At 46.0% G+C, this 144,179-nt stretch overlaps 2 protein-coding genes and 1 long non-coding RNA gene across 6 annotated transcripts; 2 read left to right on the top strand and 1 right to left on the bottom strand.

Annotated features, from left to right (window-relative positions):
• Positions 1-72,947: 72,947 nt before the first annotated feature.
• RTF2 (replication termination factor 2) lies at positions 72,948-136,131 on the bottom strand. 4 transcript variants are annotated; one of them, XM_073580672.1, is made up of 9 exons: positions 135,942-136,131; positions 134,741-134,835; positions 133,933-134,026; positions 133,472-133,608; positions 129,206-129,284; positions 87,520-87,633; positions 86,285-86,342; positions 85,141-85,218; positions 72,948-73,884 (listed from the first exon to the last, which is right to left on the bottom strand). In XM_073580672.1, exons 1-9 carry the CDS (start codon positions 136,008-136,010, stop codon positions 73,709-73,711), a joined length of 900 nt encoding a protein of 299 aa, XP_073436773.1. In that variant the 5' UTR covers positions 136,011-136,131; the 3' UTR covers positions 72,948-73,708. The 4 variants fall into 4 exon arrangements, with proteins under 4 accessions (XP_073436773.1, XP_073436774.1, XP_073436771.1 ...); XM_073580673.1 differs by having other exon boundaries at positions 72,948-73,881; XM_073580670.1 differs by having other exon boundaries at positions 85,141-85,224; positions 135,942-136,130.
• On the top strand, positions 109,861-117,126 carry LOC141094744 (beta-1,3-galactosyl-O-glycosyl-glycoprotein beta-1,6-N-acetylglucosaminyltransferase 7-like). Its single transcript, XM_073580669.1, has 3 exons — positions 109,861-110,849; positions 111,892-111,987; positions 116,016-117,126. The coding sequence occupies exons 1-3, from the start codon at positions 109,883-109,885 to the stop codon at positions 116,234-116,236; spliced, it is 1,284 nt and encodes a 427-aa protein (XP_073436770.1). The 5' UTR covers positions 109,861-109,882; the 3' UTR covers positions 116,237-117,126.
• Positions 136,132-136,217: 86 nt separating the features above from the next.
• LOC141094746 (uncharacterized) lies at positions 136,218-143,354 on the top strand. Its single transcript, XR_012233166.1, has 2 exons — positions 136,218-136,370; positions 142,206-143,354. It is a non-coding gene; the product is annotated as an uncharacterized lncRNA (long non-coding RNA).
• Positions 143,355-144,179: the final 825 nt, after the last annotated feature.

Here is a 144,179-nt window from a genome sequence, read left to right as displayed (position 1 = left end):
AGTCCCCTGTTTTAGCGAAACATCGGCCGCCAGGAGGTGGCCCGGAGCACCTATACAATGGACTGCCGGGACTGCAGTGCACCGTTGCACAATGAGGGGACTGTTCCGCGTCCCCATGGAAAGCATATCCTCCTCCTGATGCAGCAGGGATGCCTAATGGGAGTGCTTTTCTTAAAGGAAGGGGGAGCACCCTTGTCCTCCTTTGGTTAATACTTTAATTTTTGTTTGTTTGGAGTGCATTGTTTTTGTTAAAAAAAAAGTAAACAGCTAAAAAAAAAAGTTTTGATAAAAAACGTATTGTAGTAAATATGGTAATGTGTGGAGTAAATTTGACATGTTGAAATGTTATAAAAAAAAATGTGTGTTCAACAGGTCCCGGGTGCTAGGAGTATGCCAACCATGACATATTTAAGTTGGCAGGACGACGAGACAGGAAGAGTGTAGACAGACAGTAGTCCTTGAGTCAGGCCCCAGTACCACGTATCCCCAGAACAAGATTGTCGAGGACGACAATGGACAAAGGAAGGTGGAATGTGGGGAGGTTGGGCTGATGGACAGGTCTGCCTGTGGTGAGAGGCGGAGGGACGGTGCAGTGTGGGTACGGGGGCACTGAGATGGAGAGAAAGGGGTGCTGTGTTGTAGTTTGACCATTAGAGGGCAGTGGGGAGTGTAGGAGAGTGACTGTGTAACGGCCATTGGTCAAGCTAACTGTCAGGTGATAGTGGGCGGAGCGACTGGGAGTATAAAGGCTGAGAGAAGGTTCTGGAAGGTCGAGTCAGCCAGGGGAGCTCACTAGATAGGAGGATCTGCCGTAGAGAGAAAGACGGTAAAAAGCCTTCAGAGCGAAACTGACAGTTGAGACAGTTACGGGGGTGGTCCAAAGGACAGTAGCCGCAGACGGAGACGGTCTGGGGATACCAAGTGGATGGTGTACTTTGAATGGTGAAGCGCTGTGGTGGATGTGCCTAGGGCAGCCACAGTGGGAAGAGCCACAAAGGATGCCACGACAGAGAAAATAAGAAGTGAAGGTACCCGGGTCTGTGAACAAAATGACTGTGAAATTCCTGTGATGAATTGCGGTGGTCGTCAGAGAGGCGGCCAATAAAAATGGACCTGTTGAATATAACCCCTGTCTCAGTCTCGTGTCTGTCGGCGGCAAGCAGTGGGTCACCCCCCATTCCTGTCGGATCAGCACTCTCCTCGCCTATCCTACAAGATCACATGTAATGAAATTTTAACCCCTTCTCTTCAATATCCAGATTTTGCGTTTTCGTCCCCCCCCTTCTTCCAAAACTCTTTTATGTTTCTGTACACATAGACATATGAATGAGGGACAAGTTGTACTTTTGAAGAATGCCATTCATTTTACCCCATAGTGTAATGGTAACTGGAAAAAAATTCCAGGTGCGGTGAAATTGGGGAAAAAAACCTGCATTTTGGGGGTCATTGTCTTTACGGCGTATGGTAAAAATGACCTGGAAATATGATTTTCCTCATCAGTACGATTATGGCGATACCAAACATGTCCAGTCTTTCTAGCAATTTAGTGGTGAAAAAAAATCTGAAGTTTTTTTTTTTAAAAATGGAGGGTTGTGTGGCCATTACTCAGGTCTCATAACATTTTCATTTTCTTGGTCGATGAAATTGTGTGAGGGCTTATTTTTTGCAGCCCAAGTTTTTAATGATACAATTTTGGGATACATGTCATTTTGATCACTTGTTCCAGCATTTTTTTTGTGGTTATTGCAGTGACTAAAAAAAAGTAATTTTTATGTTTTTTTGTTTACGAATCAAGTTAATAATTTTAATTTTGTTAGGTTGGACTTTCTTTTTACTTTTCACTGTATTTATTAGTCCCCTTAGGGGACTTGAACCTGCAATCATCTGATTGCTTGTACTATATACAGCAATACCATAGGATTTCTGCATATTGTAAAAATCATGGTCTCCTTTGAAGCCCAGCCACTCACAGGGCTTCAAGGGAGCTCGATAATTACAGGCACAGAGGTCTAAATAGACCTCCGGCTGTTATAGCAACCCATGAGCGACCCCTAATCACGTCTCAGGTGCCCTGAGGTGCATAGAATGATGCCCTCCAAGCTGAAACACTGTTAATGCCACATGGGGGCATTTAACAGGTTAACAATCCCACACACAGCCATTGCCTGCTGGGTATGGGGCAAGCTCACCTGTAAGCCTTCTCCATACGCCCGCTACCATCTTGCTCCATATGTAATATTTTAACTGCTACTGTTCTCCAGAATCTGACATTGCTTTTCTACTGTTTCTTGTAAAATGGCCCTCTGTTCCTTGCATATTAATCTAGTAACTTTAGCGAAGTGGGTGTGGTCTTTGAGAAGAGTTGACACCCACTTGGATAAAAGACTAGATTTCCATGAAGGGAAGAAGGGGCCATATCTCATGAATGGAGAGGGGCTTAGTGGTGACTTAGTGGAATGTGGTGTACTCGAGTTTGCTTATTGCGAGTCTGACAAGATGATAGTTGATGGTATGACAAAGACATTATCAAGAGCCAAGTTTGTGGACTTCAGAACCGCAATGGGACTCACAGGATAAGTAGTTGTTGAGTGGGAGAGTTGGAATATGTTTGGTGCAACAACTCCATTTCTGTCTATGAGTGTTCAGTTGCTGGATTTGTATGCTGTTCACAAAGTTTAAAAAAAACTCCCAGAGGCTCACACAGGGATAGCATGTGACTATTTCCTGTGTCTGTGTATGAGAGATGCAGCCTGCTGTTGATGCTACACAGATAGAGACACACAAATGGTTTATTCCTGATTTATTACGCTTATCATTTATTGTTCCAGTTTGTTCCTGAATAAAGAAGCTCTTTTGTCACACGCCTGGAGAGTATCCTGAATAATCCGCTGGTCTTCCAGAGAGTTATGACACACTCGTGACTGCACTAGATGCACAACCAGATGATGAGCTTACACTAGAGTATGTTAAAGGCAAACTTGTGGATGAATTCAAGAGAAAAACGCAGCATGTAAGCAGCAGTAATGAATCCAGAGTGGAAAAAGCTTTAAAGACACAGGATTTTCCTAAATATAAGAGCAGTCTAAGAGAGGCTCGTGAATGTTTTGTCTGTAAAAAGCCCGGCCACCTTAAAGCAGACTTCAGAATTTGGAAAGCAAGAATGAGTCAGTTTAAAAAGCCGAACAGTCATCAAAGGGTTAAAATAGCTGTAAAGAAAGATTCTGAATGTGTTGAAGCTGCATTTAATGCTAGTACATGCTCATCTGCAAAGCATATATGGTGTATAGATTCTGGTGCAAGCAGCCATATGACAAATAACAAGGATTTCTGCACTGACCTTAATGAAAGCAAGTCAGAAAAGGTCATCTTAGCTAACGGTCACTATATGACTTCAGAGGGAGTAGGAGATGGCTACCTCCACAATCCAGTTTCCTCAGCACAAAACAGAAAGATCCCAATAAAGGATGTTCCCTATGTTCCCAGCCTTGAAAGCAATCTTCTGTCAGTAAAGAAGCTCGCGCAAAAGGGTAATGTAGTTACTTTTAAAGATAACAGCTGCATCATCTCAAAGAAGGGTCACACTCTTGCAGAAGGAAAAATCCAAGATGAACTTTATCAGCTAAAAAGCAAAGAAATAGTGTACAGTGCTAGACAATATCTACATAAAAACTGTATCCATGTATGGCACGTACGTCTTGGGCATAGAGACACACAAGCAGTAAGGAAGCTAGCTCAACTTGCAAATGGTATTGAAATCAACCAGTGTAGTCAAATGATGAAGTGCACTAGCTATTCAAAGGGAAAATGTCCAGAAAATCCTTTCCTAAAATAAGCACCACTAGATCTGCACAGCCTCTGGATCTGATACATACAGATGTATGTGGTCCAATAAGTGTTAAATCTCCTAGCAAAAAAAGATATTTTCTCACATTTATTGATGACTACTCCAGATATACAGTCGCCTACCTGCTTCACAGTAAGGATGAAGTTCCACAGAAACTTGAAGAATATCTTGCTGAAGTGTTTAACAAATTTGGAAGAATGCCAAAAGCCTTGCGTGCAGATAATGGATCCGAATATACAATTGGTACGGCGCAAACCATTGTGAAAAAGGATGGAATCGTGTTTCAGACTACCATTCCATACAACCCAGAACAAAATGGCATTGCAGGGAGAGAGAACCATACTCTCTGTGAAAGTGGAAGATGAATGTTGTTTGATGTGAATCTACCTACAATGTATTGGGGAGAAGCCATCATGACAGCTTGCTATCTTCAAAATAGAGTGCCAGGTAAAGCCACAAATAAAACTCCATATGAGTTATGGAACTGCGAGAAGCCTAACCTGAAGCACCTCAGGATATTTGGAAGCAAAACGTTTATGTATGTTCCCAAAGAAAAACGTTCCAAGTGGGAATCACACACAAAGCAAGGAGTCCTGGTGAGCTATAGCAAAACTCAAAAGGGATACACAATCCTGCACTTAGAGACCAATATAGTAACAATCAGCAGAGATTTATGATGAAAACTCTGGATCTCTCTCAAATTCCATGAAGTTACACTAGTTATTCAACCTAAGAAGCAAGAATAAGAATCTCAATCGCCAAACCCAGATGCCGAAAAGGAAAACACTGAAGTGTGGATAAGCTCTGAAGCCACCAAGGAAGACACAGAAGAACCAAGTCAATCTCCAGTCAGGAGATCAGAAAGGCCAAACAATGGTATCCCAGCTAGACATCTTTCTTATATGGTCAGAATACTTCCTGAACTTCCTGAACTAGAGCCACAGTCATGGCAAGAGATGCAAAAACTGCCTGCTTACGAGAAGCAGAAGTGAATAAATGCTGGAAGGAGAAGAAGATCTGCTACCCAGCAATGAGAGTTACAGTCAAGCAGTGGTTGCGCTTCTGTACATAGCAACCACAACTCATCCGGATATCACAGCCACAGTTGGAATTTTCTGCTGATGTTTAAGCAAGCCTTGCCAAAGAGATTGGAATGCAATTAAGAGAATTCTTCAATATCTTAAAGAAACTCAAAGACTAATGCTTAAGATATCTGCATCAGGAGATCTTACTCTCAGAGTTTATGTGGATGCAGATTGGGCTGGAGATTCAAGTAATTGGAAATCAACAAATTCAATTTCTTGGTCCAGAAGAGAACAAGTGTCAGTTGCATAATCTTCTACAGAAGCAGAATATATGTCTGCTGCTTATGCAAGACAAGAAGTAATTTGGTTAAAACAACTTTTTGGAAAATTTTGACAAGCCACTAGCTCAACCAACAGTTATCTATGAGGACAATCAAGGATGCATTAAACTTGTCAGCAGTGAGAAGTGCAAGGACTAAGCACATTGATGTAAAACATCACCACTTACGTGACTTAGTGGAACGTGGTGTACTCGAGTTTGCTTATTGCGAGTCTGACAAGATGATAGTTGATGGTATGACAAAGCCATTATCAAGAGCCGTTTGTGGACTTCAGAACCGCAATGGGACTAACAGGATAAGTAGTTGTTGAGTGGGAGAGTTAGAATATGTTTGGTGAAGCAACTCCATTCCTGTCTATGAGTGTTTAGTTGCTAGATTTTTATGCTGTTCATAAAGTTAAAAAAAAATCTCCCAGAGGCTCACACAGGGAGAGCATGTGACTATTTCCTGTTTTCCTGTGTCTGTGTATGAGAGATGCAGCCTGCTGTAGATGCTACACAGATAGAGACACACAAATGATTTAGTCCTGATTTATTAAGCTTATCATATATTGTTCCTGTTTGTTCCTGAATAAAGAAGCTCTGTTGTCACACGTGCCAGATTCAGGAGAACAGTGGCTTGTACACCACATAAAAATATATATATATATATATATATATATATATATATATATATATATATATATAATATATGGCAGGTGGTCCTCTGTAAATTGGGTAGTGGGCCACGATGTCAGCCTAAAAACCTTTTAGTGCATGTCTCTGGCCCCTTTTGCGATCTGACCATGTCTTGCACATCCCTCAGCAGTGGTCATCCGCTGCTCATCATTCAGCCCGGGCAGCTCATTATCATAGGGCCCTCGGGGCGATGATGAAGCTGTTTGAATGGATTATGGCAGCTTGGCTATATATTAGATTAGCCCTAAACCAGTCCCATGCCCGAGGCCTGCAAGAACTAATTTATCTCTCAGTGGACTGATCCTTTACATTAACTAGTAGCCACATCTTCCTTCTTCGGCCTTATCATGCTTCTCTAAAGGCCCTTTTACATTTAGCGATGCACCAGCGATCCGACCAGCGATCCGACCCGGTCAGGATCGCTGGTGCATCACTAAATGATCGCTAGTGAGCTTCCACACAGGAAGATCTCACAGCGATGCAGCAGCGACGCAGCGGACGATACTCACCTTTCACACACAGCGATCCTGCGTCCTCCCGCCCACGTCCAGCGTCGCTCGTCTCACACAGCAGGAAGCCCAGCAGGAAGCGCCCGACGAGAAATGGAGCCGCCCGATCAGCGATGGACAGCGGGGGAGCCGGTCGGAGGTAAGTATCACACATAGCGATATCGCTAGCGATATTGCTATAACGTCACAAAATCAGTGACGTTTTAGCGATATTGCTAGCGATATCGCTATGTGTAAAACCTCCTTATGGCTGATTGATCTTGTTGCCCCATCACATGGATACATCATCCATATCAGAAGGACAGTCATGCGCTTTACAATCATAAGTAATATTCCTGTAATTAGAGAAGATTGCTGGATTATCAAATGTTACTTGTGTAATAAAGTGCAGGAGAGATATATGTCACCACGGAGCAGGCAGACAAACAGTAAAAGGGGAGGTTTATTTACAGGGGATAATACTGGTAAAACATACAGTATAACAGACAAAATAATGTGATGGGTTTATTTCGACAGAAGGAGAAATATACGGGGTTAAAACAGTAGAAAAAGTTATTCTCTGACGAGGCAAACTTATCAGTTCTCAGGGGTCTTGATTGGAGAGATCCTCTGGTCCAACGTTGGCACCGAGGCACCAGCGGTGCTTGATGTCCTCTGTCTCTGGGGTCCTTGAAATAGTCCAGCTGTAGTATGGGGGGTTTACGCGGGGGTCCAAGGGGTAGGAAGATGGCGCTATCCCCCTGTGCTCACGGTCCTTGCCTCTGCTATGACCGCGGTGTTCTCCCACTGGGGTCAGGGACTCTGCCTCCCACAGTCTCTCTCTGCAGGTCAGTGTCTCGTTACTGAACACCCCTTGGTCACAGGGGAGCGTCCCAGCATATGTTCCGGTCTCTCTGCTAGGGAGCGTCTTATCGGGGTATGCGGTCTGTCTGTGGGGCAGGGTCTCCTCTAGGAGAGGAGTCAACAGCCTTCATGGCGGTGCAGTGACAGGCCTCACGTACTCACTGCACACCGCCTGTGTCTGCGGTATCTCAGTTTCCAGCCGCTGCACCTGTCTGCTCTCTGCTCCTGCATCAGCGTCCTCCCAATTCTCCTCTCTGCGCTGCTCTGCTGAAAGCCCACGCAGTTCTCCGGCTCCCAGTCCTGACCTCTTCCTGATTGCAGTCCAGTCCCCTAAAGCATCCCCTGGGGAACCTAGCGCCCTGCTCGATGATTCTGGGCACGGAGCCAGGAAGGCAACTCCCCCTTGGCTCCTTCAGTGTTTCACCCCTTTACACTTGTTTTGTCCTTTCTATCAACTTCCATATTCCATAATCATTTAATGGAATCCTTCCAGTGTGTCAGTCGTTACTGCAGTTCTGAAATTCTGTTTATGAACAAGAAAGTCCTGGATGAACAGAACTAAAGTTGAATTTATTGCCAGATGCAATATCTCTGCTTGTAATTTACGAGTAGCGATATCTGCAAATATCAGCTCATATCTCAAATTTTCTTCTTCTTACCCTTTTTTAGCAGAAGTCACAAAGAATTCTTAAAAGTGTGAGAACAAAACCGAGCTGTCGTCCTTCCATCAAATCTGAGGTTACCCTTCACCCTATGATGTATCGATTCGAGGAGCTTTGAAACCAGACACCTGCAGTAGCAAGAAATAAGTATGAGGGCCATGTTATGTGATCTACCTGGAAAAAAAAGAATTATCAGAGAGTTCTGACAGCTCAAGATGAGACGAAGTCCTGAAATTTCTAACATGAAATGTACAAGAAAAAAATATCTGTATTATGTGCACGTTAATTTTTTTAAAAATATTGTTGCAGTGCAATGACTTTACCTGCAAACTGTCAGCAAGATGCTGCTGGATATGTCATATTTATTAAGTGTATTTAACACTTTCAATGCAGGATGTAACTCAGGATCAGTAAAGGATAAGTAATATAATGTATACACACAGTGACTACACCAGGAGAATAGTGAGTGCAGCTCTGAGGTAAAATTCAGGATGTAACTCCGGATGAGTACAGGATAAGTAATGTAATGTATGTACACAGTGACTCCACCAGAAGAATAGTGAGTGCAGCTCTGGGGTATAAAACAGGATGTAACTCAGGATCAGTCCAGGATCAGCATGTAATGTATGTACACGGTGACTCCACCAGCAGAATAGTGAGTGCAGCTCTGTATAATACAGGATGTAACTCAGGACCAGTACAGTATAAGTAAAGTAATGTATGTACATAGTGACTGCACCAGCAGAATAGTGAGTGCAGCTCTAGAGTATAATACAGGATGTAACTCAGGATCAGTGCAGGATAAGTAATGTATGTAGTACACAGTGACTGCACCAGCAGAACAGTGAGTGCAGCTCTGCTAAGCTGCTGCTCATTGTGGTGATTGTGGGTGCGGTCGACACTGATCCTGCTGTGTGCTCCTGAACTCCAGAGAATCAACACCTCTCCACCCAGGGACCTGCTCTCTCTCCTACCCAGAGAGGGAGTGGGTTTCCTGGGATGAGTGAAGGAGCCAAGTCCCAGGCTTCTGTTTCCCGATCCAGGCCGGCGGGGAACAGAAGAAACCAGCAACCGGCCTGCACATCAGAGGACTTGGGGGTGAGACGCTCCACCAGGAGTCGCAGCAATGTGGCTCCTACTCCCCTCAGGTCTGCAGAGAACCAGAGAAGCCGTAAGGCTTCCAACGTGGAGGAGAAGCCTGCTAGCAGCGTGCAAGATGGCGGTCCTTCCGGAGGTAAGGCCGACCTCGCTGAGGAAAGTTGGGGGCTGCAGAAACCAAAGGAGTCTGTGTCCACCTATGCCTCCCGGGTCATGAGCCACCTCCGTGAGTATGAAGAGGCGAGTAAGACCATCAGGAGGCACCAGGAGGAGCTGCGCTGCGCAAGCGCCAAAGCTGCAGGTTCCTCCAGACCCAGGAAGACCCAACTCCAGGCAGAGGTAAAGCAACTGAAGCTGGATATTAATGAGCTGGAGGTGAGGAAAGCATTCCTAAGAGAAAAAAGTGGCCCATTTAAAGAAAAACTAATAAATGAGGACAGATTCAGAGAAATGGCTGAAAACAGAGAGCAAAGGCAGATGGGGCTGAAGCCTGAGAGCCAGGTGGATGATGATGATGACGATGATGATGATGATGACCAGCAGAAAGGCCCACCTGGCAGCCTGCAAAGTCACCTGCAGGCCACGTGCAGCGAGCTCCCTGCTGGACAGGTGACATTGGCATCTGGTCGCAGTTCTGCTGGCTCTGGGGAGGACAGTGACAACAGTGGCCAGGGAGGGGCACTAATGGTGGAGATCAAGCTCCTGGAGTCCCCAGTGTGCCTTCAGAACTTCCATCTTGGTGATGATTTACCAGAGGAGGTGTGGTGCCCCCAGGGTTATGGTCGCCACACTGGCTTTGCTTTCCTCCAGGGGAGAGTAATGCCAGGCTTGGAAGCAGTGATGGGTCTCTCCAGCAGTTAACCTAATGCATGCAACACAGTTCCACTCCGGGCCAACAGGGGGAACTCTGAACCAGGATTCTGAAGAGGAGTGTCCTCTGCGGGCCAGGAGGAAGAAGGGTCAGATAGTCTGCGGAGGGTGAAGTGTGCAGACGGGAGGTGCGAAGCTGAGGTTGAGCTGCAGAAGGCGAGCTCCCTCAGCTTGAGAGCACACAGAACTGGAGCCTGGTCTCCACGGTGGTACGGATACTGACGGTCCTACCACAGATACCAGAGGAGTAGGAGGCTGTAAATGCCCTGCTCCTAGCAAAGACTTGGGACACAACAGCAATTGACTAGTGAGTCAGGACTCAGGAGAGGAGTCCCCGAGAGAGGCTACAGCTGTCTGTCATACAAGTAAAGTTCTAGGAACATCTGAAGAGAGGCATTTCAGAGTAACTAAGTACCGGAGTGCGTCACACTACAAAGCACTAGGAAGGAGACTGCACAGCCCTTCTGCTGAGAGAGAATCCTGATCTGCTTCTAGGCTAACCTGCTCCAATACCATCTGTAATCAGGACTCTGGACTGCATATACTCAGTAAAGGTACAGATTCTACAACCGCTGTGTCTTGTCTGTTCCCTACGCTTTCGGCACTGCTACATCCCCGTGCCAGCTACATCTACACTGCCCTGGGACTACAGTTCCAACTGTGGGGAGCTTTACCATCTAAGCTGCACATACCATCAGTCCCAGTGGATCTGTATGCAGCGTTGGCCTAACATAATATTTTCCAAACACCACGGGTGGCGTCACGAACTATTCTACCATTAACTACATCTCCCCATTGCTTGGGCACCCAGGGCCACGGACCGGGTCACCGCTGCTGTGACACATCCCTCTGACAGCGGCCCGGTACCGAGTACCCCACAGCCCTGGGAGGGCGACCCAGAGGCACCTGGGGACCAGAAGAAAAAGGTAAAGAAAAACAAGCCGAAGCTTCAGGAAGTGGTGAGTTACGTATATGCCCCCCTCCCTGTACCCCCAGAGTCAGCTGCAGGGTCAGCTCGCTGCATAAGCCCCGTTGCCCAGCCCAGCCCGGGTTCTGCTGTGGATCCGGTGCAAAGGCGCGGGGAGAGTACAGAGCATGGCAGTGAGGTGCAGAGCTCCGTCTCTGCTTGTAGTAGCGGGGACGTAGCAGCAGGTGCCTCAGCTGAGAGGCTGGACAGTGAGGGCGGCCCGGCAGCGGGTATATGGTTAGGCCACGAAGCTGTGGTGTGCTCCTCAGTGGGAGGGGGGAGCGGCCCAGTGTCAGGGGCAGCTCCGGTAGCCTCGGTGCCCCGAATGCTGTTGCCGCTGTACACTTAGTTGAGAAGCGGCCGCAGTGTGAGGAGGCTGTTGGGGTTGGGCATTCCGATCCTCCCAAGATCCTGTTCTGTGTTGGTGCTGCTGGTCAGCAAGATCCTGATGTAAAGGATCAGCGGTGCCTCACAGCAGCAAAAGATCAGCGGCGCCTAATGAAGCAAAGAAACTTACCAACTGATGATGCGGAGGGCACCCGTAAGTCCGGGGATGAGGTCTCCTCCAGTTCTGTGGAGGAGACTGAGCCCCTTGTGCCTGATGATGCGGAGGTCAAAATGCCACCCCCTGTTGTCACTGGTCCAGCAGGAGTGAATGTGGTTGGAGGTGTGGATGAGGAAATTTCTTTGTCTAGTGGTGTGGTTGCTGGTTTGGTGGAGAGTGAGGGTGTTATGGAGGTGGGTAATAGTGATACTGTTGGTGCTGATGTGGTCACTGGTCCGGTTGCCCCCCCAAGTAGTGGCAGTACCCGTTAGTAGTTATGCCGCTGTCACCTCTGGGGGAAATAGGGCATGTTGCAGCGGCATCTCCTGGAGGCTCTAAAGAAGGGGGAGAGATCACTAACGGTAGAGGGTCGAGAGGTTGATATATCCTTCTGGATAGAGAGGCATGGCCTCGGGGCCTTCCGAGAGCAAAATGGGGGAAATGCAGTGTGGTCCCTTCCGACAGCCGGGCCAGGTAGTGTGCGTAGGAATGTGGTCCGTCTTCGGTGGAGGGGCAGTGATGCGTGTCCTCCAAGGTCTAAGGTTGTGGAGCTCCTGCTGAAGATGGGCTTCAAGGCTATTGACATCTGCACCTTGATACAACCCTATTCCATGCCTGAGTTTGATGTTAGCTTTGTTCGGCCAGAGGGGCTTGAGCTCTTCTTGTCGAATTATGAGTTGGCAAAAAATGAGCCCAGCTGGCGAGACTTTGCCATCCAAGCGGTGTCTCGCCAAAATCAAGTCAAGAAAGTGACCGTGATGACTTGTAACGAGTCGCTTTCTTGTTATGACATCATGACGTGGCTTGGCAGATATGGAGAAATAGTGGAAATGCCAAAGAAAAACCGCAATGAGTATGGTATCTGGTCAGGGGCCTGGACGTTTATGGTAAAACTTAAGCGTTCAGGTGGTACGGTTGCCCACATTCCATCATCTGCCTTCCTGGGTAGAGATCGTATCCAGGTCTTCTACCAGGGGCAGCCGAAGCTCTGTCACAAGTGCAGCGACCCCACACACTTCAGTGCAAACTGCACTGTGTAGAATTGTGCATTGTGTGGGGATATCGGCCATCTTGCTGCATCTTGTGTGGAGATTAGGTGCCACCTGTGTGGTGACTTAGGTCACCCATTCAGCCGTTGTCCTCGCTCCTTCGCTAATGCAGTCGTGACCCCGGTGGGAGAAAGCCGTGAGGCTGATTCTGCTGGCAGGGGTGAGGGAGCTGAGGGGCCAAGGAGGAAAAGCAATAATAAAACGCCTGCCCAGCCCAGCTGAGGCGTCTAGACAAGCGCAGATAGGAGAGGGAGCTGGGCGAGCCCTGGGCTACTGCGGTGACCCCTGTCCTGGATGCCAGTCTTGCTGCTGAGGCCCCGAGGGATGATGAGTTGGATGAGGAGGTCAGGAGGATCCACAGGGAGGAAACTGCCACTGCCTCCGAATCCTCCCATTATGAAAGTATGGATGAGGATAATAGGCAGTGGCTAGAGAACAAGCGTAAGCTCGGCACCAAAAAGAAGAGAAGGGAGATAAAACATCTTCTCCCGCTCTGACCAAGGTACCTAAGGAAGGAAAAACTGACTCCCCTCTGGTTGGTCTTTCTAACCGGTTCCAAGCCCTTGAGAACTTCTCTTCCTCTGAGGAGGAAGCTGAGGGTGAGGTTCCGGCTTCGGCGGAGCTTACAGGGGGTGACGAGTCTCCTTCTTCTGGGAATGTAAGGTCCCTGGAGGGAGGGACTGGCCCAGAGTCCGGAGACGAGGACGACAAAAAGAAAAATCAAATGGGAATGGACACCTCTGTGTCATTAAAGAGGGGGAAGGATTCCTCCTCTGAGGCAGAGGATAAGGGGAGCGGGAAGAAGAAAGCCATCTAACTCAACCACCAATGATGGCGGTACCCACTCTGTTGACGCTTGCGTCCATTAATGTCGCCAGCATAAAGTCAAATACAGCCAGATTTGCGGCCTTTGATTTTCTCAGCTGTGTTGAAGCTGACATTTTCTTTTTGCAAGAGACCAGACTGCCATACATGGCAGATGTGTTCAAAGCCAAGAGGGAGTGGAGACTCGGGCCCTCCTATTGGTCTCTTGTGGCTGAGCCGTATAGCGGAGTGGCGGTCCTTTTTACCACACCGGTGGAATGCCGGAGGGTTATTGAGTTAGAAATGGGGAGGTGCCTGATCTTAGATGTCCTCATGAAGGGACAAGAGCAATGGCTTATTAACATCTATTGTCCCCAATCTAAATGGGACCGGAAGTGTCTTTTTATGAGGATCAAGCCCTACCTTTTTACAAGTCGGCAGGTTGTCTTTGGAGAGGACTTCAATACTGTCATGAGGCCCCGAGATAGAGGAGATTCCAGAGACAAGCTGACTTATGATAGCGTCGCCCTTAATTGTATAGCTAGTGAGGCTCGCCTGGTGGATGTCCACATTCGGCATACCCCAGGCCACGAGGGGTTCACCTATCATAGAGGTAAATGTAGGTCCAGAATAGATAGGTTTTATTTAAAGGAGGAAGCTGTCTCTTCAACAGTGTCTGTTGTTGAGGTGGAGTTCTCCGACCACTGTTTAATTTTGTTTTCTCTGAATGTTACAGAGACCCTCCGGATGGGAAGAGGCTTTTGGAGGCTCAATTCATCTCTCTTGGAAGAAGCGGATATAAGACAGTCCTTTGAGGATTTTCTTCAGAGCCAGGTACCCTTACTGGATCTTTGTAGTAGTAAGTCAGAGTGGTGGGAGATGTTCAAGAAAAGGGTGGCGAGATTCTTCCGCCAGCTCTCGAGCCTCAGGAGTCTGAACAGGTACCGCCTGTATCAGGGTCTGAGGAGGAGACTCGAGCATCTTGTCTCAACTGGAGGTAGCCGCGAGGAGATCTCCAGAGTGAAATCTTTGCTCATGAGGTGTCAGTACGATAGACACGCATCTTTGGTTTTTGAGAGGGATTACGGGAAGTACCACTCGCGCTACCCTTACAGAAACTGCAAGATGTCAGTGAATAGTAAAGTGGTTACAGGACTGGTCAACACTACGGGGTCCCTGAGGCGATCCAGATCAGGGATCCTGGAGGTTGTCAGATCCTTCTACTCGCACTTCTTGGGGAAGAGGGATCTTGATTGGGATAAGATGTCGGCTTTTCTGGCTGAAGCCGTTCCCGAACCAGGGGTAGACCCCTCTCTTGACGTTTTGACAGAGATGATCAGGGAAGAGGAAGTTAAGTTGGTGATTGAAGGGCTTGCCCAAAAAAAAATCGCCCGGTCCAGATGGCTTAACATCTGAGTTCTATAAGACCTTTAAGGACGCTTTGGTTCCCCTCTTGCCTGAGGTATTCAATAAGTCTTTCCTCGGGCACTCTGCCAAAGTCAATGAGGAGGTCTGCCCTGATCATCTTGTCAAAGAGTGAGGACCCATCGTGCATTGAGAATTGGCGTCCCATAGTGCTTCTCAATGCAGACAGGAAGGTTCTGGCAAAGGTGCTGTTTAATCGGCTGGTGAAATTTGCACCCCGACTCCTTTCAGAGGCCCAGCATTGCTCTGTTCCAGGTCGCAGCACATTTAGTGCTGTGCTTGGTGTCCGGGAGGCGGTGGAGCAGGGTAAGGCTGGACACTGGAAGGGGTACATGCTGTCACTGGACCAGGCAAAAGCGTTTGATCGGGATAATCATGAGTACCTCTGGTCTGTCCTTCTGAGATATGGCCTGCCGGTGGGGTTTGATGATTGGCTTAAAACCTTGTATGGTGGGACAGAGAGTTTCCCGCTTGTGAACGGTTGGATTGGCAGTTCTTTTGAGGTTGGATCTGGTGTTCGCCAGGGTTGTCCATTGAGCCAGCTGCTGAATATGTTTGCAATTGACCCACTTCTTAGGAGGGTGGACCGTTGGCCGGGATCGGGATGAACCAGGCAGCACCGGAAAGCCACTCTGAGGGTGGTGCGTATGCCAATGATGTCACTGTTTTTGTTTCCTCTCATGAGGAGGCAGGGTGGCTGATGTCAGAGGTAGATCGCTACTCGGAGGCATCCGGGTCCAAGATCAACCGGGATAAGTGTGAGAGTCTCTGACTGGGAGGAGGAGATCCTGGTTTTGATCTCCAGGACACAGGACCAAAAGTCTCTGCAAAAGTCCTTGGCATTGAATTTGGCCAGGGGGATTACCCCAAACAAAATTGGGACAGCAGGCTAGAGATTGCCACTCAGAAGGTGAACCAATGGAAGGGTTGGTCTTTGACCCTCAGGGAAAGGGTAAACCTGATCAAAACTTACCTGCTCCCTTTACTGATTTATCTGGGCAGTGTGTGCATCCTGCCGGAGTCTCTCTGGACTCAGGTCTACAGTTTGTTCTTCCAACTGTTATGGGGGAATAGACTGAACCTGGTCAAGAGGGAGGTTACTTACCTTACGAGGAGACTAGGAGGGTTGGGTATGGTCAACCCTGTGGTATTCCTTGTGGATACCTTCATTAAGATCAATATTGCAAACCTCTGGAAAGAGAGGGCTCCTCCGTGGGTATTCTCCTGTAGGGGATGGTTTCAGCCTTTCTTCCAGGAATGGGAGACAGGAGGGCAAGTGAAGGATCTTCGCACTCCGCATGGACATCTTCCGGCTTACGCTACCTTGGTTCTGAAGGTAATTCGCCGGTGGGGTCTGGGAATGTGGGAGATCAGGACTCTGCCAAGGAAACTCCTTGACAATAGGGTTCTGTTGACCCGTTTCCAAAGGCCTCTGGTGCTCAGGGATTGCCCAAGTCGGGACCTTGGGGTGGGTTTGCATCTTTTGAATTCTATCAGGATCCCCTCGAAGTTTTGGGACTTGGCTTGGCGCTGCTTCCATGGGAAACTGTGTGTGAGGGACAATCTGAAGTGTAGGAGCTCTGAGGACAGGAACTGTCCTCGGGAGCATTGTGGTTCCGTGCTGGAAAGCATGGACCATTTCCTGCTTCATTGTCCCTTTAACACAGAGGTGTACAACAGGGTGGGCGCCTCCATTGGCTGGTCTCGGCTGGCTGGTCTCTCCTATGTGGAGTGGGCCTATGGAGCATTCAGAGACCTTGGTGGCCGGGACCGCTGCACATTATTTCTAGTCAGCGCAGTGGTTAGGTATCACACGTGGAACGCACGGTGCTTAGTATCGAAGACTATGGGACTATGGGACTATGGGACACTGGAGTGTTTGGGGAAACACTGGCACTGCCTGATCTGGCCTATGGATGTTGGACATGGACTGAGGCATGAGATGCAGGACCAGCTCTCAGGTCAATAGGGGGTTGGGAATGGTGGGCTTGTGTGTGGGGTGTTTAGCTTAGTATTGTATAGTTTGTGGTTATTTTATTTAAAAATTAAAAAAAAAAAGTATGTATATAGTTTTTGTTTGCTATTCTTTATTTTATTTTGTTACTAGTTTGTTGGTGACTAGACCAGAAGGTGTAAGTACTTAGTATTAGTTATTATTCCGTATATATGTATATATATTCCTGTTTCTGTTATTATTATTGTTATGTTTTTTATTTTTATAATAAAAGATCTACAGGAAGAAACTCAGGATCAGTGCAGGATAAGTAATGTAATGTATGTACACAGTGACTCCACCAGCAGAATATTGAGTATAGCTCTGGGGTATAATACAGGATTTAACTCAGGATCAGTACAAGATATACAGTTGTTCTCAAAAGTTTACATATCCCGGCAGAATTTTTGCTTTCTTGGCCTTTTTTCAGAGAATATGAATGATACCACCAAAACCTTTTCTCCACTCATGGTTAGTGGTTGGGTGATACCATTTTTTGTCAAACTGCTGTGGTTTCTCTTTTTAAATCATAATGACAACCCAAAACATCCAAATGATCCTGATCAAAAGTTCACATACCCCATTCCTTAATACCGCTTATTGCCCCTACTAACATCAATGACAGTTTGAAGTCTTTTGTGTTTAGTTGTAGATGAGGTTCTTTATTTTCTCAGATGGTAAAGCTGCACACTCTTCTTGGCAAAAAGCCTCCAGTTCCTGAAATTCCTGGACTGTCTAGCATGAACTGCATGCTTGAGATCTCCCCAGAGTGGCTCAATGATATTGAGGTCAGGAGACTGAGATGGCCACTCCAGAACCTTCACTTTTTTCTGCTGTAGCCATAACAGGTTGACTTGGCCTTGTGTTTTGGATTGTTGTCATGTTGTAGTGTCCAAGTCTGTCCCATGGGCAGCTTCCTGGCTGATGATTGCAAATTTGCCTCCAGTATTTGCTGATAACATGCTGCATTCATCTTTCGTTCAACTTTGACCAAGTTTCCTGTGCCTTTGCAGCTCACACATCCCCAAAACATCAGCGATCCACCTCCGTGCTTTAGAGTAGGAATGGTGCTCCTTTCATCATTGGCCTTGTTGACCTCACTCCAAATGTAACATTTATGGTTGTGGCCAAAAAGTTCAATTTTGGTCTCATCACTCCAAATTACCTTGTTACAGAAGTGTTGAGGCTTGTCTCAGCTGTTTTGCGTATTGCAGGTGAGATATTTTGTGGCATTTGCACAGTAATGGTTTTCTTCTAGTGACTCGACCATGCAGCCCATTTTTCTTCAAGTGCTTCTTTATTGTTCATCTTGAAACAGCCACACTGCTAGTTTTCAGAGAGTCCTGTATTTCAGCTGATGTTATTTGTGGGTTTATCTTTTGCATCCTGAACAATTTTCCTGGCAGTTGTGGACAATATTTTTGATGGTCTACCTGACCGTGGTTTTGTTTTTTCAGAGCCCCTGATTTTCCATTTGTTAATCACAGTTTGAACGCTGCTGACTGGCATTATCAATTCCTTGAATATCTTTGCGTTCATTCAGTCACCATGACAGCACCACGAGAGAGGGGATCCGCCCTTCGGGGACAGGAAACCTACAGACATAAAAAGGGCGGCCCTCTCTCCCACCTCAGTTGGTTTCCTGTCCCTGACAGGGGATCCCTTCAGACATACCTTTGGATCACTGATGAAGGCCCAGGCCTGGCGGCCGACTCAGGCAGCGGGGGTCCCCTGCCTTGGCCTGACCAGAGCTGCGGAAGCGCCGCACGGCAGTGGAACTGTTGGTGCAGGCGGTGCCAGGTGGAAGTAGCCTCCAGGGGGAGAGTCTACTTCAGCACGCCCAAGAGCAGGCACCGGGTGAGTAGGCCCGGTTTCCTTTCCCCCCAGGGCCGGGCGCTGTCCTTTCCCGTGGCCGGGGGGCGCAGGCCTGGGTACGTCCGCACTATTGCCAGGCGTCTGCTTCCGCTTCGGAGGGCGGCCGTCGGTGTGAAGGCGCGGACTGGTGCATGGCCAGCCGCGCCGCATGACGCGCCGGTCGCGCGCTGCAGGCCGCGACCCTGACGTCAGAGGTGTGCGCCTCTTGAGGAACTGGGGGTAGCGGCGTGAGCATGCGCGGCGTCCGGGGCCGCGCGCGCCGGCCGGGGGGGGCATCTCGCCAGCCCCCGTCGGGGTGCGGCCGGGGGGAGGTGCCGGGCGCAGGGAAAGAGGTACGCGGCGGGCCTGATGGACAAGACCTGCAAGCCCCAGAGGGGGCGGTACTGTGGCTACATAAGGGCTTAGGTCACAGTGAGAGCTGCTTCTGGCCCTGTGTCATTCCATAATGGCGTCGCAGGAGCAGCCAGAGCCTCTGGAGGAGACGCAGCCTCAGTCTTCAGAGAAACCGGAGCAGCGATCTAGTAGCAGCAGCCGCTCTGAGAAACATAGGTCCACCCAGAAGGCGAGACCTGAGAAGTCCACGAGCTGTAAGGGGTTGGCGGCTCCGTTGGACCCCCCACAGAACCCGGTACTGCGCTGTTATAAGCCAGGGTAAGTGAGCTACGAGAAAGTTCACCGGGGTGATTATCTCTTCCCCTTATGTTCCCTCTCTCCCATTCTACCAGGGGAAAAAGTGATCGGGGAAAAGCAAGCACAGAGAGTGTGCCGAATGCTGAGTCCCCCTCCCGGATGGTCAGGGAAGGAAGCTCTGTAGACCCTGCATTCAACGCCTGGTCTCGGAAGAGACAGCTGACTTTACCTCCAGTATAAGGGAGATAGTCAGGCAAGAAGTCAGGGGTTCGGTTAGATCCCTTTCTCCGGCAGGGTCTAGAGAAATATCCCCCAAATCCCTGGTTCTAGTCTGCGATAGTGATTCGCAGGAGCTAAAATCGGATTTATCATCTTCCTCGACTTCTGAAGCCAGATTGGGCCAGTCCTGTTTCCCACTGGAGCAGGTTAATCATCTGGTAAAGGCGGTAAATACTACAATGGGGATTGAGGTGACCCCAACCGAGAAGTCAGTACAGGACTCTATGTTTCGGGGTTTGGACCGGAAAAATCAAAGGTCATTCCCTCTGATAAAGTCAGTGCCCTTATCACAAGGGAATGGAAAAACCCGAGAGGAAGGGTTCCCTACCTCCGGCTTTTAAAAGAAAGTATCCATTTGATTAAGCAGCTTCATACTCATGGGACAAAGCCCCAAGATTGGACGCGGCTATAGAGAAGGCATGTAAAAAGACTTCCCTACCCTTCGAGGATCTTGGTAGCCTAAGGGACCCTCTGGATAGGAAGGCTGATGCGTTCCTTAAGGGAGCTTGGGAAACAGCAGCTGGAGCCCTACGGCCAGCAATTGCGGCCACATGCACTTCCAGGTCCTTAACGGTTTGGTTGGACCAGCTGGAAGAACAGATCAGGGGTAAAGTCCCAAGGCAGGACATCCTTTCCTCCCTATCTACAGCTCAGGGGGCAGCAGCCTTCCTCTCTGACTCGTCGGTGGACTCAGTGAAGTTAGCAGCCAGATCCGCGGCCCTCTCCAATGCCGCTCGTAGGGCCTTGTGGCTCAAATGTTGGCCAGGGGATATGCAGGCCAGATCTAAATTATGTGGTATCCCATGTGAAGGGGTCTACTTGTTTGGCAAAGTTCTGGATGAGCTGTTAGAAAAGGCAGGCGACAGCAAGAAGTGCTTTCCATATTTGGAAGACCGCCTTACAGAAGAGACTCCTACAGAAGGTGGTTCTATCGTAGGAGAACATTCAGAGAAAGACCCAGATATGACACCAGAAGAAGAGGTAGGGGGTATATGTTTAATACCTCTCGAGACCGTAATAATGATCCCAAATGACTGACGGACCAGGTGGGAGGGAGGTTGTTATCCTTCTACCCAGCATGGTCGCGTATTTCAAATTGTCCTTGGATACGGATCATCATCAGAGTAGGACTGGGGTTCGAGTTCCAGCAGACTCCGTGTGAGAAGTTTATTCTAACTCCCATTCGTTCTCCGTCCACAGAACAGATGGCGTTGGAGGCGGAGATCTACGATCTTCTCCAGAAAGGTGTTTTGGTCGAAGTTCCTGAACTACAAAGAGGTAAGGGGTTTTACTCCCCCCTCTTTCTAGTCAAAAAGCCAGATGGCTCTTATCGTACCATTATTAATCTCAGAAGCCTTAATAAATTCATTAAAATCTACTCTCTCAAAATGGAGTCTGTAAAATCGGCGATTAAACTGCTATTCGGTGGATGCTTTATGGTAGTCCTAGACCTTAAAGACACCTATTATCATGTCCCGATACATGCAGATCATCAGCAATTTTTAAGGGTGGCCATCTCACTGGGTGGAAAAATAAGCCATTATCAGTATAGAGCACTTCCCTTCGGGGTGGCGGTGGCACCCCGGGTCTTCACAAAATTAATGGCGGAGGTTATGGCCCATCTGCACGAACAGGACATTCTCGTAATTCCTTATCTGGATGATCTCCTAATTGTGGGGAATTTGGAGCCTCACTGTGCCTCCCAATTAGGGAAGGTAATATCCAGCCTTCAGAATCTAGGTTGGATCATTAACTTTAAAAAGTCACGACTGCAGCCCCTGAAGGTGCAACAGTTCCTAGGCCTTACCCTAGATTCTGATATACAGGAATGTCGGTTACCAGAATCTAAGGTCTTAAACACCCAACATCAGATACATAGGGTAATAGATAATCCATCGATTTCCCTTAGAGGGGCTATGTCACTTTTGGGCTCACTTACGGCGTGCATTACAGCGGTACTCTGGGCCCAACTCCACACAAGAACCCTGCAGTGGGACATCTTACACAACACCCGTCGGTTAGAGGGTTGCCTCGAGAGTAGAGTCACCTTGTCTAACGCTACCATTCAGTCCCTACATTGGTGGTCCCTGAGTTCGAATCTGCATACAGGTGTTCCTTGGGTAAACCAGATCTCCCGAATTCTAACTACGAATGCTAGCCCCAGGGGCTGGGGGGCTCACATGGGGGATAACTGGGTCCAGGGAGTGTGGTCTCTGTCCGAACAGAGATTCTCCTCTAACCTTGAAGAACTGCTAGCAGTAGATTGGGCGGTAAATGCTTTCCTTATGTCCCTACAGGGCGAACACGTCAGACTATTCTCAGACAACCAGATCGCCAAACTTCACCTCCTATCCCTCACAGCTCTACATATAAAAGGGAAACAAAATCTAACGGCCGATTTCCTAAGCCGCAACAAGCTCAAACAAGGAGAGTGGACACTAAAAAAGGCCGTCTTCGGGCAGATCGCACACAGGTGGGGCCATCCAGAGATAGACTTGTTCGCCAGCAGAAGGAACAGTCAGCTCCCCTTATTCTGTTCTCTGGATCCCAGAGAAGACCCGTTTGCAGTAGACGCTTTCCTGATTCCGTGGAGCTTCGGCCTAGCATATGCCTTTCCCCCGCTGAATCTGATTCCAATGGTGCTAAGAAAGATCCGTGAGGACAAGGCCCACGTTATCTTAGTAGCCCCATTCTGGCACAGAAGGCCACGGTTTCCTTGGCTGAGGAAGATGTCGGTATCTCAGCCATGGATTCTCCCCGAGCTCCTGGACCTTCTATCCCAGGGTCCAGTTTATCACTCACGAGTTTCCAACTTACATCTAGCGGTATGGAGTTTGAGGGGGTGCTGCTAAAGAAGAGGGGGTTTCCCATGGTCTAATCAACACCCTCTTAAAAAGTAGGAAAGCCTCCACAACAAATATCTACGCCAGGGTTTGGAAGAGGTTTTTGGCAGTGTCGGGGGCGGAGGTCGGTCAGAAAATCCGCGTTGATCAGATACTGGAATTCCTCCAGAGGGGGTTGGAGATGGGCCTAGCCACAAATACTCTTAGAGTGCAGGTTTCGGTGCTAGATGCCTTTTACAACTGCAACTTGGCAAGCAATTACTGGGTGGCAAGATTCATTAAAGCAGCAGCAAGATCCAGACCCATTATTAAAGACAGGATGGTCCCATGGGACCTCAGCTAAGTTTTATCAGCTCTCACAGAGCCTCTCTTTGAGCCTATTGACTCCATTCCCATAAAAATCCTGTCATTCAAAACTGCCCTGTTGGTTGCCCTAACGTCAGCCAGGAGAGTTAGTGATCTGCAAGCCCTCTCTAGGATACCTCCATTCACCCAGTTCGCAGAAGTTAGGGTCACCTTAAAGCCAGACCCCTTATATCTACCCAAAGTCGCCACGAAATTCCACAGGCTTCAAGAAATAGTCCTCCCATCCTTCTACCCGAACCCCTCTAACCTGACCGAGCAGAAGCTCCATTCCCTTGACGTGAGACGGTGCCTTCATAGTTACATTTTGGCCATGGAGCCATGGAAAAGGGACAATGCGCTGTTTGTATCTTTTCAGGGAGCTAGGAAAGGACTTAGAGTGTCCAAGAACACCCTAGCTAGGTGGATTAGGGAGGCTATCTCTTTTGCTTATACAGCAGGTGGGCTGGAGATTCCGGAAGGCATATGGGCGCACTCTACTCGGGCCATGGCAACATCCTGGGCAGAGAGATCGGAAGTATCCATCGAGGACATATGTAAGGCAGCTACGTGGTCCTCTCCATCCACGTTTTTTAACCACTATAGATTAGATGTAGGTGAGTCCGCTGACCTCACATTCAGGAGAAAGGTGCTTGAGGCAGCTATCCCTCCCTAGAGCTCTCCTCATCTCTGTAATTCTCTCGTGGTGCTGTCATGGCGACTGAATAAATGCTCAGCTACTTACAGGTAGCGGTGTTTTTCAGGAGCCCATGACAGCACCTTCACATTCCCTCCCTCTGCTTTCACGTCTTGGATCAGCACCTTTACTTCTGGTTAAAAATTTGGCACGGGAATAAAGTATACTTAGTCTGACTGTGCATATATGAATTGCTACTAACCAGGGAGGTCCTCTCATGCTCTGTAATCCAACTGAGGCGGGAGAGAGGGCCGCCCTTTTTATGTCTGTAGGTTTCCTGTCCCCAAAGGGCGGATCCCCTCTCTCGTGGTGCTGTCATGGGCTCCTGAAAAACACCACTACCGGTAAGTAGCTGAGCATATCTCTTTCCTGTTTTATACAGTTGACCTACCTTTTCCCATATATCCGTTGACACTTCTTTTGCTTTCCCCGTGACTCACAATCCAGAAATGTCAGTGGCTGGATGAAAGATGCAAGAGTCTGTCTGGATCCCAGAAACTCACTCAGCTTTTATGCACACACTGATATTACAAGCAAATTGGTCACAGGTGAGGATGTTACCGTTAGTAGCCATTCAAACCCATTTGTGTGAACTTCTGTGCATGTTATCAGGCCAAACTCACCTGGGTTAAACATACAGAGAAAAATGGAGTCAAAACCCATAAAGATAATAAGAAATCGGTATAAATCTTGTTTTTAATGATACAAAGTTTTAAGATCAATCACATAATAATACAAACAAAGACAAAGCCATTTGACACAGGTCAGAGTGCACCAGAATTAGAATAAAATGTGCTGCATGGTGAGCACCAGAAACTGGGATAAGGCCAATACAGTACCCTAGAGACCCCTTTATGGGTTTATGGCTCCATTTTTCTCTGTATGTTTAAGCTATTAGGGAGCTCCATAGAGTATATTCCCAATATTATCCTGGTGGTACACTAGGGTTTTGACAAAAGAGTATGTGTTCTGTACTTGAGATAACGTTATTCAAAATTACCTGGGTATGTTAACTTTTGATCAGGGTCATTTGGATGTTTTGGGTTGTCATTATAATTTAAAAAGAGAAAACACAGTAGTTTGACAATAAATGGTATCAACCAACCACTAACCATGAGTGGATAAAAAGATTTGGTGTTGTCATTCATATTCTCTGAAAAAAGGTCAAGAAAGCAAAAATTCTGCCGGGGTATGTAAATTTTTGAGCACAACTGTAACTCATGATTAGTACAGGATAAGTAATGTAATGTATAATATACAGTGACTGCACTAGCTGAATAGTGAGTGAAGCTCTGGAATATAATACAGCATGTAAAGCGGGATTCGTACAGGATATGTAATGTAATGTGAATGTACACAGTGACTGCACCAGCAGAATATTGAGTGTAGCTCGAGTATAATACAGGATGTAACTCAGGATCAGTACAGGATAAGTAATGTAATGTATGTACACAGTGACTGCACCAGCAGAATAGCAAGTGCAGATCTGGAGTATAATACAGGATGTAACTCAGGATCAGTACAGGATAAGTAATGTATGTACACAGTGACTGCAACAGCAGAATAGTGAGTGCAGCTTTGGAGCATCATACAGGAAGTGGCAGAACCAGTTTGCTGTGTGTGTGTTTCGACTAGAGAGAGCTCTTGGGAAGGGAGGTAAAGTTTTCCATCCAGGACTTTTTGTCTGCCCCCTTCCCAGGAAAGAAGGCTCATTTTGGGACCGGCCTCTGGGGCTGGGCCCCCGGCTCTCACCTCCTGGTCCAGGTGAGCAGTGGGTAGGATGACTCCCATTCCGGCTAGGGTCACAAGATCTAGCCAAAGGTCAGGCAAGGGATCCAGCATGAAGACCCGCAGGACCCCCAAGGCCATGGCAGCGGCAGCTCCTTCCCCCAGAGGTAGGTCGAGTACGAGCAGGGGTACTGCAGCGGTGCCCCTTGATTGGGGCACCAAGGTGGTGAAAGAAACCACCGTGGGCTATGGTTCCCGCATCCATGCGCACCTCTGTGAGTATGAGGATGCCTCAAGGAAGCTAAAATCCTTCTGGGGGGAGTTGAGGGTAGCTAAGAAGAGGTCTGACAGGGCCTCCGGCAATAAGAAGGCCGAGCTATCCGCCATGCTCAGGAAGCTAAAAAAATCCATACAAGACCTGGATAACCGGCAGATGTGAGTTCCTGGCCAGCAACGGGCCCTTCTGCAAAAAGCTGGAGAATGACGACCGGTTCAGAGCTATGACCGGTGGGGCTCTAGAGGGGCCCCAGAGCTCCGGCCAGGTGGTGGAGGAAGAGTAATGCAAGGAGGAGGTCGTGCCCTACCCACTGCCTGGTGGCCTAGTAAGAGATCTCCAGGCGTCGCATAGTGGGATAGCCCCCAAGCAAATGGCTCTCCAGTCAGATTCTGGCCCTTCAGAGGGCAGCGGGAGTGGGGGGAGGATGAGGATGATGGTGGTAGTAGTAGCAGTGAGAGGGGCTGCCTCGTCATGCAGCAGATCCGGCAAATTGAGTCCCTGGTCCGTTTTAACCAGCTGAGGTTCGGGGATGAGATCTGCGACGACGAGGCAACCAGGAGGGGGATGAAGAGAGAGGCTAAGAAAAGGAAAAAGAAGACATCTATTGTGCAGAAATTTGTGTATGTCCCCCTCTCACACGCTACCCACCCCAGCTCGGGCTCTATTGTGGGTCTGCAGCAAGGGAGTGGGGAGATTACAGGCCATTGACACGCAGGGTGCTGCCTCTGTTTGTAGTAACGGAGGGGGTAGTGCGGCGGATGTGTCTGATATGGAGCACAATGTGGAGGGTGGCCTGGCAGCGAGCAAGAACTATGGTGTTACAGCCGAGACCGCATCTCCAGCAGTGAGCACTGGGGTGTCTGGGTCCCCCACTTATGGATCCGTTAAAACTGGATCGCTTCTGGGGACCCAGGCACCTAGTAAAGTGAAGGAGGGGCCTGCGGTTTCGGCAGAGCCGGCTCATAAAAAGAAAATGGTGGGGTCAACTCCCCTGGCTTGGGTCAGTGGTGAAGCCGCTGGTGGATGCTGAGGGGGAAGTGGCCTAGCCTGGGGCCAGACTGTTTGTGGCCCAGGGTGTGGTGGTGGTGGTGGGTGCTGTGCCCCAGGGGACTGGTACCGCCGGGGGGCCCCTGGAGGTGGACCCAGCTCCGGGTCAGCTCTGGGGGTCCCGGTGCATCCGGTCTTGGGGGGCGTGGCCTCCTCGGCACCCGTTGCCCATGTGAGTGCAGCTTTGGATAGTTGTGCTGTGCGGCTGGGGGCGTGGCTTCCCAAGCAAAAGGAAAAACAAAGATCTTAGCTGCAGTCAGCAATGCAGCAGGGACTGCAGCTGTAGCAGACAGCAGCAAGGGCACTTGCCTGGCGGGGTCCCCTGAGTCTGGGGGCTTACCTGCAGTGAGGGCGCCGGTGACAAGGCAGGATAGAGCTGGAAGCGGGACTGCTCCTGTCTTCCTCCCTGCCAGTGATGGAGGAAGCCTGTGCATGATGTGGGGGCAGTGCTGCTTAAACCCTATGGCAGCACGATTCTTAAAGGGACAGCAACACTGTGTGTGCAGAACTCCCCAGCAGGGAAGATGCCACCAGTAGGTGGTGGTAGCAGTGGGGAAACAGAACCTGGAAATACCCAAAAAGTGAGGCAAAATGATATTGACCCCAGTGTGCATGTGAATGAGAGTGGGGTGACTGATGGAGTGGATGAGGAGGGTGCGGGTATGGAAGTGTCTGTGGTTGAGGTTGCAAGTCGCAGTGTGTCTACGGTGGTAAGTGTGAATGGGGTGGCAAGTGTGAGTGCAGTGTCTGTTGGCAGTGAGAGGAAGGAGGAGGGGGTCGGTCCAACTGCCCCCCTGGCCACTGTCCTCGGCGTTATTCTGGGGTGGTGGCTGGAGCCTCGGGGTCTAGTCAGGGGGTTTCCTCGCCTCTGGACCTCAGGGATAGCGTCTTTCAGCGCCGTTTCCTGGAGGACCTCAAAAAGGGAGAACGGACGATCGAAGTAGAGGGTAGAGAGGTGGACATGGCCTTTTGGCTAGATAGATATGGCCTGGCTGCCTTCCAAGATAAAAGGGAGGGGGAAACGGTTTGATCCCTCCCGACAGCTGGGCAGGGGTTGGCCAGGCGGAATGTGGTCCATCTTCGGTGGAGGGGCAGTGAAGTGTGCCCGCCAAGGGCGAGGGTTGTGGAGCTCCTTCTGAAGGTGGACTTCTGGGTGATGGACATCTTTACCCTGATTGGCACCTCCTTCTACATCAGTTTTGTTCGGCCAGAGGGCTTAGAGCTTTTCTGGTCAAATTTTCAACTGGCAAAGGGGGAGCCCAGCTAGCGAGACTTTGCTGTACAGGCGGTGTTTCACCAAAATAGTGTAAAGAGGGTGACCGTTCTGACAAGTAACGAGTCACTCTCTGGGGTCTACATCATGACGTGGCTTTCCCGTTATGTAAGGACGAGTTTGGCATTTGGTCAGGGGGCAGGACCTTCATGGTAAAGTTGAAGGTTTCAGGAGGTACGGTTACCCACATCCCCTCCTCAGCATTTCTGGGGAGGGACAGAATCCAGATCTTCTACCAAGGACAACCCAAGGCCTGCCACAGGTCTGCCACTTCACCGCAGTCTGCAAGGTGCAAAAGTGTGCCTTGTGTGGCGGGGTAGGCCATCTTGCCGCAGCCTGTGGTGACATTGTATCACCTGTGTGGTGACCTAGGTCACCCGCACAGCCACTGCCCCCGTTCCTTTTCCAGCACTATCTCTGGCCCAGCAGGGGAGAGCCAAGGGGGGGTCCCTGGTGGTGCAACTTCTGCTGGGGCTGAGGGTGGAGGCATGAGGGGAGCTGAGAGGTCAGTGAGGAAAGGCAAGGCTGTTACATCTGCCCACCAGTGGCAACAGGTGAGGCGCCGTAAGGGCAGGGGGCAAGATAAGGCTCAGGTAACTGGGGTGATGAATGGCAGCCGAAGCCTCTGAGGCCCTGGGGGAGAAGGCAGTGAGCGAGGAGATCCGGAGGATGGAGAGGGAGGCGTTGGCTGATACTGATAACTCTTTCCAGTATGAAAGTCTGGATGAGGAGGTGGTGGAGCAGCCTAAAAAAACCGGTGACAATCATACCGGTAAGAGTCGGAAGAAGAGGAAGAACAAGGCTAAAAAATCTAATGCCCCCCCGACCGCTAGGGTGCCTACGGAAGGGCTCACCGGCTCCCCTCTGATCCTCTGATGAGGGGGCGGATGCAACATCTGGGCTGCCTTTGGGGAGTGGCGAGGTCACACTCCTCTGGGGGGGACTACCACGGGGTCCAGGGGCAAGGAATCTAGTTCAGTGAAGGAGGTGTCCAGTGTTGTGAAGGAGGATATGGACACCTCAATGTCTTTAAAGAGGAGGGGTGAGTCGGGATCCTCCTCAGAGGGGGAGAGGAAATCGGGGGGTACGGTTAAAAAACAGGCCGTCTAACTCAATCACCTATGATGGCAGAACCTACCCCGTTGACTCTGGCGTTGATTAATGTCGCCAACATAAAGTCGGATACGGATAGATTTACGGCCTTTGATTTTTTCACCCATGTTGAGGCTGATATTTGATTTTTGCAGGAGACCAGACAAACGGACCTGGGGTCCATCCACAAGGCAAAGAGGGAATGGAGGAGTGGGCCCTCATACTTGTCTCTTGGGACGAGCCGTATAGCTTCGGCTCATCAATATCTATGGCCTGCAATCTAAGTGGGACCATAAATGTCTCTTCCTGAGGATCAAGCCCTATCTTTTTACGAGCCATAAGGTGGTCTTCGGTTGGGATTTTAATACTATAACCAGACTCCGTGATAGGGGAGGCCCCGGAGACCAGCTGGCTTATGATAGCGTAGCGTTGAATAGCATAGTAATTGAAGCTCGCCTGGTGGATGTCCACATCCGGCACACCCCAGGTCAAGGGAGTTTCACCTTTTATAGGGGAAGCAGTAGGTCTAGGATAGATAGGTTTTTTTTAAAGTAGGAAGCCGTCTCTTCTGCAGTGTCCGCTGTTGAGGTGGAGTTCTCCGATCACTGTTTAATTTTCTTTACTTTGAATGTTACAGAGACTCCCCGCATGGGGAGAGGCCTATGGAAGCTGAATTCGTCCCTTCTGGAAGAAGAAGAAGTAAGACAGTCCTTTGAGGAATTTCTTCAGAGCCAGGTACCTCTCTTGGGTATTTGTAGCAGTAAGTCTGAGTGGTGGGAGATCTTCAAAAGAAGGGTCACAAGGTTCTTCCGTCAGCTCTCGAGCCTCAGGATTGGCAGCTGGGGAGGAAACTCAAGCAGCTCATCTCAACTGGAATGGGACCAAGAGGAAATCTCCTGGGTGAAGACCTTGCTCAAGGGGTATGATAGGCACACATCCTTGATTTTTGAGCGGGATTATGGGAGGTACCGCTCGCCCAACCCTTACAGAAACTGCAGGTTGTCAGTGAATTGTAAGATGGTGACAGGACTGATCGACAGTACAGGATCCCTGAACAGATCCAAATCAGGGATCCTGGAGGTGGTCAGATCCTTCTACTTGCACCTCTTGGGAGGAGGGATCCTGATCGGGATGAGATGTCAGCTTTCCTGGCTGAAACCATCCCTGAGCCAGGAGATTACCCCTCTCTTCATGTTTTGGCAGAAGCAATCAGGAAAGAGGAAGTGAAACGGGCGATTGATGGGCTCCGGCCCAAAAAGTCTCCCGGTCCGGATGGCTTAACATCCCAGTTCTATAAGACTTTTAGGGACTCTTTGGTCCCCCTCTTGAATGAGGTGTTTAATGAGTGCCTCTCCACTGATATTCTGCACAGTTCAATGAGGAAGTCAGCCCTGATTATCCTGTGAAAGGGTAAAGACTCGTCCCGTATTGAGAATTGGCATCCCATAGCGCTTTTCAATACGGACCGAAAGGTCCTGGCAAAGGTACTTTTTAATCGGTTGGTGAAGTTTGCGCCCTGGCTCCTTTCGGGGGCCCAGCACTGCTCTGTTCCAGGCCGCAGTACATTTAGTGCTTTGCTCGGTGTCCAAGAGGCAGTGGAGCAGGGCAGGGCAGGTCACTGGAAGGGGTACTTGCTGTCCTTAGACCAGATGAAGGCCTGTGACCGGGTTAACCATGAGTACTTCTGGTCTGTCCTTCTGAGGTATGGTCTGTCTGGGAGGTTTGTTGATTGGTTGAGAGTTTTATACACTGGGGCAGAGACTTTTCCACTCATGAACGGTTGGGTTGGACACCCTTTTGAGGTGAGGTCTGGTGTCCGCCAAGGCTGTCCTCTGAGCCCACTGTTATACGTGTTTGCGATCGACTCCCTTTTAAGAAGGGTGGAGCGCGGACCGTTGGTGGTAGTTGGGATGGACCAGGTGGAGCCAGAGGCCGCCTTGAGGGTAGTGGCGTATTCTGATGACATTTCCCTTTTTGTATCCTCGAGAGACGAGGCAGATTGGGTGATATCTGAGGTTGAACTCTACTCGGTGGCATCCGAGTCCACAATCAACCGGGACAAGTGTGAGAGTCTCTGGCTGGGAGGTGAAGATCCAAGTTTTGATCTCCCGGACACCCTTCCGGGGCCTCAGGCCACAGCAAAAATATTAGGCATCAGTTTTGGCCCAGGGGACTATCCCCAGCAAAACTGGGAGGGCAGACTTAAGATTGCCACCCAGAAGGTGGATCAGTGGAAGGGTTGGTCTTTGACCCTAAGGGAAAGGGTTAGTGTTGCCAAGGGCTATTTGTTTCCTTTGCTAATATATCTGAGCAGCGTCTGCATCTTGCCAGAGCCTCTGTGGACACGGGTCTACAGCCTGTTTTTCCAATTATTATGGGGAAATAGGCTGAACCTAATCAAGAGGGAGGTCACCTACCACACGAGGAGACTAGGAGGGTTGGGTATGGTCAACCCAGTGGTGTTTCTAGTAAACACCTTTCTTAGGGCAAACATCGCCAACCTCTGGTTAGAGAGGGCTCCTCCATGGGTATTCTCCTGTAGGGGGTGGTTTTGGCCTTTCTTCCAGGAATGGGAGACAGGAGGGAAGGTGAAGGACCTTCATACACCTCATGGGCATCTTCCAGCTTATGTTACCCCTGTTCTGAAGGTGATCCATCGGTGGGGTCTGGGAGTGTGGGAGATCAGGATCATTTGGAGAAGGTTTCTTGACAATAGGTTCCTGTTGACCCACTTTCAGAAGCCCCTGGCGCTCAGGGATTGCCCAAGCCGGGATCTGGAGGTGGGGCTCGGGTTATTGAACTCTAAGCGGATCCCCTTGAAGCTTTGGGACTTGGCTTGGCGCTGCTTCCATGGGAAGCTGTATATGAGGGACAACCTGAAGTGCAGGAGCTCTGATGACCGGGATTGTCCCCGTGAGGAGTGTGGTGGTATGCTTGAAAGCATGGAGCACTTCCTGCTTTGGTGTCCTTTTCATACAGAGGTCTACATCAGGGTGGGTGTTTCCATTGGCTGGCCCAGGCTGGCAGGCCTTTCCTATGCGGAGTGGGCCTATGGGGCATTCAGGTCCCTTGATGGTCAAGATCGGGGCACTGTTTTTTTAGTTAGTTTAGTAACTAGGTTCTACACGTAGAATGCACGGTGTCTAGTGTCTACTCAGCGGAAAGTCCTCCCCAGGGAAGAGACGATTAGGAACATCCTGGGTGACCTGGCAAAAGTACGCTCGCTGGAGTTTGAGAGGCTGAGTGCAGGGAGGGCCTCTCCTATGGAGGGGTTTCTCCTTTAATGTGCCCTAGGGAGAGTTAGGTTCTGTGTGCCTGTGATAGGGTTGAGTTAAGGGGGTTTTACACATAGCGATATTGCTAGCAATATCGCTAAAACGTCACTGATTTTGTGACGTTATAGGGATATTGCTAGCGATATCGCTATGTGTGATACCGCCGACCGGCTCCCCCGCTGTCCATGGCTGATCGCGCGGCTCCATTTCTTGTTGTCTGCTTCCTGCTGGGCTTCCTGCTGTGTGAGATGAGCAACGCTGGACGCGGGCGGGAGGACGTCAGGATCGCTGTGTGTGAAAGGTAAGTATCGTCCGCTGCGTCGCTGCTGCTGCATCGCTGTGAGATCTTCCTGTGTGGCAGCTCACTAGCGATCATTTAGCGATGCACCAGCGATCCTGACCGGGTCGTATCGCTGGTCAGATCGCTGGTGCATCGCTAAATGTAAAAGGGCCTTTAGTCTTTTTTATCCTTTTATCTTTATTTTGTAGGGTCAGATAGATGTGTAGGGACAGGGAGGGACAGATAGGAAAAAATAATTCAGCTCACCCTTATAATGGTGTCCTCACAGCCTTGAAAAGTTGTAATCCAAGCAAGGAAGCGTCTCTGCTTGACGTCGAATACTTGTAGATAAGAATAATATGTGTTCGAAACGCGTCCAGTTACTCTAGACATTCCTTCCTTCAGTATATACTGGCTGTTAAGCAGCTTACTTTTTAATTCGTTTTCAATAAGACTTTGGATTTTATTTCTTATCTACGAGGGACGGATAGGGACAGTCTTTAGGGACAGGTAGTTAGTATTAGGTTAGTAGTGAGGGTCAATGAGGGACAGGTAGGGAGTGATTGGTAGGGCTATAGGGACAGGATTTTCTCTTTTGTGTTGTTAGGGAGGATCAGGGTGATGTGCGGTAGATTAGGGTGAGAGCCTCTATGGTCTCCAGTTCCTGGTGGTGGGCTGTGACTGCACCAGCAGAATAGTGAGTGCACCTCTGGAGTATAATACAGGATGTAACTCTGGATCAGTACAGGATAAGTAATGTAATGTATGTACACAGTGACTCCACCAGCAGAATAGTGAGTGCACCTCTGGAGTATAATACAGGATGTAACTCTGGATCAGTACAGGATAAGTAATGTAATGTATGTACGCAGTGACTCCACCAGCAGAATAGTGAGTACAGCTCTGGAGTATAATACAGGATGTAACTCAGGATCAGTACAGGATAAGTAATATAATGTATGTACAAAGTGACTCCACCAGCAGAATAGTGAGTGCAGCTCTGGAGTATAATACAGGATGTAACTCAGGATCAGTAGAGGATAAGTAATGTAATGTATGTACACAGTGACTCCACCAGCAGAATAGTGAGTGTAGCTCTGGAGTATAATACAGGATGTAACTCGGGATCAGTACAGGATAAGTAATCTAATGTATACACACAATGACTCCACCAGCAGAATGAGTGCAGCTCTGGAGTTTAATACTGCACATTCTCCAGAGCTGTAGGTAAGCTGTGATTTTGCCATTTATGTGGAATAATTCTGTTTGTAACCAATATAATCACAGATGAACATACATTTTAAGACATTCATTTTGTCAACCCAATAACAGTAATTCAGCCAAAACAAGTAATGCTGCGAGCTCTCTAGCAACTCTTGTAATATTGGACGCGGCACCTGCCTTTCTATGAAAAAGTTTGTATTTGGGTCAGTGTGAGGCAGTAAAAGGCAAGCATTGTTATCGTGGTAGTAAAGCATTGTATCATTGATCAGTTATGACAACACAAACACTTGGTATTAGTTGCTGAGTCATTTTAAAAACGACGGAGGGAAGTAATCGTTGTCTTTGCACCCGTTTTTGTCGTTTTCTGCTCCTTTTTATATGTTAGAGATTTCCATCTTATTTATACTTGAATTACATTTGTTGTATTTCTTTTTTATATTTTTTGCTTTTCTTGTCAGTTTCTGCTTGCTATGAGCCATAGTGGATATGATTTGAACAGTGTGATATTTATATTTGCGTAAATTTGGCGCAATTTCACTCCAGGTACGTATGGGATAAATGACTACTTTTCCTAGTTACAAACAGAAACTTTAATTTGACAAGTATTTAAGCACATTTGTTATTTATCATGCCCTTTTTTATGCAAATTGTGCTGGTGATGTTAAAAAAAAAGTGCTGTCTACATCCATATCATTGGCCACTATAGGGTTACTAACACTTTAAATTCTCCAGTGACTTCCATACCTCCTGGCCATACACAGCATATGAAGTCCAAGACAGGTCAACACCACCATGTACCCCCAGGAGAGAGACTCCGCTACAGGTTATGTCTGCTGCATTAGAGTATAGCTAAGGAGCTTTGGAGCCCTTATACTGGACAATCCCCTTTAAATTCCATCGTTCCCTAATTTGATCCTGGATTGGATGGGGTGTCCAAACTAATGCAAACTGATTGAAACACATTTTTAAAAATATTTCAATTTCACCCCTCCTTCACCTCCTGAAAAAAATGGGACACCTAAGCTGATGAGCTTCTACTATCTGCCCCGGGCCGCGGCAAACATATTGCTCAGCAATGCGTTGTGTGACCTGAGGCGACGGCAGAGGTTCCTATCATTCCATATCTCTCGGATGACGTCAGAACCGTGCGGCAGGTTCTAAGGAAACCCCCCAGGACTCTTGTCTTCAGCTGACAGACACGCTGGTGTGGTTTGACCGGACTGTCCTGACAATGCGACATAATGACCCACTGTGGAGAAGTAGAAGTGGACTTGTCCTCCTAATGGTCCTACGATGGCTATTTCCTATATATTAAGGGATAAGTAGAGAGGAGTGGGGGAGTGTTTAGCCTTCTAGTGCTGAAGGGGTTAAGTCAGTACAAAGTATTTAAAACCAGGGTAGGAAGTGCTAAAATCCAGGGCTGGGGGCAGTGGTTTATCTATGGGGGTGCAGACATTACAGTTAAACCCAGACACCAATGCCAGAAATGGCCCAAAGGGCTACAACATGGGGCATCCTTCCAACATCCTTTTTGTCTAAATTCCACACAATTTTCTGCTTGCTCTCAATAAACAAAGAAATTTTTCTTTTACGTAGTAAAATTGAAAACCGCGTTAGGCTGTGTTCACACGTTGCTTTTTTAATGTGTTTTTTTTTCTGCAGCCAAACCTGCTCTCTTGACAGTATAAAAGCTGCTTCCAGAAAGCAAGTGTTGCTGCCCTTTTCTGGTGTGTTTTTGCTTCATTTCTTTTATCCTTTTTTTGATGCAGATTATATGTGTTATTTGCCTATACATGTTTAATAAAAATTAATTTAATTCGCAAAAAAAGCTGGAAAAAATGAATGTTTGCATTTTTGCTGCGTTTTTGCACTTTCACATTGCTTTCTATGGTTACAAATGCAGCAAAATTGCTGAAAGAATTGACATGTTGCGGTTATCAAAAAACGCAGCGGTTTTCCACATGAGATTTGTGAAGCCTCATAGCTTTTGCTGGTATTGTGAAACGCAGGACGTCAGGATCGCCTCGTCTGACAGGTAAGGGTACCGTTACAGCTAGCGATGCACCAGCGATCCCGACCAGCGATATGACGTGGTCAGGATCGCTGGTGCATCGCTAGGTGGTTGCTAGTGAGCTGCCACACAGGCAGATCTCACCAGCGACATCACTGGGGAAGGGGATCGCTACTTGTCAGACACGGCGATCCTGACGTCCTCCCGCCTGGCTCCACGCGTCGCTCGTTGGCGCCACAGGAAGCCCAGCAGGAAGTGGCCGATGAGGAATGGTCCAGGAGCTTCTCGCGCGATCAGCGATAACCAGCGGGGGAGCCGGTCGGAGGTAAGTATCACATGCAACGATATCGCTAGCAATATCGCTGCAACGTCACAAAATCGGTGACTTTACAGCGATATTGCTAGCGATATCGCAGTGTGTAACGGGGGCTTAAGTAACGACCCCCAACCCCTGCTATGTCGCTGGTGAGATCTGCCTGTGTGGCAGCTCACTAGCGACCACTTAGCAATCCACCAGCGATCCTGACCGCGTCACATCGCTGGTCGGGATCGCTGGTGCATCGCTAAGTGTGACAGTACCTTTACAGTGTATCAGAACCTTAGAACCTCTCACAACTTTCTCAGGCTCGTGATTCACAAATCTGCCTGCTTATTCATTGATGATGCCCCTTTGCTCCATAATGGGGCAGATGTCATTCCATTCTCACCTTCTTTCTTTTGGCCTAATACTTGTGTACTTTTTCTGTGCCACAACCATGTTTTTTTTGTAGTAGGCCACGGTTAGACTTGCGAGAAACTTGCATGATTCTCACATCTTAATACCCGGCACTGCAGTCGGCACTAGGGACCAGAGTGTATGGCTGCATGTATTTCTATGCAGCCGCGCACTCCGATCCCGAGTGCCGGCAGCAGTCCCAGTTATTAAGATTCGAGAGTCTTGCGAGTTTCTCACAAGTCTGACCCCGGCCTAATACAAAAAACATGGTTGGGGCACAGAAAAAGAACACAAGTATTAGGCCAAAAGAAAGAAGACTCCCATTGTTGTGCAATGATTTTAATGCTTATTTGATCAAGACAAGATAACGAACTAACCTATGTTATTTGTTTACTTACAGGGTATCTTCTCAGTTTTCTTTTCATCTTAGATTCTGTTTGTTAAATGTCCACATTTTGTACGCCTATGCATTGGACTTATGCCAACACATGAAGTGGCTCAATTTTTTTTTGGGGGGGGGGTTTGCTTTAGTTTTTTGTACTTGTACAAACAGGGGCGTGGCTCTTTATTTTTGGGCTGTTCACATTGTATATAGCTTTCCATGGGCAGATGTTTGAACAGCCAGGACCTGGTCCTGCTTTGCCCTTACCTATCTTGAGGTCTGCTGTCACATAGTTGGGTGAACTACAAGAGCTAGGTACCATCCTGATTGGGGCACATCTTGTCGCGGTGGGACAGTTTTTATGCTTTTTTTTATCAAAGCAATGTTATCTAAGTACCCTATGTTATTTACATATATTATTACTATTTATTCATTTACATACAATAGGACATTTGCTCATTTTGTTTAAATCTTAGGTTCTGTTGTAGATCCTGCCGACTACGCCAAGTGTAAGGTCGGTGGGCCGAGCTGGGGGGTGGTCCCTCTCTTACTGCGCAGAGATGTAACAGAGACACGAATGAGGCAAATGCCGGGTACAACAGGTCCAAGTTTATGTTCTTGCCGTCCGCCTGACGGCCTCCGAAGTACACCGCACTTCACTTATCGGCCCTCCGTTTTCAGGGCCGTTTCCCGCACACCGTACTTTACACCGGGGACGTACATATACGTACCGTCCCCTCTTCACCTGTTGACGCTCCTGTCCGATCCGTCACTGTGGCTGCCTTAGGCCTGTAACCAACAGTACTTTTACTGAACAGTCGTCTCTCTCAATACGGTATGCTTTACCTCGGTGCCTCGTCTATACTGCGGTACTTTCCTGTCAGGACCACCCCCTGACGTTCTCTCTCCTCAGTCCCCCTGGTTTGGTTTTCCTCAGAGTGCACAAACTGTCGTAGTCCTCCTGTCACTTGAGCTCCCCCTGGGGACTGGAACTTTCTGGAATCCTCCTTCAAATTTATACCTTTCCCGGTTCCCTGTAACTCCGCCCCCCATGACCAACGGTTTCCTAAGCCCTAAGCTGATGTCAAGTCCTTTGCTCACACTCCTCCCTGCCTTCTAATGGTCAACCCAAGGTACTGCACGTCCACTACACTTTCCTAGCTATTTCCCCACTGTAGTAACTGACACCTACCTAAACTGTGCAAACCTTTCCTTCTCCACTCTGACAAGTCCGTCCGTCCGTCAGGTCACCTTCCCTACACTGTCCCATCTAAAGATGGGTGAATCGACTCATAGGACCCGGCCCATCAGCAACATCAGTAGCCTCTGGATGTGAGCCTTTAGAACCGCTTCTTACCTCCTGGAATCCATGGCTTGTCTTTTGATTAGCCAGCCTGAAGCTATGTCACATGTGCGTCATGCCACAACAATGACATCAAGATAGGACCACTATTTTAAAGGAGAGCCCTAGATGTCATTGGATAAGGAGAGACTATCCAGGCTCGTGACTCATCCAATGACCTGCAAATTAATTTGCACCAACTTTTCTCCTGACTGTTCCTAACCTTCCGAAGTCAATGGCCTCTTCATACACAGTAGATGGCTGTCGGCCAAGACAACCATCTGTCCTGTCTCCCCCATACACAGAAAAACTTGGTTTGGATGAGCACTCCTATGCCCAAAAGCTGATCTCTCCACTAAACAAATGGTTTGGTTGGTGAAAGTCAAAAAGCCAGATCTTTCCTTCTCTAACATCAACTATCGGGAAAGATTCAGAAGGCGCCATACACATTAGATGGTGGTCCTTCAGTCAGCTCTCCAATAACAGCTTGAGCTTATTCATAAAACTGTTTTTTAAGGTTCACATGTACTGTAGTCCTATCTGCACATGGACTGTACATTGGCCCTGTAATAGTCAAGGACATAATTCAAGTGAGCACTTTTCCACTCGGACCAAGAGTCAGATTGTATTATGCTAAATGACATATAAAACGCTCCTCCACACAGACGTACAGAACTCCGGTCCAACCCTCACAATATTCATGTGATCAAGATCCCAAGGTTAGAGATGGTGTTGGGTAGTGGGTAGCCAAAGTTGAGGATCACATACATTCACCAAATCCCTGGGGACGATCTTTACCTTGAGCTTTCAAATTGGTAAACGCATGGGTCTGTACTGGTGACATCTGAATCTCCATCGTACACCAAGCCTTAACGTTTTACCACCATCTGTAGATCCATTACACGCCATGGCTAACAGAGCAGACACTACGCCATCCTTGCCAAAACAAGCTGCCATATTGTCTTCTAGATACACTGCCTAATAATCCTGAATGCAGGAGGAGGACTCCATGACGTTTATTTCCTGCTGGTCCTTTTTAAGGGGACAATAAAAATTCCTTTAAAATTTAGTGGCGGCGGCAGCAGCATTTTATAGGAGCCCTTTAAGATTGTGGATACAATGTTTCTTGCACAACAGTACACATTATTACCTGCTGAAATATACAAGGAGAGTACACAAGCAACAGTGTCCCAGCAGGCGGCGCTGCCCCATAAAGGGTTTTTATTGGGATAGTAATGGCGACCCCTGTACTCTGGCACCTTCTATAAAGGTCTATACCTCTGCTAATGTCCTGTGTACAGTAAACATACAGCACAGCGGGGCACCTCTGTCATTGCAAATGGCTTTATTTGGGGTAAAAGCCCTCCGATCCCCCAGACAATGTGTATTGTCACTATAAAACAATAATTACTGACTTGACAACCTGTGTCTATGAACCTCTGGGCCTTTCATCTGCACCTAGATCCATTATACGTTTTTGATCATCCTGATTGCTACTTTATGATACAAATTTTGCAACAGTTCCAAATGATTTGCCCTTATCCCCCAGGCACTGCAGCCGGTATTGGTAGAAACTGTTTTGTTTTGTTTTTTCTTCCCTGTCATCCAAGAGCCGTAACTTTTTAATTATCCGCCGACAATAGGATTTATTTTTTTGTAAGACAAGTTTTTTTTTATTATTGACTTCATTTATCAGACCCTAACATATAATATAAATCTATTCATATATTTTTTTTTGTGGGATAGAATGGAAAAAAATAGCAATTCCAGCTAATGTTTAGACTATTTTCACATGAAAATAAGAACGCTATGAGATTTCACAAATCTGATGCACATGCTTTTTTTTCTGACTGAATTTGAGGACTGCAGCGTTTCTGCAGAATGTCAGTTCTTTCAGTACTTTTGCAGCGTTTTTTCATCCATAGAAAGCAATAAGAAAGTGCAAAAACACCGTAAGAAAATGCAGCAATCGGGTTTTGCAACGTTTTTGCTGTGTCGTTGGTGACTAAAACTAACTTTATTGAACATGTGCTGTAGACAAATCACAGATGTAATCTGCACAAAAAAAATGCAGCTAAAAAAAAGTTGAGGGGGAAAGAAGCAGCAAAACGTCTGCGTATCAGCACAAGCAAGGCCACGTTCACACTATCAGTATTTGGTCAGTTTTTTACCTCAGTATCTATTAATCAAAACAAGGAGAGGAACAATCAGAGGAAAAGTATAATAGACACACGTCACCACTTCTGGATTTATCACCCACTGCTGGTTTTGGCTACTAATACTGAGGCAAAATATTGACCAAATACTGAACGTGTGAACGTGGCCTTAGGGATTTGTTTTTGGGGATTCTAATGTTTAGAGGCTATTGTGATTACATGTAGTGTGTGACTGGTGGCACAGACAGAAGAGGGCCCCAGTGCCAGAACAATATATGGGCCACTTGCAGTCAAATAGCAAATCATAATGCACAATTCCACCTGCTTTAGAGGTGGTAGTGCCCCTCTTACCTCTTGGGCCCCTGTGTGTCTGCACAAGTTGCACCCCTGGACTGGTGTGTATGTAGCTTGTGTCTAGTGTGTGACTTGTCTCCTTTCGAGCACATCTGGGACTACATTTGTTTGCAACTGTAGAGGGAGCTGCCAGCAGAGGATCTTGATGATTTGCTCAAGTGCATTCAGCACGGCAGAACATTCTTCAGATGACCATTAATAACCTCACTGATAGCAGCCGAGGCTGTAAGTGTCGGGATTTCTGTATGTTGCTCATACTCAATACTGAATAAATCAAGATTTTATATATACTGTATATATACATAGCTCCCAAGCATCCCGATTCCTGAGGGACAGTCCCGCTTTTGACACCCCCCTCCCGCGTCCCGCCCGGGACGCTATTTTTCCCGCATTGCACTGAGCCGCCACGCCCCCCCATGCACCGACCCCATGATCCTTGCTTTCCCAGATAGACCCACCGCAGCCTGCAATGATGTGGCTGGGCTGTGTTCTGTGCGCACAGGACCTGTGAGAGGGGATGAGTCAGGGGTCACATGATCGGGGGCCGCTGTCTGTGTCTGTTTGCACTCTGCAGGACTCTGCTGTGCTGCTTGTTATGGTGCTGGATGAGGTAAAGTTTCTGTGTTGGGTCAGGAGGGGTTTACAGTGTGGATGTAGCGGAGCCGTGTGTGCGCGAGGTGTACGGAACAGAGCCATGCACGTATGAGGTGTACGGAGCGGAGCCATGCGTGTATGAGGTGTATGGAGCAGAGCCGCGCGTGTACGACGTGTACAGAGCGGAGCTGTGTATGTGTGTGTGTGTACGGAGCAGAGCCATGCGTGTACGAGGTGTACGGAGCCACGTGTGTACGGAGCCACGTGTGTATGCGGTGTACGGAGTGGAGCCATGTGTGTACAGGGCGTACGGAGCAGAGTCGCATGTGTACGAGGTGTGCAGAGCTGCGTGTGTGCGAGGTGTACGGAGTGGAGCCATATGTGTACTGGATGTACGGAGCGGAGCCAAGTGTGTACGAGGCATACAACGTGAGCTTTTCCCACGGACACAGGAGTACACGGCGGAGCCCCGAGGAGTACTTTAAAACTTGCACATGACATTCCACCGGAAGTGATGTACTGGAAGCTGACCGAAATTAGGTAATTTCATGAGAAGATTGTGACGGAACCAGGAATGCTTCATATCCATCACAATGTACTCCTCCGACAGCGCGGCCATCAGGATCGCCTTGGAATCAGGGATGCCGGCCATGTGAGTGGATCATGATATGTCCTGCACCGGGAGGCTCAGGTGGGCACTACAATGGGACGGGGCTGCTAAAGTATCTTTATAGAATTTCTTTCTTTCTCTCTCTGTTTCTTTATTTCTCTGTTCTTTCTTTCTCTCTGTTTCTTTCTCATTCTCTGTTCTATCTTTCCCTCTTTTTTTCTTTCTCTCTCTAATCTTTCTTTTTTTTTCTTTCTCTCTCTCTGTTCTTTCTTTCTCTCTCTGTTCTTTCTTTCCCCTTTCTTTCTTTCTCAGTTTCTTTCTCTACTTCTTTCTTTCTCTCTCTGTTCATTCTCTGTCGCTCTGTTCTTTCCTTCCCCTCTTTCTTTCTTTCTTTCTTTCTTTCTCTCTCTGTTCTTTCTTTCCCCTTTCTTTCTTTCCCTCTGTTCTTTCTTTCTTTCTTTCTTTCATTTTTTCTCTTTCTTTCTCTCTCTGTTCTTTCTTCCCCTCTTTCTTTTTCTTTTTCTCTCTGTTCTTTCTTTCTTTTTTTCTTTCTCTCTTTCTCTATTTTCTTTCTTTTGCTCTCCCTCTGTTCTTTTTTTGTGTCCCCTCTTTCTTTCTCTTTGTTCTTTCTTTCCCCTCTTTCTTTCTCTCTGTTCTTTCTTTCTTTCCCCTCTTTCTTTCTCTCTGTTCTTTCTTTCCTCTTTTTTTCTCTCTCTTTCTGTTCTTTCTATCTGTTCTCTCTGTTCTTTCCTTCCCCTCTTTCTTTCTTTCCTCTCTTTCTCTCTCTGTTCTTTCTCTCTCTCTGTTCTTTTTTTCTGTCCCCTCTTTCTTTCTCTCTGTGTTCTTTCTTTCTTTCTCTTTCTTTCTTTCTTTCTTTTTCTCTGTTATTTCTTTATTTCCCCTCTCTATTTTTCTGTGTTCTTTCTTTCTTTCCCCTTTCTTTCTTTCTCTCTCTGTTCTTTCTTTTGCTCTCTGTTCTTTCTTTCCCCTCTTTCTTTCTCCTCTTTCTCTCTGTTCTTTCTTTATCTCTCTGTTCTTTCTTTATCTCTCTGTTCTTTCTTCTTTCACTCTGTTCTTTCTTCTCTCTGCCTTTCTCTCTCTGTTCTTTCTTTCTCTCTCGCTCTCTATTTTCTTTTTTCTCACTCTGTTTTCTCTTTCTTTTCCTTAGTACCAGTCAGTGTGCCCACAGTACCAGCCACTGTGCCCATAATGCCAGCCACTATGCCCCCAGTACCAGTCAGTGTGATCAGCAGTGCCAAATGGGTGTGGTTGTACGTGGACATGGGTGTGACTTGTCACAAAATGGGTGTGGTCGGGGCATGGCCTAAAATTTGCGGCTGCGCGCCGCAGCCTTTGTCCCTCTTTCCCATCTTCAAAAGTTGGGAGGTATGATATATATATATCCGCATAGCCACATTCACTATAATATCCCACTTCATCCCGTCAGCCAGAGCTACCTGACTACTACCCCTAATATCCCGCATCATCCCGTCAGCCAGAGCCACCGGACTACTCCCTCTAATATCCTGCATCATTCCGTCAGCCAGAGCCACTGGACTACTACCCCTAATATCCCAAATCATCCCATCAGCCTGGTGTCAGAACCAGAGCGCTAGGTGGAACGGTCCTAACTTACATACCAGGGATCCCTTTAAGAGAGGCCTGGCATAAGAACTAGAGCGCTGAGTAGATTTGCCCTGACTTCCATACCAATGATCCCTTTTATAGAAGCCTGGGGTGAGAATCAGAGCGCTGAGGGATTTACCATAACTTCCATACCGGAGATCCCTTTAAGAAAGCCTGGGATCAGAACCTGAGTGCTAAGTGGATTTGCCCTGACTTGCATACCAAGGATCCCTTTAATAGAACCCTGGGGTCAGAATCAGAGCGCTGAGGGATTTGCCCTAACTTCCATACAGGAGATCCCTTTAAGAGAGCCTGGGGTCAGTACCAGAGCATCTGAAGGCAATTGCCCTGACTTCCGTACCGGGGATCCCTTTAAGAGAAGCATGGGGTCAGAACCAAAGCACTGGATGGATTTGCCCTGCCTTCCATACCGGAGATCCCTTTAAGAAAGGCCTGGGGTCAGTACCAAAATGCTGAGTGGATTTGCCCTAACTTGCATACCAATGATCACTTTAAGAGACCCTGGGGTCAGAACCACAGAGCTGAGTGGAACGGTCCTAACTTCCATACCGGGGATCCCTTTAAGAGAGGCCTAGGGTCAAAACCAAAGCGCTGGATGGATTTGCCCTGACTTCCATAAGATCCCTTTAAGAGGGAAGATGTGCCTATGGGATGGAGGATGTGTGATGTGTATATGGGCACTGGAGGGGGGATTCATTTCTGTCATGTGCTCTGTGCTCCTTTCTGGGGGGCAGATAATGGCTGGGAGCTTATGTTCCCAGGGATGCTAGATTTCTCCCACCATGTCAGTGTCTGCTGAGGTGTTGTCAAGTGGGAAAACTTGCTCATAGCAACCAATCACAGCTCAGCTTCTTTTAACCAGCTATGGTCAAATGAGAGATGCTTAGTGATTGGTTACAAGGAAAACTGTTGCTTATAGCAACCAATCACAGCTCAGCTTCTTTTGAACAGCTCTGGTGAAATGAAAGATGCTTTGTGATTGGTTGGTGATACATGCACATACATACATACATACATTCAGTTTTATATATAGAGATATATATACATAGGATAGGAGGTACCCAGACACAATTCTCGCATAGGGGCCCCAAGCTGTAAGTATTCTCCCCTAAACTCCGACATCTACAGGGTAAGTGGCAGGGACTTCACTTCCCACTATTGCATGCATTATACAACTATCATTTACTGCCTATGTAGCAGGCCCAGCTCCTGAGCACGCTTTATATACCCCCTTGCCCCAATTCTGACCTTCAAAACATAGTACCAAATATATGATCTGGGTTCCTATCACTTTCATACATTTGGATATCCTATAGATTACAACATTTGGAGGTATTTTATTTGTATGCAGTTAGATCTTCCCTAATAGCCCAATCACGAGATTGACACCTGCGCGGTAATCATATGATTGCCATAGAGTTGCATTTTTTTTAGAACTCCCTCCCTCCTCCTAGCAGCCACCCACCCCATATAACACAGAGATATAGTACATCCCAGGATTGTAATGGCGTTCAATGACAGGACATGAATTTTAGGGTAATTCTGTCCTCCCAGGTGTGTGCTCAAATCATCCGGCTCCAGGCAAAGTTATTTTTATTGTCAGCTATAATTAACCATACAAGCTGTACGAGCTGACATCAGCAATCAAAGGGGGAAGGTCTGGGCTTTATAACACCGTGTTCCTTAAAAAAAAAAAAAAAAAAAAAAAAAGCTGAAGTGTTGGGGCCGAAGATATATAGATATATACAGTATATCAGTAAAATAAGGTGTAAGACCTAAAAAATATACATGCACTGATTCAGCCGGCGCAATCAACTATATGTACTGTACATGGCGTCTATGAGATGGAAATCAGCCTGAAGAAGACCTAAACCAAAGCTTATGTCACATTTATTCTAAGGGCCTCAGTCATTTTTTTATCCATTGTACCTTATAAATCCATCAATCTAAGGTAAGTATCGTTTCAGGGAGTAAGATTTATGATAATTTACCTTAACCCCTTAAGGACCAGGCAATTTTACATTTTTTGTGCTTTTTGGTTTCCTCCCCTTTTTTCCAAGAGCCCTAACGTTTTATTTTTTATTTTTTTGCTGACATCACTGTACAAGGGCTTTTAATTTTTCTGGATAATTTGGACTTTAAAATGCAAGGTGTTGCGGACTACGTTGGTGCTTTAGAAATTAAAACTATTATTACTTTTTAATTACACCATCTGTTTTACCATGCATTGTTATGGAAAATGGGGGGAAAAAAAATTCCAAATGCGATGAAAATTAAAGAAAAGTAAATACAGAAAATCAAAGTTGTTACAAAAAGTTAAAAGTAATAATTGGTAATTATTAATTTCTGTACAATTACATACAAATTCTCTCCCCCTATTCTCCAAATAAAATGTTGCCATATTTAACCCAGCAGAGAATGAATGACCACTATCTCCCAACTCTAACCCAAAAATACAGGATGGCATTCTCATCCCCCCCATCTGCTGGGGGATTGGACTCCACAGGTCTCCGTCTTCCGATCACAAATACCTGCAACGTCACTGATAATAAATTATGAAGAACTTCTTGAGGCTAAAGTAAAATAAATATAAATCACAATTTGTAGTTAAAAGTATTTTCCGTGTTGACACTGAGTCTTTTCCTAATCATTTGTGTCTATCTGGGGGAAGCTATGAGTAAAATGCATGGTCATGTGTGGTATTTATGGACGCAAGTAAATCATATGAAGGTGGCTTGTAAACCTCAATGGGCGAAAAAATGGCTTTTATCATAACTGCAAAAAACCTGATGCAAAGGATTCTGGGAAATGTAACTAAAGTAGGTCAAATCCTGTGCTCATTCCTAGGATATCTGACATTAGGTTCTCTAGGTCTATACTTTTCCTACATTAGTGTAAGTCCCCACCCAAAGGGCTAGAAAAAAGTGAAATCCGCCCTGGTTGCCAATTTGTGATGCCCAGAAGGGTTGTCACTCCCTTTCTCACATGTAACTTTGAAGTGAGATTCTTTACTTTGATACTTTGCAGAATTTGCTTCCTGGTCCAGGAGGCAAATTTATCTTGGACCATGAAGAAAGGATTTTATTTTCTTAAATCAACAAACACTGTATGATAGGGAAAAAATGTTAATTTTTGCCCAAAACAATTTACCAAAATTTCAATGAAACCAACAGCTGTCCAAGATTTATGGCACCAAGCTATGGATCATGAAGAAAGGTTTTTATTTTCTTAAATCAACCTTTTTACGTGTCATCAAACTCTGTATAATAGGGAGAAGATGTTAATTTTTGCCCAAAACTATTAACCAAAATTTCCATCAAACCAACAGCTGCCCAAGATCCATGATGTCAAGCCATGGATCCATGACAATGGGCTTTTTGTAAACCTAAGAAAAAATGTTTACTAATTTTGGCCTCAGAAAAGTAAATACTAACAAAAAATAGATTAATAACGATAAAATGATTGAAGTGATAAATCCGCGCCATCAATTGTGTTCTCATCATTATAAGGCCAGGATCACACTTGCGAGAAACTCGCACGAGTCTTGCATCTCAATACCCGGCACTGCTGCCGGCACTTGGAACCAGAGTGTGCTGCTGCATGTATTTCTATGCAGCTGAACGCTCCAGTCCGAGTGCCAGACTCGTGCGAGTTTCTTGCAAGTGTGACCCGGGCCTCAGGGTCAAAAAGGTAAAGGCACCAATATATAATAGAATCACTCCTTTTTTATTTTTCTGCCAACATAGACTTACAATGCTTATTTTTTGCAAGACGAGATATAGTTTTGAATGATATTGTTCATTTTGCCATACAGTGTACGGAAAAATAGCAAAAAAATTCCAAGTTCTTTGAATTTTTTTTTTTTTTAAAAAATGCAATTCCGACACAGTTTGTAGGTTTTATCTTTACCGCATTAATTGTGCAGTTAAAATAATTTAACCTTATGAATCTCCTCAGCAGCATTGTAATACCAACCTTGAATAGTTTTTTTTTTTTTACTACTATAATGGTTTAACAAAATTTTAACTTTAATAGAAAAATTGGGTTTGTGCCACCATTTTTCAAGACCCATATTTTTTTATTTTATGTTTCATTAAAGGACTTATTCTTCTCATGGCAAACTGGTGTTTTAATTTCTCATTTAGGGTACATGCTATGTTTTGACAGATTTCTATTACATTTTTTTATAGGAGGTACATAGATAAAGTAACAGCAAATTTGTCAATTTCGTTTATTTTTCTCTACAAAATTCAAACACCCTGTAGTAAGTAAATAAATAGTAATAGTACATGTGAGTCTCAAGGGGTACATAGTTAAGAGATGGGATCTGGTTTTGATCTGCCTTTATTTATTTTGAGGTCTGCTGACACATAGTGACGCAACAGCGAGATCGCTGTGTGTGACACTTATCAGCGACCGGCCCCCCTGCCGGGTATCGCTGATCGTGCTCGAATGGCCTGGACATTTTTTTGATCGTTGGTCTCCCGCTGGCCAGCAAGCATCGCTGCGTGTGGCAGGCGGAAGACCAGCGATCAGTGAGCTGGAGCCTGGTAACCAAGGTAAACATCGGGTTTCTAAGCACCACGCGGCGCTTAGAAACCCAATGTTTACCTTGGTTACCAGCTCCCTGCACCAGCGCACTGGTATCTTAACGTACACTGCAGGTAACTAAGCGACGTGCGTCGCTTGTTACCCACGTGTCGCTGTCCTGATCGCTGCTGAGATCTGCCTGTTTGGCAGCTCACCAGCGATCATGTAGCGACACACCAGCAATCCTGACAAGTTCATATCGTTGTCGGGATCGCTGGTGAGTCGCTATGTGTGACGGGGCCCTTAGGTACCGTCCCAACTAGGTGCACCTTGTCGCGGTGGGATGGCTTTTATGTTGGTTTGAGCAAAACAATGTTTGCGAAATGCCCTATGTTATGTCCATGTACTATTTCTATTTATTTACTTATTACAGGGTATTTGATCATTTTATTTTTATCTAAGGTTTTGCTTGTTAAAAAGCCACAGTGTGAATATACACCTATGCATTGCACTTATGCCAACATGTGCTCCTGCACAATTTTTTTAGGTTTTGGTTTATTGATTATACAGTAAAAAGAAATCTCCTATGATGCTCAGCCTGTAGCTGGATATCATAGGAGAAACAACATGACAGCATGGGGGACCTTTCGTAGACCCCTGGTCATGTGAGCTCATCAGTTCCCCACAATCAGAAGAGTTGATGAGTGCCCAAATGAATGGCCAAGTCAGATTGTGGTGCTTAAATGCCATTCTCCGTAATTCACAGCTGCATGTAAGTGGTTGATAGCAGTGATTTTCAGTAGCGCTGATTGCTGCTGTTAAAAGCTGATGCCAGCCATGAAATATAACCAGCATCTGCCCTGTGTGGAGCAGGCTCAGCTCTGGAGACCGCAGCTTTAAACACATTAACATGCTCCATTAAATAATAGTATGTCATGGAGCATTAAGGGGTTCAAACTGACCAAACCAACTTCAGTTTGAGCCTATTTTTTTTTCTCTGGGAAATGAGCCACTGCCAAATATGTCTGACAGCGACTTTCTCCCCTCTCCCTATTAAAGTAAAAAAAACACTTGGTCAAGCCAAGCATTTGTATGGTAGAGATGGGAGAGATAGCTGTTGGCCAAACAAGTATCCATTCTACCGCAGATTTCTTTGACGTCAGTGGTTGGGGCACCAGCAAATCACTCTGCCATGGCCTGGGTATTTAGACAAAGGGCCATGGCAGCAAACTGTTTGTCCCAAGTGAAGGAAACCCTATCTACAACTCAAGATAAAGTCTACCATGAATAGTTGTTCATTTTCCACCTCCACGAACATATTCTTGCATATTGTCTACTTATATAATGACCTCACTGATCACGTCTTTGGATCCAAAGCCCATCCCACAGTCAGTGGCAACCTGTAAAATCCAACCCAACTGATTCACATTATCTTATACATGTGTTAAATGTTGTTTCCTTGACTATCCAACCATTGTCCAATACTATTGCCTTTTTGAAAATGTATCCTAAAGAATAACTGTCGTTTGATTTTTTTTTTTTTTTTCCACCGTAAATCAACAGTACACATGGAAATAAGAAACTTTCTAATATATCTAATTAGCGAAATCTGCTTCTTTTTCCTCCAGGACTGATCATTCATTCTCAAAATTCTCAATTCACAGGTAAAATCTGCCTTAATTGAATGCAGACTTTCCCAATACTGAGTTGGAGATGACAGTTGGTGCTCATAATGTTCTATGGAGAACTGTAACTGGAATTTTCAGAAGAATGTCTGTGCCTTCCTCTAGCTCCTACATAGAATTTAAAAAGCACCAATGGTCATCTCCTATCTCAGTAATGGTAATAATATGTTTCACTGAATAACAGATTTTATCCTTGAATTGAAAAATGAAAAATCAGTGCAGGAGGAGAAAGAAGCAGATTTCTCGAATAAGAAATGTTACAAAGTAGTGTATTTTCATGCGTACTGTTGGTTTATTAAATAAAAAAATCATACAATGGCTATTATTTAAGTCTATATGTCTTACTTTTAATCTCGTTTTTACTTTATATATATATATATATATATAGATATTATTTTTTAAAAAAATTATTTTAGTATTAATTTATTTTTTTTTTTTACTTTGCAGCCCATATACCGGACAATCATTCCTATGTTTGACTCGCCCTGATACCCAGTTTTCACAAATCAATCTTTCTACTACTTGACTCTTTTTTTTTTTTTTTTTTCCAAAAATTTCCATTTTGCCAAAACAAGTTGCCAAGTTAGCCATTAGTGTATTTTTCTTTAATTTCTATCCAAATGCTGATTAATCTCCAGCCGAAATAATTTTGAGCTTCTAGCAGATAATCAATCAGTATTTATCCAATCAAAAAAAGTCACTTTAAAAAAAAGTTTGGGGGTTTTCACATACCCACTTGTCTTTGATATTCGTGGACAGTCCTAAAACTCTTTTTTTGGTCATTAGTCATGGACAGACCGAGACATAAGCCAGGCATTGCCGTGTCTATCTCCATTTTAATGGAGACGAGACTCCCAGATGAGTTCTAGAGTCAAAAAAAGAAGGTAAGAGATAAAGAGAATGAACACCTGTAAAGACAAGATGTGTATGATAAGTTATGATGCAATCACCTGGGGCAAAGGTTTGTACTGTTGACCTCTGATCCCTTCCCCCTGACCTCTCCAGTTTAACAGATTAACCCCAGAGTGTCATCGGCCAAGAAGACATCGGGTTTTCAGAGGTCAGATATCAAAAGCACTTTTTAAAAACCTTCACTCCGAAGCTATAAAAACACAAGCCATAAATCACATGCTCGTTTTCCATGGTTGCACAGGTTTAGACAATGACTCCATATATCACATAGATTTTCGCGTTTTCCACTTTATTAATTTTAACCGTTACACAATAAATCATTCATAATTACAAATTTGATGAAATTTCAAAATGACAAATTATCATTTGTATCAACATTTCGAGATATCTGGTTTGTGGATACTTTTTTTTCTAGATCGACAAGGTTTCCATGGTAAAAAAACAAACAAACTGGAAATGGAGTCAGTAAGACGTTAGAATATTCCAAGGCAAAAGTGACTTGTTTTGTTTGATTTATATTTTCTTTTACAAGAAAATATATTAATATCTATGGTAGGGTATTTGGCATTTTAGACTTCCAAGTTTTGCTGCTTATTTTGTTTTTAGCCCAACAAATATGTGTTGGGGCCACAGGAAGCCCAGCAGGAAGCGCCCGACGAGAAATGGTCCAGGACGTTCTCGCGCGATCAGCGATAATCAGCGGGGGAGTCGGTCGGAGGTAAGTATCACACATAGCGATATCGCTAGCAATATCGCTGCTACATCACAAAACCAGTGACGTTACAGCGATATTGCTAGCGATATCGCTATGTGTAACGGGCCCTTAAGTGTCATCCTTTTTTCTTGGACATGGAGAGAACCAAAAGTTTCTCCACCTTCTCCTTTCTGACAGTCCATGAAGATCTCACTGCATTTGGATGTTATCTGAGTGCGATCCAATTTTTTCCCGGACCCATAGACCCATTAGATTTGCATTGCTGATTTTGATCTGGCCCCCAGATCAAAATTGGACTTGTCTCCGATATTTTCCTGGGAACACTCGGGCAATACAAAATCATAGGTACGAGTGCTGGCCGTGAAAACCACAGAAACCACTTGTCCAAGAAAATCGGACGTGTGAACGACACTTTACTCTTCAAATATAGAGACACAAGTGAAATCTAAGTTGGAATTATCATGCATACACATTTAGATGGGCAGCACCGCGATGTCCAGTTGGCAGATAGTGATTTTGAGATATACGGTACATAAAGCAGCATGGTTGCCCCTGGGAATGTGACAATAGCTCCTGGCTTATTGTGATTGCAAGTCATCCCTGGTCATATCCAGTTCAGCTGAGTTATTTTCAGTTTGTTCTTGTTCTTGTAGGTTACTTACTGTAAACAGAAAACAAGAACAAACAGACGTTTTAGCATTCATTTTGTTTACTTTTTTTTTACGTTTTTCTTTTTAGCTTTCAGTGTTTTTCTTTTACCATTATTTATTTAGCGCATTCTTTTATTTTAATTTGGTTTTAAGTGCAAAATGTCATTAATAATAGTGAAACATTCCGTGACAAAAAAATAATTTTCTTTCAGAATTTGTTACTTAAGTTTGTCTTTGCTAGTACACCTTTCTTTCTTTCTTTCTCTCTTTCTTTCTCTTTCTTTCTCTCTCTTTCTTTCTTTTTCATTCGTTCTTTCGTTCATTCTTTCTTTCATTCTTTTTTCTTTCTTTCTTTGTCTTTTTTCTTTCTTTCTTCCTTTTTCCTTTCTTTCTTTCTTCCTTTCTTTCTTCTTTCCTTCTTTTTTTTCTGTTTTTCTTTTATTGCTATCTCTTTCCTTCTTTCTGTCTTTCTTTTTCTTTTTTTATTTTCTTCCCTTTTTCTGTCTTTTCTTTTTCTTGTTCTTTCTTGCTCTCTTTTTCTTTCTTTCTCTTTCTTTCTCTTCATTCCTTCTTTTTACTTTTTTCTTTTATTTCTCTTTCCTTCTTTCTGCCTTTTTTTATTTTCATCCCTTTTTCTGTCTTTTCTCTCTTTTTCTTTCATCTTTTCTTTCTCTCATTCTTTCTCTTCTTTCCTTCTTTCTTTTTTTTTAACTCTATATTTTTCTTTTTTCCTTTCTCTCTTTCCTTCCTTCTATCTTTTTCTCCTTTCCTAGATCTTTCTTTCACTCTTTTTTTATTGTTTTTCTTTTCTGATGTTTAAAGTAATTGAGTCAACCCGAAATGTGACTTGCTGGCCTATCCTATGAAAGCTACAAAAACCTATTAAAGAAATTATTGGTTAGTAACAGGATTGTTTTTTTACAGTTTAACTCCCAAACTGGACGATGGGTGTTGAAAGCGCACATTCCATTCTGTCCTCTAACTTGGGGGCTAATTCACCTGGACTGTCCATCACAAAGTGATGTCATGCTGCATCTTTGTACACAAACAATGGTTTTTCCTTTGTTGTCGTAAGTAATTTTAGTTTAGACACTTATCAACAGATTAATCACATAAAAGAGCTCTGGATATTGGCATGTAAATGACTGTCCACCTCAAAAGAAAAACTTCATTAACATAGCAATGTTGGGGTTTTGTCTTCTCTACCTGTTCTTTTAAAGAAAAAATAAAGTATAGCAGGTTCGGCTTCTTGGTGGTATTGTACGGCCAAAGTGGGATTTCAAGGAAGTCAGTTTCAATATTTTGGCAACTTTTGAAGGTATTAAATAAAACTTGTGCAGAATTACACTAAAAAAAATCTCTTTTGGGGTTTTGCACAAACAAATGCATTTATTGAATATTAATGTAGGGCTATTTTAACCTCGCAACTGCCAATTTTTTTACCTCCATGCAAGAGCCTTAATTTTTATTTTTTTCATAGCCGAAGGAGGGCTCGTGGTTTTTGTTTTTTTTTTTGTATTTTTTAATTTGTTTCTGCTGGTTGAGTCTTAGTTTTATATGATAACTTTCATTATACCCTATAATATGTTTGAAAATAGGGGAAAAAAATCCACGTAATGTGAAATTTTGAAAAACTCAATTTGTTTTTTTCTTTTTTTTTACTTTTACGGCGTACATTGTGCAGTCAAAATGACACTGCAATATGATTTTCCCACTTGAATATGATTACGGCGATACCAAACTTGTGTTAGTTTTTATTATTATTATTTAAGTGGTGATTTCAAATGTTGGAAATTTGTAACAAAAAAGAATTGTCTTGTTTCACCATTTTCTGAGAGCCGTAACTTTTATCTATTTATTTTTTCTGCCAATTAAGCTATGTGTGGGCTTTTTTTTTGTGTGGCGAGTGACATTTTTATTGATAACATTTTGGGCTACATGCAATGTTTTGATCTCCTTTTCTTCTCACGCTTTAGGGCGGTGCGGAGACCAAAAAAGTGTAATTCCGGTGTCTCAATTTCTTTCTCTTTACAGTGGTTACTGCATGGGTAAATTTTATATTTTGAAAGATCAGACTGTTACGGACGCAGTGATATGAAACATGTTTATTTTTAAACTGGGAACAGAAGGGTGAATCAAATTTTTACATTTTTATCTTTTTTAAAAATTGTTTTTTATTTATGTTTTAGTTTACTTTTTAGTCCCCTTTGGGCATTTACACCGCTTAACATTTGATTGCTTGGCCTACATACGACAATGTTAATGTATTCCACTATATAGTCAAAATAACATTCTCCTATGAAACCCAGCCATAACTGAGCTTCAATGGAGGACCACCTTTGCAGCTTTGGGGGTCTTCAGGAGACTCTTTTCTGCCATAACTACCTATGGTCACTTAAATACCACTGTCATTCATTGATAGCAGCATTTAAAAGATTAAACCGCAGTGATCAGACCTAACCGACCGCTGATGTCACAGGCAGATGCCAGCTGTGTAACGCAACCAACAACTTTCAGGTATGCGGCAGGCTCACTTACACTGACAAGGGGTCAAATATTGCTATCCCTGTAGAATAATCCAATGGCAGAAACATATACTGATAAAAAAAACACTTTTTTTAGTTGCTTTAAAAATGTAAAAAAAATACACTCATTTTATTAAAAATGTAACATTTTATTTAAAAAAATTAAAAAAAATGGCACGATGTTGTTAGTTTCTTAGAATGTATGCAACCGTGAGCAAAAATATTCCTCCCCTACAGGATAGATAAATGTTTAATAGGTCGGCCCTGTTGGTGTCCTGTTTCAATCTGTTTAGAATTGAATGTATATGATTAGAGTTGAGCGAATTTGTTCGGGTTCCCTCTTATTCAGCAAGCTATAGCACTTACGGAATAAGCAACAGAGTTAACCTGGCTTCCTGGATCGTTCCGGCTGATCGGCGTCAGCCGGCGCGATCCAGGAAGCCAGGTTCCCTCTGCAGCTTATTCGGTAAGTGCTATAGCTTGCCGAATAAGAGGGAACCCAAACAAATTCGCTCAACTCTATATATGATATCTGAGTTGATGGATAAACGATCTGTAGAAAGATTGATCTTGTACAAGCCTAGATAGGTCCACCAGGGTCTTCTCCGACAGTATCTTGATAGCATAAAGCCGTCAGGTTGCTAGTCTTCATCTTCACCTTGTTCCTTCTATTCAGTTTTAGATAATTTTTTTGGGGGGTGGAAGATTTACAAGTACTGTACTTGAGACATGAAAACAGTTACCAAGCGTCTTGTCCTGTTAGAAGTTGAATTGTTATGAGTCAGGGCCCCTGATTGTTCTTGAAGTGAAGAACCTTACCTTTGGTTATGACTTGTGCTCTGACAATAGAGAATGGCGGTGGGTATGCTCTGAGACCTGTTTGTTATGCATTGCTTGGGGGACGGTTGAGTTGTTTCTGGCCCACAGTCACCATGTAAGGCTGCATTTCCCTGACAGCAAGCAAAGGCTTGAGACGTCCCAGTGACTCCAAAGGTCTCAAGCATTCACCAACGTGCGGCTACCTGCACTGATACCATTGTTGACAAACACACCCAATCTCCGCTCATCAAGGTTACACCCAGCCGCAAGTCTATTAAATTAAATGATTGGAAACATGGAAATACGCCAACGTTAGAAATGGTAATAAAGTTATTTTTATGAGATTACAGGGTAGCATTTAGGGATTTCACGTCAACATGTACACCCCTTCCCCCACCATAGATCCTAATTTAAATTATTCTGGGAATTAGCATGGTTAGAGGGCTTTAACATCTATAATCTGTGGAATGATAAAAAAAAATGATTCTTCTATAATTTTAAATATACAAATTAAAAAGCATAATATACAGATATAAATATATGCAGCTGAACAATATAAAAAAAATTCCTAAAAGAACCCATTAACCCTAATCTATACATTTCAACACAATTAAAATCCAATAAAATAGATCTTAAAAATGTAAAAAAAGTTGAAAACTATAAAAAAAATCCTAAAAAATAAATACTAACCCTAATTTATACATTTAAACACAAATAAAAAAAAACTAATAAAGTATATTATAAATCTATAATTATATGCAGTTGAAGAATATATAAAAAACTACAAAAACACTAACCCTAATCTATGCCATTAAACACAAATTAAAACTAACCGTTTATATAAAAAAAGTTTTGTAATAATATGCAAAAATATTACAAAAATGCCTAAAAAATATAAATGATGAATATTGCAGCGTAAACAATAGACATAATTATGAAAGTGAAAAGAAAATTGGCTTTCAATTGCGTTGCATTCATTCAGCTCTAGCTAAAGGCCAAGTACAAGTCAGAAAAAAATGTTTACAAGATTTAAGCAAACTTTTGAGTTCTTCACCTAGAGCCATAATAATGGAAAGGTGTGAAGCCGAGAAATAACAGCCTCTGGTTGAACTCTCAAATAAAGCAGGCGTGGATCTTCTTGTTTTCTACTTTCGTGAAATGCCACAGTTTTTTTTTTATTATTAATCCAAACCTCATAGATGACAAACAATCAACGTTCAAAGCTCTAAGTAATACCTGGAGGAAAGGTTTTCCAGGCTTCCAGCAAAGTATTGTAATCCTTTCACTTTATTCTTCGCTGAACTTTCTGATCGTTGTTTAGAAGGTGACGATGGTGATGCTGTTTATTATTATTTATTACATTTTATTATTTAGCGTTTAATTATGTATTTTTATGCACTGTTGAACTATATATTCTAGATTCTATGTATATATGTATGTCATATATATATGATTATTCATACCATTGCTGCTAGTGATGTAATATCAATGTATTATATACTTTAATTTGTTTTCCTATTTTTCTTAATGCTATTGGTTCATTATAATAATCTTCTCTATACGTATAAGCTCTTGATTGCGATATTGTTTTTTTTACCGTAATAAACCTATGATGTGCCTTAAATTAAAAATTTATTCTAAATATGACTCCAGGTGCAGGAGGTGAGGGGAAGGGGGGGTGGGGTAAAGTTCTCACAATAAATTAAAAAAAATGTGAAAACTATGTAAGGTAACGTTTTTACTGTTGCCAATTTATCTTGCCTTTGCAAGCAGGATTACATATTTATTACCCTGCCCACAAGGAATTTCTAAAAAAAAAAAATACAAGTAAAATGATCTACTTACTGGCAGCTAATTATACCACTCTCACATGAATTCTGTGAGTTGTTTAAGATTTTTTTTTTGATAATTTATTCTACGTACAGTTTTTTCTTTTGCTTCCTTTTTATTTATAGTTTTCTCTTAACTTTTTTTAAATTTCCAGTACAATTGGCATCGGAGTCTATCTCCCTTCCAGTGTGTGTGTGTGTGTGTGTGTGTGTGTATATATATATATATATATATAATGTATATAGTGTAAAATCCATTTTCTCACCATCTGATTTTGGAGTGAGGCTTCGGTTTTTGGATTTGTACACAAGAGGATTTGGTGATAAACTTGGGAGCTTTCTTTCTTTCTTTCGTCTCTATTTTTCCATCTCTTTTTAATTCTTCTTTCTATCTTTCATTACTTTTCTTTTTACTTCTAGTTTTCTTTTTTACATTTTTCCTTTCTTTTCCTTTCTTTTTTTCTCCATTTCTTTAATTCTTTCTTTTTTTCTTTCTTCCTTTCTTTTGTCTATCTTTCTTTACTTCTTTTTTCTTCTAGCTTTCTTTACGTCTGTCTTTCTTTCTTCCTTTCTTTCATTCTTTTTTTGCCTTGCTTTCTTTCTTCCTTCCTTTTTTATATCTTTCTTTACTTATTTGTTTTTTCTTTTTTTCTATCTATCTTTCTTTTCTCTCTCTCTCTCTCTTCCTGTATTTCTTCCGTATTTCTTTCTATCCCACAGAATTACTGCAGGACCTTATTCACATCATACATTTATAAAAAAAACAAAAACATTTTTCTACTACTTAACTGATACTGCATTACTCAGCACCATAGTTGGTGGTGGTAGGCGCCATCCGGAGTGCCAAATGGGTGTTGCGTCCTATGGTAGGGGTACCAACATGATATTCTGCCTTGGTATTAGGTTACGGCAGTATAATGGATCTACTTCCCAAATATAGTTTGAGTTTCTGTTGTATTTTTATGTTGTTGTTGTTTTTTTTCAGCATTTAGACTTTTTTATGAAGGTAGATTTGTTTTATATCTGATGCAAATTTGGTGAAATTGTTAGGAAATTGTGTCCAAAATCACATTCAAAATAAGGCAAAACCTGCACATGTAAATAGAGCTTTACTGTCAAAATATTGTAATCTCTCTTATCTAAAAACATCCTGAGTCTTTTATATTTTGTTCTGCCTCGTAAAATAATAAAAATAGAGAACTATTTTGCTTCTTGCAAATCAGCCCTCAAGCAACCATAATTGCAGCCTTTTTCTACAACCTTTTTTTTCTTCCTAATTTCTGTAGTATGCCATTGCTGCTAATAATGGTAATTTGTTTTCTTTCTTTGGGTTTTTTTTGCTGTCAGCCAGGTGCTACAAATTATCAAAAGTTATGTCACCTGAGTAACTGTATGTAAACTTCAAGCAAAACACAGGAGCTGGCCTGCAGGACGGGTTACATTCCTGACTCCGGAGAGATATAAAGTAGAAATATGTCTGCCCGCGGGACTTCTGTGATATATTCATTTTATGTTCATGCCAATGATTCTCACAGTCCTGTGTGCAAAAAAAAAAAAATATATATATATACACATACACACTGTGTGTATATATATATATATTTATTTATCAAAAAATAAGTAGGGTTGCATCTATCATGGCCCAAAGGATGGCACCTGTTTAGTGCCACAACAAATGCAATCTATCCCATGTACATAAATAATGGCCATCACTCCCTGTTATTGGCCATGTCAATTGAATGTGGGCTGAGATGTGGATTGACCGTAGAGTTCCTCAATGGGTATAATTATCCACTGCCCACTGCAGGTTTATTACTGAGGATTTGAAGTGATGGGCAGATATCAGTCATAACGATCCCAAGATACGAAGTCCCTTAGCAAAATCATTATGGAGTTATGCCATCATCCTCACCATCCCAGAAGTTTGGTGTCCTCAACTAATAATGGAGAAAGGTACTTAGTGCACATTAACTGAGCCTGAACCCACCCTCTTGTGGTCTCCTCAGTAGCTGCTCAGTTCTTGTACAACCTCAGATATCGTTAAAATATATATTACTTTCAATTTTTGGTGGAAACATGTTTAAAATATCTTGTTGCTACCCTAGATGTACATTTAAGGAACATCTTGCAGACATTTCTTCAGAGCTGATGCGATGTGGATTACAGATACCAAAACAACTGGGGCTAGGATATCAGAAGTATTTCCATAAAGCCCAAATGCCCCTCTGCCACCCAAGAGACCAGCATTATAAGTGGAACATGGTATGTGTTGGGCTTTGGTACAAATTTTCCTTCCAAACTCCATGAGCCTTACATTCTGTCGCTTGTGGCCATCTGATGGAAACCTTTTCCACTGGATGGAGAATTTTTTGCAATCATACCCTCTATGATGTCAACACAAAAAAAAGACCAACAAATTCCCATGTGGACCAATAGAAATATTCAACCCTACTATTAGAACAGACATCTATGACTTAATTGGGATATATTTTCCATCTTTAATCACATTTTATTGAATTGGGCTAAATACCTTTGTTCAAAATAAAGGACTATCGTTTGGCTTCAATCTCTAGGAAATAGGATCTGACCTTGTTTGGCCACCACAGAAGATTTATACCAAAGAGTCTGTGACTTAAACTTCGTAAAAAATTGAAATATTTGGTGGGTGCCCTGTATACCTAAGAACAAAGGTGATCACAAGAATGGTGATGACCTTAGTTCAATAATTTTAAGATATCAGTAGTAGAAAATATTATTTTGCAAAATGTCACATAAATTAGCTAATGGGGTCAGATGCATTTTAAAAAAAGTGATTTAACCTTGCCCTGGATTTTCTCATCGAAACTATTACAGATCTCTCAGCGCACATCATTTACTTCGGTCTGGCCAGGTAAGCAGGTTATTATATGACCACCGATAGGTTAAGGTTTACCAAGCAGCGGTTATTTAGTACCACCGGGGACCCTAAAGGCCCCGTCACACACAGCGATCTCGCTAGCGAGATCACTGATTTTGTGACGCCACAGTGATCTCGCCAGTGAGATCGCTGTGTGTGACGGGGATCAGCGACTGGCCCCCCTGCCGGTTATCACTGATCGTGCTCGATCAGCCTGGGCCATTTTTCGATCGTTGGTCTCCCGCTCGTCAGCACGCATCACTGCGTGTGGCAGCAAGAGACCAGCAATCGGCAACGCTGGACGCTGGTTTCTAATGTAAACATCGGGTATCCAGGAGCTGCGGCTCCTGGATACCCGCTGTTTTCCTTTTAAAACCGGCGTACACGCTGGTTTCCAAGGTAAACACCGGGTATCCAGGAGTCGCACGGCTCTTAGATACCCGATGTTTACCTTGGAAACCAGCGTGTACGCCGGTTTCCAAAGTAAACAGCGGGTATCCAGGAGCCGCGGCTCCTGGATACCTGATGTTTACATTAGAAACCAGTGTCCAGCGTCGCTGGTCCTGATCGCTAGAGGGGCTGTCTTGTGACAGCTCACCAGCGATCAGCTTAACGATATCCCAGCGATCCCATCATGTTGGATCGTTGGTGGGATCGCTGGGACATCGTTATGTGTAGCGGGGCCTTAAGAGTCAAGGTAGTAATTACGATATTACCTTGTCAGGATTGCTGGTGTGTCGCTCTACATGATCGCTGGTGAGCTGCCAAACAGGCAGCTTCACCAGCAATCAGCCCCAGCGACACGGTAACAAGCGACGCACGTCGCTTAGTTACCCACTGTGTACTGAGTTACCAGCGTGCTGGTGCAGGGAGCTGGTAACCAAGGTACACATCGGGTTTCTAAGCGGCGCGTGGCACTTAGAAAACCGATGTGTACCTTGGTTACCAGCTCCCTGCACCAGCGCGCTGGTAACTAAGGTATGAATCGGGTTTCTAAGCACTGCGCGCCGCTTAGAAACCCGATATTTACCTTAGTTACCAGTAGCAGCTCGCTGATCGCTGGTCTCCTGCCTGTCACACGCAGCGATGCGTGCTGGCCAGCGGGAGACCAGCGATCAAAAAAATGTCCTAGCCATTCCAGGATGATCAACGATACCCGGCAGGGGGGCCAGTCGCTGAGAAGTGTCACACACAGCGATCTTGCTGGTGAGATCGCTGTGGCGTCACAAAACTTGTGACTCAGCAGCGATCTCGCTAGCGAGATCGCAATTTGTGACGGGGGCTTTAGCCTCACCCCTGGAGCACTTACATAGCTCTTAAATTGCACATGTGCAGAGTATATCTTCTTGTGTGGACAGAGCAATTAATCTTGGTCTGTGCATGCGCCAGTGCTCCTTATGGGTTATCAGGGCTAATGCATGTACAGACCAAAAACAGCGTGCACTATTTTTTAGCTTTACCATGCAAGCCTCAATCTTCCTGCAGCTTGTTCAAAACATTGTAGACATCATCTACATGAATTAATATACCAGTGATGGCCTTAAATAATTGGCCAGGACTTTTATGATCATCTACATGAATCAATATACCAGTGAAGGCCTTAGATAATTGGCCAGGACTTTTAAGATGATCATACACACTAGACTAATGTTGGCCGAACCCATGATATCGGTGGGCTCAGATAACAGCCTAATGTGTATGAAGTCTCCTGACTCTCCCATGACAGATTATGTGGGAGAACAGAAGGATCAAGCATGATCCTTTTTGAAAATAGATAAACAGATGCCAGAGGAGTAGTTGGTTGAGGAACACAGGAGTAGTTGGTTGAGGAGTGCTGGAGTAGTTGGGGGAGGAGCACTGAAGTAGTTGTGGGAGGAGCACTGGAGTAGTTGTGGGAGGAGCTCTGGAGTAGTTGGGGAGGAGCACAGGAGCAGTTGGGGAGGAACACTGGAGTAGTTGTGGGAGGAGCTCTGCAGTAGTTGGGGAGGAGCACAGGAGCAGTTGGGGAGGAACACTGGAGTGGTTGTGGGAGGAGCACTGAAGTAGTAGGTTCAGGAGCACTGGAGTAAGTTGGTTGAGGAGCACTGGAGTAGTTGGGGGAGGAACACTGGAGAGGTTGTGGGAAGATAGCCGCCATTCGAATGATCTGTCAAACCATCTTACAGCCAACACCTATCTATTATGCATGGGGCCCTTAAAAGTCTGGGCCCACCCTGATCTTTCATTTGCATACAGCACAAATTAAGCTCTCTTTCAAAGAACTTTTTATAAAGTATTTTTGGAGAAAAATGTAGCAAAAATTAAATCAGAGAAACTAATAAATTTAGGATTTCCATAGAAATGCAATCTGCCAGGGATAACGTTCACTATTGAGCAGTGAAAGTGAAGTAAATGTAACAGAATACTGTAATTACTAATGGAATAGATTTTACATAAAATGTGGAATTTTAGAAGCTACTGATATATTTAGCTGTACTGCTCCAGGCAAGGTTTATCCAGTGATCTGTAAAGCAGCGTTATTAATGTTATCTTATCTACCCCACCCACAGCTGCCATTAAGACACCCAGACAAACTTCTCAACATTGTCACTTTACAGCAAGGACTTCATGGCCCCCAAGATATCGAAAGGTTCAAATGTTTCCAAGTACTTACAGAAAATAAGCTGTTCTGTAATTGCAAAAAAAATATACATTAAATTTGATTACACTACTACTACTGTAAATGTACAGCACGGTTAGTCTTTAAAGCCACATCCACACAGCAGGATGAATTCACTAGATGAAACAACAGATATACATGCCGTAGATGGGCGACACCAGTATATTAAAACTGGCAAAATGTATGAAAAAAACAAAAAACAGTTGGTTTTTTTAAAAATAATTTTCAAATTAAAGAATCTTTTTATTTTTTGAATTTCCTTGCAAAAATGCGAGAGAGCATTAACCCCTTTACCCCCCAAGGATGGTTTACACTTTCATGACCGGGACAATTTTTACAATTCTGACCACTGTCCCTTTATGAGGTAATAACTCTGAAACGCTTCCATGGATCCCGGTGATTCTGACATTGTTTTCTCGTGACATATTGTACTTCATGATAGTGGTAAAATTTCATTCAAATAACTTGCGTTTATTTGTGAAAAAAACAGAAATTTGGCGAAAATTTTGAAAATTTCGCTATTTTCCAACTTTGAATTTTTATGCCCTTAAATCACAGAGATACGGCACACAAAAAACTTAATAAGTAACATTTCCCACATATTTTACTTTATATCAGCACAATTTAGGAACCAAAATTTTTTTTTGTTAAGAAGTTATAAGGGTTAAAAGTTGACCAGCGATTTCTCATTTTTGCAACACCATTTTATTTTTAGGGACCACATCACATTTGAAGTCACTTTGAGGGGTCTATATGATAGAAAATACCCAAAAGTGACACCATTCTAAAAACTGCACCCCTTAAGGTGCTCAAAACCACATTCAAGAAGTTTATTAACCCTTCAGGTGCTTCACAGGAATTTTTTGAATGTTTAAAAAAATGAACATTTAACTTTTTTTCACTAAAAAAATTACTTCAGGTCCAATTTTTTTTATTTTACCAAGGGTAACAGGAGAAATTGGACTGCAATTGTGCAATTTCTCCTGAGTATGCTGATACATGATATGTTGGGGGGAACCAGTTTCGGTGCATGGCAGAGCTCAGAAGGGAAGGAGCGCCGTTTGACTTTTTCAATGCAAAATTGGCTGGAATTCAGACCGGACGCCATGTCACGTTTAGAGAGCCCCTGATGTGCCTAAACAGTGGAAACCCCCCACAAGTGACCCAATTTTGGAAACTAGACAGCCCAAGGAACTTATCTAGATATGTGGTGAGGACTTTGAACACACAAGGGCTTCAGAGAAGTTTATAACATACAGCCGTACAATTAAAAAAACATTTTTTCCACAAAAATGATCTTTTCACCCCCAATTTTTATTTTCCCAAGGGTAATAGGACCATAAAAGTTATTGTGCAATTTGTCCTGAGTACGTTGATACCCCATATGTGGGTGTAAACGACTATTTGGGCGCATGGCAGAGCTCGGAAGGGAAGCAGAGCCATTTGACTTTTTTGGCTGGAATTCAGACCGGACACCATGTCGCGTTTGGAAAGCCCCTGATGTGCCACAACAGTGGAAACCCCCCACAAATGACACCATTTTGGAAACTAGACCCCCCAAGGAACTTATCTAGATGTGTGGTGAGCACTTTGAACCCCCAAGGACTTCACAGAAGTTTATAACGCCTGGGAGTGAAAATAAAAAAATCATTTTTTTTCCACAAAAATGATATTATTGCCAATTTTTTATTTTCCTAAGGGTAACAGGTGAAATTGGACCCCAAAAGTTGTTTTGCAATTTGTCCTGAGTAGGCTGATACCCCATATGTGGGGGTAAAACACTGTTTGGGCGCATGGCAGAGCTTGGAAGGGAAGGAGCACCATTTGACTTTTTCAACGCAGAATTGGCTGGAATTGAGATCAGACGCCATGTTGCATTTGGAGAGCACCTGATGTGCCCAAACAGTGGAAACCCCCCAATTCTAACTCCAACCCTAACCCCAACACACCCCTAACCTTAATCTCAGCCCTAACCCTAATGGGAAAATGGAAATAAATACATTTTTTTAAATTTTATTATTTTTCCCTAACTACGGGGGTGATAACGGGGGGTTTGATTTACTATTTATGGCGGTTTTTATGTTTGGCAGCTGTCACACGCTAAAAGACGCTTTTTATTGTAAAAATAGTTTTTGCATCACCACATATTGAGAGCTATAATTTTTCTATATTTTGACCCACTGAGTCATGTGAGGTCTTATTTTTTGCGGGACGAGTTGACGTTTCTATTGGTACCATTTTCGGGCACGTGACATTTTTTGATCGCTTTTTATTCCGATTTTTGGGACGCAGAATGAACAAAAACCAGCGTTTCATGAATTTCTTTTGGGGGGGTGCGTTTACACTGTTCCGCGTGTGGTAAAATTGATAAAGCGATTTTATTCTTCGGGTCAGTACGGTTACAGCGATACCTCATTTAGGTCGTTTTTTATGTTTTGGCGATTTTATGCAATGAAAACTATTTTATATAAAAGATCATTATTTTTGCATCGCTTTATTCTGCGAGCTATAACTTTTTTAAAAATTTTTTGCTGATGATGCTGTGTGGTGGCTCGTTTTTTGCGGGACAAGATGACATTTTCAGCGGTACCATGGTTAGTTATATGCGTCTTTTTGATTGTGCGTTATTGCACTTTTTGTTCGGCGGTATGATAAAGCATTATTTTTTGTTTTGCTTTTTATTTTTATTTTTTAAGGGGTTTGCTAAAGAGGTTAAATAATTGGACAGTTTTATAGGGCGGGTCGTTACGGACGCGGCGATACGATACCAAATATGTGTACTTTTATTGTTTTGGGGTTTTTTTATTTCCAAAAAATGCATTAGGAATATATATATATTTTTTTTTAATTTAGCGATTTTTTTTTAATAAATTTATTTTTACACTTTTTTTTTAACTTTATTACATTGTCCCAGTGGGGACATAACGGTCATGTGACAGATCGCTGTGACAGATCAGCGATCTGTCACAGGCAGTGCTGCAGGCTTCCTCATGCCGGCGCTTTGCAGGCATGAGGAAGCAGTCTCCCTGCAGGCCCCCGAAGGTCCCCGCCGCCATTTTGGATTCGGGGATCTGCAGGGAAGGAGGCCCCCGCAGCAGCGCTGCACATTGCGCTGCTGCGGGGGTCTCAGGGAAGCAAGGAGGGAGCCCCCTCCCTGCTGATGCTTCCCTAAACCCCGGTACACTGTGATCGTGTTTGATCGCAGTGTGCCAGGGGTTAACATGTCGGGCGGTCCGTAACCGCCTCTGACACATAGTGCCGGGTGTCAGCTGTGATAATCAGCTGACACCCGGCCGCGATAAGCGGCGCTCACCCTGTGAACGCCGCTGATCGCAATAGACGTACTATTCCATCCATGGGCATAGGGGCCTGGGTCCCATGGACAGGATAGTACGTCTCATGTCAGAAAGGTGTTAAAACAGCGCCACCTGATGGCAACTTTATTACGTAATAACGGATCTACATATATCTTTCATTACATTAGTGCAAACAAATTATCGCTGCTTTCAACCTGTATTTCTGATCTTAATGTTTATATATATTTTTAATTAAATAAATGAAAATTTCTAGCAGATTCTAGGGAAAATTTTAGCAATATTATGATGTGGACGAGTCTTAATGAAAACCCGACAGACAAAAAAAAAATATTACCTACATCAAACATTGAGAATTTTTTTTTAATCGTTTTGCTAAATTTTGTATCCAACTGGATAAATCCAAATTGGTCAAATCTGATAGTTTTGATACCATATATAACTTAACGATAGGAGCATTACTGATTCTATGGGCTGGAATATGTTAGTTTTTTTATGCCAGTTTTTATATATTTTTTGGGGCCATAATAAGAGGTTGATTTAAAATGAATGGGAATTTAAAAAAAAAAAAAAAAAAAAAATCTCCATCCTGTTGGATCTTCTTTTTGGCTTTGGCTAAAAAAAAACTGCATCAAAACCTGCATGTGTGTTTTCAGCCTACAGCTAATATTAAATTAAGCCGTCACTAACAACGACTTATTGATGAAGCCAAGAACAATGAATAATGTTTTATCTTTGAAGTCCTCGCAGTGTAATTCATGGCTGCGGGGTGCACCCATTTTATTTCTCCACCATTTTTTTATTTTCTTGTAATAATTCTTTAAAGGATAGAAATATGTAAAAATAATATTAATAAGAGGGGAGCCAGATGCACTCATAGATCTCCGTGCGTGTTGCTGTTTTCTACTGTCTCACTTTCATGTTTTCGGTCTTATGTAAGATAACCGAGGTTAAAAAAAAAAAAAAATTAAAATGTATAAAAATCTGTCATTTCTAAAATGTTTAATAATTTGATATTTCAAGGAAACAAACTGACAAAAGAAAAAAAATAAAAAATAGAAAACATGTTGCAAGTGTATTGTATTTTCCTTTCACATTGTTTTATACTGTAAATATGGCTTAAAAAATGAAGACAATACACAATGAAATATATTACAAAAAAAACATTAAAAATGTAAGGTGCAGAGTCAATCGATCCCTTCAAGGTACAAGTATTACCTTAAATTCAAATGTATTTTTAAAGGGCCCATATATTGTTCTTGCACAGGGGCCCTTTTCTGTCTTGGTCCGCCAGGGATCTAGTGAATGCAGACTACTGTGACTTCCTTTGATTTCAATGGGAGCCCCAGAACTCTGTGTATTGTAAGCGCCATCTAGTGGTGTGCTTGAATATTAACATTTATACAATTGGCGTGTGCAGTGTACAGGGGGTATTAGAGCTCTATATTGGGGGCACCCTCATTCTTATAAAAGTATATGACCACCTTCCCGATGCAAGATGTACTCTGATGTGGGTGTATGGAGCAGGCTAAGAAGCTGAGTCCGCAGCAAGCTAGGCAGATGCTGGTTAACAGCAGCAACCAAGGTTTTCTATGATCTGTGGTGTTTAACCCCTTAAATTCTGCTGAAAATCTCTGACAGTGGCATTTAAAGGGAATTTGTCACCTCATTTTCGTGCTGTATGTAAATTAGTTGGGTCCGGTCCGATGGGCGGTGTTTTTGCTCTTTCCCTCCACTCCTCCTTGGCCGCTGTACGCAATATTTCAGGTAATTTCTGTAGTTCTCGTCCATATTTTGAGTGTGCGCATTTCAATATCCACTCGCGCGTGCGCAGTATGCTTTGCCCATCTGCGGGCAAAGCCGAAAAAAGTAGTTCACATGCGCCGGAAGTACTATGTCCTGGAAGTATTTCGCTGCCATTTATGTGTTCCGGAACATAGTTCACCAGCGCATGCGCACTAATGCTTTTCGGCTTTGCCTGCAGTTAGGCAAAGCATACTGAGCGTGCATGAGTGGAGACTGCAATGCGCACACGCGAAATATGGACGAGAACTACGCAAATTACCTGAAATATTGCGTACAGCGGCCAAGGAGGGGTGGAGGGAAGGAGCAAAAACACCGCCCATTGGACCGGACAATACTAATTTACATACAGCGCGAAAATGAGGTGACAGATTCCCTGTAAGGCAAGTGATCCTGCCCGAGTACCGATAGGCCAATGGATTGACAGGACTGCCATGTTGGTGCTGCTGTAAAGCCAAGTCACAGGCCGGGTGTCATAGGGGACAGTCAGGTTCCCGAGAAACTGCCAAACTGAGGTATGGCAGAATAAAGCAATTGCAGGTTCAAGTTCCTCATGCGTAAACCTATAACTACCGCCAATCGCATATAATGAAGTACAATAAAATCCTTTTACAAATAATATAAAAACTTTATTCATAACTTTTTTTAAACAACTACAAAACGCAAAAAAACTTTTTTTTAAAAAAAAAAACAAAAACCCATAAATATACAATAGCGTGAAAATACACACAAAAAAATCACCCAAAATAATGAAGGTATAGAACTATAGTTCTCAATTTATAGGAACAAGGAATGTATACAGCACCTATAATGAGTAATAATGTAACCAGACCCTGAATATATATGGCACCAATGCTACAGGTAAATACTCACATCAGTAAAAGATGTAAATTGAAATAGTCAAGATGACCTGCTGCATTAGTGCCCATATGGTTAAAGTATCATATAAACAGACACCTATACCCACCAAGTGCCATTATGAGGAAAGAACCACGCTGCCCTTACCTCGACGCGCGTTTCGCATGCAGCTTAGATTTTTGTACTGTAACATATGCAATTTAGCAGTGGTTATAGGATTATGTACAGCCTGTTAGTACCCACAAAATCTAAATTTGCTTATTTTGAATATGGGTTTATATTTCCAGTTTTTGCTGTTAAATTAAAAAAAAATATATATACTGTATATATTAAAAAAAAACAAAAAAAAGAAAACATTTGAATCACCCTTTTGTCCATCATTGTAAAATAAATACATTTAAAAAAAAATATTCTGCATTGCTGTATCCATAAAATTCTAATCTATAAAAATGGAAACTCATTTAACATGCACGTACTTCCCAGGGGACAATCATGGTCATTTTCATTGCACAGTGAACAAGACAAAAGTAAAAAAAACAATGGCAGAATTGCTTTTTTTTTTAACCCATGAGAATTTTTTTACCCCCTTATTTTCCAGTACATTATATGGTAATATAAATGGTCATTGTAAACTACATTTTGTCCCTTCAAAACAAAAGCCCTCATATGGCTGAATAGACCGGAACATTTAAAAAAAAAAACAACAAAAACAACCTTATGGCTTTTGGAAAAAGGGAAGGAAAAAACACAACGACAAAAACTAAAATTGGCTGAGGGGTGAATGAGTTAAACATTAATTAGGGTTACGTGTATAAAAAATATTTTTAAATTTTTGTAAACTCTTTTCCGGATCTTTCTTGCAGTGCGGACTCCAGCAGCATGTGCCTTCCTTGGAAGGAGCGTAGTTATTTTTATAATTGCAGGTTACATTGAGAAGGCGGAGAAAAAAAACTGAACATAAAATGATAATAATGAGTTACACAAACAATTTTAAGTGTTACTGTGAAGATAAACATGGCTGCTGACAATGGAGCGCCCCGGGGCCGACAACACCACTATCCGAGGTGATGATGGGAGAAGAGCTCCGCAGAAAGGAACAGAGGACGCGCTGCTCCAAAACAATGGCCGCAGCCAACACCAGCACTGAGCCTAGGAGCCGGGCGCACACTGCTGCCGATAGTGGAAAAGACCCACAGAAGTCTATAGCACTGCTGTATCTAAGCCTGTCCAGTGTGATACTGTCTGCTGAGCCATGTATCTAAGCCTATCCTGTCATACTTGCTGCAGATCAATGTATCTAAGCCTATCCTGTCATGCTTACTGCTGATCCATGTATCTGCCTACATTGTCATGCTTGCTGCAGATAAATGTATCTAAGCCTATCCTGTCATACCTTCTTCGGATCCATTTATCTAAGCCTATCCTGTGTCATACTGTCTGCTGATCCATGTATCTAAGCTTATCCTGTCATGCTTGCTGCAGATCAATGTATCTAAGCCTATCCTGTCATACCTTCTGCGGATCCATGTATCCAAGTCTATCCTGTGTCATACTGTCTGCTGATCCATGTATCTAAGCCTGTCCTGTCATACCCTCTGCAGATCAATGTATCTAAGCCTATCCAGTCATACTTCCTGCTGATCAATGTATCTAAGTCTATCCTGTGTAATACTGTCTGCGGATCCATGTAGCTAAGCCTATCCTGTCATACTTCCTGCTGATCCATGTATCTAAGCCTACCCTGTGTCATACCCTCTGCGGATCAATGTATCTAAACCCATCCTGTGTCATACTTACCACTGATCCACGTATCTAAGCCTATTCTGTGCAACACTTTTTCTCATCAGTGTATCTAAACCGATTATGTGAGATCCTCTCTTATGACCCGAATATTTGATACTGTCCGCTGAGCTGGTGTATCCAAGTCATTAACAAGTGATACTGTCTGCTGACCTGATGTATCTAAGACTAAGTGCACACTGCGTTTGTGCATGTAGCAGTACATATCTGCTGGGGAAAGCTCCTGGCATATACGTTAACGTTCCTAAAGGCCTAAATGGTGGACTTTGGCCCCCCCATCTGGTCAGTATACATTTCATACCGATTATTTAACTCCTTCAAGGATCGTTCCCATCTTCATAAATGAACATAGTGCTTGTAAATGCGAGCAATTTTGCAATTTACTGCTTATTAAAATTTTCAGCCGTTCTTGAGATACTAACATTTTTCTTTTCTGTTTACTGCTTGTTGCTTTGGAAACCGACCACCGCAGCTATAGAGCGGAACCTGCACAGCGCTTGCTAGCTCTTTTCTTTTGAGCTTGTAAGGATCTCTGGAGCATGCCGCTTCCTCTCAGTCCTGGCCAGTGGCAGCGCAGTGCTTAAAAGCTTGACAGCAGTAGTGGTCGGTCTCCTAGGTGCAAACAAAAGTGTTAATATCTCGAGAACGGCTGCAAATTTTAATAAGCAATTTTGCAATTTACTGCTTGTTTTTTTTTTTTTTTTATTTTACAAGCACTATCCAACAATATTCATCTATGAAGATGGGCTTAACCCTTTAAGACAGGAATAGCGCAACGGTCCATCATGGTGATTGTGATCCCGGTGGCAATTGACTCCTACTGTAACGTCCAGGATACATGGGGAAACCTCAGATTCTGGCCATTTAATGCCTTAGATGCCGCAATCAGTGGCGAGTGCAGCATCTGCGCGGTTAGATAGAGGGAGAGAAATGGGGTTGGTTTTTTCCCTCCAAAAAAATTAAATAAAAAGTGAACAGAAAATTGTATATTCCCCAAAATCAACAAAAGTAATGACGGAGATGGGGATAGAAAGCAGTAAGACACACAAAAAATGGTATTGCTACCATCATAATGCTCCGTAGTATCAGGGTAACATAAAGGCCCTAGCACAATTTTAATTTTTTTTTTTTTTTTTTTTAAACGCGCATAATTTATTTTCTCCCAAGAAGTTTGTTACTAAAAAGAAGAATAGATTATAAATAAGTTGTATGCATTGCTACTGGAAAATTCAGCATGTCCTGCAAAAAAAATGAATTAATAGTATAATCGTTAATGATTTAGGAATAATTAAAAGCTCTACAGATTTTTTTTTTTTTTTTACAATGGGCCCCTAGTGTTGGGCGCACACATCCTGAAACACAGCGTGTAGTCATCACTTTCTGCTGAGCTGTGTATCTAAGCTTAGCGTGTGATACTGTCTACGTCGGTGTATCTAGGTCTATATAACAGCAGCTCAGGCCCAATCTTAGAAGTTCAGGGTAAAAGCCATAAACCCAGGTCATGTCCGTGATTGCCCTCCTAAGATGAAGGCTGCCAGCTATAGGGACACAAGATCATACAAATATATAAGAAAATATCGTCAACCTGTAGTCTGAGCCCTAGAGCTGCTGCAGAACTTCTTGAGGCCTCATTTTCTTTAGCAACGTCCTGACCCAGATCACCTGCGAGAGTGAGTCAGTCGTCTGCACCTTGTGGCATAAAGCCCTGAGTAATACCTCGTAAGACGGCGGAAGGAATGGCCGCTGCTCAGACGTCTCCTTGAGTCAGTGGCTTCTGGAGACAGTTCCTGCGTGTTGTGTCAATAATGATTCCAGTCATTGGATGAATCATCCGCAGCCGATAATGGGAAATTATGTAGAGATAAATAACGCATATGGCGGGTGTTTGTGTTGTCAGCGATGCAATAAGGTCACATCAGGGGGAAAAACAAAAAGTGGAAAGCAACGTTCCCCATAAGTGCCAGATAATGAGGGCAGTGTGGACACCAATATATAGCGCTATGCTGCCTTCCAGTGGTTATAGGAGGAAGTGCTCACTCGCATCTCACTGCAGCTTTAAAGACATGATAGGAGTTGTAGTTTTTCAACAGGAGTACCAGTGCGTTATAGATTTTACAATTAAGGGTGTACACATTTTTTTCTTTTATCAACTCAAATAATAGAGTGTGACCAACAATGAACACACAACTTTCTACCACCACCTAACAGTAGCCTTGTCAATCCCATACTTGGTCATTTTTCAATAAGAATGGGGTTTAGCTTTTACAAAACTAGAACTCCAGGCATGCACTCACAACCTGCATCTGTTAGAGCATGCTGGGAGATGTAGTTCAGCACCAGCGGGAGATCTGGTAATTATTACCAATGTAGACTGGAAAGCTTTATATAAGTAAGCATCACTGCCCCACCTAGTGTCCACAATGATGTACTACAATGCAAAATCTTCACATCTGGAATTTGATCCAACCCAATATTCTAATCATGGGAGGCCATCATGCGATCCTGCCTGCTTAGCCGCTGTACCTAAGCCTATCATGTGTAATACTGTGTGCAAGGAGGGGTCTGCTGAGCGGTGTATCTAATCCTATCATGTGTTGCTCAGTAATAACAGACAACAGAACCAGTTCATGGGATTACAGGAGCCACATCTTTAATTACATTCTCTTAAAGACTTTCCATCTTCTGCCAGCATAGATCCCTGGACTTTATGAGGCAAGGCGACCCCTGAATCTAGTAAAGAGGCAGCAGCGTTCAGCACAACACAATCTTATTGTCACTGAAATTATGGTTTTACATAATCTCATCAGAAAATTCCATGCAGTTTTGCCGCACTTTTCCAATGCTTTTCATGGCCAGGTTTTACAAGTGAAAGATGTAAAATAAACTCTTTTCACCCCCAAAAAAGCAGAGCAAAATCACAGAAATTTGAGATAATGCCATGTCCAATTTTAAGGTGCAGTTTTGATTGTGCCTTAAAAAAAAACCCCATCTCCCGCACTGGTCTTACCATGGCAAGTGCTGAATGTAAGTGGACACTTTAATGCGAGCTGGGCCCTATTGTTCTACTTGCTTGTATATGACCCAGCCCATATGTCTTCCATTATTTTAAAATATGGATTACCCCTTTGAAAATATGGCTAGTGAATAATCCAGAAGCCACTGGAATATAAAAAACAAAAAGTATTGTGTCAGTGGGCATAGATGTAGGCATTTTCATACCTGTGTATGGCATACAGGGGAGGGAAAAAGAACTGATGAGGCATGAGAGCTTAGAAGTGGCCATAGTGAGGCCACCGCCCCTTTAATAATGGGAATCCTATAAGAAGAAAAGCACAATAACGTTCCCACACTTTACACAAATGTCCATTCTCAGGATGGTAGAAGATCCGTCAGAAGTAATATGCCGTGTGGGTGACCCAGTTGGAGGATTGATCCTTTGTGCGTTTAGCAGAGCTGTGAGAGGTGAAGATGGATTTATAAGCTTCAGATTTCTTATCTGTGCTAGAAAATGGTCTCTTAGTCGAAGAGGATGATGATACAGCCTTCCCCGATGACCCGGATTCTGCTGGAAGAAGGAGCAAAGACGCTATAGAGGTCATAAAGAATGCTCGATCACCGACCATAAGGTTACATGAAATTACTGATCCTGCATTATCCTCCAGAGCTAAAACCATTATTCTGCTGGTGGATTCACTGTAGACATAATTAGTAACGTAATATTACTTATCCTGTACTGATCCTTAGTTACATCCTGTATTAAACTCCAGAGCTGTACTCACTATTCTGCTGGTGGAGTCACTGTGTACATACATTACTTATCCTGTACTGATCCTTAGTTACATCCTGTATTAAACTCCAGAGCTGCACTCACTATTCTGCTGGTGTAGTCACTGTGTACAAACATTACTTATCCTGTACTGATCCTGAGTTACATCCTGTGTATTATACTCCAGAGCTGCACTCACTGTTCTGCTGGTGGAGTCACTGTGTACATACATTACATTACTTATCCTGTACTGATCCTGAGTTACATCCTGTGTATTATACTCCAGAGCTGCACTCACTGTTCTGCTGGTGGAGTCACTGTGTACATACATTACATTACTTATCCTGCACTGATCCTGAGTTACATCCTGTGTATTATACTCCAGAGCTGCACTCACTGTTCTGCTGGTGGAGTCACTGTGTACATACATTACATTATTTATCCTGCACTGATCCTGAGTTACATCCTGTATTATACTCCAGAGCTGCGCTCACTATTCTGTTGATGGAGTCACTGAACAGTAGTGGCCAAAATTGTATTGATGAATTCATCAAGTAGAGACTCAATATTTAGTGTTGTGCCTTACTTTTTCTGCCCTTCCCCCTGGTAGCTGGATATCAGCTTCTGGGCCAAATCCTGACTGGTGTCCGATCAGTGCTTGGACCTTATCACAGTTTCTGTGGTTTCAGTCAATGGAATTGAGATCTGGTAAGTTTCCTGACCATAGACCCCAAAAGTTCAGTGTTTTGTTCATTGCGCCACTTAGTTATCTTTAACTATTCAGACTTGAAACGCATCCGAAAAAATTCCTCTGTAGCTTATATACTTTAATGGATTTAGAATAAAGATTACTGGATTTCAAAGCTTGTGCTGGACTGGAAGCCATCATTGGACTTTGTCAAGGACGTCTGGAGCCTCCCCAGCTCTGTCTGAACAGCGGCACCTATCACCAGCACATGTACATCCAGCAGGGGTGAGCTGTACCTAACAATGCTATGCACCAACACTTACTTAGCATTTTTGCTTGGTGACATGGCTGTGTTCTTAGGTAAAATTCTGAGTGAACCCCCTCCATGGATGAATAACCCCCACACATGCTTTTTTGAAAGGGGTTTCATCAGAGACAATACCTTTGGAAACAGTACAGAGATTGGACTGCAGAGGACTGGGGTAAAGGTTATTTTCTCTGATGAAGCCCCCTTCAGACTGTTTGGGGCACCTGGAAGAATATTTGTCCAGAGAAGAAAAGGTGAGTGCTACCATGAGTCCTGTGTGATACCAACAGTAAAGCGTCCCGAGACCATTCGTGTGTGGGGGCTCAGTCCCAGTTTTGCTTGAGAAAACGGCCATGAATAAAGAACGGGATCTAACATCCTCCAAGAGCAACGTCTCCAAAATATCTAGGAGCAATTTGGAGATGAACACAATGCTTATTCCAGTACGATGGAGACCATGCCACCAGGCAAAAGTGATAACTAAAGGCCCCATCACACACAGCGATCCCGCTAGCGAGATTGCTGATTTTATGATGCGCCAGCGAGATCACTGTGTGTGACGGGGATCAGCGACCGGCCCCCCTGCCGGGTATTGCTGATCGCGCTCGATCGGCCTGGGTCATTTTGTGATCGCTGGTCTCCCGCTGGCCAGCACGCATCGCTGCGTGTGGCAACGAGAGACCAGCGATCAGCGATGCTGGTTTCTAATGTAAACATCGGGTATCCAGGAGCCGCGCGGCTCTTAGATACCCAATGTTTACCTTGGAAACCTGTGTGTACGCCGGTTTCTAAGGTAAACAGCGGGTATCCAAGAGCCGCGGGTCCTGATCGCTGGAGGGGCTGTCTATGTGACAGCTCACCAGTGATCAGCGTAACGATGTCCCAGCGATCCCATCCATGTCGGATCATTGGTGGGATCGCTGGGACATCGTTATGTGTAACGGGGGCTTTAGTGTCTCGGTGATCAAAACATTGAACTTGCGTCCACGGGCAGGAAACTCCCCACATCTCAATCTCATTGAGAACCTGTGATCAATCCTCAAAAGGTTTGTGGACAAACATAACACAGAAATTGTGATAAACTCCAAGCACTGATAAGACCAGAATGGGCTGTCATCAGTCAGGATTGGACCCAGAAGCTAATATCTAGCTGCCACGGTTAAGGGCAGAAGTCTTGAAAAAGAAGGAACAACTTAATGTGTGCACATACCCTTATACTCCAGAGCTGTACTCACTGTTCTGTTGGCTAAAAGTCCGCAAGCTTGAAGCCAGACACTCACATCTTAGCTATGCTACAATAATGCAGGGGTAGGGGCAGATTGTTTATAAAAAAAAATAAATAAAAACAAAAACAGATGACTGATGTAAGAAACCCTGATAATACTAATGAAAAGAGCAAACCCTGAACAAAGTAACAGCAAAAAATGGGAAATAAACTTCAATTTTTAATCATTTATATTAAATATTGTCACCTGGTGTGGTCCGCACGAGAAACACATAAACAAGACAGAGGATTTTAACACCAAAGAGTGTGAATTCATGCGAAACATGGATTTTTGTGAGTACTCACCGTAAAATCCTTTCCTCCGAGACACTCATTGGGGGACACAGGTACTGTGGGTGTATGCAACTGCCGTCTGGAGGCTGACACTAAGTATACGAAAAAAAAGTTAGCTCCTACTCCGCCACATACACCCTCGCCCCGATCCAAGCCACATGCACCTCCTGCCTAAAGGTGCGCCACTGCTGCTTGGAGAATTCTTCTACCCAGACTCACATCTGACGAAGCCTGAGTATGCACATTGTAATGTTTAGAAAAAGTGTGCAGGCTGGACCAGGTTGCCGCTTTGCATACCTGCTCCGCCGAAGCCTGGTGCTGAAGCGCCCAAGAGACGCCCACTGCCCGAGTAGAGAGCGCTCTTATCCCTGCTGGAATTGGTGCGCCTTTAATACGATAAGCCTCTTGAATAGTTAGACGAATCCATCTGGCTATGGTCGACTTTGAGGCTGCAAGTCCCTTCCTGCGCCCTTCGGGGATCACAAAGAGAGTCTGTCTGGCGAAAAGGCGCCGTCCGCGACATGTACCTTCTGAGCGCTCTCACTAGGTCCAATGTGTGGAGCGCCTTTTCCACCTGATGTACTGGCGCTGGACAAAATGAAGGCAGAACAATGTCCTCATTAATGTGAAATGAGGACACGACCTTCGGCAGAAAGGGGGGAACCGGTCTAAGAACTGCCTTATCCTTGTAAAAGGTAAGAAACGGTGCCCTACAAGATAGGGCTGCCAACTCCGAGACTCTGCTAATGGAAGTTATGGCTACCAAGAATACGACCTTCCTGGAAAGGTACGACAATGAGATTTCTTGTAACGGCTCAAAAGGAGTTTCCTGCAGGACACTCAGGACCAGGTTAAGGTCCCAGGATTCCAAGGGCACTCTATAGGGGGGTACCAGATGAGAGACCCCTTGAATGAACGTCTTGACCTGCATATTAGTAGCGATTCTTCGCTGGAAGAGGACAGACAAGGCCGATATCTGTCTCCTAAGGGAGCTCGGGGCTAACCCTGAGCCTAGGCCTGACTGAAGAAAAGCCAGGATGTTGGGAATCGAAAAAGACAGTGGAGCAACCCCGTGCTCTCGACATCAACCAAAGAAAACCTTCCAAGTGTGATGGCAAATTCTCGCCGAGGTAGGCTTCCGGGCGCTAACCATTGTAGCAACCACTTCACGCCCAAACCCCGCTTGGGTCAGAATCCAAGATTCAATGGCCATGCCGTCAAACACAGGGCCCCTGAGTTCGGGTGGCAGATCGGCCCCTGAGACGGTAAGTCTGGTCGTTCTGGCAGCCGCCAAGGAACGTCTGTGAGGAGCTGCACTAGATCCGCGTACCATGCCCTCCGGGGCCAGTCTGGGTCCAGCAGAATTGCCGGAACCCCCTCTGTTTTGATATTCCTGATGACCCTCGGAAGCAGTGGCAGCGGAGTACACAGGTATGGGAGGCGAAACTGGTTCCATGATAGAACCAACGCATCCACTGCGATCGCTCGCGGGTCTTGAGATCGAGCGACAAACACGGCCACTTTGGCGTTTACCCTGGAAGCCATGAGATCCACGTCCGGTGTTCCCCACTGTTAGCAAATCTGCTGGAAGATCTCGGGGTGCAGAGACCATTCCCCGGACACAACACCCTGCCAGCTTAGGAAGTCCGCTGCCCAATTTTCCACGCCTGGTATGTAGACTGCTGAAGTTACCGAATGGTTCCCCTCGGCCCAGTGTAGCACATGCTCTATCTCGCGCATGGTTGCTCTGCTGCGTGTGCCCCCCTGATGATTCACGTACGCCACCGCCGTGGCGTTGTCCGATTGAATCCGGACAGGACGTCCTGCTAGAAAGTGCTGGAAATGTTGCAGTGCCAACCGCACCGCTCGTATCTCCAACAAGTTGATCGGGAGGCGTGCCTCCTGTTGCGACCAATGCCCCTGAGTTGTGTGCTGGCAAAAAACTGCTCCCCAACCGAGGAGGCTCGCATCGGTTGTGATCACCAACCATTGATCTAGGGGGAAAGGTTTCCCCTGAAGAAGAGAGGAGTCGCGCGTCCACCACTGCAGTGACCGTTTGACTTGGGAGGACAACCTGCACTGATGATCGAGCGTGAATGGACTCTTGTCCCAGGATGTCAAGAGGGCGTGCTGCAGGGAACGAAGATGGAATTGGGCAAACGGAATTGCTTCCATTGCCGCCACCATCCTCCCTAGGACCCTCATTCCGAAACGAATGGTGTGAGGGCCTGGTTGTTGAAGCTTCCGAACCCCCTGCCGGAGCGCTCGCGCCTTGTCCTGAGGGAGAACTACCAACCCTCGGGAGGTGTCGAAAATCATCCCTAGGAACGAAATCCTCTGAGCTGGGACAAGGGATGACTTCTTCCCGTTGATCAACCATCCTAGGTGGGATAAGGTATCCAGCGTGATGTTGACATTTTCCTCGCATGCCCGAAAAGACGGACCTTTCACCAAGAGGTCGTCTAAGTACGGCAAGACCACTATGCCCCGAGAGTGTAGAATGGCCATGACGACCGCCATTACCTTCGTGAACAGTATGGGGGCGGTGGCCAACCCGAAAGGCAGAGCTACAAATTGGAAATGCCGCCCATCGATTGCAAAACATAGAAACGTTTGGTGCGGAGGAAAAATAGGGACGTGCAGGTAAGCATCCTGGACATCGATCGAGGCCAAGTATTCTCCCTGCTCAATGGCCGATATCACTGAACGGAGGGATTCCATTCGGAAGTGCTTGATTCTGATGAACCTGTTCAGCAGCTTTAGATCCAGAACTGGCCTTACTGTCCCGTCCTTTTGTGGACAGCGAACAGGCTGGAATAAAAACCCTGAGTTCTCTGGTACGGGGACAATGACCCCGTTGCGCTGGAGTACCTCGATGGCTCCTAGCAATGCCTCTGCCTGGAATTGCGCTTTGGGAAGCCGGGAAAGAAAAAATCGTTTTGGAGGACATTTGACAAATTCTATTTTGTACCCGGACAACACTAATTCCGCCACACACGCGTCGCGTGCTACCGCGACCCAGACGTGGCAGAACCGGAGTAGACGGCCGCCTACTCTGTCGTCTTCGGGTAACGGATGCCCAGAGTCATTTAGCTGAGGGTCTCTGGGACCTGGCCCCCCTTGACCTGGGCAGGCGGCCTCGCATCCTGCCCAGCGGGTTGGCTCTATACGTGACCTGACGATCCTTGTCTTGGCTGTAGCGAGCTGGGGCGGAAGAACTGGCTGCTGCCATCCACCCGGGGCTGCGAAATGGCCAAAAGCGTGCCTGAGGCTGATGAAATGGCAGCTTATCTTTCTGCTGTGGGAGAAAACTGCTTTTTCCCCCTGTAGCATCGGAGATGAGCTTGTCTAATATTTCCCCAAATAGGCGGCTACCCTGATAAGGCAGGGAAGTCACGGATTTCTTGGAAATTGAATTAGCCTGCCATAGCCTTAGCCACAGGGCTCTCCTAATGGCGATTGCATTCGCCGCTGCCAGTGCTGCGCAATTAGCCGCATCTAAGGATGCATTGATTAAATAGTCAACCGCCATCACGATCTGACCTGCTATCTCAGACACTTCCGTCGGCAGGTCTCTATCTTGCAGGACCTTATTTAAAGAATCTGACCATGACATCATGGCCTTGGCTACCCATGTTGCCACGAAAGAAGGAGAGAGTGCTGATCCTGATGCTTCATATACCGAGCGGGCCAAGGTCTCTATGAGGCGATTCGTAGGGTCCTTACTGGAAGAAACACTAGGCACCGACAACAAAGTCTTTGACGCCAAGCGTGACACTGGGGGATCCACAACCGGAGATTCCACCCATCTCTTACAGAGCTCTGGTGCAAACGGATATCTCGTTTCTAGCGTTTTCTGGCCTGAAAACCGCTTGTCTGGACGTTCCCTGTGACTCTGCACTATGTCCTCGAACTCTGGGTGAATGCTAAACACTCTATGCAGTCGCCTTGCCTTCTTAAAGGATACTTTATGACCTGAGGTTAGGGAGACGTCTTCCTCAATACCCAAGGTCTGATTAACAGCTTCAATGAAACTGTCTACCGTCTCCCGACACCCCGGGGTATCCAGGTCCAGGGATTCCTCCGCGTCATGATCCGAACTCTGCTCGCTATCGGAAAACAGTGACGGTGAACGAGACGTCGCACTCACGGATGCCGAAGCACCGGAGGGGCCTGGAGACGCAGTGTGGGTTCTCTTCCTATGCGTCTGCCCAGAGAGAGTGCGGCCCCTGCAGGCCGGAGGCTCCTGTGAGGTGGATGAACCCTCCCAGACAGGCGAGCCGTCGTCTTTGCCCCTATCCGGGGCCTGACGGGTCTCGATAGCCTTCGTAAGCGAAGCCATGGACCGTGAGAGTGATAACGCCCATTCCGGGGGATCCAGACCCCTGGGCTCCATCGCAGGGGAGGGCTCCTGGGCGCGTTCGGAGTTACAGGCCTAACATAACTTAATAGTTTGCGCTCGTGGGAACATAACCCCACAGGAAACGCATGCGGCATAAAGGAACGTGTGCGTTTTTCCTTTCCCAGACATATTGCTGCTTAGGCACAATCCATGAAATTCTGAGGGGAAAGGAGGAGGAGGGTAACCCCTTCATCTGCACGTAGTGTGGCTCTGGGGACGGGGTCGCACTTACCCTGCTCCTGCTGTGTCCCCCCCCCGCCTGCCTCTGATGAGCTCCTTCACCTCTGGGTAGGTGGCGATGATGCTCTCCTGGTCGCGGCCTACCCGGTACTGAAGCCGGGGCCTCCATTTGTCCGGCGCCCGCCCTAGCCACGGGGGGCGGCGCCGGATTTCCACCAGCGGTCTAGGCCGAAGCCGCGGGCTCAATTAGTCACCGCCCAGCCGCCCCCGTGCACTGGGGGCCCCGCTACCCCGGCGATCCCGCCGGCACCTCCCTGAACCGCTCCGCTGGCGGTCTTCCCTATCAGCAGCCCTGATGAGCCACGAGCAGGTACAGGGAGATAAGAGAGGAGAAGGGGAGGCGAGGAGGAGACGAGAATGGGGGAAGGGAGGGCGTGAATGGAGACTGCCGGATTGCGCCCTAGCAGAAAACCTGTCAGCTTCTGGCCGCACTGCTGACCTCCAAAAACGCTGCCCAGGGCCCCCCCCAGCTATCCATACCTGCTACTCCAGCCACTCGGCAGAGGCCATGGGGTAATCCATTTTGGAAGGTGCAGGCACCCTAGCTCCGTCCCCCCTGCAGGGGCGAGGAGAGGGACCGTCCGCCGCCATGCAGCACCGCCGTCTTGCGTTGGTGGAGCAGTGGGGGCCGCACAGACTAGTCTTGTGCCTCTGTGCAAGCCCATGGTTTCAATACCTAGGGGTGGACAGGGCTAAGTCTGGCATAATGTCCCACGGTGCGAGAAAGGATACGTGGAGGGACACTCGCACGTGGTCGCCCGTTGATGGTTTGGGGAAATCGGATCCTTTCAATAGGATGCGTTGCCCTTGTCTTATCTTCATAAAATAAAAAAGAAAAATAGATGTCTGGGGAAAAGTCCCAGAGATGTCCCTCGGTGCGGGAAAGGCTACGCGGAGGCGATACTCAACGCGTGCTCGCCCGTTGATGGTTTGGGGAGATCGGACCCTTTCAATAGGGTCTGTCGCCCCTGTCCCATCTTCATAGTAAAAAAAAAAAAATAGTCTGGAGAGATTCAGACTGTGTGTGCCTCCATAGGACACTAAGCAAAAAACTGGTTTCCGCCTGCAATCGGGGCGAGGGTGTATGCGGCGGCGGAGGAGCTAACTTTTTTTTTGTATACTTAGTGTCAGCCTCCAGATGGCAGTAGCATACACCCACAGTACCTGTGTCCTCCAATGAGACGAAGGAGAAAAGGGTAGATCATACAATGAACACAATCACAATCTGTTCATCAATCTGTGTAAATACGCAATCAAAACATAACAGATTGCCAAGTCAACGCAGTTATCACAATGTCGGTCACAATATCATAAGGCACTCAATAGAAATCTGCAAGAGACTAAATGCAGTCAGTCTGTAAATCACACTATTGATAAGTAGTCAAGGCTGCTAGATAGGTATAACAATGTCCATGTTAACCACCATAGAGCAAATAAGCAGCAGATGGTTATGCTTTATGTTCCTATGCTGCCACTACATAAGTTTTAATATATAATTTTAATAATATTAATATTAAGTTTTAGTTCCCATTTTTTGCTGTTAGTCACTTAATCTTGTGGAAGCCTTCCTAATTTGGGACACTTTACTGAGGTTTCTACAAGTGCTGAACAATCAGCAAACACTGGAAGAATTCAGCCCATTTAGTCTTAAAAGAGAAAAGAGCCAGCACTGCCAGTGGTCAGAACGCATAACATGAGGTGCATATGCACATATCTTACTGCATTCAAAATGAGACATTTAGCAAAATATTGATCAATATATTGAGCCACCCCGCCACGCCAAGGCACTCTCATATGGGGGGTCCTACTCTACATTTGTATTTATTCACTGTGCCATTGCGGCCTCCTAAATGTTTTAAAAGCAAGACCATATCAAATGCAATCCATAGCTGAAGCATGACTGCATCACTCCCGTGCAGCCAGATGGAGCAGGTGCAGATGAAGGCCAACCAGGTCTGAACACAGACATCTCAGGTTTGACCTCCACACACTGCCTGACCAGCAAACACAGATGAAGGGCAATGCAGGCTCAGACATGGATGCAAAAATAAATAAAGCCTGGGGCAGGGCGGGGCTGCCGTGAGTGTGCACAGCAGCCTAGATCAATCACAATAAACACAGAAAAGATGGCGAACATGACCCAGCGTACACGGCAACAGTGGTGGTCAGCCACAAAACCAATTTGCAATAAAAAGAGAAAAGAGCCAGCACTGCCAGTGGTCAGAACGCATAACATGAGGTGCATATGCACATATCTTACTGCATTCAAAATGAGACATTTAGCAAAATATTGATCAATATATTGAGCCACCCCGCCACGCCAAGGCAATCTCATATGGGGGGTCCTACTCTACATTTGTATTTATTCACTGTGCCATTGCGGCCTCCTAAATGTTTTAAAAGCAAGACCATATCAAATGCAATCCATACCTGAATGTTCAGGTACAGATTGCACTTGATGTGGTCATGCTCTAAGTGTATTTAGGAGGCCGTAATGGCACAGCATTTATTAAAAATATGTAGAGTAGGACCCCCTATATGAGATTGCCTTGGCGTGGCGGGGTGGCTCAATTGAATTGATCAATTTTTTTGCTAAATATCTCATTTTTGAATACAGCTAGACATTATGTGCATATGCACTCCAATTTATGCGTTCTAACCTTAAGCAGTGCTGGCTTCCCCCTCTATTTTCTTGTTGTTGGTTTGTGGCTCACCACCACTGTTGCCGTGCACGCTTGGTTATGTCCGCCATAATTTTTCTGTGTTCATTGTGATGGATTAGGCTGCTGTGCACACACACGGCAGCCCCACCCTGCCCCAAGCTTTATTTAATTGTGCACCTGTGTCTGGGCCAACATCGCCCTTCATCTATGTTTGCTGGTCGGGCAATGTGTGGAGGCCATTCCTGATATGTCTGTGTTCAGACCTGGTTGGCCTTCATCTGCACTTGCTTCATCTGGCTTCATGGGAGCGATCCAGCAATGTTCAGGTACAGATTGCACTTGATGTGGTCATGCTCTAAGTGTATTTAGGAGGCCGTAATGGCACAGCATTTATTAAAAATATATAGAGTAGGACCCCCCATATGAGATTGCCTTGGCGTGGCGGGGTGGCTCAATTGAATTGATCAATTTTTTTGCTAAATATCTCATTTTTGAATACAGCTAGACATTATGTGCATATGCACTCCAATTTATGCGTTCTAACCTTAAGCAGTGCTGGCTTCCCCCTCTATTTTCTTGTTGTTGGTTTGTGGCTCACCACCACTGTTGCCGTGCACGCTTGGTTATGTCCGCCATAATTTTTCTGTGTTCATTGTGATGGATTAGGCTGCTGTGCACACACACGGCAGCCCCACCCTGCCCCAAGCTTTATTTAATTGTGCACCTGTGTCTGGGCCAACATCGCCCTTCATCTATGTTTGCTGGTCGGGCAATGTGTGGAGGCCATTCCTGATATGTCTGTGTTCAGACCTGGTTGGCCTTCATCTGCACTTGCTTCATCTGGCTTCATGGGAGCGATCCAGCAGTGTTCAGGTACAGATTGCACTTGATGTGGTCATGCTCTAAGTGTATTTAGGAGGCCGTAATGGCACAGCATTTATTAAAAATATATAGAGTAGGACCCCCATATGAGATTGCCTTGGCGTGGCGGGGTGGGTCAATTGATCAATTTTTTTGCTAAATATCTCATTTTTGAATACAGCTAGACATTATGTGCATATGCACTCCAATTTATGCGTTCTAACCTTAAGCAGTGCTGGCTTCCCCCTCTATTTTCAGCCCATTTAGTCTGACAACTTTAGGTGGCGGGTTATCAGAAATGCTGGGCAATGAAACTAGCTTAGTTTTTACACTTACCGGAGGATTCGGTACTGGACACAAAACTGATTTTGTCCCTTGAGTTGATTTTGCTTCCATTTGTTATCCCTGAGGGTCCTGCAGCTACCGGGAAATATAAAAAAAGAAAAAGAAAGAAATTAAAAGAGGAGGTTAACCATTGGAGAGCTGCATCCTGGATTGTAATCTTAGGTACCACAGGAGGCTGTGTACTGACAAACTGTCTTGTGTAGCTGCAAAGAACCAGTTCCTGCTCTTTGAAATGAACAAAAATGAAAAATCCCTTTAAATGTGTTGTCCACTACTTTTAGATTGATTAACTCTCCTTTAGCGTATCTGGAGTATTTCAAGAGAACAGCACTGTTACGTGTTACAGAACCACTCAGCAACCAGAATATGTTGTGCAGTTATATGTATGTATAATAGGTTCCATGTGAGATGCATGTCCCTAATGCATCAGTTCACAGGCTGCGCCCCTGGGCAGAGGGGACACGATATTCTCCTTTTGTCCGCCATCCCCCCACCTTTGTAATTCCCACAGTAAACATCGGCAGGCTCCGGCCACCTGCGGCTTTTGTAATGTATATCTGGCCTGCCGCTTTTCTATTGGCCGGCCCTCTGTATCTGTGTGATATATTCTGTGTCCTGTGAGTAAAGTGTTGTCAGACTGGAAATACATGGAGAAGCAGTGATCTTTTATATGCGTCCATGTAATCAAGGAATTCCAGCCAGCGTCATTCATTCAGACTCCAGCCAACGCAGAGCGGACCTCCGAAAACACGGGGTGGTACTGAAAGAGGTACCCCAGCTTGGTAGACCCCGTTACAAGCACAAATCCGTATACTATGTAGTGACTTGTATAGTAGTAGAGCTGCAGCACTGGGGAGCGCAACTACACAGTACATGGAGCCATGCTGTTCTGCTCCGTACACAGCTTACAGCACTAAGGAGTTTTCAGGGATCGGATCTTCCGCAATCAGATATTGATCACCTATTCATTGGTTAGGTCATCGATAACAATGTAGAGGACAAACCCTTTAATTTCTTCCATTAACATCAGTTCTTCCAGGCTCTTAAGATTTCCTGGATGATGATAATTATGATCAAACGTCTGATGGTTCTGTCTTTAATTATTGATTACGGTAGCACGTCCATGGCATCTTACCTTCTTCCATTTGTCCATGCACATTTGTGTTCTCAGCCGGTTTGGTCTTCTTGGATTTCTAAAAGTACAGAGTATTTCAGAATTATATGCAAATGAAAAAAATAATATAAATATGATATAATAAACACACACAACTATGCAAAAGTTTTAGGGTTTTAGGCAGGTGAGGAAAACGTGCCACAAACTTAAAAAAAAAAAAAAAAAAAGAAAAGCGTTGGTGTGCAAAGTGAATGCACAAAAGAGAAATCTAAAATCACATCAATATTTGGTGTGACCACTCTTTGCCTTCAGCTGTTCTAGATACACCTGCACACAATTTTTGGAAGAACTTTGGCAGAGAGGATGTTCCAAACATCTTGGAGAACTAACCACAGATCTTCCGTGGATGTCACTTCCAGAAATCCTTCCGTCTCCTCATGTAATCCCAGACAGACTGGATAATGGTGAGATCAGGTCTCTGTGGGGCCGTATCATTATCACCTCCAGGACTCATTGTGCTTAATGACACTGGCTGTATGTTTGGGGTTGTTGTTCTGCTGCAGAATAAATTTGGAGCTGCTGCAATTTTTCTTCACCTCAGATCCTATATTTTTATGTATAGTTGAGTCACTTGTGCTCGCTTCTATGCTGAAGGCATGGCATCATGTGAAGTAAGTATCATGGGTCTTTCTTCTGCTGTAGTAAATTTCCTTGGCCATTTGGTTCTTCAAAAGAGCTTGTACAACACATCTTGAAACCCCAGTCTGCTTTGAATTCTATGCTTGGGAAAGGCCTTGCTGATGCAGTGTAACTACCTTGTTGCTGTGCTCTGTTTTCTCTTGGTGTTTGACCTGTGACATGAAACGGTCTTCCACAACCTCACCTTTGCAGCTGAGTTTGTCTGTTCCTCATCCAGTTTTAAGTATCCTACACGGCTGTTTCTGGTACAGTTAATGACTGTTTCAACCTACATATGAAAATGATGATCATTTTCTCCCGATGGTATAATTGGTTGATTATATATTGTTACATACTTTTCTTTTATCAACATCCTACAAGCATTTTCTTTATGTCACTTTATGGTCAAAACGTAGCTACCCATCTCAGAATGAAGAGAACAGAACTATGTTTGAGGCGCATGGCTATTATAAAATATTAGCTTTCTAAATTGAGCACTTCTCTCTCAAATTTTAAAGAAACGGTGAAGGACAGCCTATAGTGGGTAGAGCCCAGAGAGTCATCCCGCGCTTCCTCACCTTCTCAATCTTGGCTCTTAGCCTTCGTTCTTCCATCTTCCGCCTCAGTAATTCTACTTCATCTTTATCTCCATTTAACAGAATGACATCGTTGTCCGTGAAATTCGCTCCACACTAAAGATGAGGAGATAGAAAAAAATTAAGCAAGCAATGTACAGTACATCCTCCTTCCCTGATAAAGATGGACCAACACAGACAAGCCACAGCTCCATCATCTGTGCAACCTTGCAAATACTTTATTAGCATTATTGAGTCTCATACTGCTCAACCAAGAGCAGCATTCAGATTTCAGCTGGCTTCCTGTATGGAGGGGACGTGCTGTGGATTGCAGATTAGGGTAAGGATGTAAGGAGGGGGACAGGCTGTGGATTGCAGATTAGGGTAGGGATGTATGGAGGGGACGTGCTGTGGATTGCAGATTAGGGTAGGGATGTAAGGAGGGGGGACAGGCTGTGGATTGCAGATTAGGGTAGGGATGTATGGAGGGGACGTGCTGAGGATTGCAGATTAGGGTATGTATGGAGGGGACAGGCTGTGGATTGTAGATTAGGGTATGTATGGAGGGGAAAGGCTGTGGATTGTAGATTAGGGTATGTATGGAGGGGACAGGCTGTGGATTGTAGATTAGGGTATGTATGGAGGGGACAGGCTGTGGATTGTAGATTAGGGTATGTATGGAGGGGAAAGACTGTGGATTGTAGATTAGGGTAGGGATATATGGTGGGGACAGGCTGTGGACTGTAGATTAGCTTATGTATGGAGGGGAAAGGCTGTGGATTGCACATTAGGGTAGGGATGTATGGAGGAGACAGGCTGTGGATTGTAGATTAGGGTATGTATGGAGGGGAAAGGCTGTGGATTGCAGATTAGGGTAGGGATGTATGGAGGGGACAGGCTGTGGATTGTAGATTAGGGTATGTATGGAGGGGAAAGGCTGTGGATTGCAGATTAGGGCAGGGATGTAAAGAGGGGGACAGGCTGTGGATTGCAGATTAGGCTAGGTATGTATGGAGGGGGACAGGCTGTGGATTGCAGATTAGGGTAGGTATGTATGGAGAGGACAGGCTGTGGATTGTAGATTAGGGTATGTATGGAGGGGAAAGGCTGTGGATTGTAGATTAGGGTAGGGATGTGAGGGGAAAGGCTGTGGATTGCATATTAGGGTATGTATGGAGGGAAAAGGCTGTGGATTGCAGATTAGGGTAGGAATGTATGGAGGGGACAGGCTGTGGATTGTAGATCAGGGTATGTATGGAGGGGAAAGGCTGTGGATTGCAGATTAGGGTATGGATGTATGGAGGGGAAAGGCTGGGGATTGTAGATTAGGGTATGTATGGAGGGGAAAGGCTGTGGATTGCAGATTAGGGTATGGATGTATGGAGGGGACAGGCTGTGGATTGTAGATTAGGGTCTGTATGGAGGGGAAAGGCTGTGGATTGCAGATTAGGGTAGGGATGTATGGAGCGGACAGGCTGTGGATTGTAGATTAGGGTATGTATGGAGGGGAAAGGCTGTGGATTGCAGATTAGGGTAGGAATGTATGGAGGGGAAAGGCTGGGGATTGTAGATTAGGGTATGTATGGAGGGGAAAGGCTGTGGATTGCAGATTAGGGTATGGATGTATGGAGGGGACAGGCTGTGGATTGTAGATTAGGGTATGTATGGAGGGGAAGACTGTGGATTGCAGATTAGGGTAGGGATGTATGGTGGGGACAGGCTGTGGACTGTAGATTAGGGTATTTATGGAGGGGAAAGGCTGTGGATTGCACATTAGGGTAGGGATGTATAGAGGGGAAAGGCTGTGGATTGTAGATTAGGGTATGTATGGAGGGGAAGGCTGTGGATTGCAGATTAGGGTAGGGATGTATGGAGGGGACAGGCTGTGGATTGTAGATTAGGGTATGTATGGAGGGGAAAGACTGTGGATTGCAGATTAGGGTAGGGATATATGGTGGGGACAGGCTGTGGACTGTAGATTAGCTTATGTATGGAGGGGAAAGGCTGTGGATTGCACATTAGGGTAGGGATGTATGGAGGAGACAGGCTGTGGATTTTAGATTAGGGTATGTATGGAGGGGAAAGGCTGTGGATTGCAGATTAGGGTAGAGATGTATGGAGGGGACAGGCTGTGGATTGTAGATTAGGGTATGTATGGAGGGGAAAGGCTGTGGATTGCAGATTAGGGTAGGGATATATGGAGGGGAAAGGCTGTGGATTGCAGATTAGGGTAGGGATATATGGAGGGGAAAGGCTGTGGATTGCAGATTAGGGCAGGGATCTAAGGAGGGTGACAGGCTGTGGATTTCAGATTAAGGTAGTGATGTATGGAGGGGACAAGCTGTGGATTGCAGATTAGGGTAGATATGTAAAGAGGGGGACAGGCTGTGGATTGCAGATTAAGGTAGTGATGTATGGAGGGGTCAAGCTGTGGATTGCAGATTAGGGTAGGGATGTATGGAGGGGACAGACTGTGGATTGTAGATTAGGGTAGGGATGTAAGGAGGGGAAAGGCTGTGGATTGCAGATTAGGGTAGGGATGTATGGAGCGGACAGGCTGTGGATTGTAGATTAGGGTATGTGTGGAGGGGAAAGGCTGTGGATTGTAGATTAGGGTAGGAATGTATGGAGGGGACAGGCTGTGGATTGTAGATTAGGGTATGTATGGAGGGGAAAGGCTGGGGATTGTAGATTAGGGTATGTATGGAGGGGAAAGGCTGTGGATTGCACATTAGGGTAGGGATGTATGGTGGGGACAGGCTGTGGACTGTAGATTAGGGTATGTATGGAGGGGAAAGGCAGTGGATTGCACATTAGGGTAGGGATGTATGGAGGGGACAGGCTGTGGATTGTAGATTAGGGTATGTATGGAGGGGAAAGGCTGTGGATTGCAGATTAGGGTAGGGATGTATGGAAGGGACAGGCTGTGGATTGTAGATTAGGGTATGTATGGAGGGGAAAGGCTGTGGATTGCAGATTAGGGTAGGGATATATGGAGGGGAAAGGCTGTGGATTGCAGATTAGGGTAGGGATATATGGAGGGGAAAGGCTGTGGATTGCAGATTAGGGCAGGGATGTAAGGAGGGGGACAGGCTGTGGATTTCAGATTAAGGTAGTGATGTATGGAGGGGACAAGCTGTGGATTGCAGATTAGGGTAGATATGTAAAGAGGGGGACAGGCTGTGGATTGCAGATTAAGGTAGTGATGTATGGAGGGGACAAGCTGTGGATTGCAGATTAGGGTAGGGATGTATGGAGTGGACAGGCTGTGGATTGTAGATTAGGGTATGTGTGGAGGGGAAAGGCTGTGGATTGCAGATTAGGGTAGGAATGTATGGAGGGGACAGGCTGTGGATTGTAGATTAGGGTATGTATGGAGGGGAAAGGCTGGGGATTGTAGATTAGGGTATGTATGGAGGGGAAAGGCTGTGGATTGCAGATTAGGGTAGGGATGTATGGTGGGGACAGGCTGTGGACTGTAGATTAGGGTATGTATGGAGGGGAAAGGCTGTGGATTGCACATTAGGGTAGGGATGTATGGAGGGGACAGGCTGTGGATTGTAGATTAGGGTATGTATGGAGGGGAAAGGCTGTGGATTGCAGATTAGGGTATGTATGGAGGGGAAAGGCTGTGGATTGCAGATTAGGGTAGGGATGTATGGAGGGGAAAGGCTGTGGATTGCAGATTAAGGTAGTGATGTATGGAGGGGACAAGCTGTGGATTGCACATTAGGGTAGGGATGTATGGAGGAGACAGGCTGTGGATTGTAGATTAGGGTATGTATGGAGGGGAAAGGCTGTGGATTGCAGATTAGGGTAGAGATGTATGGAGGGGACAGGCTGTGGATTGTAGATTAGGGTATGTATGGAGGGGAAAGGCTGTGGATTGCAGATTAGGGTAGGGATATATGGAGGGGAAAGGCTGTGGATTGCAGATTAGGGTAGGGATATATGGAGGGGAAAGGCTGTGGATTGCAGATTAGGGCAGGGATCTAAGGAGGGTGACATGCTGTGGATTTCAGATTAAGGTAGTGATGTATGGAGGGGACAAGCTGTGGATTGCAGATTAGGGTAGATATGTAAAGAGGGGGACAGGCTGTGGATTGCAGATTAAGGTAGTGATGTATGGAGGGGTCAAGCTGTGGATTGCAGATTAGGGTAGGGGTGTATGGAGGGGACAGACTGTGGATTGTAGATTAGGGTAGGGATGTAAGGAGGGGAAAGGCTGTGGATTGCAGATTAGGGTAGGGATGTATGGAGCGGACAGGCTGTGGATTGTAGATTAGGGTATGTGTGGAGGGGAAAGGCTGTGGATTGTAGATTAGGGTAGGAATGTATGGAGGGGACAGGCTGTGGATTGTAGATTAGGGTATGTATGGAGGGGAAAGGCTGGGGATTGTAGATTAGGGTATGTATGGAGGGGAAAGGCTGTGGATTGCACATTAGGGTAGGGATGTATGGTGGGGACAGGCTGTGGACTGTAGATTAGGGTATGTATGGAGGGGAAAGGCAGTGGATTGCACATTAGGGTAGGGATGTATGGAGGGGACAGGCTGTGGATTGTAGATTAGGGTATGTATGGAGGGGAAAGGCTGTGGATTGCAGATTAGGGTAGGGATGTATGGAAGGGACAGGCTGTGGATTGTAGATTAGGGTATGTATGGAGGGGAAAGGCTGTGGATTGCAGATTAGGGTAGGGATATATGGAGGGGAAAGGCTGTGGATTGCAGATTAGGGTAGGGATATATGGAGGGGAAAGGCTGTGGATTGCAGATTAGGGCAGGGATGTAAGGAGGGGGACAGGCTGTGGATTTCAGATTAAGGTAGTGATGTATGGAGGGGACAAGCTGTGGATTGCAGATTAGGGTAGATATGTAAAGAGGGGGACAGGCTGTGGATTGCAGATTAAGGTAGTGATGTATGGAGGGGACAAGCTGTGGATTGCAGATTAGGGTAGGGATGTATGGAGTGGACAGGCTGTGGATTGTAGATTAGGGTATGTGTGGAGGGGAAAGGCTGTGGATTGCAGATTAGGGTAGGAATGTATGGAGGGGACAGGCTGTGGATTGTAGATTAGGGTATGTATGGAGGGGAAAGGCTGGGGATTGTAGATTAGGGTATGTATGGAGGGGAAAGGCTGTGGATTGCAGATTAGGGTAGGGATGTATGGTGGGGACAGGCTGTGGACTGTAGATTAGGGTATGTATGGAGGGGAAAGGCTGTGGATTGCACATTAGGGTAGGGATGTATGGAGGGGACAGGCTGTGGATTGTAGATTAGGGTATGTATGGAGGGGAAAGGCTGTGGATTGCAGATTAGGGTATGTATGGAGGGGAAAGGCTGTGGATTGCAGATTAGGGTAGGGATGTATGGAGGGGAAAGGCTGTGGATTGCAGATTAAGGTAGTGATGTACGGAGGGGACAAGCTGTGGATTGTAGATTAGGGTAGGGATGTAAGGAGGGGAAAGGCTGTGGATTGCAGATTAGGGTATGTATGGAGGGGAAAGGCTGGGGATAGTAGTTTAGGGTATGTATGGAGGGGAAAGGCTGTGGATTGCAGATTAGGGTAGGGATGTATGGAGGGGACAGGCTGTGGATTGTAGATTAGGGTATGTATGGAGGGGAAAGGCTGTGGATTGCAGATCAGGGCAATGATGTATGGAGGGGACAGGCTGTGGATTGTAGATTAGGGTAGGGATGTATGGAGGGGACAAGCTGTGGATTGTAGATTAGGGTATGTATGGAAGGGAAAGGCTGTGGATTGCAGATTAGGGTAGGGATGTAAGGAGGGGGACAGGCTGTGGATTGCAGATTAGGGTAGGTAGGAATGGAAGGGGACAGGCTGTGGATTGCAGATTAGGGTAGGGATGTATGGAGGGGACAGACTGGATTGTAGATTAGGGTAGGGATGTAAGGAGGGGAAAGGCTGTGGATTGCAGATTAGGGTAGGGATGTATGGAGGGGACAGGCTGTGGATTGTAGATTAGGGTAGGGATGTAAGGAGGGGAAAGGCTGTGGATTGTAGATTAGGGTAGGGATGTAAGGAGGGGGACAGGCTGTGGATTGCAGACTAAAGTAGGTATGTATGGAGGGGACAGGCTGTGGATTGCAGATTAAGGTAGTGATGTATGGAGGGGACAAGCTGTGGATTGCAGATTAGGGTAGGTATGTAAGGAGGGGGACAGGCTGTGGATTGCAGACTAGGGTAGGTATGTACGGAGGGGACAGGTTGTGGATTGCAGATTAGGGTAGGGATGTAAGGAGGGGGACAGGCTGTAGATTGCAGATTAGGGTAGGTATGAATGGAAGGGGACAGGCTGTGGATTGCAGATTAGGGTAGGTATGTATGGAGAGGACTGGCTGTGGATTGTAGATTAGGGTATGTATGGAGGGGAAAGGCTGTGGATTGCAGATTAAGGTAGTGATGTATGGAGGGGACAAGCTGTTGATTGCAAATTAGGGTAGGTATGTAAGCAGGGGGACAGGCTGTGGATTGCAGATTAGGGTAGGTATGTAAGCAGGGGGACAGGCTGTGGATTGCAGATTAGGGTAGGTATGTAAGCAGGGGGACAGGCTGTGGATTGCAGATTAGGGTAGGTATGTATGGAGGGGGACAGGCTGTGGATTGCAGATTAGGGTAGGTATGTAAGAAGGGTGACAGGCTGTGGATTGCAGATTAAGGTAGTGATGTATGGAGGGGACATGCTGTGGATTGCAGATTAGGGTAGGTATGTAAAGAGGGGGACAGGCTGTGGATTGCAGATTAAGGTAGTGATGTATGGAGGGGACAAGCTGTGGATTACAGATTAGGGTAGGTATGCAAGGAGGGGGACAGGCTGTGGATTGCAGATTAGGGTAGGTATGTAAGGAGGGTGACAGGCTGTGGATTGCAGATTAAGGTATGGAGGGGACAAGCTGTGGATTGCAGATTAGGGTAGGTATGCAAGGAGGGGGACAGGCTGTGGATTGCAGATTAGGGTAGGTATGCAAGGAGGGGGACAGGCTGTGGATTGCAGATTAGGGTAGGTATGTAAGGAGGGGGACAGGCTGTGGATTGCAGATTAGGGTAGGTATGTAAACTGTGTTCCAAATTATTATGCAAAAAGAGTTTAGGAGTGATAAGGTTACAATTTTTTTGTTTGTCATTTAAACTCATTGATGGTGATGTGTGTCAGGGCTCTTTATATCACTGAAAGCAATTGCAGATACCTGTGCAAATTAGTTTGGCAGGTGTGTCCAAATAAAGGCAAGACTACTTAAGAAGGCTGTTCCACATTATTAAGCAGCCTACATTTTTTGCCAAAATGGGAAAGAAAAAGGATGTGTCGGCTGCTGAGAAGCAACAAATTGTGGAGTATTTAGGTCAAGGCATGACTACAATCAACGTTGCCAAGACACTTCATTGTGATCATCGCACAATCAAGAAGCATGTAGCTGATTCCCAGCACACAGGTGTGCGTGCTGATAAGGAAAAATTGAGGACTCTTTCCAACAGGCAACTGCGTCAGGTTAAAAGAGCAGCTGCAAAAATGCCTTGTCATAGCAGCAGACAAGTTTTTGAAGCTGCTGATGCCTCCAACGTCCCCCGAACAACAAGATGCAGGGTCCTTCAGAGGTTTGCAGCTGTGCGTAAGCCATCCTGTCGACCACCGCTATCCACTGCACACAAGCAGAAACTGCTCCAGGGGGCCAAACGATACATGAAGACTCACTTCCAAACTGTTTTGTTCACCGATGAGTGCCGTGCAACACTCGATGGTCCAGATGGATGGAGTGGAGGATGGCTGGTTGATGGACACCCCATGAAAACACGGCTAAGGCGTCAACAAGGAGGAGGTGGAGTAATGTTTTGGGCTGGAATCATGGGGAGAGAGACTGTCGGCCCCTTTAGGATCCCTGAAGGGGTAAAGATGAACTCCATAATCTATGTGGAGTTTCTAAAACAGCACTTCCTGCCATGGTTCAAGAGGAAGAACTGTGCTTTCCGCAGCAAGATCATTTTCATGCATGATAATGCACCGTCTCATCTGCATCTCTGGCTGCTATGGGCATAAGAGAGGACAAACTTATGGTGTGGCCACCATCTTCCCCTGACCTCAACCCCATTGAGAACCTCTGGAGCATCATCAAAAGGAGTGTCTATGATGGCGGGAGGCAGTTAATATCTAAGCAACAGCTCTGGGAGGGTATTCTGTCCACATGCAAAACAATTGAAGCACAAACCATCCAAAAACTGACTAATTCAATGGACGAGAGAGTTCAGAAGCTTCTTTTGAACAAGGGGTCCTATGTGCAAATGTAACATCACCTAGAATAAAGTTTTGACTTGAAAACTGTTTGATTTCATTTTGTAATAAGCTGATAATGCTTATAATTTCACAATTGACCATTTTTTTGTTCAAAATAAAAATAAAAAAGGTTGAAAACTCTGCTGTGCATAATAATTTGGAACATGCATTTTGAGTGTTTCTTATTTCTAAAAATATACTGTTTTCATAGGCAGTTTGTTCAAAAACATTGCAATTATACTAGAATATTAGATGACTGGAAAATAACAATGACTGCAATTCATATAGGTAATTTAGAGAAAATAGGAGGAAATATTTTTTGCATAATAATTTGGAACAGTGGGGCGTGCCATGGCTGCTAAGGAGTGAGGACACGCTTCGGAGAGCTCCCGCTCCTACACCGGCTACCAACATACCAGAGACCGATATAGATGACCTCTACTCCGATGACTACTAGGAGAGGCAGAATGAACACATCCACCAGCACCGCGGCGTCTGAAAAGGCTTCCCACAGCATATCCTGCTACTTCATAGGAGCAGGGAAGAAAAAAAGCTGCAGGCGCCATGATGGATCCGGCGCGCAAAGTGCAGCGGGCCCCGCCGACAGCAGGAGGTACAGCGCGGGAGATGGGGAAGCAGGTCGCAGGGAGCGGGGATCGCAGGGAGACCCCACGGAGGTCTGTTGCGGTGGCCCCGGGGGCTCCACAGGAAACCGAACGCTCTCCTCAAAACAACGCTGCTGAGCCCCTGATGACCCATCTCTCCCGGGGAGACCCCTAGGCAAGTCGGCTCAGCCTCATGTCGGCGCGGCAGGTGTGGGCTCAGGAGTGGTGTGCCCGGGGCTCTCCGCGTTAAGCCCTCAGAAGGATCCCATCGTTTCTACTGACGCTGGTCCTGCTGCCTCCGAGGGCGCTATAGCACAGGGGGACACCGACCCTATGGGGAGAGGGCAGTCAAACCACGTTTTATCATCTGCCCATCAGGCTGGACTGCCACTTGTTATGGCTCTCCCACCTACCCACCAGTCTATGACATCCCCGACATTACAGTGCGGACCATCTGCCCCTTTCTTTATGGGACATCCCACAGCATCCATGGGAGCCGATCTTAATTATATGATAAAATAAAAGACATCCCGACAAAACAGGACATGGAACAATACATCGTTTGTCTGGAATCTTCCTATAAAGTTGAACTTTCCATACTTAAAGACGACATCCAACAATGCGGGGAGAAAGTTGAATCCCATGACCAGCTTTTGGCTTCCCTGGCTGGAAGGGTAGAGGCTCAGGAGGCAGCTATGGCCGCTCAAGCTAGACAGCTACAGACCCTAGCAGAGATGCTAGATGATTCTGAAAATAGGGGACGCAGGAACAATATAAGAATACAGGGATTACCAAAATCCGTGCCCCCCCCAGGAGTTGGATTCCACCTTAAGGGGCATCTATAATTCGGTGTTGGACAGACCCCATGATACTCCTTTGGAGTTAGATCGTGCCCACAGGGCTCTGGGCCCGCGCCCCAGCGACCAGGATCCACCGAGAGATGTGATATGCCGGGTACATAAATGCCAACTTAAGGATGCGGTCATGGGGGCAGCCAGGAAGGCAAGATCCATAAAACATTTGGATACCCGCATACAGCTTTTACCAGATCTGTCCAGATGGACTTTACAGAGGCGCAGAGCTCTTCGTCCTTTATTGGATGTGCTGAGACAACATGACCTTCCCTATACCTGGGGGGTTCCCGTTTTGCCTCCGGGTTCAGAGCGGGGGAAGAGTGCATCGTTTGAGTCACCCTAGTGGAATCTCAGCATTTTCGGCCGCCCTAGATATACCTGATGTGGGCATACCTGACTGGCCATCTTTACCATCATTTTACAGAATGGATGATCCTCACAGGGATCAGGCCCCTCGGAGGCAGCGGCGACCCAGGTGATGGAGATATCGCCTGATTACTCAGCTTTTTGACTTGTGGTTGGTTCTCATTTAATCGGGTGTGGGGACGGGGATTGGGGACCACCTTCACTGGCAACACAGAACTGAAGTTCAAATCAGTTTTTATCATCAGTTGATTCCCCCTTTCCTCCCCCTCCCTTCCATTGTTCCCCTCCCTTTCCCCATCCATATTCTCTTGGAAAATTGATGTTCCATACTAACCGCTCTTATTTGTCTTTAATTGCTCATTACCCTGTTGTGCCCTACTTCAAAAGAGTTGATTCCTGGAAGTCTATGCCGCCCCAGGTTTAAATGTTATGGTATCTTTAACATCGTTAGCCGTGCTGGTGCTATTTAATATGTGGAATACAGTGGGGCAAAAAAGTATTTAGTCAGTCAGCAATAGTCCAAGTTCCACCACTTAAAAAGATGAGAGGCGTCTGTAATTTACATCATAGGTAGACCTCAACTATGGGAGACAAACTGAGAAAAAAAAATCCAGAAAATCACATTGTCTGTTTTTTTTTTCATTTTATTTGCATATAATGGTGGAAAATAAGTATTTGGTCAGAAACAAAATTTCATCTCAATACTTTGTGATATATCCTTTGTTGGCAATGACAGAGGTCAAACGTTTTCTGTAAGTCTTCACAAGGTTGCCACACACTGTTGTTGGTATGATGGCCCATTCCTCCATGCAGATCTCCTCTAGAGCAGTGATGTTTTTGGCTTTTCGCTTGGCAACACGGACTTTCAACTCCCTCCAAAGGTTTTCTATAGGGTTGAGATCTGGAGACTGGCTAGGCCACTCCAGGACCTTGAAATGCTTCTTACGAAGCCACTCCTTCGTTGCCCTGGCAGTGTGCTTTGGATCATTGTCATGTTGAAAGACCCAGCCACGTTTCATCTTCAATGCCCTTGCTGATGGAAGGAGGTTTGCACTCAAAATCTCATGATACATGGCCCCATTCATTCTTTCATGTACCCGGATCAGTCGTCCTGGCCCCTTTGCAGAGAAACAGCCCCAAAGCATGATGTTTCCACCACCATGCTTTACAGTAGGTATGGTGTTTGATGGATGCAACTCAGTATTCTTTTTCCTCCAAACACGACAAGTTGTGTTTCTACCAAACAGTTCCAGTTTGGTTTCATCAGACCATAGGACATTCTCCCAAAACTCCTCTGGATCATCCAAATGCTCTCTAGCAAACTTCAGACGGGCCCGGACATGTACAGGCTTAAGCAGTGGGACACGTCTGGCACTGCAGGATCTGAGTCCATGGTGGCGTAGTGTGTTACTCAGGGCTGTGGAGTCGGAGTCGTGGAGTCGGAGTCGGTGCTCATTTTGGTGGAGTCGGAGTTGGAGTCGGTATAAAATGGACCGACTCCTAAAATATATAATAAATTGGGTACAGTAATTCAATGCAGGATGTGCTGAATATTTTTTCATAGGAATTTGGGAAAGTTATGAAATGTCCTATAAATGGCTGTTATATTCCTGATCTAAGGCTACATTCACACACAGCGTTTTTCCTGTGTTTTTTGAGGATACGTTTTTCAGCTGCAAAAGCAGATCATCTTTTTAAAAAACTGCATCACCTGAAAGGTTTTTGAGCTCATAGAGAATGTTTTCAATAGCAAAAGCAGATTAGAAATCTGCTCTATCCATTTATCCATATCTGTCTATCCATATCGTATCTGTACCAAAAAGAATGAAAACTGGGTAGTACACCAATATATATTCTGTTCTATATAAATATCTTGATTATTGGATCATAAAAATGATTAAATGTCTGAGGTTCACATTGTACTACAATAAATTTTTCACTTAAATATAAGCAATATGTGTGGGAGTCGGAGTCGTGGAGTCGGAGTCGGAGTTGGAGTCGGAGTAAGGGAAATTGAGGAGTCGGAGTCGCAGGTTTGGCTTACCGACTCCACAGCCCTCGTGTTACTTATGGTAGGCCTTGTTACATTGGTCCCAGCTCTCTGCAGTTCATTCACTAGGTCCCCCCGCGTGGTTCTGGGATTTTTGCTCACCGTTCTTGTGATCATTCTGACCCCACGGGGTGGGATTTTGCGTGGAGCACCAGATCGAGGGAGATTATCAGTGGTCTTGAATGTCTTCCATTTTCTAATTATTGCTCCCACAGTTGATTTCTTCACTCCAAGCTGGTTGGCTATTGCAGATTCAGTCTTCCCAGCCTGGTGCAGGGCTAAAATTTTGTTTCTGGTGTCCTTTGACAGCTCTTTGGTCTTCACCATAGTGGAGTTTGGAGTCAGACTGTTTGAGGGTGTGCACAGGTGTCTTTTTATACTGATAACAAGTTTAAACAGGTGCCATTACTACAGGTAATGAGTGGAGGAAAGAGGAGACTCTTAAAGAAGAAGTTACAGGTCTGTGAGAGCCAGAAATCTTGATTGCTTGTTTCTGACCAAATACTTATTTTCCACCATAATATGCAAATAAAATGAAAAAAAAACAGACAATGTGATTTTCTGGATTTTTTTTTCTCAGTTTGTCTCCCATAGTTGAGGTCTACCTATGATGTAAATTACAGACGCCTCTCATCTTTTTAAGTGGTGGAACTTGCACTATTGCTGACTGACTAAATACTTTTTTGCCCCACTGTATGTTGACAGCCTACGTGTTTGCTAACCATGTTCATATATATATTTTTTATCTGTTAATTCTCTGCCATAGAGGTATACGTTTGTTATATGATTACGAGGTTGGTGACCGGAGGAGACGGCGTCTCCATCTCTCTTCCTGTCGTACACTTACCCCCCCGGAGGTGCTGTCTCGCCTTGGTGGTGCGCAGCAATTAAAAATACCTCCACTAGGATTCATGTTATTTGTTGGTGTGTACTTATTCACACTTGTATTGTTACGTCTCACTTCTATCGCTAGTCTTCCTTTTTTTTCTACTTTTCTGTCTATCGTCTAGTTTACATCTTTTCTACCCTACTAGATTCTTTCCCCCCTCTCCACAGCGGGTACTGGATTCCGAAGCCGATCCATCCTTTTGAACGAAGCCTGACCTCCTTGAATCCGAACTACGATCATAATGCCTGGTAAGACTGCCATGCAAAAGATTACATTGGGCTCTCTGAACGTTAGGGGCTTTAACGTACCGCAGAAACGGTCACATATTTTATACAGCATGCACAAGAAAAGAGTAAATGTATTGATCTTACAAGAGACCCATTTTAAAGTTGGCCATGTCCCTGACATACTTGACCGCTAGTACACGACTTGGTTCCATAGCGCCAATCCGGACTCTCGGTCCCGTGGAGTGTCTATATCACTCCATAAATCTCTCCAACACACCATACTGGACACGCTAATTGATACTGAAGGTAGATACGTGATCTTGAAAATCCAGATTTTTTTCAACAACCTACACTATAGCGGGTTGGTACGCCCCCAGCCGGGACCAAATTCAAGCCGCCAAGTCTTTCTTGAAGACAGTGGCAGATTTCGCCGAAGGGGTTGTTATACTTGGAGGGGACTTTAACCTGACTCTTAACCCAACAATAGACTCCACAACAGCAAAGTCCTACCTTTCTCTTCGTCAGCTGTCCTCGTTGAAAAGGGATCTCCATGACCTACATCTTACTGACGTCTGGAGGCTCCTTAATCCCAATGGGAAGGATTATACATTCTTCTCCACGCCACATAACTCATACGGTAGAATAGATTTCTTTCTACTGAGACATTGCGCGTTGGCCTGGGACCCAAAACCCTCCACTGGCAGTTTCCTTTGGTCGGATCATGCTCCAGTCTTTCTGGATATTAATCCTCCTGACTCAGTAACACGCCAGTGGACGTGAAGATTGAATGATAATCTTCTAAAAGACCCTATTTGTGTGACTGACATTAAGACTACCATAGCAGCATTCTTGCAAGACCACGCACACGACAAAACCGCTGTGCCGATTAAATGGGAAGCCCTTAAATGCGTCCTTAGAGGGTTACTTATTAAACATGGTTCCTGTCTGAAACAGATGAAAAATAGGGAAATTATGGACCTCACTGAAAAAATACTAACCCTAGAGACGATGCACAAGTCCGGTTTAGGGACAGGGATACAGTCTGACCTGATCAAATGTAGAGATGATTTGAAATCTCTGTTAAATGAGAAAACCCGTCACCATAGAAACCATTTTAAAAGTATACTATACGGCCAAGCTAACAAATGCGGATGCCTGTTAGCCAGATTTCTACACCCACGCTGCCAGACCACAAACATACCATCTCTCCAGAAACATCGTGGACAGACAACGTCGAACCCAGCAGAAATCCTTGATATAATGCGACGTTATTACCATACATTGTACAATATTGACGGAGACAGCCCCCTCCAACCACCTCTAGACCCCCAACCACAAATAGAATCCTACATACATGATACCTCCCTCCCGACACTGGCCGCTGACTTAACGACACCACTGGAAACTGACTTTACGACTGAAGAGGTTGACAAAGTCATTCAGAACACCCCGGCAGGTAAGAGTCCGGGACCGGACGGATTCACCCCTCATTTTTACAAGATGTTCCAAGAGCAGCTTAAACCCATTATGACATCGGTCTTTAATTCCATTGCAGGCGACTCCCCATTTGCCCCACAATCCTTAGAGGCTTTTATTACAGTAATACCGAAGCCAGGGAAAGACTCTACAGTGGTAACCAACTACCGACCAATATCCGTTATTAACATCGACGTAAAACTCTACGCGAAAATTTTGGCTAACCAGTTGGCACCCCTTTTACCTTTAGTTGTTCATTCGGACCAGGTGGGGTTTGTGCAAGGGAGAGAGACGAGAGACGGTATAGGCAAAACCCTCATCTTGACAGCACACGCTAAATTAAAGCGTAAACCGCTGGCTTTGCTGTCGATTGACGCGGAGAAGGCCTTTGACTGTGTACACTGGGCTTTCATGTTCTCAGTCTTATGACAGATAGGCCTGGGTAACCGTTTCTTACATAAGATTGCGGCCTTGTATTCTGGCCCTTCTGCGAGAGTTAAAATCAATGGTGCAGTGTCAGACTCTATAGCTATTGGGAATGGCACATATCAGGGCTTCCCTTTATCTCCCCTTTTATACACGATAGTTATGGAACATTTGGCAGTGGGGATTAGAAAGAACCCCAGTGTGCACGGGCTATGGGTAGACCGCGTCCATTATAAGGTCTCTCTTTATGCTGATGACCTCTTGCTGTACGTATCCCAGCCGCACATTACTCTCTCGTCGTTGATGGACGATTTTCAAAAATATGGTGCAGTCAGTAATTTTAAAATTAATATTCATAAAACTGAAGCCCTTAACATTTCCTTGAGACAGGCAGAACTTATGAGGACCATGGGGAATTTTCCCTTTCGTTGGAGGTCTGTAGCTATCCAATATTTGGCTGTTCAAATTCCCACCAACATGACTGACCTTTATAAACTAAACTATTTACCCCTCCTAGAGTCGACTCTGAAGCGTTTGAGAGAATACGGACGAAAGAATATCTCGTGGTTTGGTAGAATGAACTCATTTAAGATGGACATCCTTCCCAGGTTTTTATACTTGTTCTAGGCGGTCCCGATTGTACCGCCGAATGTGTTCTTCCAGACCATTAGATCTGCATTGACCCGTTTTATCTGGAAGACCTCTAAGCCTCGTCTGAAATATACCATTCTGACTGCCCCGAAGTCCAGAGGCGGAGCGGGCCTCCCTGACCTGGAACTTTACCATAGGGCCTCTATGCTTTATACGTCTATTCGACTGGCAATTTGGCCACCGTTCCAAGCAATGGGTACAGTTGGAACAGACATCCTTTAACATTCCTCTGCGGATCCGACGCTATGACTTTGCCGCAGACGACACTGGAGGGTCCACGGGCTTCTTGGCGCTGGAAACATTACATCTCTGGAATCATTTAATAAAAAGAAATTGATCAGCGCCCTGAACCCGTTGGCTCCAATTTTTGGAAATCCAGACTTCCCTCCTGGTCGACATAGGGACCAATTTTTGGGCTGGCATATTAGTACTGACCTACGCTTGGGACAGGTGATAGTGGGAGGGCAAATCCCATCCTTGGAAACTTTACAGGAACAGTTTCCCACCAGGGCACTTTCCTGGTTGGAATATAACCAACTGAGGTCGTTTGTCCGGGGACATGTAGTTGATCGCACTTCTCGCCTTTCCATGACACGGTTGGAAGATTTACTTCAGCAACAGGACCCTCCCTCTCATTAGATCTCCCTTTTATATAAAGAATTCCATACTGGTGATACGGATATGATCCCGAGCTACATTCGGGCATGGGAAAAGGAGATGGGATGTGAGTTCTCTGTGGAGGATCTTGACAAAGCGTACCTTTTTACACACAAAATGTCCCCGGCTGGGGGCGCACAAGAGAAAAATGTCAAGATTCTGTCCATATGGTACTTATCCCGTCAGATTGAAGTCTATTTTCCCATCAGTGGACGATGCCTGTTGGCGGTGTGGAACTGAGAGGGGAACTTTGTTCCATATATGGTGGCAATGTTCTGCTATACGACCCTTCTGGAAGGTGTTCTCAGCTTATTACAACATTTCTGGGGATTACGTTCCCCCCTCCCCACAGATTGCCATCCTTTCGATTCTTCCGGGACCCATATCTGCTCAGAAACGGAGTCTTCTTCGGTTCTGTATCACCGCGGCACAGATGGTGATCCCACGCCATTGGCGCACGACAGCACCGCCGACTATGGCAGAATGGGCAATGGAATTCGCAGACATCTTCCGTATGGAGGAACTGATGGCTGAAATGGAAGGGGACAACACCCGCTTGATTCATGTATGGCAGCCTTGGATCATGTTCAGGGAAACTACCGGTTTATCTCAATTGGTTGAGGAGGCTTCATAGAGGTCGGTGCGGAACTCCGGTGTCCGCTCCCCCCCCCTCCTTCTGTCCCTACCCCTTTTGGGTTTGGGGAAATTCTTCTACCCTCACTCTTCCCACCTACCCACTTTTATGCCCTTTCTAGTTTCCTTCCTTCTTCTCCTTCTAGAGTACACCTAGGTTGAAACCTGTAACAATGTTACTATGACTGTTTATAATTAATGTCTCTAACATTTGATCATAATAAATAATCTTTATTTTTATATAGCGCTAACATATTCCGCAGCGCTTTACAGTTTGCACATATTTTCATCACTGTCCCTGATGGGGCTCACAATCTAAATTCCCTATCAGTATGTCTTTGGAATGTGGGAGGAAACCGGATCATTACATTATACCACTGTACCAGATGATACTTGAGGATGAAGGTCATCCCTCCAGCTTGATCTTTTGAATATAAGTAATATAATGAATGTTTGTATAATACCAATTACTTGAGTCGATCCTTGTACATGGTGGTGTATATGAACCTTAGACCAATACTCATCCTGACGGGACATTATGCGCCTCTGTTTCAGAAAAAGTTAAGGTCATATACGAGGCTGACTACAATGTGATCTTGTACAGAAGGGTGTACAGTTTGATATCTTGTATGTTATTTTCGTCTTTCTGTTTTCAATAAAAATAGATTCAACAATAATTTGGAACAGTGTAAGGAGGGTGACAGGCTGTGGATTGCAGATTAAGGTAGTGATGTATGGAGGGGACAAGCTGTGGATTGCAGATTAGGGTAGGTATGTAAGGAGGGGGACAGGCTGTGGATTGCAGACTAGGGTAGGTATGTATGGAGGGGACAGGCTGTGGATTGCAGATTAGGCCTGTTTCACACATCTGTATTTAGCCATCAGTCAAAATGCGCCGTTTTGCAAAAAAAAAAAAAAAAAAAACCGGATCCACCATTTTGCTTGGCGGATCCGTTTTTTTTTCCCATTGAGTTGCATTACCGTCGACATGCCCGGACGGACCATGCAACTTTTTTTTCGGGCGGCCGGATCTCTCTCTCTCTCCTTCCCCAGGCAGCGGTTCCTTTAAAATTCGCTGTCCGGTGCCAAACCTTGTGGTCAGTACAGGAACGGATCCGTTATCCGCCATTTTAGCAGATTTTGACTGACCAAAAAAACTGATGTGTGAAACAGGCCTTAGGGTAAGGATGTAAGGAGGGGGACAGGCTGTGGATTGCAGATTAGGGTAGGTATGTAAGGAGGGTGACAGGCTGTGGATTGCAGATTAAAGTAGTGATGTATGGAGGGGACAAGCTGTGGATTGCAGATTAGGGTAGGGATGTATGGAGGGGACAAGCTGTGGATTGCAGATTAGGGTAGGTATGTATGGAGGGGGACAGGCTGTGGATTGCAGATTAGGGTAGGTATGTATGGAGGGGGACAGGCTGTGGATTGCAGATTAGGGTAGGTATGTAAGGAGGGGGACAGGCTGTGGATTGCAGACGAGGGTAGGTATGTATGGAGGGGGACAGGTTGTGGATTGCAGATTAGGTCAAAGATGTAAGGAGGGGGACAGGCTGTGGATTGCAGATTAGGGTAGGTATGTAAAGAGGGGGACAGGCTGTGGATTGCAGATTAGGGTAGGGATGTATGGAGGGGGTCAGGCTGTGGATTGCAGATTAGGGTAGGTATGTATGGAGGGGGTCAGGCTGTGGATTGCAGATTAGGGTAGGTATGTATGGAGGGGGACAGGCTGTGGATTGCAGATTAGGGTAGGTATGTAAGGAGGGGGACAAGCTGTGGATTGCAGATTAGGGTAGGTATGTAAAGAGGGGGACAGGCTGTGGATTGCAGATTAGGGTAGGGATGTATGGAGGGGACAAGCTGTGGATTGCAGATTAGGGTAGGTATGTGAGGGGGACAGGCTGTGGATTGCAGATTAGGGTAGCTATGTAAGCAGGGGGACAGGCTGTGGATTGCAGATTAGGGTAGGTATGTATGGAGGGGGTCAGGCTGTGGATTGCAGATTAGGGTAAGGATGTAAGGAGGGGGACAGGCTGTGGATTGCAGATTAGGGTAGGTATGTAATGAGGGTGACAGACTGTGGATTGCAGATTAAGGTAGTGATGTATGGAGGGGACAACTGTGGATTGCAGATTAGGGCAGGAATGTATGGAGTTTCATTATCATGGATAATCCTTTGTTCTGGGACGTGAGCTGGAACTGTACAATTATCCAGATTGCAGGCAAGTAACGTTTAGTCATTCTTTGCATAATTTTTTTTGCAATTTTATTTCCGATCTGTTATAGCCCAGGTCCTTCCTCCTGGATGTCATGCTGCACAAGCAGCACAGAGGATTTGTGCGGATGATTTTACATTTGTGACGCTGGTCAGTTTTGCATAGGTAAAATATTCAAAACCCTATTAACAAAAACCTGCAACCACGGAGCAGGTAAAAGATACTGGTGCGGAGGACGACAGCAGCATACACGTACAGGGTAAGAGTGCTATCTAGCCCACATGAATTTAAAGGGACATCCCCCTAAAACGCCGAAAACTTGCCCTCCTATGGGACATTTAACTATTAAAAGGTCACATTTAACTATTGTAATCAGTCTGTCTCTCCTATGTGGGTGACTTGAGTCTCACCATCCTCTTGCCATCGCTGTTGAAGCCATAGCTGCATAGTTTGGCAAATAATATACTTATGTTCAAGTGTCAGTCTTTACTGTAATACTGGCATTCTACTCATGAACCATGGAGCTCAGGACAAACAAGGGGTAAGATGTTGCTGCACAGAAAATATGGCTATAAGTAATTCAGAGGATTCAGTAGAGATATTTATACGAGTGTGCGAGGATAAATGCTCATTAATGTTTTGCATCTCGAGATCTGAGGATTGTTGTGGTATTACTTTCCATTTAATGAAACCCAAAAGGACGCAGGCGTGGTCCCAGGGGCCCCAGGAGCCGGCAGATAGGAAATGTCAAGCTCGCTTGGAAACGCCATCTCAGCTGCTGATACCTGACAACAACCATCATTGCTCGTCAGGAGCGTCTGCAGCAAGGAAGACTCTGGCGGTGAGGGCGAGGAAATCTGAGCAGGTAAGTGAGGCCCCGAGAGCTCCTGTCACCATATCCTAGTGGGGGCACGGATATAAACCACGGGGAGGGATGTCATCAGTAATGCGCATCTGTCCACATCATCCATGTCTGAGAACAACCCTGTGTGCACCAGGCACAGAACATATCAGAAATAATGATTCTGGGGAAACTCATTTTCCCCAGAATCATGGGGAAATGTGGCCCACCATCGAGACTGCCAGGATAGGACTGCAGCAACTAGATGACGTTAAGTTAGAGTGGTCAATGAGTGCTGAGGAGCAGAAGACATAGAAGTCACCAACTCTCTGCCAATTCCATAACTGCGGAGGTCAATCCTTGTCTCATATTATCATCACCACAAAAACTGTGCAATGGGAACATCATGGCCAAGCAACTGCATGCAGCCTTCCATCACCAAGCACAATGCCAGCATCAGATGAAGTGGTGTAATGTCGCCACCACCATACTGTGGAGACATGTTCTGTGCAGTGATGGATGTCACTTCTGTATCTGTCATCCCCGTGCCGGGGTGTGTATACAACCGCTGCTCACGATATACTGAATGATGACTGAAGCTGCACTGGTGGAACCTTTATGACTGAAATTTGGAGGCTGCCAAAAGAAATAAAGTTAATTTTGTTGTTGTAGCCGCGCTTTCAATGCTGCAAAGCTTTAGGACGCTTTTATCCTGCAGGTTAATAGTGTTTGGGGACATGACAGGTTCCCTTTAACATTTCAGCATATAAGATACTTTGTACAATTGTAGATATGAATTAAGGTCCATGAAGACATGGTTGGGGGGAGTTTGGTGGGAAGAACATGACCGGCCACAACCTCATCCAACAGCTTTGGGATGAACTATCGTAGAAAGAAGATTGTAATCCCAGCCTCTCCTCCATCATCAGTGTGTGTTCTTCTGGATGAAAGGGAAAAAATTCCCAGACACATTCAAAATCTTATAGAAATTCTTCCCAGAAGAGTGGGAGCTGGTATAGCTGCGAATTGACAGACACCATATTTATGACTGTGGATGTAGAAAGCACAATATTTTTGTCCATATCCTGTATGGGATGATTATAAAATATATATCTATGTTTATAGATGTAATTAGAGGTCCACACCAATTCCTAACATCCATTATCTGTTCTCTACTTCACATTGAACATTACATATCTGTATAGAGATGCTGTAGTCTGTTTTCAGGACTGACAGATTCCTAATGAAGCCAATAGAAGGTTTATGCAACTACAGATAGGACTGGAGAAAAATATACATGATGTAGACAAATGTAATCTGTTTGCAGGGATCAATGTGGAGTATCGTGAATGCAGCTCTGGCTGTGACAGCCAATGAGGACTGTGAGTGCAGCTCTGGCTGTGACAGCCAATGAGGACTGTGAGTGCAGCTCTGGCTGTGACAGCCAATGAGGACTGTGAGTGCAGCTCTGGCTGTGACAGCCAATGAGGACTGTGAGTGCAGCTCTGGCTGTGACAGCCAATGAGGACTGTGAGTGCAGCTCTGGCTGTGACAGCCAATGAGGACTGTGAGTGCAGCTCTGGCTGTGACAGCCAATGAGGACTGTGAGTGCAGCTCTGGCTGTGACAGCCAATGAGGACTGTGAGTGCAGCTCTGGCTGTGACAGCCAATGAGGACTGTGAGTGCAGCTCTGGCTGTGACAGCCAATGAGGACTGTGAGTGCAGCTCTGGCTGTGACAGCCAATGAGGACTGTGAGTGCAGCTCTGGCTGTGACAGCCAATGAGGACTGTGAGTGCAGCTCTGGCTGTGACAGCCAATGAGGACTGTGAGTGCAGCTCTGGCTGTTACAGCCAATGAGGACTGTGAGTGCAGCTCTGGCTGTGACAGCCAATGAGGACTGTGAGTGCAGCTCTGGCTGTGACAGCCAATGAGGACTGTGAGTGCAGCTCTGACTGTGACAGCCAATGAGGACTGTGAATGCAGCTCTGGCTGTGACAGCCAATGAGGACTGTGAATGCAGCTCTGGCTTTGAATAGAGAGTTAGATATTTTGTATTAACAGAATACTTTCCTTATAGGTTTCCTAATAGGTTTCCTTACTGGTAGAATGATCTTTCATTTTCTGCAGGTTCACAAAGGAAATGCCCCAATGATACTAATGACGAGACACTGGCAGAGCAAACAATGAGCCTCCTTGGATGCACCAAGTCAGGGTTCGTGTTATGTGTTGGCCTTTCCATCGTTCTTTTGGCCATTAACAATATTAGCCAACTGGAGGACAGGCAGAGCATTGAGGAGGAGATCAAGGAATGCGGTTTCTATCCGGGAGAACTGTGTAAAGCGTTATTCGATGGAAAGCCCGCCGCCCTGGTGGTGGGAAATATATGTCAAGAAGCCCTGCCTCCATCCAGAGAAGAAGTCCCAATCACCCTGCAGTCCAACTGCACCAACCTAATAAACGAGCTGCACTTTATAACAACCCCACTGTCGCTGGAGGAGGCAGACTATCCCTTGGCATACATCTTGACTATACACAAACAACTGGACATGTTCATCAAGTTGCTTGCCGCCATTTATGTCCCGCAGAATGTGTACTGCATCCACGTCGACCAAAAGTCTTCCAAGACATACAGTCAGGCAGTGCAGAGACTCGCCAGCTGCTTCCACAACGTGTTCTTATCATCCCAACAGGAGACTGTGGTCTACGCGGGGTTTTCACGGCTACGCGCCGACATTAACTGCATGGAGGACCTGGTCCGCTCCGACCTTCCATGGAGACATGTCATCAACCTATGTGGCCAAGACTTTCCCATGAAAACCAACAGGGAGGTAGTCCAGTACCTCAAGAGCATGTGGAACGGGAAGAATCTAACGCCGGGCGTGATCCAGCCGCTGCACATGAGGTACCGCACACAAGCCACTTACAAGGAGTTTGTCCATATGGGGAAGTCTTACGTCTACCCCACCAAAGAGGAGAAGGCCAGCCCACCATATAACATCACCCTCTACTTTGGGACGGCCTACTACGCCCTTACCAGGAACTTTGTAGAATTTGTGTTGATGGACCAAAGGGCGAAGGATCTCCTGGAGTGGTCAAAAGACACGTATAGTCCGGACGAGCACTACTGGGTGACCCTCAACAGGATTGAAGGTGAGATTTTCCACATCAGCCATAAAACGATCTCCTGACCCCTTTATTACCAGGACCAGAGGTGTCCATGCTCAATAGGGATCAAATCTTGTCCCTACCCAAGACGTCTCACAGCTGAGGGTTTGTTATATTGTATTCAGTCTGTAACAAATGGCCAGGACTCCAGATTAATACTTTACCTGCACAGACACAATGCAGCAAACATGATGATGTATTAAGTTTACGGAAGATTATATAAAACTGGATACACTCTCAGCCATGAACAGCATCAGGTCGGAACATGCAAGCCTCCGTTTACATCCATTGATAGAGCGCTTGAAACCAGTAATGAATACAAGTGCAAAACATCAATAAAGGGGCTGCCATGGAGTAAAAAAACGTGTCTGCTTTCTTCCAGAATTGGCTCCACTCCTGTCCATGGGCTGTGATTAGCAACCTAATGAAGTGCTGTTTCTGGAAGAAAGCAACCATAAGGCTGTGTACCCACGTTGCGGATTGTATGTGTTTTAGCCGCGTTTTTTGCCGTGAAAACGCTGCGATAACACATACAGAACGCACCCCATGAATTCCTATGGCATTCTGCACATGCTGTGCTAATGCTGCATTTTTTTCCGTGGCGGAATAGCATAGCAGAAAAAAAACACAGCAGGCTCATTATTTTTGCGGAATCGCCGCGATTCCGCACCCATAGGAATGCATTGATCCGCTTACTTTCTGCATGTGGCTTTGCCCACCATGCGCAATGTGAGCGGATCATGTGCAGATGGTACCCACGGTCTGGAGGAGAGGAGACTGTCCTCCAGGCCCTGGGTACCATATCCCTGTAAAAAAAAAAAAATAAAAAAAATAAAATCGGGTTATCCTCACCTTCTGGCGTCCCGCGCAGCCTTACCGATGCTCCCGCCAACTCCCATTCCCAGTAATGCCTTCCGGCAAGGACCTGTGATGACGTAGCGGTCTCGCGAGCCAAGAGGCAAGAGGTAACTCAACCAGAACCCTCAGACGTACTGCGTTTAATAAAAATTCTGCATTTATTTTTCAGATTTTCCAGGATCCACCCCTCATGCTGGCTGGGAGGGGAACATCCGAGCTGTGAAATGGAGGGACCAGGAGGGCATCTCACATTCTGGCTGCAGCGGTAACTTTATAATCTTCTGGCCTTGAACCACAAAAGGGAGAGGCAGATATGTAGGTCAGGGGGTTGGTTTAACACCTTAGAGACCCTACCCATTTTTGTTTTTCTCTCCCCTTCTTCCCAGAGCCAAAGCAAAGCTTTTTTTATTTTTCTTTCAATACGGCTGTGTGAAGGTTTGTTTTTTGTGCGACGAGTTGTACTTTTGAACGACAACATTGATTTTACCATGTCGTGTTAACAGAAAACGGGAAAAAAAATTCCAAGTGCGGTGAAATTGCAAAAAAAAAGTGCAATCCCACAATGTTTTTTTGGATTTTTTTTATCATGCTTTTTTACAGAGTTCATAGTCACCAAACATCTAGGTTCTTTTTTATTTAATGGGTGAAAAAAAATCCAAAGTTTGTTAAAAAAAAAAATAAAAAATTGCGCCATTTTTTGAGACCCGTAGCGTCTCGAAACAAAACTATGTAAGGTAGTTAACACAAAGGAGGACAGTTTGCAACTATAGACAGATGTGAGTAAATTGGAGAATTGGACTGAAAAATGGCAAATGAGGTTTAACACAGATAAGTGTAAGGTTATGCACATGGGAAGGAGAAACAGATGCTACAATCACTTACTAAATGGGAAACTGCTGGGGAAACAGACATGGAAAAAGACTTAGGCATCTTAGTCAATAAGAAGCTAAATTGGAGTGCCCAGTGTCAGGCAGCTGCCACCAAAGCAAATAGGGTCATGGGATGCATTAGAAGAGGTCTGGGGACACGAGATGAAAACATAATTCTCCCTCTGTACAAATCACTCGTCAGACCACACTTGGAGTATTGTGTGCAATTCTGGATGCCGGTGCTCAAGAAAGACATTACTGAACTTGAAAGGGTTCAAAGGCAGCTACTAAAATGATAAATGGAGTTGGTTCACTACAATACTCAGAAAGGTTATCAAAATTAGGTCTATTTACTCTAGAAAAGAGAAGACTTAGGGGAGACTTAATATACTGTATATGTACAAGTATATCAGAGGGCAATACAGAGATCTCTCCAATGAACTGTTTGTACCAAGGACTGTGACAAGAACAAGGGGGCATTCTCTTCGTCTGGAGGAAAGACAATTTCTGCACCAGCATAGAAGAGGGTTCTTCACGGTAAGAGCAGTGAGGCTCTGGAATTCTCTTCCTGAGGAAGTGGTGATGGCCAACTCACTGAATGAATTTAAGAAAGGAATGGATGCTTTTCTTGTGAGTAACAGTATAGAAGGTTACGAATAACAGAATATTATAGGTAGATGGTTGACCCAGCTTAGGGGGAGGAATTTTTTTCCCTATGGAGAAAATTGGCTTCTACTCTGTGGGTTTTTTGCCTTCCCCAGGATCAACAATGCAGAACAGCTGCACTAAAAATAGGCTGAACTAGATGGACATAAGGTCTTCCTTCAGCCTTCAAAACTATGTTACTATGTCTCCATTTTTCATCATCTCGGGTCGAGTGAGGGCTTATTTTTTGTGCGCAGAGCTGCCGTTTTTAATTATACCACTTTTGTGCAGATACAATCTTTTGATTGCATTAAAAGGCAGTAACGGGCAATGTCATTGCGACCAAAAAAAACGTAATTCTAGCATTTTGACTTTTTCTCGCTACGCCGTTTAGCAATCGGGTTAATCCTTTTTTTTTTTATTGATCGATCGGGCGATTCTGAACGCAGAGATGCCAAATATGTGAATGTTTGATTTTTTTTTTTTTGAAAGGGGGATGACTTGAAGTTTTATATATATTTTTAAAAACTTTTTTTTTTTTTTTTTGTACTTTTGGCATGCTTCAGTAGTCTCCATGGGAGACTAGAAGCTGCCATAACCAGATCAGCAAAAATTTTCCGTGGCCAAATGGACATACCTCTCAAGCCTCGAACTACAACCAAAGGAAAAACCCCAATATCCAGCTAAGATATCATAGCAATATTCATCAGGTATGAAATAGTACAGTGACTAAAGGTGGACTAAATTGTCACAAAATATAAAGAGGGTTTAATTGAATAATATCAATTTTATTACACATGTGTAAATATATATTAATCAAGACATACAAAGTACTTAATGGTGATGTAGATAGAACATAGCAGCTAAAGGATAATAGCAAAATACATAGATAACAAATATGGTGCCAGACAGAAAAAGCGTCTCGGGATAAGATTCTGCATATACCAAGGATCAAGGAGTTAATAATGGGGTTCGGATTATATAACTGGTGCTGAAATAACACTAGCTTAGAGCCTACATAAAATGATTCATAACGGGCATCGTATAATGCATAAGCATCCAATTTGTCATAGGCAATGTTATCTAAGCATGCTCCGAATCCCAAATATAATTCCAAGATACAGATAGACTGATCCTATAGCTATATTCTTAGTACACTGAAAATGTGATAGCCAAGATCTATTTAAGGGGCATAAAAGCGAGTTTAAGTAATCCAGAAGCTCAAATGTAAGCCATGTATATTATTATCACACTAGTGAATCAGGAGAGTGCTGGAGAATCTTTATATCAACCCGCAGAATTCCCATGTGTAAAGCTCCAAAGGTTACATGGCAGATATACCGGCCAGATTAAAGTATATAAAGTTAAATACCTTGCAACATAATCCTGGTTAACTACAGAACCGTCCGTGAGACGCACTAAAGCCCCGACACGCGTTTCACCATCCTCGGTTTCGTCAGGAGGAGAAAAAATATTATTACATGTGTAATAAAATTGATATTATTCAATTAAACCCTCTCTATATTTTGTGACAATTTAGTCCACCTTTAGTCACTGTACTATTTCATACTTGATGAATATTGCTATGATATCTTAGCTGGATATTGGGGTTTTTCCTTTGGATGTAGTTCATAACCAGATCAGCTCTGCTACATAGAGGCGATGATCAAATCGCCTCGATGCAGTAGAATTACTCACTTGCTATGAGCGCCGACCACCAGGCAGCCCTCATAGCAATCCGGCACTGACAACCATAGAGGTCTCCAGGAGACCTCTGGTTGTCATGCCAATGCACCGGTGACCCTCGATCACATATGAGAGGATTTCCAGCCCAATGGCCGGAAGCGTGCGTTAAATGACGCTGTCAGAGTTTGACAGCGGCATTTAACTAGTTAATAGCCGCGGGTGGATCGCGATTTCACCAGCGGCTGTTCCAGGCACGTCAGCTGTTCAAAACAGCTGACATGTCCCAGGAAAGATGTGGGCTCACCGCCGGAGCCCACATCAAAGGGAGGGAAGCGACCTCCGAAGTACTAGTACGGTGAAGGTCGCTAAGGGGTTAAAGGAACGACACCCTGTACAGTGCCTAGTACAAGGCCTGGCACAGAGAATCCATGTGTAACGCTCCTCGGGCCCTTCAGTGGGTACAGCACAAAGCATCGGTCTCCCTTTGAGTGTTTCTTTAACTCGCTCCTCACTACAACTCTCCCATGTCTCATTGGCATCAGCCCAAACTGTAGTCTTTCTGCAGCTCTCCAGTACACTTTGGGCCTGAGTCATTATTTGCATTTTCTTTTTGGTCTAGTTTTTGACGTTTTTCGCTCGTTTTCATTTGCACATTATTTGATGTCTATTTTATTTGCGTTTGGCTGGCTTTGTTTTTTTTTTGTCCAATTTAATGAGCCTTTTTTACTTTGCTCAAAATTAGCTAATCGCGTGAGCCATTTTGAAAAATTTGACACAAGAAACATCAACAAAAAAAACACATTACAAAAAAAAAAAAAGATTTACCACACAAGACTTAAAAAAACAAAACAAAAATGATACAATGGACCCTTTGTGCTTCAGTTCTTCCCAATTTTTAAGAATTCTGCTAGATTCTGGTGAGTGGGAGCCATTATTTACACCCCACCTCTCCGGATCCAATACTTCTCCCAGCTGGAGGTTTGTCACAATCCTATCTAGTCTGGACAACACTTCATACATTTTACCTGCACTGACACATTTGGCTCAGAGGACTGGATCCAATTGTAACCTACTTGTCCCATTCCTCTCTCAGGGCACTATGTCCGGGATATCTGCGTGTACGGCCTCGGAGACCTGCGCTGGTTGATTAACTCTCCGCACTTGTTTGCAAACAAGTTTGATCCAAGTCGCTACGGCCTGGTCACTGACTGCCTAGAAACACATTACAGACGGCGTGTCCTGGACGGGGCGGACGTCCCGGTGGAGCAGAGCTGGTATTTGCAAGATGAGTATTCGACAAAGGCCTTAAAGTAATGGCTAGTGTCCCCAAGAGATGAAACGAGATATGCCCTTTGAATACATGCAAATCAAACCTACCACTCTGGTCCTGGGTTCTTGTAAATCCTCAACTCTATTAACCCTGGATGGGTTATCTGTTATAAACAGCAGCACGGACAAGAGAATTATCGATGGATCATCCACGCAGGATGTCCACATCGGACAAGAATACAACAGGCAAGTTCAGACAAAAGCCGGCAGCAGAGCCCCTGCTTGATGTATACTATGCAAAGCTACACAGTCAACGAGTGTCAATCATTTATTAGCAAAGATTCGGTTCTAAGGCCCTTCGTCAGGATTGCCAACTGGGAAGACCCTTGACAGAAGACGCAGGTGCTGGCATAGGAGTGCCAAGGGTCGTATTCGCTGAAGGGTAGACCAAGGGAGGATACATGAAGAGTCTCATACTCCAATTAGCAATTTGACTCACAAAAATCAAGGAAAGTACACATTCCTAAACCAGGAGTGGGCCACATGCGGCCAAAGATGCCATGCTGTGTTGCTTGCCCAACCATATGGACAGAAAAATGCCTGACTGACAAGTTAACTATAAGGCTGGGTTCACACGTAGCGGAACTCTTGTGGAAATTACGGCGAGAATTCTGGAATTCCATTCCGTGGGAAAATCGCATTTTAAATTCCCGCGATTTTCCCGCGGAAAAACTAGCATTTTGCAAGCGTAATTAGCTTGCAGAATTGCTAGCGTTTTCCAAGCGATCTGTAGCATCGCTTGGAGAACTGATTGACAGGTTGCGGCATCAATAGTAAAAGATAGAATGTAAAAAATAATAATAATAAAAAATATATTGTTATACTCACCTTCCGACATCCCGCGCAGCCTTCCCGCCTCTCTTCACGCTCCCGGTCCCAGCAATCCTTTGCGACAATTACCGCGATGACGTCCGTTCTCGCGGGATCGCGACGTCTCGCGGTCATTCGCGATGACGTTGCGCGAATGACTGCGAGACTTCGCGATCCCGCGAGAACGGACGTCATCGCTCGCAAAGGCTTACTGGGACCGTGAGCGTGGAGAGAGGCGGGAAGGCTGCGTGGGAAGTCGGAAGGTGAGAATAACAATATTTTTTATTTTAAATTCTATTTTTTACAGGGATATGGTACCCAAAGCCCGGAGGACAGTCTCCTCTCCTCCGGACCGTGGGTACCATCCGCAAATGTTCTGCTTACTTTTCGCATGGTGTGCACAGCCACATGCGGGAAGTAAGCGGAACAATGCATTCCTATGGGTGCGGGATCGCCGCGATTCCGCGAAATTAATGAGCATGCTGCGCTTTTTACCGCGAAGCGATTCCACCGCGGTAAAAACCACAGCATTAGCACAGCATTGCGGAATCCCATAGGAATGCATGGGGTGCTTATTTTTCGTGTTTTTGCGGCACAAACGCGCGGAAAATACCGCCGCGGAAACGCAAAAAAAAACGGTACGTGTGAACGAGGCCTAAGGGGGCAGCCACACACAAAAAAAAAAAAAAAAAAGCAGTGGCAGCAGCTGAAGAACAGGGACTGGAAAGTACTAATGGTGCACGGTGTAGACATCTCTGGATGCCTCTTACATCAGGAGAATGGGGTCCTGTAAAACATTTAGACGTTTAGCACTACAGAAAGGATTATGTAAAAAAATGTTCAAAATAATGTGAAAAAAAATCAGCATTGTGTACACGAGACAAGCTTTTCCCATTAAAATCAGCCAGAAACTTATTCTAAGAGTATTGGTGTGGATATAGGAGCAGAATCTATTTCTTATAATAATAATAAATTTTATTTCTATAGCGCAGCACTTTACATTTCAGAGGGGACTTGTACAGACGATAGACATTACAGCATAACAATAATCACATAGATTGGGTGGTAACAGTTGCCCTGATTGTATGGACCAGCCATAATGTTAAGTGTGTAACAGTACAGATACAGAGGGCTGATAGATGCATAAAGTATGTGGGAACATGATGCGGGGAACCTGGTTATGGTAAAACTTTTGGCTGTGCCACACAGGGATAGATTAGGTTAATGTGTTGAGACGATAGGCCAATCTGAATAAATGCGTTTTCAGGGCACGATTAAAATTGTGGGGATTGGGGACTAATCATATTGACCTGAGAAGTGCATTCCAAAGAATTGGCGCAGCAAGTGTATAGTCTTGGAGACAGGAGTGGGAGATTTTGATTACTGAGGAGCGTCCAGGAGGACCAGGCTGCGCTTATACTGCCCACTGTTAAGATTTTTCTGCGTTACAGCAGCATTCTGATTATCTGATCACCGGTTTTACCAAAGAGAATCATAAAAAGCGCCCTCCTCTAAACTGCATTCAAACATACTAGCACGTAACTGATGAAGGTCTATACTGACAGAAACGTTTTCTGGTACTACAATAAATTGTCTCACTAAGCATTAAGTTGAGTGCCAGGTTTTCATTTATTACAAATGGTTTGGGAACCTAACTTGGCACCATTACAGTAGTGCACACGGTGTTTTCTCCTAGTTGATTATTTCTTAGTCCTTGTCAAAAAACTCAGTGAGAACTTTCCATTAAAGTACTGATTTTTGGATGGAAGAGTCCTGTAACTTGAATATATACTGATCAGACATTTATGGTCTATGCCACGAAGGTCACAGATGCGAACATCCCTTTCATTTTCAGTGCTGCCCCATATTGGTTCAGTATGATGATGTGGCCCTTGGAACGAAACACCAAGGTTACTTACCGGTAGCCGTTTTTTCCGGAGCCCATGACGGCACACGAGAGAGGGGATCCGCCCAGCCAGGACAGGAACCCTACTGAAGATAAAAGGGCAGTACCTCTCCCTCGCTTCAGTTGGTTTATAGAATGAGAGGCCCCCTGGGTTAGTACACATGGTAAAACTATCACCACATTATATCTAACTAAAAAAACAACACCGAAACTATAGTGCACACCAAAAGAGTGATAAGGGGGGGAATATACAGGTACCGTTATGGACTCCGGAAAAACCGGCTACCGGTAAGTAACCTTGGTGTTTTCCCGTCTCCCATGACGGCACACATGAGACTTTTGTAGAATAAGACACCATTAGGGAGGGACCACCGCTTGCAGCACCCTTCTACCAAAGGTTAGGTCAGTAAAGGAAGATAGATCAAGTCGGTAGTGCTTAAAAAAAGGTAGAAGGTGAGGACCAAGTAGCGGCTTTACAAATTTGCTCAATCGATACCTCAGCCTTCTCTGCCCAGGAGGTAGCCACGGCTCTGGTGGAGTGAGCCTTGATGCCTTCTGGAACCGGAGCGCCACTTGCAGAGTAGGATAACATAATGGCCTCCCTGATCCATCTGGCAATGGTACTCTTAGCTACCCCGTGCCCTTTTCTACTACCCTGAAAGGCTACAAAAAGGGACTGATCTTTCCTCCACTGACTAGTTATTGATATATACTGTAATATGGCCCTCCTTACATCTAATGTATGGAACTTTTGCTCCCCAGGGTTTCTAGGATTATTACAGAAAGATGGCAAGGAGATTTCTTGAGTCCTATGAAACTTTTAGACTACCTTGGGGAGGTAGGCCGGGTCTGGTCTTAGAACCACTCGGTCATCCAACATCTGCGTATATGGAGGGCATATACAGTCATATGTTAAAGTTTGGGCACCCCTATTAATGTTAACCTTTTTTCTTTATAACAATTTTGGTTTTTGCAACAGCTATTTCAGTTTCATATATCTAATAACTGATGGACTCAGTTATATTTCTGGATTCAAATGAGGTTTATTGTACTAACAGAAAATGTGCAATCTGCATTTAAGCAAAATTTGACCGGTGCAAAAGTATGGGCACCCTTATCATTTTCTTGATTTGAACACTCCTAACTACTTTTTACTGATTTCCTGAAGCACTAAATTGGTTTTGTAACCTCATTGAGCTTTGAACTTCATAGCCAGGTGTATCAAATCATGAGAAAAGGTATTTAAGGTGGCCACTTGCAAGTAGTTCTCCTATTTGATTCTCCTATGAAGAGTGGCATCATGGGCTCCTCAAAGCAACTCTCAAATGATCTGAAAACAAAGATTATTCAACATAGCTTTTCAGGGGAAGGATACAAAAAGTTGTCTCAGAGATTTAACCTGTCAGTTTCCACTGTGAGGAACATAGTAAGGAAATGGAAGAACACAGGTACAGTTCTTGTTAAGCCCAGAAGTGGCAGGCCAAGAAAAATATCAGAAAGGCAGAGAAGAAGAATGGTGAGAACAGTCAAGGACAATCCACAGACCACCTCCAAAGACCTGCAGCAGCATCTTGCTGCAGATGGTGTCACTGTGCATCGGTCAACAATACAGCACACTTTGCACAAGGAGAAGCTGTATGGGAGAGTGATGCGAAAGAAGCCGTTTCTGCGAGCACGCCACAAACGGAGTCGCCGTTTCTGCAAGCACATTTGGACAAGCCAGTTACATTTTAGAAGAAGGTCCTGTGGACTGATGAAACAAAGATTGAGTTGTTTGGTCATACAAAAAGGCGTTATGCATGGAGGCTAAAAAACACAGCATTCCAAGAAAAACACTTGCTACCCACAGTAAAATTTGGTGGAGGTTCCATCATGCTTTGGGGCTGTGTGGCCAAAGCCGGTACCGGGAATCTTGTTAAAGTTGAGGGTCGCATGGATTCAACTCAGTATCAGCAGATTCTTGACAATAATGTGCAAGAATCAGTGACGAAGTTGAAGTTACGCAGGGGATAGATATTTCAGCAAGACAATGATCCAAAACACCACTCCAAATCTACTCAGGCATTCATGCAGAGGAACAATTACAATGTTCTGGAATGGCCATCCCAGTCCCCAGACCTGAATATCATTGAACATCTGTGGGATGATTTGAAGCGGGCTGTCCATGCTCGGTGACCACCAAACTTAACTGAACTGGAATTGTTTTGTAAACAGGAATGGTCACAAATACCTTCATCCAGGATCCAGGAACTCATTAATAGCTACAGGAAGAGACTAGAGGCTGTTATTTTTGCAAAAGGAGGATCTACGAAATATTAATGTCACTTTTATGTTGAGGTGCCCATACTTTTGCACCGGTCAGATTTTGTTTAAATGCAGATTGCACATTTTCTGTTAGTACAATAAACCTCATTTGAATCCAGAAATATAACTGAGTCCATCAGTTATTAGATATATGAAACTGAAATAGCTGTTGCAAAAACCAAAATTGTTATAAAGAAAAAAGGTTAACATTAATAGGGGTGCCCAAACTTTAACATATGACTGTAGATAGAGCTTGCAGGTCGCTCACTCTACGGGCCGATGTTAAGGCTACCAGTAACACAGATTTAAGTGTGAGTAATTTTGGCGACAGCTCTAATAATGGTTCAAAGGGATCCTTGGTTAAAGCCTCTAAGACTAGGTTGAGGTCCCAGGGTGGTATCTTTGGGATAATGACCGGCCTAGACCTGCCACTAGACTTTATGAACCGGGACACCCATCTATTGGCTGCTAGGTTGCAGTTATATAGGGCCCCCAGAGCTGAGACTTGGACTTTGAGGGTGTTAGTGGCTAACCCAAGTTGCAGCCCCGACTGTAGGAATTCTAGAATAGGTCCCACTGGAGCTACATCCCCTAAAGGTTCCCCCAGGAAGTCTAGGAACTTTTTCCATGTTCTACAGTAGATTTGGGATGTTATAGGTTTCCTACTTTTCAACAGGGTGGAGACTAACCCTGGAGAGAATCCCTGGCGACTCAGTAGCACCCTCTCAAATTCCAGGCTGCTAGATGGAAGCCTTTCACCTGAGAGTGGACCACTGGTCCCTGGGAAAGCAGGTCTGGAACCTCGGGTAATATCCATGGATCTGTCACTGACATGAGTCTCAGAAGGGAGAACCAAGGCCTCCTCGGCCAAAATGGAGCTATAAGAATTATTCTCGCTCGATCCTCCCTGATTTTCCAGACCACTACTGGGACCATTGTTATCGGGGTGAATGCATAGGCCAGGATAAACTTCCAGGGTATTTGTAGGGCATCTACTGCGAAGGGGTTTTCTCTTGGATTTAGTGAGCAGAACTTCCTGACCTTTCTGTTGCGTGCGGTGGCGAACAGGTCTATTTCTGGTTTGCCCCAGGCTTGAGCTATTTGTTGGAAGACTTGGGGGTTTAGGGACCATTCCCCCCTGTCTTAGGTGCCTGCGACTCAGGAAGTCTGCCTGTGTATTCTCTACCCCCTTTATATGCAGTGCTGTGATGGATAACAGATTTTGTTCTGCTAATTGGAAAAGTATATCTGATATTTCCATGAGGCCCCGAGATCTCGTTCCCCCCAGGTGGTTGATGTAGGCTACCACTGCTTGATTGTCAGTCACGACTCGAGCGTGGCGGCCCCGAAGCAAGGGGAGAAAATGTTTCACGGCTTTTTCTACTGCGCATAGTTCTTTTATGTTTGAACCGTGATCCCTTTCTAGCGAGGACCAGGTTCCCTGTATTGAGTGGGATCTTAGGTGTGCTCCCCATCCCGTGGCACTCGCATCGGTTGTGATGATGTCGTCGACTGGTTTTTGCCACGGAACACCGCCTGTTAGATGCTTTTCTACAGTCCACCAGAGCAGGGAATCTCTTACAGCCACTGAGAGACATGGTTCGCCCTCTAAATGCCCTTTCAATTGTTTCTGTGCTGACAGAACTTTCCACTGTAGTTGTCTTAAGAGGTACTGTGCCCACGCTACCGCGGGTATGCATGATGTCAACGAGCCTAAAAGGGACATTGCGTTTCTCAGTGTCGTAGCTGGCCTTTGTATTGCTGTGTGAGCTAGGCCCCTTATCTTGGTTACCTTGTTCTCTGGCAGGAGGCAGCGTTGTCGCTCGGAGTCCAGTATTAACCCTAGGAAGGATTGCACCCTTACTGGTGTTAATCTTGACTTGGGGATGTTTACTATCCATCCTAGTCCTACTAAGGTTGATATCACTTCCTTCACTTGGTGTGTGCAGTAGGTCTCTGACCTCCCTACGACAAGAAAGTCGTCCAGGTATGGGACGATCACTATGTCCCGGGAACGAAGAAAAGACATTACTTCGGCCAACACTTTGGTGAATACTCTGGGGGCTGTGGACAAGCCGAACGGAAGGGCTGTGTATTGGTAGTGTGTTACCTGACCTTGGACATAGAGCGCTACTCTCAAGTATTTTTGATACTCCCGATGAATCGGGATGTGATAGTAGGCATCTTTTAAGCCTATCACTGCTACGAGGCAGTGCTGGAACAGGATCTTTGTGGCCGTATTGACTGACTCCATTTTGAAGGAGCAATTGTCTACCCACTGATTGAGTCTCCTCAGGTTGACTATGGTTCTCCAAGACCCGTCTGGTTTTTGTATTAAAAAGAGGGGGGGGGGGGGGGGGGAGTAAAACCCCCTTCCTTCTTCTTGCACTGGGACTTCTTGTAGGACTTGTTTTTGCACTAGTCCCAGGACTTCTGTCTCCAGGGCCAGCTGCTGCTCTTGGGCTCTCCTTCGGGGTGTCATTATAAAGGTATGCCTGGGCGGACGGGTGAATTTTATTTTTAAGCTGTCCTTGATAATGTTTAGGAACCATGTACTGGGGAGATATTTGCCCAGGCGGAAAGGAAGAGAGAAAGCCTTCCCCCTACCTCCGACCTGATGTCATTGGGGAGATTTTTTTGGAGAAGTAGAGGGCCCTTTAAACATATAGCCCGATCCTCTCCTTTCTTTAAAGTCCCAATTTTACTTATCTCCCATGGGACGCCCCCTGTTAAATCTTCTCCTCCGAAAGGGCTGCTTTTTGGGTTCTCCAGGAAATCGGGGAAACCCTTTCTTCCTATCCCCCGCATGTTCCAAAATTTCCTCCAGTTTTTTTCCGAAGAGGAATTGGCCATCACATGGAATGGAATAGAACATAATCTATGTTTTGATGGCAAATCTCCTGGAAACCCTTTAAGCCACAGGGCTCGTCTTGCCGCATTTGACAGGCTTGCTGCTCTGGCTGTCAATCTCGCGGAATCTGCAGAGGTATCCGCTAGGAAAGCCGCTGCTCCATGTACCAGTGTCAGATTAGACAGTATTTCATCCCTAGGAACTCTATCCTTGATCTGGTCCTCTATTTGTTGTAACCAGACCATCAGGGCACGGGCGGTACAAGTACCAGCTATCGCTGGTTTTAATCCACTTGCTGAAGCTTCCCAGATATGCTTCAGGAAACCGTCTGCTTTTATCAAGCGGGTCTTTCAGCACGCCAGAGTCCTCTAATGGTATGGATACCTTTTTGAGGATTTGGCTACGGCTCCGTCAATTTTTGGGACTTTTTGCCAGGTCTCTGAATCCTTTTGCTCAAAAGGGTACCTCCTTTTTGATGTAGAAGGCAAGCCCCCTGACCTCTCAGGTTTGTTCCATTCCCTGTCAATTAAGGCCTTTATCTTATCGTTTACAGGGAAGGTGCGTTTTTTCCTTTCCTCCAGTCCTCCAAACATCACATCCTCCGATGATTTAGGAGTCTTTTCCTCCTTAAGGCCCATAGTAGCCCTGATAGCTTTGACCAGCTTTTCCACGTCCTCTGTTGGGAAGCACGGACGGCCCCCTATATCGCTGTCCGAGGATGATTCTGAGGACTGAGAAGAGGAAGGGGAGGTGGCGGGGGATCTGGATCTTTCCCGACCTTTCTGCACTAGCGAGGCCTCCGAATCAGAATACCTTCTACGGCTTTTTTTATCCTTTTTAAGGGCTGCCTTTAGGGAGCCTTTTACCTCCTGCTGTATTAACGCCTTAAGGCTAGTCACCAAATCAGGTGTTTCATCCTGTATGGTTTTGTTTATACAGTCAACGCAGAGGTCTCTTTCTGCCAGCGGGTGTTTGCCTAGGGCGCACTCTCTATTCTTTATTTTGCCGCTAGATTTCCTCGACCCCTAGTAATCAAACAGAAAAAATGGAACACTGTTACCAGAAGGGTGACATTCACGTAGATCACTCACCACCGCTGTCACTCAGGGGTACCGATCTCGGAGGCTCCTCAGATGCACTCGTGACGTTTCTTCTGGACGTGTCAGAGTCATGCCGGTCGCGTTTACGACTGCCGCTCCCACTTGAGCGGCTGCTCCTGGTATGCTGGCGGCTCGGCCTGGCATCTGGCGAGAGCTCTTGCTGCTGCTCATCCTGCCCCACTTCCATTGTGAAGCTTTGGGCATGAGTGCGTCTTCTGTGGTCATCCCCCTTATAAGGGGGATCCACTGCACTCTCCGCCTCCTCCGGTTACCTCCACGTCGCCGGGATCTTCCTTTCCCGGCAGGCGTTTTCCTGATGGGCGCCGCCATCTTGGATTTCGGCGCCTCCTCCGAACATCAGAGGGGCGCAACCTGGAAGCGGCTGCTCCTGCATTCGTGGCAGAGGGCGGCGTGGCAGCCACGGCAGAGCCCCCGGACCCCGGGCCGTGCTGCTCCTACGCCCGCTCGGACGCTGAGCCCCCGGGAGACTCGCGGACGGCGCTTCCCCCTCCCGACGCACAGCGCCCAGGACCCCGCCTGTTCTTCCACGCCGGCACGGGAGAGAGGCAGGTACGTGCTCCATCTTCAGCACACGAGTCCCTGTCAGGACAGGAAACCCAGCTGAAGCGAGGGAGAGGTACCGCCCTTTTATCTTCAGTAGGGTTCCTGTCCTGGCTGGGCGGATCCCGTCTCTCATGTGTGCCGTCATGGGAGACGGGAAAAAATGGCTTGTGCGCTCATGTCGTAAACCATCACTTCTTTTTCCAATAAACCATAATTTATTTATTTGGGATTTCAATGATAATATATGCAAAATGAATAAGTGGAAATGTAGATAATACGTATACCATATTTTTCTGACTAAGAAGCACTTTTAAGCGAGATAACATCTTGCTGAAATTTGTGTGTGTCTCATAGTCCTTGAAAAATCAACCACACTCACACGGAGACCTTGGAATTTTAAATTATGCTGATTTTTATTGATGCAGAATAAGTCACCGTGGTGCTGGCTAGGGGGACAGAAAGCGATAGGAAATGTTTTTTACATTTCGACCCATCCCAGGTATTTTTCAAATAGTCTCTGTGTCCAGAAGGCGATGCAGGAGAGGTGAATAGCGCAACATGCGATCCAGTGTCAATGTGTGACACAGACGTAGGCTCGCGCAGAAACACGTGTTGGGGCTGGAGTAATTTTAATAGGACTAACACATGGGTACAGATGAATTTTGACATTTATATATTATATATGAGGCTCCATTTACTGACCTCAGTCATATTTCTTTACTTTGCTGCATAGGACTAGTTGTTCAGCCTTGATTTCAGATTACTCATTTGTGTTTTGTCATATTGGTCAGCTGTCATCTTTTCCATTTTTCATTCATTTAATAATATTCCTATTGTTTGTTCATATATCTATATTGGAGACTACTTACTCCCACTCACCATTTCCACCTGCTGTGTTTGTCACCCACCAGTGTTCCCCCTATTTTAAACATTTGTCTATTATCCATTGTCTGTATTTATCTCAATACATTTATATTAATCCTTCTTTTGACTGCACACATTTTGTAGGTTTTTATAAATGAAAAACATTACACACGTAAGACACCAGACACATAGTTCATTCCAGAATAAATGTTCTTGTGCTCTTTATGACCCTCGGTACAAAACAACAAGAAAAGTAAACTGTATTGGCCCCTCGTCAGGGCCCTATTGGGGACAGTATAGATGCCCTTTGTTTGGAACAACTCTCCTCCACTCATACCACTTTGGAATAGACCATTACCCCACTCTCCTACCCTAGAGAACCAAGAAACGAGCACAAACATACACCACCAGCTCCACATCATCACAGAAGTCTTATTAATATTTTCTATTGTCCAAACTTGGGTGCATCTTACAGTTCAAAAGTACAGTAAATGTTATATGCCCTATGTCGCAACAACAAAGTAATGTACACAGTGACTGCACCAGCAGAATAGTGAGTGCAGCTCTGGAGTATAATACAGGATGTAACTCAGGATCAGTACAGGATAAGTAATGTAATGTATGTACACAGTGACTCCACCAGCAGAATAGTGAGTGCAGCTCTGGAGTATAATACAGGATGTAACTCAGGATCAGTACAGGATAAGTAATGTAATGTATGTACACAGTGACTCCACCAGCAGAATAGTGAGTGCAGCTCTGGAGTATAATACAGGATGTAACTCAGGATCAGTACAGGATAAGTAATGTAATGTATGTACACAGTGACTCCACCAGCAGAATAGTGAGTGCAGCTCTGGAGTATAATATAGGATGTAACTCAGGATCAGTACAGGATAAGTAATGTATGTACACAGTGACTCCACCAGCAGAATAGTGAGTGCAGCTTTGGAGCATCATACAGGAAGTGGCGGAACCAGTTTGCTGTGTGTGTGTTTCGACTAGAGAGCGCTCTTGGGAAGGGAGGTAAAGTTTTCCATCCAGGACTTTTTGTCTGCCCCCTTCCCAGGAAAGAAGGCTCATTTTGGGACCGGCCTCTGGGGCTGGGCCCCCGGCTCCCACCTCCTGGTCCAGGCCAGCAGTGGGTAGGATGACTCCCATTCCGGCTAGGGTCACAAGATCTAGCCAAAGATCAGGCAAAGGATCCAGCATGAAGACCCGCAGGACCCCCGAGGCCATGGCCGCGGCAGCTCCTTCCCCCAGAGGTAGGTCGAGTACGAGCAGGGGTACTGCAGCGGTGCCCCTTGATTGGGGCACCAAGGTAGTGAAAGAAACCACCGTGGGCTATGGTTCCCGCATCCATGTGCATCTCTGAGAGTATGAGGATGCCTCAAGGAAGCTAAAATCCTTCTGGGGGGAGTTGAGGGTAGCTAAGAAGAGGTCTGACAGGGCCTCCGGCAATAAGAAGGCCGAGCTATCCGCCATGCTCAGGAAGCTAAAAAAATCCATACAAGACCTGGGTAACCAGCAGATGTGAGTTCCTGGCCGTCAGCGGGCCCTTCTGCAAAAAGCTGGAGAACGACGATGTATGATGTATATGATGTACGTACGCACACAGTGGCTCCACTGTCTATGTGTATTATATAGCTGGCTACATATAAGAGCAAAATGAACGGCACTAAGGTACTCCTACTCACTCCTGAAAAAAGATCCTTTGTAAGTCAAAAACACATCGGTGATGAACAACCGGTTCAATGGTGCTTGCAAGCAAGCTTCCACGTGTTTAACGCGAAACGGCCATCGTCCTTCTGTGTTCCCTGTATGCCTGCACGTACCTAGCCCGATTTAAACCTTGTCCACACTGTTGATGGCTGAATAAAGGACTGTGGTTTTGTAACTTATCCGGTGAGTGCTGCATCTTTGCGTCTTTCGTGTTGGATATTATATAGCTGATCCATGGGCCTTCTATTACGGTACTTTAATGTGTGCAAACTCTAAATCGCTGCGGAATATGTTAGCGCTATATAAAAATAAAGATTATTATTACTTTGTGCTGGCATACAATATTGCTTGTATTATAATTATAACTTTTAGCCACCATTGTGCATTCAGTGTAAACATTAAGTCTGCATTTACAGACTGTGGGTAAATCTGTGCCTGCTGAAGGCATGCACCTAATAGTAACATAAGTGAATCGCATCAGAGAGTCTCCTGGAATAACAGCGCAGGGCTATGCTGCCTCCGCCGCCAGGGAGCAATCCCAGAGGAGGAACAGCTAATGATCTTACAGAACATAAAAGATTAGTAAAAAGAAACCCTAGCGACGGCCACAGGGGAATGTCCCACAGTTTACACGGCGGCTAAACCACTTTGTGTTACTATAATAATTGCACCTTGGTACAAAGTGACAGGGCTGTAAAGCAATGCTGCATTGCCCTGCTACAATCACTATCCTGCAACCGCCTGCTAAAGCAGTACACTAATCACCTGCTGACACTTACTGATGTGCACCACATTTCTGACAATGGGGAAAGACATTACAAGAAGACGCCTACCTTATGGCATACGTCCGTCTTGATCTCTTTTAACGCTCTCTCGGAGAATACACAGCCGCAGTGTCTCAGCACGCAGAACCTGGGAGAAAGAGGACACATTACAGAAAATACTTACACCTAAACAAAACGTGACCAGCCAGACTTGGAGCTCCAATAAGCTATATTCACAAATAGCAGATTCACTGCAGATCTTCCTTAGGCTTAAAATCCATCCAATATACGAGAATAGGTTTGTATCAGGTGCACGTATCAAACCAAACACCATCCAGATGGATTTAACAGTCAGAGAGCTTACTGCAACAACTATGCCATGTATGAGCTGTTTAGCATTACTCTCCGCGCCGTCTTACCACCACTGGTGTAGGGGGCTGGACACTAATGCAAATCAATATGCCCCCCATGCCCTGCATAATATTTTGATCACCCTCTAGTGTAGATAAGACACAGCTGAAACAGAGCTGATCGTTACCAAGTGTGTAAGGAACGCGCTATACACAATTTATACTGCTGGTTTAACAGAAAAACGCAAATCTGTGATTCACTGTAATTACACGTTATGACCTGTAGATGTCACTGATGCTGTGCTCTTGTCCTGCTATGCTTCTCTATGAAAGCCAACCACAGCTGGCAACAAGAATCCATTTTAGGACTCGCTCACAGGAGTGTACACCATGGCCGAGTGCAATGCGATGTTTTATCAGATAGCACTCAGACCAATGTTACACTATGGGGTAGTGCCAAATAGCACAGGAGTCGGCATGGAAAAAAAAAAGAAAAAGTTACAGCATGCTGCGAGTGCATTCTTAAATCGGACCATGCGCCCCCATACAAGTCTATGGGTGCGTGGAAATCATCGGACTCAGACAATACAGAAGATGGAGAAATTAATCCCTCATCTTCTCTACACCTGTGCTCGCAGGAGAGAATCAGATCACTCAGATGACACTGCTCTATGGGTACCGCCACACATAGCGACTCACCAGCGATCCCGACAACTATATCAACGTGTCAGGATCGCTGGTGAGTCTCTACATGATCGCTGGTGAGCTGTCACACAGACAGCTTCACCAGCGATCAGCACCAGCGACGCCGAGCACGCGGCGTTGCTGTGTACTTTAGTTACCAGTGCGCTGATGCAGGGAGCTGGTAACTAAGGTACACATCGGGTTTCTAAGGGACGTGCGTCACTTAGAAACCTGATGTGTACCTTAGTTACCAGCTCCCTGCATCAGCGCGCTAGTAACTAAGGTACACAGAGGGTTTCTAAGCACCGCACGTCCCTTAGATACCCGATGTGTACCTTAGTTACCAGCTCCCTGCATCAGTGCGCTGGTAACTAAGGTACACAGAGGGTTTCTAAGCACCGCACGTCCCTTAGATACCCGATGTGTACCTTAGTTACCAGCTGATCGCTGGTCTCCCGCCTGTCACACGCAGCGATGCGTGAGGGCCAGCGATCAAAGAAATGTCCAGGGCTTTCCAAGAGCGATCAGCGAAACCGGCAGGGGGCTGGTCGCTTATCGCTGTCACACACAGCGATCTCGCTGGTGAGATTGCTGTTGCATCACAAACCTTGTGACTCAGCAGCGATCTCGCTAGCGAGATCGCTATGTGTGACGGGGCCCTAACTCTAGCAGAGTTTCATCTGAGTGTCATTAGCATAATTGGACTGATTTCTCGCATGACGGAACACACGGCTGTCTGACTGCAGCCTTTTAGGGCGCAGCAAGAAGCATCTGCCATCCAGCTATATGTATCTATGGACAGGGCAGCAATAGAAAAGCCTCTGTCATGCTGTATTCATGCTCACAAATGGTGCATTTCTCCACCATCACAGACATGACCCTTATTCAAAGGGAACCTCTAATAACATTTCCCACGTAAATTGGTTTCAACTAAACAATCATTAGAGTTGGTCTGAATCGATTCGCAGGACCAGGTCCAACGGCAGTATCGATGATCCGTGTAAGCTAGACTTGAGCCCTAAAACTAAGTCCAACTTCCTTTCATCAGTGGTTTCTCTTTTGATCAGCCGGTCTGGCACAACGTCACATGTGCGTCATGCTGCAACGATGACATTATGCCAGACCGGCTAATTATAAGAAGCTTTGCGGACGCTGATCTCCCAGGGCTCCTGTGCAGTGGCCATAGATTACTGACCTGGGTCCTGCAAATGAATTTACACCCACCCTACTAACTGTGGTAAAAGAAATGGAACAGTAGGTAACTTAAGTTCTCCGTGAATAAGACCACTCTTCGAGGTATTCTGGTTGAAAAAAATGTATCACCTATTCACAGGATAAATGATAACTGCTAGATCGGTGGGGGTCCGGCTGCTGGGGCACCTTTATCTGTTAGAATGGAACATCAGTGCCTGTGCTCGGCCACGGCTCCATTCATTACCTGCATCCAGCTATTATCGCAGTGTGCACTGCCACTCCACTTCAATAAGAAGAAAAGTGAATGAGAATATCCTTTTTCCATTGAGTAGACGAAAACCGGGCACACTTCCCAAAACTAACTTTGTTACAATTGTACCCAGCCTAAGGCCTGTTTCACACATCCGTTTTTTGTGTCCGCCAAACGGATCCGTTTCCGTTTTTTGCCGCAAACGGATGCAAAGGGATGTTTCTTTTTTTAAACGGATCCGTTTTTTGACGGATCCGCGGTAACCGCTAATGGAAGTCTATGGAACAAAAAAACGGATCCTCCAAAAAAATGGCGGATCCGTTTTTTGACGGAAACCGACGGATTTTGACGGATTTGAAAAAACGGAAGTGTGATCCAGGCCTAAGCAATCCTGTGTGGTTGAGAGGATCTGTCAGTTCTCAAGAAATGTTTATCCCCCTCCCGACATGGCCAATTTCCATTTTTTATGTTTTCCTCCCCTTCTTTCCGGAGCCATAACTTTTTTATTTTTCTGACCACATGGACATATGAGGGCCTTTTTTTTACTGGACAAGTTGTACTTTTGAATGACACCACTCATTTTATCTCGTAAAGTACTGGAAAATGGGAAAAAAAATTCCTAGTGTGGTGAAACTGCGAAAAAAAAAGAAAGAAGCAATTCTGACATTGTTTTCACAGTGTACATTTTGTGGTAAAAATGACCTCGTAATACGACCCTGCCCATTAGTATGATTACGGCAATAGCAAACATGTCCAGTTTTTATTTATATTAGTAGTGGAAAAAAACTGAATTTTTTAGAAAAAAACCTTTTCTTTTTCAGTAAATGAAGCTATATGACGGGACAATTTTTTATTGATACTATTTGGGGATAGATATAACATTTTGAGCGCTTGTTACAGCAATTTTGTGGTAGTGCAGCGACAAAAAAAAATAATTTTGGCGTTCTTGAATTTTTTTTCCATTTATGGTGTTCATTAATCTGATTAACCATTTCATATTTTGATAAATCAGACATTTGTGAATGTGGCAATGCTACGTGTATTTTTTTTTTTATTATCCTTATTTTTAATGGTGGGGGTGATTTGAACTTTTACGTTCTTCATATTTTTTCCCACTTTTCACCGCTCTTATTAGTCCCCTTAGGGGAATTTGAACAGTGACTGATCGCTTGTGTTATACACAGCGATGCCACAGTACTGCTGCACATAGCAAAAGTAAAGGTCTCCTTTGAAGCCAGGCCACAGGTAGGGTTTCAAGGGAGCTTCGTAATGACAAGCACGGTGGGTTTTCAACAGACCTTAAGCTGTCATAGCAACCCATCAGCAACCCGCGATCACGTCACAGGTAAACCGATGAGGGCAAGAATGACGTGCCCCCTTGTCGGTGTGCTGTTAACATTGAGGTCAGAGTTTGGTAGTGGCATTTAACAGGTGTTGCACCACCCGCGATTGTAAAAGCCAGGTCCAGGGTGTAATACACAGCCATTACCTGGGGAGTATGGTACTACCTCATGGCAGGATCCTGCTCCATAAACCCGCTACTGATTTGTGATGTACATGTATGGTGGATGTCGGTAAGGGGTTAAGTAAAACACTTGCATTCATAATTAAATAATTCTGGAACATCTTTCCTTAGTCCTCTGTGATGTTCCGCTGATATTTCTGTTTGTAGCAAACCCTTATCAGGGAGAGATATTAGATCAGGATAGGTTTTTAGCCAATTGATGTAAACAGAAATAACAATAGTGAGTATTTGGGATGCACAGTATAAAAGGTTACAGAACACATCACTGTACCGTGATCCGGCTTTATATACATAAAACCAATATTTCACAATGGTTTTCATAGATCACGTACCGGTGTTTTCCGTTCATTTCCAGACCCACAACAGGGCAGATGAACTGTGCTCGCTGATCGTCATATTTGTCGCCTTTCGTGTTGCCTTTGTCGCCTGTCCATGCCGGGTTGTCACTGAGATTGAGCTCAATCACGTTCTATCAGGAAACAACAAAATTATTACATGAGCTAAAGCTGAGCTGGTCGGTATTGCAGGAGGTGCAGGGCTCATGTCAGATGCTGTACAGTGCTTCTTTGTTCTTCTGATTTTCTCACACTGATTTTGTAACCTGCGACAGTTGTGAACAAAGCCCGAGAGCCTCTGTCACAGGTTACAAAATCAGCGTGACAAAATCAGAACAAATAAGGGATGTGAGGCAATAGCACAAGCAGAGTCTCCACTAGGGAGGAGTCAGACAGTAGCTAATGTCTCCTACAATGCACGTAATTAGAGCCTGTACAATAAAAAGCAGGTGCAGTACCTTGATGCTTTTGATGTGAGCAGCAGAATCCGCGTGCGGTTTGTCCGTGGATTTGTCCAGTAAGAATTCAATTACAGCTTCTTTATTGTACAACCTGAAGAGATATAAGGAGATAAAGTGCCTGTTGTTTACCATAGCGATGGGACACACATTGACACGACTCCTTATAGCATTATGGAGCCTGGCGCTATTCTAAATGATGACCAGACATTTAGCAGCACAAATGAGAATTACCATTAATGTATCTGAAATGAAAGATAAAAAATCTCTCCGTCTTCCTAACAGTATAATAAAGGTGATTGTATGAGACAAACTAGCAGCAGTAAGGGTAGGATGGGTTTCTAAGGGTGAGTGCACACGCTGCGGATTGGACTGTGGATTTTTCAAAATCCGCAGGTCAAAAGACCTGCAGTTTATCTGCGGATTAGCCTGTGGGTTCACACCTCTACAATGGAGAAGGTGTGAAACAGCTGCGGATTCCGCACAAAGAATTGACATGCTGCGGATTTGAAACCGCAGCAAATTCGCAGCATGTGCACAGCGTTTTTGTTTTTTATTGATTTTAATGGTACTGTACAATGCAGCAGAAACTGCTGCGGATCCGCAGGGCCAAAACTGCTCCGGATCCGCAGCAGAACCCGCAGCGTGTGCACATACCCTAAAGCTCTGGAGGTAAAGAAGCCTACGATCAATCTCTATACTTGATTTTTTCTTATGTGGGGACCAGTAATGACAGCAAGCAGAGATCTAGTAATGAATGGAAACAAAAAGATTGAATATGTAAGGGTTAGGCCTTGGTGGTCCGCACCTTCCCAGCTCACAGGTCACGATGGGCCTCTTCAGCTTCTCCTGGCTCAGGGTGCAGTAATACCAGCGGGCGACCAGCTCTGCGTTCTTATCAATCTGCAAGAGACAAGAAAGGACATCAGCTCTGAGCAGATTAAACATTCATTAAGCTGTTTCTTAGTTACTTCCGATCCCAGGAAAGCAGAGCGGGAACTGACATGTTCACTACTACATGTGCTGTATAATGAAGCACTCAACAAGCAATCCGGCACTCCACAAAAGGAAAGCGCTCACATATAGCGGCACAACTCGGCATGATAGCAATTCAGTAGTCAGAGAAAACCAGGTTGTCAAATAAGGTAGGTGAACACACGGGGGGGAATAAGGGAGGACCCACCAGAGAGTAAGCGCACAAAGCCGAGGGGCCACCAGAGGGACGGGACGCATGGCGCAGAAGGGCCACCAGAGGGACGGGACACAGACCCTTCACCTTCTTCGGCCCTTTCACCAGTTAATGGCGCTTGGGGATGGTTCCTCCGTCACAACCCATCTCACGACTCTCAGCGACCGACGAGAGGGACGGGACGCACGGCGCAGGGGGGCCCACCGGAGGGACGGGCCGCACGGCGCAGAGGGGCCCACCGGAGGGACGGGCCGCACGGCGCAGAGGGGCCCACCGGAGGGACGGGCCGCACGGCGCAGAGGGGCCCACCGGAGGGACGGGCCGCACGGCGCAGAGGGGCCCACCGGAGGGACGGGCCGCACGGCGCAGAGGGGCCCACCGGAGGGACGGGCCGCACGGCGCAGAGGGGCCCACCGGAGGGACGGGCCGCACGGCGCAGAGGGGCCCACCGGAGGGACGGGCCGCAAGGCGCAGAGGGGCCCACCGGAGGGACGGGCCGCACGGCGCAGAGGGGCCCACCGGAGGGACGGGCCGCACGGCGCAGAGGGGCCCACCGGAGGGACGGGACGCACGGCGCAGAGGGGCCCACCGGAGGGACGGGACGCACGGCGCAGAGGGGCCACCAGCGGGGGAATGATTAGGCACAAACAGAGGACAGCAAATGAGGTAAGATGAAAATATGGAGGTAGCTTGGAGATGGAACATATAAGGGGACCACTAATAGCCATATATATGGTATAACCCCGTGTCAGCAGCCTGCCCCTCGCCAGGACATGGTGCCACCACAGCTCAGGACACAGACCCTTCACCTCGTCCTCACCTTCTCCACCTTCTTCGGCCCTTTCACCAGTTCATGGCGCTTGGGGATGGTTCCTCCGTCACAACCCATCTCACGACTCTCAGCGACCGACCACAACAAACTCTGATCGGAAACAGAACTACTTCCGCTTCCGGCGTAAGGTGACGTATTTTCCCGTTCATGCTGTACCTCGGTAGATGCTAGACTGTATGGGGCTGGGCTCCTTCCAGGTGTGATGTCAGTTCTCGGGGCGTGTCATATGGGGGGCGTGTCATATGGGGGGCGTGTTCTGACAGCAAAGGCAGGAAGAGAAGACGCCATCACGTGTCTCTGCCGTCTGGTGCAGGGAGAAAACCCTCCATTACACACTGTCTCTCTGGTGCCGGCGGCTGTGAGCAGTGTGGAATGAGGTCAGCGGCATAAGTGACAGGAGGGTTTAGTAATTAACAGGTTGGTGCACGCTGGTGGGGGTCTGGTTGGGTCCGGGGGGGTTAATGCATGCTTACGGGGTCTATTTGGGGTCGGGGGGGGGTTAATGCACACTTTTGGGTTCTTTGGGTAGGGGTTAATGCACGCTTACGAGGTCTTTTTAGGGTCTGGAGGGGTTAATGCTTGCTTGTGGGGGTCTGCTTGGGCTCCCAGGGGGGTTAATTCATGCTTGCAGGGTCTATTTGGGTTTCCGGGGGTTAATGGTTGCTTGTGGGGTCTTTTTGTGGCAGGGGGCTTGGGGTATAATGCACACTTGTGGGGTCTGGTTGTACTTCGGGGGGTACTAATGCATGCTTGTGGGGTCTGTTTGGGGCAGGGGGGTGGGGGTTAATGCACGCTTACGGGTCTGGTGGGGTCGGGGGGGGTTAATGCATGCTTGTGGGGTCTGTTTGGGTAGGGGTTAATGCACACTTACAGGTCTTTTTGGGGGGTTAATGCCTGCTTGTGGGGTCTGTTTGGGGCAGGGGGCTTGGGGTATAATGCACAATTGTGGGGTCTGGTTGTACTTCGGGGTGTACTAATGCATGCTTGTGGGGTCTGGTTGGGCCAGGGGGGTGGGGGGTTAATGCACGCTTGTGGGGTCTGGTTGTACTTCGGGGGGGTTCTAATGCATGCTTGTGGGGTCTATTTGGGGCAGGGGGGTGGGGGTTAATGCACGCTTACGGGTCCGGGGGGGTTAATGCATGCTTGTGGGGCCTGGTTGGGGGTGGGGGGTTAATGCACGCTTGTGGAGTCTGGCTGTACTTCGGGGGGGGGGAACTAATGCATGCTTGTTGGATCTGTTTGGGGCAGGGGGTTAATGCACGCTTACGGGTCTGGTGGGGTCCGGGGGGGTTAATGCATGCTTCTGGGGTCTGGGTGGGGGGTTAATGCACGCTTGTGGGCTCTGGTTGTACTTTGGGAATGTACTAATGCATGCTTCTGGGGTCTGTTTGGGGCAGGGGGTGGGGGTTAATGCACACTCTGGAGGTCTGTTTGGAGCAGGGGGTGGGCGTTAATGCACGCTTGTGGGGTCTGTTTGGGGCAGGGGGGTGGGGGTTAATTCATGCTTGTGGGGGTCTGGTTGTACTGGGGGGGGTTACTAATGCATGCTTGCGGGGTCTGATTGGGGCAGGGGGGTGGTGGTTAATGCACGCTTGTGGGGTCTGGTTGTACTTCGGGGGGTACTAATGCATGCATGTGAGGTCTGCTTTGGGCTCCCAGGGGGGTTAATGCACGCTTGCAGGGTCTGTTTTGTCAGGGGGGTGGGGGTTAATGCACACTTGTGGGGTCTGCTTGAGCTCCCAGGGGGGGTTAAGGCTGGCTTGTGGGGTCTGTTTGGGTCGGGGGGGTTAATGCACGCTTGTGGGGTCTGGTTGGGTCCTGGGGGGGTTAATGCACGTCTGAGGGGTCTGGTTGGCTCTCTGGGGGGTGTTAATGCACGCTCCCGGGGTCTGGCTGGGTACCGGGGGGGTTAGTGCACGCTTGTGTCTGGTAGTCCCGGGAGAGGGGGGTTAATTATGCACGCTAGTGGTGTCTGGTAGTCCCGGGAGAGGAGGGTTAATTATGCATGCTTGGGGTGTCTGGTAGTCCCGGGAGAGGAGGGTTAATGATGCACTTGGGGTGTCTGGTAGTCCTGGGAGAGGAGGGTTAATGATGCACGCTTGGGGTGTCTGGTAGTCCCGGGAGAGGGGGGTTAATGATGCACGCTTGGGGTGTCTGGTAGTCCCGGGAGAGGGGGGTTAATGATGCACGCTTGGGGTGTCTGGCAGTCCCGGGAGAGGGGGGTTAATGATGCACGCTTGGGGTGTCTGGTAGTCCTGGGAGAGGAGGGTTAATGATGCACGCTTGGGGTGTCTGGTAGTCCCGGGAGAGGAGGGTTAATGATGCACGCTTGGGGTGTCTGGTAGTCCTGGGAGAGGAGGGTTAATGATGCACGCTTGGGGTGTCTGGTAGTCCCGGGAGAGGAGGGTTAATGATGCACGCTTGGGGTGTCTGGTAGTCCCGGGAGAGGAGGGTTAATGATGCACGCTTGGGGTGTCTGGTAGTCCCGGGAGAGGAGGGTTAATGATGCACGCTTGGGGTGTCTGGTAGTCCCGGGAGAGGAGGGTTAATGATGCACGCTTGGGGTGTCTGGTAGTCCCGGGAGAGGGGGGTTAATGATGCACGCTTGGGGTGTCTGGCAGTCCCGGGAGAGGGGGGTTAATGATGCACGCTTGGAGTGTCTGGCAGTCCAGGGAGAGGGGGGTTAATGATGCTTGTGGGGTCTGGTTGGGGGTTAATGCACGCTTGTAGGCTCTGGTTGTACTTCGGGGGGGGGTTCTAATGCATGCTTGTGGGGTCTATTTGGGGCAGGGGGGTGGGGGTTAATGCACGCTTACGGTTCTGGTGGGGTCCGGGGGGGTTAATGCATGCTTGTGGGGTCTGGTTGGGGCAGGGGGGTTAATGCACGCTTGTGGGGTCTGGTTGTACTTCGGGGGGGGGGGGGTACTAATGGATGCTCGTGGGGTCTGTTTGGGGCAGGGGGTTAATGCACGCTTATGGGTCTGGTGGGGTCAGGGGGGGTTAATGCATGCTTCTGGGGTCTGGTGGGGGGTGGGGGGTTAATGCACGCTTGTGGGCTCTGGTTGTACTTCGGGGGGTACTAATGCATGCTTGTGGGGTCTGGTTGGGCCAGGGGGGTGGGGGGTTAATGCACGCTTGTGGGGTCTGGTTGTACTTCGGGGGGGTTCTAATGCATGCTTGTTGGGTCTATTTGGGGCAGGGGAGTGGGGGTTAATGCACGCTTGTGGGGTCTGGTTGTACTTCGGGGGGTGCTAATGCATGCATGTGAGGTCTGCTTTGGGCTCCCAGGGGGGTTAATGCACGCTTGCAGGGTCTGTTTTGTCAGGGGAGTGGGGGTTAATGCACACTTGTGTCTGCTTGAGCTCCCAGGGGGGGGTTAAGGCTGGCTTGTGGGGTCTGTTTGGGTCGGGGGGGTTAATGCACGCTTGTGGGGTCTGGTTGGGTCCTGGGGGGGTTAATGCACGTCTGAGGGGTCTGGTTGGGTCTCCGGGGGGTGTTAATGCACGCTCCCGGGGTCTGGCTGGGTACCGGGGTGGGTTAGTGCATGCTTGTGGTGTCTGGTAGTCCCGGGAGAGGGGGGTGGTTGATGCACGCTAGTGGTGTCTGGTAGTCCTGGGAGAGGAGGGTTAATTATGCACGCTTGGGGTGTCTGGTAGTCCTGGGAGAGGAGGGTTAATGATGCACGCTTGGGGTGTCTGGTAGTCCCGGGAGAGGGGGGTTAATGATGCACGCTTGGGGTGTCTGGCAGTCCCGGGAGAGGGGGGTTAATGATGCACGCTTTGGGTGTCTGGCAGTCCTGGGAGAGGGAGTTAATGATGCACGCTTGGGGTGTCTGGCAGTCCAGGGAGAGGGGGGTTAATGATGCATGCTTGTGGGGTCTGGTTGGGGGTTAATGCACGCTTGTAGGCTCTGGTTGTACTTCGGGGGGACCTATGCATGCTCGTGGGGTCTGCTTGGGCTCCCAGGAGGGTTAATGCGCGCTTGCAGTGTCTGGTTGGGTCCCGGGGGGGGGTTAATGCACGCTTGCCGTGTCTGGTTGGGTCCCGGGGGGGGGGGGTTAATGCACGCTTGCCGTGTCTGGTTGGGTCCCGGGGGGGGGGGGTTAATGCACGCTTGCCGTGTCTGGTTGGGTCCCGGGGGGGGGGGGTTAATGCACGCTTGCCGTGTCTGGTTGGGTCCCGGGGGGGGGGGGTTAATGCACGCTTGCCGTGTCTGGTTGGGTCCCGGGGGGGGGGGGCTAATGCACGCTTGGCGTGTTTGGTTGGGTCCCGGGGCGGCGGGGGGGGGGAGGTTAATGTACACGCTTGCAGGGTTGGGTAGTCCCGAGGGGGGGGGGGGGGGGTTAATGCACGCTTGGCGTGTTTGGTTGGGTCCCGGGGGCGTGGGGAGGTTAATGTACACGCTTGCAGGATTGGGTAGTCCCGGGGGGGGTTAATGCACGCTTGAGGGTTCTGTTTGGGTCCTGGGGGGTTAATGCACGTTTGTGAGGTCTAGTTGGGCTCTTGGGGGATTAATGCACGCTTATGGGTTCTGGTTGGATCTCAGGGGTGGTTAATGTACGCTTGTGGGTTCTGTTTGGGTTTCCGGCGGGATTAATGCATGCTTGTGGGGTCTGGGTGGGCTCCTTACTGTGGGGGGGATTAGTGCACTTTTTTGTGGTTTGGTTGGGCTCCAGGGGGGGTTAATGCATGCTTTTGGGGTCTAGTTGGGCCCTGGGGGGTTAATGCACGTTTGCGGGGTCTGGGTGGACCCTGCATTAACCCACCCCAGAAGCCCACCAGATCCCACAAGCGCGGTGGGTATAATGCACGCTTGTGTGTCTGGTTGGGCTCATGGGGAGGGGGTTAATGCATGCTTTTGTGGTCTGGTGGGCTCCTTGGGGGTCTAATGCAGGGCCCAACCAGACCTCTCAAGCGTGCATTAACCCTGCCCCGGGGCCCTACCAGACCCCACAAGCATGCGTTAATTGACCCCCAGAAACCCAACCAGACCCCACGAGCGTGCATTATCCCCAGTAGGGCACCCCGGGGACAAACAGACCCCACAAGCGTGCATTAACTCCTCCTGGTCTGGTTGGGATCTTGGGACAGGGGGATTTAATTCACAATTGTGGTGTCTGAGTGTTTTGGGGACTTGATGCTTGGGCAACGGGGCCTGTCTGCATCTGTTGTGACTTGAAAGGGGTGGACTGGTAGGGCTTTTTGTTTGGGGAAGAGGTGCCATCTGGTGGGGGTTTGATGGGGAAGCTGGACATCCGATGGGACTTATGCTGGGAGGGGTTGGACGTCCGATGGGGGTTTATGCTTAAGGGGGTTGGACGTCCGATGAGGTTTATGCTGGGGAGGGGTCAGGGGTGGACGTCCGATGAGGTTTTATGCGGGGGGTGAATGTCCAATGACGGTTTTATGCTGGGAATGGCATCCAATAGGGGCTTAGGCTTAAGGGGGGTGGACGTCCGATAGGGGCTTAGGCTTAAGGGGGGTGGACGTCCGATAGGGGCTTAGGCTTAAGGGGGGTGGACGTCCGATAGGGGCTTAGGCTTAAGGGGGGTGGACGTCCGATGAGGGTTTATACCGGGGGGGACGTCCGATGGGGGTTCATTCTGGGGGGTGGACGTCTGATGGGGGCTTATGCTGTGGGGGCGTGTGGACGTCCGATGGGGGCTTATGCTGTGGGGGCGTGTGGACGTCCGATGGGGGCGTGTGGACGTCCGATGGGGGCTTATGCTGTGGGGGCGTGTGGACGTCCGATGGGGCTTATGCTGTGGGGGCGTGTGGACGTCCGATGGGGGCTTATGCTGTGGGGGCGTGTGGACGTCCGATGGGGGGGTTTAAGCTGGGGTGGCATCCGTTGGATGGTTTTGCTTGGGGGTGGAGGGTGCATGATGGGGATTTATGCTTGGGCGGGCATCTGATGGGGATTTACGCTTGGGGGAAGGGGGCATTTGGGCTTTGATGGGTTTATCCTGTGGGGTCCACTGATTAGTGTGAGGTGGAGGTTTATGATTGGACAGGGGAGGGGGGGTTACCCTGTGTGGTCCTCTGGTTGGTGTGCGGGGTGGTAAATGCTTCATTGGGGCACAGAATAAACTATGGTTGTATGCTGCTTATGCTAGGAGGGTACACCACCAACTGGCATGAAGCTAATCCGGTTTAGCTTAGTGTCAGTAGGAGGCAGACATGGGTCCGGACCACCCAGGCTGGTTTCTGCCTTAGGTCTTGATTTTATTAACGATTTCCCTTTTTCTTTCAGATATGGCTTTTAAGGGCGACAGAGTGGAGTTATCACTCTGATCGCCCACCTAGAATTGTCACTACCATATCATCTGTGGTCTACGACGCAGGGCCCTAACACATCAAGAGTGTTTGCGGTTTTCTGGCGGACAGTCCTTGCCACTAATCCCCTACCCTCTCGCCCCCCCCCCCAGAGCCAGATAGAGTAGTGAGGGAAGACAAATCCGTTACCTGTCAGTCGCCCGAAAGTCTGTGTAAAGGTTAAGATTTTAAATCTTCAGGACAGATATATCCTACCAGGCAGTGAGGGGGCTCCATTAAAAAAATGAAGGGACAAGACAAATATGTCCTAGTTTTCCCCTGAGCAATATGGACATCTCCTGGGGAAACCTTCCTATTCATGCGGCCTCCACGTTTGACAGAGGCTCCTGCGACCCTACTCTTAAAAAAAATAAAATCCAGGCTCTTGTCTAGCCTCTGGTGGCCGGGCCACACCGCCAGCGCCCTGAACAATCATGCACGCCAACTTTCTAGTGCTTCTTGCCCTCTACCTATCAGGGTAAGAGTACTTTTCTTCTGCAACAGAAGACTAAACTCCTGCTTCCCAAGAGGTGCACAGTCCAATTGTGGTTGTTTCGGAAATGTTCAGTCCAAAAAAGCAACCAACAGGACAACTCTCCTACCCGCTAGGAAAAGAAGCCTTCCTTCAGGCCCAACCCCCTCCTGGCGTCCACAAACCCATCAGCGCTGGTCTACTATGCCTGGATCTAGCAGAATCCCTTTGGCATGACGGGGCGTTCCCACCTTGGATGTCTCTCAGGGTTGGCTGCCGTTTCCTTCACTATTCAAGACTGGTATTATGATATCTGGTCCCAGACACCGGAAGCAGGCCCCGGGGGGCTGAGCCACAGACCCATCAGTCCTGCCCGCATGCACCAACAGCATATTACAGTTGTACAAAACATAAGAAATGCATTACATGAAGCAAGCAAAAGTTTTCAATGCAAAAAAATGCACTTTTATAAAATTAAAGGTTTCGATATATGTAAGAATGTTATTTAGCCAATATTTCTGTAAGTAAAAGTCTGAGATTTCTGTGGGAAATCTTAATTTGTTCCTCTTAAACTGGTTCTGAATGTAAATAAAACATTGCTCTGATTTAAGTCTCCATGTTGTAATTTAGCTTTTTATTTTATGCATGGACAAGCCCATGATGCATCTGTGTAACACATGGAAGGTGCTGTAATAACTGGGTTAGGCTAGTTTCACACTAGCGTAGCTACACGCAGCGCACGGCGCCCCCTCCGGTCATCTCCTCCTACTATCGCACATCGCTGCAAGCGATCTGCGCACCCTATCTTTAGCATAGGGTGCGCAGACTGTGCGCTAGTAGGATTTTGTGTGCGCTGCGCTCTTTTGATGGTACCCCCGAGCGCCCCAAAATGCAGCATGGTGCGTTCGGCGCACCGTCAAAAGGGCGCAGCGCACGCAAAATCCTACTAGCGCACGATCTGCGCACCCTATGCTAAAGGTAGGGTGCGCAGATCGCATGCAGCGATGTGCGATAGTAGGAGGGGCGGGGCTTAGCTGCACCGTGCGCTGTGTGTAGATACGCTAGTGTGAAACTAGCCTTAGGTAAACCACTTTTGAGACGGTGAAGTTCACTTGTACAAGCTGCATAGATGCAAGCCTGCCTAAAGGGAACATGTCACCAGGATTCCCCATAAAAAAACGATACAAACTGGTGTGCATGGAGCATGTAAGCGCACGTTCACACTGGCCACTGAACAGAAAGAAAAAAAAACACAAACATGATTGAATACCCTGCAGTAAATGGCATAGTGCATGAAAATAATATAGGGGATTTAGTTAACATGTTCTTTATTTAAAAAAAAAAAAAGCCAAAGCCATCCCACCACTTCATGGTGACATAATTGGGACAGTCCTAACTAATAAAAACCTTACCGCTTTGACCTGTGACTTGCTTGTGGAT

The sequence above is a fragment of the Dendrobates tinctorius genome, unplaced genomic scaffold (assembly GCF_039654945.1).
Source record: "Dendrobates tinctorius isolate UK_male_01 unplaced genomic scaffold, ASM3965494v1 ptg000065l, whole genome shotgun sequence".
NCBI classification, from domain to species: Eukaryota; Metazoa; Chordata; class Amphibia; order Anura; family Dendrobatidae; genus Dendrobates; species Dendrobates tinctorius.
Note: the sequence above shows the minus strand (reverse complement) of the source record. Positions and strands in the feature narration are given on the sequence as shown.

Coding starts and splice junctions, on each gene's coding strand:
- LOC141094744 (XM_073580669.1), top strand. CDS start 109,883: ATGAGCCTCCTTGGATGCACCAAGTCAGGGTTCGTGTTATGTGTTGGC. Junction 110,850..111,891: donor GACCCTCAACAGGATTGAAG/GTGAGATTTTCC, acceptor TTTATTTTTCAG/ATTTTCCAGGATCCACCCCT. Junction 111,988..116,015: donor CTCACATTCTGGCTGCAGCG/GTAACTTTATAA, acceptor TTCCTCTCTCAG/GGCACTATGTCCGGGATATC.
- RTF2 (XM_073580670.1), bottom strand. CDS start 136,010: ATGGGTTGTGACGGAGGAACCATCCCCAAGCGCCATGAACTGGTGAAA. Junction 134,836..135,941: donor GGCCGAAGAAGGTGGAGAAG/GTGAGGACGAGG, acceptor TGTCTCTTGCAG/ATTGATAAGAACGCAGAGCT. Junction 87,634..129,205: donor AGACGGACGTATGCCATAAG/GTAGGCGTCTTC, acceptor CCTCATCTTTAG/TGTGGAGCGAATTTCACGGA.